This window comes from Typopeltis vanoorti, chromosome 18 (genome assembly GCF_054136105.1).
Source record: "Typopeltis vanoorti isolate ZY-2024b chromosome 18, IOZ_Tvanoo_1.0, whole genome shotgun sequence".
NCBI lineage: Eukaryota > Metazoa > Arthropoda > Arachnida > Uropygi > Thelyphonidae > Typopeltis > Typopeltis vanoorti.
The window spans coordinates 72022974-72163108 of record NC_143566.1 but is presented as its reverse complement, the minus strand read 5'-3'; the positions used below and the strand labels follow the sequence as shown (position 1 = coordinate 72163108).

Here is a 140135-nt window from a genome sequence, read left to right as displayed (position 1 = left end):
GTTTCGAAAAGTTATTAGAAAAAATATTTAAAAAACTGGGCAAAGTAATACTTCATTCTGTTTTCTGCTGAATTCTTGAAAAGATCGAGAAGATTACTAGCTTCTACATACTTAGAAACTTCGCCCATCTAGCCAGTCCTTAAAAGGACTGGCTAGATGGGCGAAGCAAGAATGCTTTTCATATTCCCCGTTATCTGAAGAGACAGTGAAGGATAGGATGTTATTGAGCTATATAATAAAGCTCTGATCATGGCAGGAGGATAACAGCAATAGCCGAGCCTCAGTTAGAACTTCATTGGCTACGTCATTGCCATCCATTACCCTCCCAGGATACCCATTTTAGTCGCCTCAGACATGCATGAGCTGCATTTATTCTTATCCAGCCACCACACGGAAATAAACATAACAGCCCTTATAAGGACTGACTTAAAGGGGCGAAACAAGAATGCTTTTCATCTTCATGTAGAGGACAGTGTAGGGGTAAGGTGTTGAGCTATTAAAGCTCTGATCTTGACAGGAGGGTAAAAGCAATGGCCGAGCCTCAGTTAGAACTTCATTGGCTACAGCATTGCCATCCATTATCCTCCAAGGGTGTATATATATATATATATATATATTAATATTAATCACCGAATGTTTAAGTAAAGGTGAACTCAAAAAAATTCGGACGAGCTCTAGGCCACTCCATAGTGGGCGAAAGACCGTCCATATCTCAGCGTTGGTTCCACTCAGTGATGGGCTCCCCCACCACCGAGCAGAACCGCTCTTATTCCGAAGAAAAGCATTCACCGACAAAGCCCCACACCGGAAAACACTTTCCCCGGAGACTCAAATTGCTCCCTTAAGGCTAAAACCTTAAGAGAGCGAACTCAAACTCTCGAAACTCTGCGCCCAAGGGGTAAAAGCAATAGCCGAATCTCAGTTAAACTTCATTGGTACAGCATTGCCATCCATTACCCTCCAAGGGCATTAATCTGCCATATTTAAAGGTAAAGCCGTCTCTAAAAATTCAGACGATCCCTAGGCCAGTCAATGGTGGGCGAAAGACCATCCATCTCATCGTTGGCTCCACTCAGTGATGGCCTTACACCCACACCGAGCAGAACCGCTCAAATTCCGAAGAAAAGCATTCACCGACAAAGCCCCTCAGCGGGCCGTGCCGGAGAACACTTCCCGCGGAGACTCAAATTGCTCCCTTAAGGCAAAATCCTTAAGAGAGCGAACTCATAACTCTCGAATCTCAGTGCCCAAGGGCGTAACAGCAACAGCCGAACCTCAGTTAAACTTCATACTTCATTGCCATCCATTACCCTCCAAGGGAATTAATCACTGCACCTTAGGTCGATTGCTCCTTCGATGAACACATGAACAAGCACATGAACATTATTACGATATGCCTTTATCCTTCTTTAAAGGAGTTCCAAGACTTTTCTGAACAGGTGTATTTATATCATTATTTTTAATTTATTTATTCTCGATAATAATTTAAAATCATTAAGAAAATATTTTCATGTATAAAACTTCATTATATTTTATATATATAATTTTACTTTTTTTCTTATTATAAATAAACATATATGTCCATCTATATAGCAACATAAGTAGCATATACTCAAGCCAATACTACAGTGCATTCACTTGTTTTGTTGCAAATGATATTCTCAATTTCCGTGGTTAAATAAAGTTTTCTTATTCTTATTTCTAGAACTTCTCTCTTTATTCATTTTTATGTTTCAAAGAAAAGTAATAATAAATAATTTATAAATGAATTGTTTCTTACCATATATCTTGGTAATCAATGATTGTCTTTAACAATGACTCGTATTCTATTATTCATAAAAAAGGAAATATTTACAAATAGTTTTGGTATATTAATGGTAAATTACTGTGTTTTTATTTTATCTTAATTAATAAAGGATATTTAATTATTTTAATTCTATCTTTATTTTTATTTGCATATTTTATTAAAGAAATCAATATTAGAAACAAAAAACCAGAAAAACAACTTCACGAAATATGAACTTTGGTTATTTTATTGATTCTAAGGCTAATTTGATTGAATTTTGTATGTTGTAAACTCCTTCGTTTACTTTCTAATTCGGTGCGTCAGATTTTCATCAGAACTACTTCCAGTATAATCAAATCCACATCCAGGAAAACAGATACTTAAAAATATCCTTTTCCAAGTTGGAAATTTCGGACGTTCCCATTGGTTTTTCGCTTTATCATTGTGATAAACTGTAAAGAAGTCATAAATAAAATACAGTGGCAAAGCAATTAAATAATAAAATGTACATATAATTTCTATAATTTTAATTTTAAAAATTATCATAAGAAAAAAATAATTAATGTTACTAAAATGTTAAATAAAAAAATCAATAATTTTTATCATCGATACAAATCAGTTATGACATTAATATTTTTAAATATTAAGTCATAACTCATGCTTCTATGTGCCAATTTGCCAATTCAACAGCACAATTCGATGCTTATTTTTTATTTATTCTTTTTTTTTATTCTTTTTTCTAATTCTATCAGTTGTCACCAGGTCTCATATTTTTTAATTAAATAATGATTAGTCGTAATTTCTAACAAGAAAATTTCTTATTTGTGATTGTAGAGTCATCGGAAATATATTTCGTTTATTCTCCCTTAAGGAGAAATATATCTTGTTATATAATCACAAAGGAGAGATAAAAGTCATGCATCTATATAAATAAAAACTTAAGCAGATATTTATTTTTTTATCTGACTCGCACCCACCAAAGGTTTTATTAATCTATAGGTCATAAGGAATGCGAAGGATTTTTTCTATTTTTTTTTATTAATTTTATATCTTTTGTAATTTTTTTTTTTATTTATTCAGCATTTTTTTATTGCTACATAATCCAGAAACTCGACTATGTAAAAAAAAAAAATATATAATAAATAACTACAAAATCCCATTGGCTACTCTATAAATTAGCCTTTGTATTGGTATGTATTTAGTTACATAACCATGGAATGTAACTCAAGACGGGATTCCAACCCGCAGATTCTTCGCTAACGAGAGCGAGAAGGCCATCCACGAAGCCAACCAGGTTAGTAAATTCTAATTTATTTATTTAACTGCGAATGAATTTTAGCGACTTTGTGCGTAATATTTTTTAACTTTTTAATTTTAACTTCCGCTGTAGTATTTCGCAAAACATTTTCTAAAGAAATTTCCCTCTTACCTTCTCCATACTCTTCACTCATCTCAATCGCGTCATCCACTTTAACATCTTCTACATCTGAAGTACTACAGCAGGGATCCTCAAGAACATGCAGAGTGATTTCCCTTTGAACTTCTTTCTGGTCATCAGTTTCCTGTTGGATATGTAATAGTTACTATACATAACTGAGAAATAAATTGCTGCGTACTTTCATTATAAAGTTTTTCCCATTTGTTTTCGGCATTGAGTCAATGGTCACAAGAAGAATAAATCTCACATAAGAACATAATGATTCTGATCATTGCATTATTTTCTTGTCAGACTATTATGCTTATGCGAAAACAATATGTCACTTTAGGTTCTGTTATTCCGTGTTATAAATAATTATATAACTATTTACCTTTACAACCGGTTGTTCAAGCCTAACGGGTTGTTCAAGCCTAATGAATTCATGTTTAAGTGCATCATCTGCAGACATTCGTTCTTTGGGAGTAATCTTAATAAATTCATTTATGAATCGGACAAGCAGCATAACTTCTTCCTTTTTAAAATGGTATCGAGGATAAAGAGCTTGTAATCTTCCATTCATATACTGAAAAGTCGCCATATTTCGGGCTGCAGTGGAAGCATGCCTTGAATCGACCGTCTTCATCTTCTTCCCATACCTGAAAACCGTTATAATTTCTAGTGTCAAAAGACCAAATGCCCACATATCAACTTTTGGCCCGTCTATTTGTTTTCTTATCAATGATGTCATTTCCGGTGGTAAATATAACTGGGGAAGTGCGATCTTATTGTCCTTTGTTACTTCTTGGAGTCCACCAAAGTCCCCTATCACTGCGCGATCATCAAAACTAAGAAGAATATTATCTGACTTTAAATCTAGATGACAGAATTTATTCTCGTGTAGATATTTTAAACCCATAGCAACATCACGCAAATATTTCTTACTTCTGGTAAAACCGTCAACATTTAATCTGTACTCAGTTTTCAGTACTTCGTCTTTTAAAGTACCGGCATACAATGGAGTCAAAAAAATTGTAGGTCCGTTTTTGTCTTCCCGATTAATTTCTAGAAGAGGAAGGAGATTAGGGTGGTCTAACTTTTTCCATAATGATAATTCGCCATATTTGGCATTTTCCACAAGCTTCGCAGCTCTATCTTCCCTTTCTTTCCGAATATGGACAACAATCCCATAGGTACCTCTTGCTAAAACACTTACCAAAGTATAACACTTTTCTTTATGTAACCATTGTATTGCTAGTTGCTCAGACACTCTTACTAATTTGGACATCATAATTTTAAAGACATATCGTCTAAATGTAATGAAATTATTCCGCTGTATTGCAAAAAGGCTATTACCAATTGAAACTGGCAATAGCTAAATCTAAACAATGAATTACCACATTGTTTAGTCAAGATAAAAACAGTTTCTGTGAATAACACTATAAATGACGTCATAATCTCGTCAGATTACATTAAGTATAAAATTTTAAAGTTGCTCCACCTGATGGCGTGTTTTATAAACTAGCTACGATTTGGAAGGAAATAAAAATTATTTTTTTTCCTATACATTAGTAAGATCTCTTTTTTTTTTCCTCTATATATGTTGTTTGTTATTCGTATTTGAAAAATAAGACGTTTTAAGTACATGTTGACACATTCTTTAGCGGTTATGTTTTTCTCATATCTTTCCAACTGTGAAAACATTTTTACTTTTTTGTAAGAGGCATCTTCTCACCGTCGCCGTAATAACTATTGTGAAAGAGACATAAAAAAATGAAATAAATTTTAGAACGTGCATCACAAAAACAGAAAAATAAAAAATAAAAAAACACTCTTTTCAAAGTAAGAAAACTGCTTCAGTGTGTGTGTGTGTTTCTTTGTTATCTTAACATTCTCTCATGCACAAGTTCAGTCGACATCTTTCAGACAAAAATCTTAATGAAATTCTCGAAATTCCAACTGTTTTCCCGAGTTCGAATAACCGACTTGATGATAGTGGGTACATAGCGCTGATGATTTACTTCTTGAAATGATATATTGTATTCAAGGAACTTTTTTATAAAATACAAAAAAAGGTTTAACCTTTATTAAAATATATTTATTTACTGATTAAATATATTTATTTATTTATTATTATCTTTATACATTATGATTTCGTATCGTAACAGATGTATATATAAGTGTTCATATTAGTGTTTATACAGTTTCAAATATTAGATAATATAATTATTTATTAATAAAATAATAAAGTAAGTTATATTTTATATGATATTCTGGATTTTATTTTTAAATTATTTGAAATATTCTCTAAATTCTTAAAATATATTTTTACACCTTTAAATCTTTAATATCATTTTATTACGATTAGTTCATGAGCGATGCATTCTTATGGAAGTATTTTGTGTGTAATCATTTCACTTTACACTATGTTCTCTATTAACAAGTGTACATCATAACACCACTCGCTGTGCAATTCACACAGATCGCCTGGTGCCCAGTAAATCCATGAAGCAGGTCCGTGATCCGGAGTATATAAGTATAGAAACACCAAGAGTGAATAACATTAACTAATCAAAGAGAGGAAGCATGAGAGCAACTTAGGCTGCTGACTGGAATCTCCTATCTATTGGCTTGGTTATCAGGGAAAACGACTTGATAGGTCTTCGTTGTACAGAGTTCTTGTAGTAAGCCATTTATGACCCTGGCTGTGATACGTGAGCAGAATATCTGACCAACTCTGCTCTTCCTAAGTAGGCCTTAATCCTGTGTCTGGAGGCAGGAGGAAACGATGTTAGTGCGAACGTGAGGAATCTGTTGGAATTTCTTGAGGTTGTTCAAGAGTCATGATGTATAGAGGGCAGCACTAGATTTTCCGGTTTAAGAACTGAAAACATCAAAAAAAAAAAAAAAAACGGCTCTACAGATTTTATGAATTTACATGATGGATGAATGCTTTCGAAGAAACTTGTACCTATCATGTAAATTCATAAAAATGTGCAATGTATTTCTCTTATCCATAAGCAAAGATTTGCTCCATAATTTAAGCAATGTATGCCATGAATGAAATAGAATGTTCATGTGATTTCAAATATTCATTTGAAATCATATATGATTTCAAGTTTAATTATTTGTTTAAGAAATAATAAAGTAACTTATATTTTACTTCAATTTTTAGTTCATTTTTTAAAATAACTTGAAATATTCTCTAAAATTCTAAAAATATATCGTACACCTTAAAGTATTCCTTATCATAATATAATAATTAAAGAAAGTACATACCGTAGGATGTGATGGTTGAATAGTCAACAAATAATTTTGTAGAGGACAATGCTGTAGCCAATGAAGTGATAACTGAGGCTTGGCTATTTCTATTACCCTCCTGATATGATCAGAGCTTTAATAATATCCTGTCCTCTGCAGATAACGTGGAAGATGAGAAGCATTCTTGCTTCGCTCCTTTAAGCCAGTCCTTCTGAGGACCATTTATTATACTAAGGCTCGGCTTTTGCTGTTACCCTCTTGCCATGATCAGAGCTTTATAGCTCAATAACACCTTATCCTTACACTGTCCTCCACAAACAACGGGGAATATAGAAAAGCATTCTTGCTTCGCCCCTTTAAGCCAGTCCTTATAAGGTCTATATAAGGATGATGTTGTAAAATGTATTATACTGTACTATATTTTGCCGGAAAATGTTTTGTTTTTAAGATAAGTTCGTTAGAAAAGGGTGAGATGCTGTTTTACTTTAACACTCGGGAGGTCGAAACTGATCTAACAGATATCTGCAAAATGTTTAATATAAATATTCTTACACAATTCAGTGTATAGCTTGGAGGTCATGAGTAGCTGTGCATTCAAATGTTACGAGTGATATTCCGCACTTTTTTTTTTGTTGTTGTCAGTTTGGTTTAACACATGTTAGGTAAAGGTTTATGATGTTTGACAGTAAATGTTATCTGAGAGACACCGCGACCTTCGATGTCAGTATAGTATAGTTTAGTTGTTGTTGTTGTTTTATTCTTTGTTCAATAATTTCTGGATTGTAACTGTAAATAAATAACCCATGTATTACTGAAATAGAGAGCAAAGGCTTAATTTTATCATACATATCCTCTAGGAGATGTGCTTTACATTTATGGAAAATACTGAGGACAGTGCTCTTGAGCTTGCTCCACCTTTGATACGAGTTGCCCAGTATGGCACTACTTATGCTTGCATCCGCCGAAACTTTTAGTTTCTATATATATATATATATATATATATTCGGCACGAAACGTGTAGTTTCTATATTCGGCTATGAAATAATGTTGGATTCAATATTCTCTTAATTTGTACCGGCATGGATTATATTTTGCAGTGTTTGTTCTTTATTTTATTTTATTTTTTGCATTTTAGCACATACTAATAATGAATGTTATCTCTCAAATATAATGCGTCCTACGCTGCAAAATTACCACCGCGACCTCTCGAATGTGTCTCCATAACCATTCTATTACCAGTACAACTATTTGTTGACAGCTGACGGGCAACGTATGGAACAGAAAGTCAAAGTGATATTGTAGGAGACACCAATCTTTTCAACGTTAGTCGAGTTACCTAAACCTCCGCTGTCAATTCTTAATAAAAAAAGCACACACACAGGTCGAATTCTAGAAAGTTGCAACACTGTAGAACGGAGGTGTCATGCAGGGAGATTCTCTTTCTTAATAACAAACTGACTGCTGTCCTTTTCATTGACGTTTCGTAATGTATTTCTTGAAGTAGGCGTCTTTCGAGCGTTAGTTTTTTATAAGATCGTAGCACGTGTTCGGAATACAGACGGCATACTTCAATTTTCGAAATCGTGTAATGCATATTCTGTGAGAAAAACGATAGAAACAGACTTTTCTTATCGAGAAAGACACAGCCGATTAACACTCGACAGTTGTTTTTTCTTCTTTTTTTTTTTTTGCTTAGGATTATTTTTATAGTTTTATACAAAGCAGTAACACTTTATGTTCCAAATGACTCACTAAATCGCTTCGACACAATAAAAGCATTTAAAGAAAGACGAGAAAGGAAATGTCTAGGGGGACAAACTTCGGGGGTGGGAGGTAAAAAGATTAAAGAAATTGTACTGTTTCTTTCAAGCAGGACATAGGTTTACAACCTGTACAAATGGGAAGACAATATCATCCCAGAAATCGTTACAAAACACGAGAGGAATGCACAATGAGAGTACCAGTTTTCCAGTTGCATACAATTTTCATTTGAATAAAAGGATCCCTGGCAAACCTTTCGGTTTCCCATAAAAATTAATAAAGAAATCTTCCTATATGGAAACACTGTCAAAAACATCACCGAAATACCCAAAAGTAGGTGCTTAAGTCTGATATTCAAACTAATAGCACACCAATAGTTAGTAACAGAAAATCTATATAACAAATATTGTTATGTATCATCTTAAAAGTAGTTTACTCGGGCATATTTTAATATTTATTAAATTTGTGGAATTAAAGAAATGGCGACGAATGAATTGGTTAATATTAAAAAAAGTAAGGGCTGACTAAATTACTGATAGTTTGAACTACTATTGAAATTGTAATTTAACTTAGATTTCTTTGTGTGTGTGTGTGTGTGTGTGTGAGAGAGAGAGAGAGAATTAATGTATTTGATGACATTCCCACCCATGAAGGATTATAAAGTATATCACACATATATTATTCTGTGTAAGATTAGACAATCTGGAAAACTACTATAGGATCATACATGGTTCTTTTATAAACAACTTCAAACCTCCAATAAGCAGTTTGGTGATTTTATACAGGCGATGATAATAATCCATCCCTTGGATATTCACAAATATCCGTAATACAATGGAATTCGAATCCGACAGCTTGTTGGTAGGAGAGCTATTCGGACACTATTCACTAAGCCAACCAAACTTGCATTCAAATTTGAAAGAAGTTTGACCATCCCTTCTTTATTATATTGCGACGTTTAGCCGTTATTACTGCCGTTATACAATAAAAATCTTACTGCACAACACCTGGTATAGGATTTTATTAAAGGTGAATTAGCAAGAGTTTTCCTGCCAAACACACTAGGTTGTCACCCTACAAAACTTGTAAAACCACCAATCAACCGCTTTTAGGTAGCTGGTTCGCTCCCTAACCGGTTGCGGGTTCAAATCCTGCTGTAATCACGAAAGTTTTTGATTGCCTTTAGGTGGTATCACTGTCATCTTATTGGAGGCCAGTGGCAACTGGTAAAGGTTTCTTTAGTCTATACTTTCAAATTATGGGAAAAATTATGTATAAAAGTAGTAAAAATAAAACTATAAAAAAAACTTCCTGGCCGACCCATGGCACTAAATTCAAATACATAAATACTTCAGCAGTAATACAAATGTATATCGTCATACGATGTCTTCTTATTTCTTGAATAAAAAGACACCCAGGAACATCCTACAAAAGTATGTCCAAAATTATTCTTCCCATATATTTTCATATATCCGTCTTTAAAACATCAGTAATGCCCTACAAATTGATAAAAAGATGATATTATATAAAAGGAGTATTCTTAAACAAAAATAGCCGTAAAAAATTAAAAACAAATAAATAAAAATAAATAACAAACTTAATGCATTACACTCATTGTCTTAGGTACTTTATTCATAATCCAGCAACTACAACAATAACAAAAATGGAGCATTTGGAATAAAGCGTTTTCGAAATATTTTTTGCAATTGAGAACCATCTAATCCTCCACTGAAGACGTACTAGCCAGTGTTGGAAGATATCAAAGTAAAACTATTCATATGATTTTTTTTTCATTTCATTTCCACCTATGAAAGATTGTGAGTCTACTGCTCATTGAGGTGTTGGCAAGAGTGGGATAATCGGAGAAATCTGTTTGAGGGGAAATGGTATTTTTCGAGCCTTGAAGTTTTCAGTGAATATGGCGGTCTTCGGAAATAAATAACTAAATAAATCAAATAAACAGAGTCGAATTCCAGTAAATAAAATACCAATCTTTCTCTCTCTATCTCTCTCCGCAGATAAAGTGTGTATATATTCATTTACATAATGTTCGATATTTTTTAAGGAAAACCCTAAAAAAATCTAAAATTCAAGTCATAAACTGTTTCATTATCTGAAATCCAAATATATTTTTATTTTATTTTATTAATATTTCTTGCTCTGCTTAGTTTCAAATTTAATGTCCAGAAAAAAATAGGGGGGGGGGAAGTCGAGATATTAACACTCAAATATTGCCAAGACTTACATTATTATTATCAGCAGTGTTGCGAAAAGCTGTAAACAGTTCACGATGTACTTAATAACCTACTTTATAGACTGTGTAATAACTCATAGGGGTACCAGTGGGGACATAAATTCACTGCTAAAATGGGCAGTTGTGCATTCCGAATATTATCTCTGGTAATTTAAAGGATTCTTTAATGTTCATCGCCATGAAAGAGGCGAAAAGATAGACAATTCTCCACCGTTCGAATATTTCTTTTCACATAAATCCCCAAGCCCCTTTTTTAGTATTCATCGTATAATCTCCATATTTGAGTTATATGTTTGTAGCATGTGCGTTATCTCAATATCTCTTGTCTTGGTTTTTGATGCCATTCATTCTCTTCAAAGCTCGTGGGTTAAATAGAAGAGCTACGCATTGGGAAGACCCACATCTTGAAAAAAAAAAAAAAAGTAAATAAAATTTTGGATTTGATTTTATTAATTTCAACTACATTCAATAGTGGTATCATTATCGGTTTAATTGTTTTAATGTTTATAATTAATATTATTGGTTTTATTATTTGTTTTGGCTATGTAATAATAATGAGGTAAGGGGTAAGGGAAAATTTCTTTACTGGGAATTATTCCAAGGTAAAGATATATGCAATACATCTCTAATACAGAGACTTAGCCTCTTCTTTACCAAGACCGCACTGCGTGCCGAAGAGTCATATGCTTCCAGAGGTGCCCCGTTTTCACAGAACAGTGCGGATCTAGATTGGAAAGTCGAAAAATATTCCATAGGAAGGAATGGCAAACCACCTGTGTACCTTGCCAAGAACATTCTATGAACATGCCAAAAATGTGAAAGTACGATATGGTGCTGGATGGTAAGATCCCCAGGCCTGAAGGCATCCAACATGCAACTGGGGAAGAACAGAAGGCTTCCACAAGTAGAACTAGCTTTTATGATGTGTCCAGGTCAAAACCGGAAGGAAGCTTGGTCACGGATGTCGCTGATTGGAAAAGGGAGACCCCCTGTTTCACAAGAAACCACAGGATTGGAACTTGGAATGTTAGAAGTATGAACAACGGTAAGCTGGAAATAATAAAGATCGAAATGGAGTGCAAGAAGCTGGGAATAAGTGAACTTAGATGGACAGGAATGGGCCATTTTCAGTCAGGGGACTAAATAGTGTATTACACAGAACATGAGACAAGCCATAAAAATGAGTATCTTTCTTACTCAGGAAAAAGATGGCTAGGTATGTATTAGGTTATAGTCCAGTGAGTGACAGAATCATTTCTCTCAGAGTGAGTGGACATCCAATGAATATGACCATCATTATCTTCATCATCATTACCTTCTAATATCTTCATCATTATTATCTTCTAATATCTTCATCATCATTATCTTCTAATAGTCCTTATAAGGACTGGCTTAAAGGGGCGAAGCAATAATGCTTTTCATCTTCCCCGTTATCTGTAGAGGACAGTGTAGGGATAAGGTGTTATTGAGCTATATATAAATATAAAGCTCTGATCATGGCAGGAGGGTAACAGCAATAGCCGAGCCTCAGTTAGAACTTCATTAGCTATAACATTGCCATCCATTACCCTCCAAGGGTATTGGATTGAATGAATAAATCACCGACTATTTAAATTCCACTCAGTGACGGGCTCCCCCATCACCGAGCAGAACCGCTCAAATTCCGAAGAAAATAATTCACCTTAAGGCAAAAACCATAAGAGAGCGAACTCAAAAACTCATCGCCCAAGGGGGTAACAGCAACAGCCGAACTTCAGTTAAACTTCATTGGTTCAGCATTGCATTGTTGCCATCCATTACCTCCAAGGGCATTAATAAATCAATCACCGCATCTCACGGTCGATTGATTCTCCATCCTCACGGTCGATTGATTCTCCATCCCTTTCCTTCCATTATCTTCTAATTCACCACCACCACCACTATCTTCTAATACACCTTATTTAGCCTTATAGTAGATGGTGTATTTGCATTTATTTTAGGTGTGCAAGTGTATTATATTATATAATGAATATATTTCTTTCTCTTAGTAAACAGAAATAATACAAAAAATCTTTTTTATTAATGCTATAAATTTATTGATGTATCATTACATAAATAAATTACTATATACATGCTCACGGAAGATATTTATACTGCTGTCAACAATTGCATCTTAAGCGCCATGGCCACTCTTGGCACGTGATCCTATAAGGCCATCCAAATAATCTAAAAGTTCTCAGAGATATATATAGATGTTTATATTAATTCCTAAGAACACCTAATTGTTTTGTGTATACATCCGAGTTTTATGTTGTCTCTCTTGGGTTATCTTAGACTGACATTTCACATTGACTTAGTTCTGGTGAGTGCTGGTTTGTTCTTTTATCTAGTTTTGCCAACAACGTTTTACTACTATCACTGGTTAATTTTCTTCCTTCTTTCTGACTACCTTTTTGCAAGATTTGTTATTAATTCTAGAACTCTTTGTAGTGATTTAATTTTTCTCATCATCGAAATAGATGTGCTTTACTCAGTTCTCTAGATCTAGCAGCAATAATTTTTCAATTTGCTCTATTTACCTAATTAATTGATTATTAAAAAGCTTTGAGCTGGTTTTTGTTTTATCTGCTAGACCATTCAAAATTTTCATTGATTCTGTACACGGTTAATATAAGTTATATTAAGAATTGTACTTTTAGCTCAGACCAGAATTTTAAACCTTTTATAAATTTTACTAGTTTCTTTTATTTTCTTTTTCCTTGGACTTTTGTACATTAGATTTATTTCGGTTTAGCTATTCCTTTGGTACTTGTATTTTTATGCGCTACAATTAGTTATCAAAACAATTGACTAGTATCTTGATTTTCCATATTGTGAGACAGCGAGTAGTTCCAGTAATTTTCACGTCATGTATCAACAGACTAGCGATGTTTGAGTAAAGCCAACTCTAAAAATTCGGACGATCCCTAGACCACTCCATAGTGGCCGAAAGACCGTCCAACTCCGCGTTAGCTCCACTCAATGACAGAAACCCCCCACCACCGAGCAGAACCGCTCATATTCCGAAGAAAAGCATTCACCGACAAAGCCCCTCACCGGGCCAGGCCGGAAAACACTTTCCCTGGAGACCAAATTACTCCCTTAAGGCAAAAACTTTAAGAGAGCGAACTCAAACTCTCGAATCTCTGCAACCCAGGGTGGAGATTATTAAGTAAAGCCACCCTCTAAAAATTAGGACGATCCCTAGACCACTCCATAGTGGCCGAAAGACCGTCCAGCTCAGCATTGGTTCTACTCGATGACGGTCTCGCCCCACCACCGAGCAGAACCGCTCATATTCCAGGGGAAAGCATCCACCGACAAAGCCCCTCACCGGGCCATGCCGGAGGACACCCTCACCGGAGACTCAAAATATGCACTCCCAGGCAAACCTCCCGAAATCTAAGCCCCCCCCCCTCACCGGGAGCGAAATTCCTGAAGAAACCTGAGAGAGCAAAACTCTCGAAACTCTACGTCCATTTCGTCGCCTCTTACGACTCGCATGGATTTGAGGCGGAGCTATTCTTTCCCGACCACCACATTGCAAAGCCAATAGTGAAATTATTGAATGAGCACTTTATCAGTGTATATATTTACTACTAGTATAAATGGTGACATGTAATATGTAGAATGTTCCTAAGGGGGAACCTTAGTTCCTAAGGAAAAAAAAGCAAAAATTTACCTCCAGAAGTAAGGTTCGAAGACAAAATGTTTTCAATTATAGACCAGTCTTCATAACTGCCATTGTAGTCAAAGTGTTGGAGTAGTGCAACCCAGGGTGGCTACTGTATAAGTAAAGCCATCTCTAAAAATTAGGACGATCACTAGACCACTCGATAGTGGCCGAAAGAGCGTCCAACTCAGCGTTGGGTCCACTCAGTGACGGGCTCCCCCACCACCGAGCAGAACAGCTCATATTCCAGGGAGAGCATCCACCGACACAGCCCCTCACCGGGCCATGCCAGATAACACCCTCCCCGGAGACTCAAAATGCTCTCTCAGGCAAACCCCCCCCCCCTCACCGAGAGCAAACCAAAGAGAGAGAAACTCAGCGTCCCAGGGGGTAACAGCAACAGCCGAGCTTCAGTTAGAACTTCATTGGCTACAGCATACCCAGAGTAGCGATCACGTGAAAAGCAAGATGTTACACGTAAAACAAACATTCCTTATCCTTATAAGGACTGGCTTAAAGGGACGAAGCAAGAATGCTTTTCATCTTCCCCGTTATCTGCAGTGGACAGTATGGGGATAAGGTGTTATTGAGTTATTAAAGCTTTGACCATGGCAAGAGGGCAACAGGAATAGCCTTAGTTAGAACTTCATTGGCTACAGCATTGCCATCCATTACCCTCCAAGGGTATTAATCAGCGCATCTCATGGTCAATTCCCATTTACCATTTTTTTTACCATTAACATTACTGACAGGATGGGTGAAGCACTAGTGCTTTTTATATTCCCCTTTATCTGTAATGAGAGTTGTTTGGGAATGGGAGGTTTGTGAGCAGTTAAGCTCGCCCTCTGAGGGCAGTTGTGTCAGCTATGATCAGTTGAGAGAAGAATAGCCTTTGGTCTTTTGTGTTTGTAGTAATCAGTCTCCTTGTGATTGGCAGCTTGTACGATTAGTGGGTTTGAATATGAAATTGACTTTACGAAGAATTTTTCTGCAAGATTCCGAAGAAAGGAGAAAATGTATGGAATGCCGGTTTCTCGGTGAATCTGTGAATTTCTGATGAACCACGCTGCATCCAGGATCATCCTAAGGCATTTATTTTGGATTCTCTGTAATTTTGAAATGCTTGATCTTGAAGTGTGACTCCATGCTGGTGAGGCGTAGGTAATGACTGGACGTATTACCATCCGGTAAAGAAGCAATTTATTATGTAGGTTCAATTTGCTCTTGCGGTTGATCAATGGGTAGAGCTGTGCTATTACTTTGGAAGATTTGGAGCCAATGAGATTGATGTGCTTGTTAAAAAGGAGTTTCTTATCCATCAATACCCGAGATATTTGGTCTCTGATTGCCATGGGATCTTATGACCAGAGAGCAGGATGTCTTCTTTGTTGCAGACCTTTCCTCTTGAAAACAACATGGCTGAGCTTTTGAGGGGGGGGGGGTTCACTTGAATCCTCCAGTTGGTGAACCAGTTTGCTAGCTCATTGATACTTCCTTGGAGTCTAGTGATTGCTAAGCGAGGACTGGGCGATCTAGCTAGAATAGCGGTTTCGTCGGAATAAAGGACCGTAGTAGTTCTTGAATTGAGAGGAATATCTGCCATATAAGTGAAAAGTAGTTCTTATAAGAACTGGGCGATGGACTGAGTCCTTGACTCTTTATCCCGTCATCTGAATGAAGTAAATCTGTGTGGATTGAGTGTTATTGAGCTAAAAAGCTCTAGTCATCACTTGGTAACGGCAATAGCCGAGCCTCAGCTAAAACTTCATTGGCTGCAGCATTGCCATTTGTTACCCTGGAAGTCCTGATTAGTAAGTAAAGGGTAAAATCTCAAAAAATCGGACGATCTCTAGGCCACTCCATAGTGGGCGAAAGACCGTCCATATCTCAGCGTTGGTTCCACTCAGTGACGGGCTCCCCGACCACTGAGCAGAACCGCTCAAATTTTCCGAGGAAAATAATTCACCGGCAAGAACCCCTCAGCGGGCCGTGTCGGAGAACACCCTCCCCGGAGACTCAAAGTGCTCCCTTAAGGCAAAAACCCTAAGGGAGCGAATTCAAAAACTCATCATCCAGGATAACAGCAACAGCCGAACCTCAGTTTACTTCCTTGGTTCAGCATTGCTATTTGTTACCCTGGAAGTCCTAAAAAGGACTTGGTTCCTTCTCCTCAACCCTTGTGCGAAGTATTGGGCCAGAGAAAGGCTAAAGAAGAAAGAGATATAATAAAAATAACGGTTTATGAATTACTTAAACAATTTAGTAAAAGTATTTAAATTATTTTTTTATTAAAAAAAAAAAAACTTCACAAAATAACTAAATAGATACCATAATTTTCTATAAAAGCAAGTTATGCAAATGAAAAATTTTCAGACATTACATAAATTTATTAATTAGTGCATACTTTTATACAACAATAAAAAATTGTTAATCTCAAACCTGTAATATTCTTTACATAATTATATTTTGTTCGTTTATAATATAACGAATACGTGTTCTTTATAATATAACAAAACTAAAAAAGCAGCACGATAAACAGAGTTGCTAAATACAATGCTTTTGTAAAGCATATCACCAGAACGACAAACACATTGCAGACTATACATCTAGACAGTTTTGACAGTGGATTTAGACTGGGAAACAACTCATTATCGCACAACATTTGTTTTATATGTTCCATTTACGAAACACTTAACAAACATAAAACCACTCACAGTTACAAGTCGAACTTTTGATGCCACCAGAGGGTGCTGAGGACATTCGTGTAAGGAATGCGTGTTACCTTTAAGCATTGCTATTAAGCTGTTCCCAAAGAGCTGCAAGATAATGCATATTTCTTGTTAAATCCACCGTAGCTATCACAGCACCACGGACGTTTCCCAGGAGCCAAATAACGCGCCACTAGTCTTGCTCCCAGTGCCTTCGCTGAAGCAATAATACACGCTGTAGTAAGTCTGTATGTTCCCGTCCTCCTTCATTTCTCCATCCCCTTATTAGCAGTGCGCGGTTAGAAGAAAAACATCTTCTCTGCCGAGTAGCGAACATAAAACTAAATAAGTCGTGAGGTAGACTTTAAGTAGCGTCTTTTCATGCGTACTCTACACTCGTTGCTTTTCTCCCTAGCGGCCAACTGCTGAAGTACATGTCAGGTCTGTGCCTAATGTCACATTTTTGTCATTTACGTGAATGAAGCTGACATCGCCAAATAAATAAATAATAATATAATATAATAATAATAATAATAATAATTAAATAAATAAATAAAAAAAAACATGTGTTAAGGGCTCAAATTCAATACAAATTGAATTTGAGCCCTTAACAGATTATTGATTAACAGATTATTGATATAATCAATTGATTATTGATTATAATCAATAAATTGATTATAATCAATAAAAACACAATGATTTTTACTAAAACCTAAATCCACAATAACTCAATACTGATTTTTCTTAGAAATTAAACTTCGAGCTAAGCCTGCCCAGCAATAATCTGACATTCGATTGCTGCTAATCAGGGTAGGCTCTAGGCTTAGGCACAAGAGGCATCGGTCTAGGGGCGCAATTGCTTTGGGGCGCCAACATCGTACAAAAAAAGTAATAGTATTAACGAGGACCAGAGAGTCGAAGCGTTGGGGGTACGAGCAGTCCCCCCCCTCCAAATGCTCTATAGGAACTTTTTTAGCAATAACTGTAACTCTTTTTTATTGCTTTTAACAATAAAAATCTTTATGATGCCTGTCTTGTCTTATAATGCGTTGATAAAACTGGCCTAGGGGGCGCCACATACCCTCCAGCCGGCACTGCTACTAATACCCATACTTGTAAAACAAGAACTCATTCAAGCACAAACTATCATGTTTGTTTGTTTGTTGTCTTCTCTCTGATACACCGATGAGCTGTTTGACTTTCTTTTTTTTTTTTTTTTTTTTTTTCCCACTTAAAATATTGATTAACACCCGAGTCAGACTAGATGCAATGATGGGAATTCTTTTCATTTTCTTGCAGGGATTCAACTTTAAAGTATCATTAAAGATGAAACGTTTATTCTATTTCAAATGGGAATGAGGATTATCTAGATGTCATCTGTCTTTATTTAGAATCACGCAGTAACTAATATAACACCAGTATATGATAATCGTGTGTACTATGGCTAATTTGTCTAATTGACTTGATTGAAATCCTAGAACACTAGAATGAAAACAAACTTACAACCTCCATATAGCATTAACTAACTCTTCCTATAAGCATGTCCTAATTAGGATTCGAACCCGGACCCTTCCAACATTTGCAAAGAGCACCAATGTTTTTCGCAATGTGCTGACAATACTTTTCGGACCTAATTAGTTTCTGTCTAGAAAATGATGTATCCAAGGCAAATGGCGTATTCTTTCCAATGTATCAATTTTAAAAGCATTATCGAATTGCTTTAGAATGGTTGAAATTAGAATAACCATTGATGCAACAGTTCGTGGGTCTATAATTGCATATATGAATAATTTTCTTTTTTCCATTTTTGTTCTGTACGTTCCGCATTGAATTCATATAAGAAACGAATATGCATTACATTTTGTGTGGCGCTTGAAAAAATGGGAGATAAATTGATAAATTAAAAGGAAAAAAAATGTTCACCCGATGTTATGATCATGAAAATATTTTCTTTTCTATTCCGTGAAGATTGAATTGCTTAAGTTGCTGCAGTTCGTTGTGTGTTGTCTTGAAATTTATCGCCAAACACCATACTGTAAGTACGGGTTTTTGCGACTTCTTTCTGTTTACAAAGTTGAGGATTGCACTGAGAGGAACAATATGTGAATCCGTCAACTGAATTAAAGGAAATACAACGCAGTATTGAAGACGATGGCAAATATTATGATATGGATCAACTTTCTTACACTTTATCCACACATTCTAAGATAGCTATCCTGGTTCGTCAAGAACACAATGTATCCACACTCCATCCAATAAGTAGTGGGTTAAAATCTCAACGTGGACATATATATATTTATGAATGTCTTTAGGAGGGGAAGCAGATGAACTTCATCGCTCGGTATAAGAGACCACTACTCCGTTTATTGGAGGTCTGAAATGCCTTGAAAAAAAAATCACCATGCTTAGTCTCTATATCAAGGTTCCTGGATATGTAATCTCTCTCGTCCACTCCTGATACTAAACATACAATAAGTCCACGATCATTCACGGGAGGGGGTATTCGCATTAAAAAAAAAAAAAAACTGACTCACCCCTTTGTCGGCTATTTCTTTTACTAAAACAGTGAAATAAGTGCATAGTAATTATTACCCTTTAAAATTATTATCAGTTTATTGTTCATAAAACGTGATTTAAAAAAAATCAAAATGTCGCACTGATTTTCTTGCAATATAATGCATGAAGAACAGTGAAATCTTAATGCGACTGCAATAAACAACATAAAAATATACATTAGTGGCCTTAGAAATGTGTAAAATATTTAATAAAAAGAATTAAACCAACCATTTCTCTTGATAAAGGCATGTAATCACGTTAATATTCTGTCAAACTACCTTTCAAAGAATAAAATTTACACCCAGTTACTTTTTTTTTTTTTTGAAGCATTGAGGCAATACTTTCTGTGAGATTGCACGAATCACGCTCTGTTCAAGCCTTGAACAACACAACCAGAAAAGAAAGACATGTCTCTTCAGACGTAACTGCGAGTTTGCAGTGCAGTAAACACATTCCACACTAAGTAAAGAGCAAAATGAGACAAGAAACCTTCCTTCGTTCACTGACACTAAAATTACATTCGAGCTATCAAACCAGACGAACAGCTTTTTCCTATCGAGGAAATCTTTACCCTCCTTATAAACTTCACATGTGGCAGCAATAAATACTTGCTCTTTCTCTCTCTCTCTCTCTTTTTCTTGTTTGTTTTCAAAAGCGAGCGCATGCTTCACGGCTAGGTAGACATAAACTTCTGTTAAGTGTAGTGTATTTTTTTTATTCCCCCCCCCCTCTCTATTTGGACGATCGGTTGCGAATGCCTTAACATCAGAGTACACAAGAATAAAGGCGTAAAAGTGATTCTTGAAGTTGAAACTCTGAACAGTTAGCGTTCACTCCTTTTCTCGTAAACGAAATGGCCCCCCTTTTTTTCCGGTTTCATTAGTGGGATAATTGTATCGAAAGGGGAGGGTTATCTCAACACTTTAGTTCATCAGACATTGACTCAACAACTGTTGTCTGTGTATCTGTAATTTTACGGTCTGCAAACGAAGAGAATTAGTAAAAAGAAAAAGGAAAGAAAACAAACTAATGAAAGAATATTGTAATACCGATATAAAGGATTAAAGAATTAACAACTTTTGTTTCTCATTCGTTTAATATAATATATATTTAGTTCTTTCAACATTAAACCATATTCCATAATAAGAAAATGAAACGGCTGTTATCTAGGCATTTATATAGAATATTTTTTTTTTCCATTAGCATCTTCCGTGAGAATTTGAAATCAATACGGACAACTAGAAAATTCAATGTAATGCCGATGTTTTAAAAAATAACAATAAATAAATAAAAATAGTTAATTATCATTCCTTTCCACTTTAAATAAATATGTATTTATTTAAAGTAGAAATATAAATATAAAAATAGCAATATTATTATATTTAAACTCACCCGTATTTATTATTTATTAATATTCACACGTCCTTCAGGGCGACATCTATGAAAGATTTGTGAATTACTGTACTCGCTTATGACGCACATTGCATCTATCGTGGGATATGCTAATATTGAAGGCAGTGGCGGCCCGTACGTAAGCACTGCAAAATTGCAGTACCCCCAAAAAAAAAATGAAAAAATTAAATTTTGTTTGTGTTTATAAATAATAACAATGCTTACAACATTATATAAATGCAGTGCAACATGCTAAAGGTTACAGCTTATGTTTTGACATTGACTGAATAGTTAATAATTGGAATTGTTCGATTAACGCTTTAGATTACGAAACAAATTCATTGCGATCTAACGCCGATATTCGTTTGCTCTTGTCATTGCGCGTTACGTCATTCCCAACTGTAACTGCTCAAACGGCAGTGTATTTTTAGTAGGGTTACGCTCCTTATTTCTGTGAGATATGAAACGTTTATTATTGGTGAACTATTTTTTGTAAATCTTATTTTATTTTGTTAAAATAACATATAATTATTTATTTAAATTAAGGGATATTACATCCCATATTGTTTCACAGCCGACACAGCTTTCGGCTGTGAAACAATATGGGATGTAATATCCCTTAATTTAAATAATTTTACGTCGCTGAATTGAAGCCTTTGGCTCTTCATATATTTAGTAATATAATTATTTATTTATTATAGATAACAAGGCTGAATTATGACCACTGTTGAAAATATGAAAAGAATAATATTTGTTCAATTATCGTTACACGAAACAAATGCACTGCGATCTAACGCCGATATTCGTTTGCTGTTTGCACGTTACGTCATTAGATGCACTGCGCTCGTTATTTTTTTGAGATATGAAACGATTATTATTGGCGCGTGTTCGTGGTGAACTATTTTTTTGTAAATCTTATTTTATTTTGTTAAAATAACATATAATTATTTATTTATTACAGATACAAGGCTGAATTATGACCACTGTTGAAAATATGAAAATAATTATATTTTTTCAATTATCGTTACACGAAACAAATGCACTGCGATCTAACGCCGATATTCGTTTGCACTTTTTTTTTTTTTTTTGTATATGCAGCACCCCCACTTAAAATTTTCACCGGCCGCCACTGATTGAAGGCATTCTTTGTGTATTCGTTTTAATTTTTATTGTGTTGAATTTTCGATTATTTACTTGACAAAATAAAAATAGAACTACTCTTATTTGCAAAACTACAGATGGCGATTTATGTCGCATCCTTTTAAAGTGACACACAGAACTCTCCTTTTCGTGTCTTTTAATTATACTTTTATTCCTCTGTCTTCTAAACAGCTAGGCTATTACTCTCGTAAGTTGCAGCTTCTAAATCTTTAGCATGACAACGAAACGCCATTAAATTTTAGGGCGCCCCCTCTTGGAGCGCTCATTAACTACTCTATTCCTGTAAATAAACGAGATTTATTAGGAGCATTAATTTTTATTTCTCTGTATTTGAAGACGAGCAATTATATCTGTCGCATTTATTGTCACATTTTAGTTTCTTAAAATATACGGTTCATAAAAATCAATGAAATTTTACGAGTTTACTCTGAATAATTGCTGTCATAAAATATATTCCTGAATAAATAAATAAATAAATAAATATATATATATATATATATAGGTTACTATAAAGTATTCGCTCGTTTTTTTTCCTTCTTGGATTTATAAGTTTTAGAAGGATGCAATCACAATTATTGTCAGATGTCATATATATCGCATTAAAATACTTTCATATTCTTTAGTGAATGGTTTAATTTAAACCATTCACTATGACACATGATGTTCATTAGAATCTTCAATCAGCCACAACCACTTTTGGACTCCAGAGTAGAATGCTGTCTTTTTTTTTTTTTTTCGTCGTCATTCTACTGAACTGCCTGATCGATGTCATTTCGGGACTCCCCTCAGACTAAATGCCATTCCATTATCTTTCACACTTCGAGGATATAGTCTTAAAACGGTTCCGCTGTCAAGCCACAAGATAGTAGACCAGATCGAACGCAATTGTAACGCTTTAGAAGTCCTCTACGTGAGCTAGCAAATAATCTCGCTGCTTCCGCTTTGCCAGCCCGTGCCTTAAGTCAATTTGTGTAAAGCTCCATGCGTAACTTCTCGAACTTACCGATGTCTGATAAAGCTGACATACTACACATATTTCATTGTAATCAGGTTAATATTATTACTCTTGTTCTCTACAAATTATTCTTTATATAATTTTTAATACTCACACTAAGGAACGATGCCATCTAGGATCAAAATTGCACCTTTCAAATCTCTGAGAATTTACTTCAAAAAAATATGACGACTCTGTTCCAATTGCTATCGTGTCCTTCCCTTTTGTCATCTTACTGTAATTGTATTGAAATCTAATGAAGTACTCTATCAACAGGCCATATTTCCTTGAGACAAGATTTTGGGATGGATTTTGGACATTGGGATGGCAAAAAACAGTATACCGGGGTTATGTAATATTCTGTATTCATGAAAAAGTAAGATGATAAAAAAAAATTTTTTTTTTTTACATAAACATATTGAGCTTACCATTATTCTTCAGTGAGAGAACCCATACAAAAATTCTAATAATTAGATTTTAATAAATCGTATTCCCTCCCCCACCTCTTCAGTAGCAATTTTTCAGAGAGTCTCTTGCGAACTAAAAATAGGTTTCACTGGAGTCAGTAATTTCTCTCAACTACGCATTTGTGGTAGTTGAGTACTTATTAGTTAATCCATTTATAAAGCGTTAATTTATTTATATTAATTTTTTTTAATTTGTTAATTAGTGACTAGTGGCACATTTATCCTTGTTAGGAGAACAATTCTTTTCTGTGAGAATCATTCGAAGAAGAAGCCAATAAATAAAAAGAATAAGAATAGGCTCTTTATATTACGCATATTCTTCGAAGTTTTCTTAAAATTAAAAAAAAAAAAAATAGAAAGTTGTTTTTCATTAATTCCATATATATATATATATATATATATTTTTTTTTTTCCCTAGATACGATTCGAACCCAAGTCGAATCGTATGCAGGAAGCGAAGAACCTTTATCAAGACTTTTCAGTTGAAGGTGATTTAGCCAGCCTCATGGTGGTAGCAGGGTTCTCAGCTCCTGAAACTAGAGTTTGTCATTCCGTAAAACAGACAAACCTGCCCATAAGACCTCACGCATTTCACAGCACTGCACAGATAGGATTAAGTGTCGTATTAGAGAGTTAATTAAGATTTCTAGGAAGCGAAGTTACTTTGCTTTGAACAGGACATTAAACCTGACACGAAAAGCGAAATTGAGCTATAAATACTATAAAAAATAAACTGAATCGCGGAAGTCTTTCAATCCGTCGAAAGAAATAAATCTTGTAAAAATAATTTCTCTTGCATTACTCGGATAAATTTTAATTACAAAATTTCTCATCCCAACTCAAAATATTGCTAATTTGACATTGAGTTCTATTTTTTTTTTCCCCGTTTTTCCAAGCACGCACTATTTTCCACCCTCCGACAAAAAAAAAAAAAAAAAAAAAAAAAAAAAAAACCAACAGAAGCACTCATTTAACAAATACATACTAGTTGCTTCGTCTGTAATTGCAATCAGCCGGTCAAATAACTTAAAAACAGTATTTGCCGATGTGGGATAGGAGGAGTTGATGAGCAGCAGCAGAAGAAGAGAACGATTTTATTGTTCTCTTCTTCTTATATTCCATAGCCATGAGGTGGCAACGCGTGGACATGTATATGGGACCACTGTTGGCTACATAACAGAATGGCTGAAAATATAGTTAAGTAGCACAGAAATCCAATAACTGCAGTAGCATGTTAATGGTATTCTATCCTCAGAAATCCATCATGAAATATACAACAGAGATTTTTTTTTTGTTTAACTCCGGAGCTTCGCAGCTCAGTTGGTAACGGTGATAACCACTGCTTAAAAAGAGCTGGGTTTAAATTCCGTATAGAACGACCAGAACTTTGTAAAATTTTTGTAAAGATGAGGTAATCTGTCTCGTGTGCAGAAGTGGGAGGATTTTACTTCGAGAAACTTGGGTTTTTGGCACGCAAAGAAGAAGAAGAGAAACTTTTAGAAGAACACACAAATGAATAAATGAACAAACATAATACACTAGACTCCAACTAATAAACCCTTCGGTCGTAATTCACACCGACGCAACACACCATCTCCCGCCTCCCTGCAAAAAAAAAAAATAATAATAATAAAAGATCAACCCTAAAGTGGCTGTGGATTATAACACCGTGTGTTTGTCTTTGATTTTAAGCATTCGAACATTCCCGCTGTGAATTTTGAGAGCTGTTACAACAATAGTGGATATTCTTTGCAACATTTCCGTCCAATTTCTGCTTAAAGACACCATCATTATCATCATTGGTGCTTTCAGCAGTACAATTAAATCTGAACCATCCTCGCCACACAGTTCTTATCTTAATCTTACATCGGAATGATTTTCATCTGTTTGGAGTGCTGAAGAGAGTTTCGTGAGATTTGTAAATGGCAGCTATGTTGAGCATCATCTCGTTTCCTGATTTCTTAATACTGAGTCCTTTAATGCGAGGAGAAACAACTTTGTGCTATGCTGGAAAAAAATGAATAAATCTCTTTCAAAAAGTGACTGACATGTGCCGGACTCCATTCATGTGTCTTATATGCAACCATGTTCATGATAATATCATTCTGGTAAAAATGTTTTTTTTTTATTTTATTTTTGAGTATCTGAGAAGATATTTGCAGCGTTGCAACAAGTTTAAGTAAGGTATCGCAATGTCAATCTTCTTTTTATGCATCTCCTGATGACTTCTTTTAAAATTTTAAAAGCCCACGTTGACATAATCATTTCAGTTTTTCTCTCAAGAAGGGGAAAAGTTCTAATTTTCCCTCTCTCTCTCTCTCTCTCTCTAGGTCTTCAGTTCTCGAGTCTATGACAATCTAGCATGCTGAGACGCGATAAATGATGTAATCTAAGATGTGTCCTGAATAGAAGGATTTTTCAAAGATCTGAATTTATTCATTCCATTGTCCAATGCTGAGAAAGCATCCCACTAGCTAGTTCCGGCAGGGGATGGGGGCGGTAAGACAACGCATACATCATTACATGTGTTTTCCCTAAACCTAGTGGTTGGTAGGGTAGCAATGCTTCTTTACTAGCGAATTATTATTATTATTACAGAACAAAGTGGTTTCCAATTGCATTCATCCAATAAATTCTGTCTGTAGACAAGTGTGTTTGTGGGGCCGGTTGGCATGTTTTGAGGGACAAAAAACCTTCCATCTCCATATGAGACCGGAACTTACGGAAAATCCTAATATAATAAAGATTCTGCGTAATAGATGGGATTTGAACCCAGGTCTTTCCAACTAAAAGGCACCATCAAAACCAGCTGAGCCACGGTAGTTCTAGATCGTTATGTTGTTGTTATGTCATCCAGTTGTTTTCGACTCTTGGTGATCTTGCGAAAAAACGTTCCCCATCCCACTCGACCTACTGTGATTTCTTTCAGCAATTGTAAAATGGGTAAAACATTCAAGTAGGTAAACACTTTTATGTTGTCCGTCCAACTCTTTTGTGGTTTTCCTCTTCTTATTTCCTCAATATTCCCCAACATAACTGCCTTTCCAATCATTCATCAGCTCTCATAATATGACCAAAATACATCGACTTATGTTTAGCGATCATCGCCTCCAAGAAGGGTTCTGTCTTCATAATCACTAAAACCTTTTGATCATTTTTGAAGTCCACGGGATTCTTAACAGCCTCTTCAACACCCATAATACAAGTGAATCAGTTGCTGTCTTTCTTCTTAATAATCCAACATTCGCATTGATACATCACTTTTGGAAATGGCTTTGACAATTCTGATTTTCGTGGCCTTCCTCACACCTCTATCTTTGATAATTTTTGTCAGGTTTAACATCGCTTTTTTCCCCTTGACTGTCCTTTTTCCTGTCCATCTCAGTTCAATGATTCCTAAAATCTTAACTCGAGTTCTTCTCATTTCTTTCTTTACCAGTTCCAGTTTTCCTTAATACATGCTTCTTACACTGCATGTTCTTATTTTATATAAAACAGTAAAGTGGAGGTTTCTTCTTCTGAGATTATACTAGATCGTTATGCAAAATCGCAATTTCTAAAAAAGACTTAAGCTTCAGAACCTGTGCAAATCATTGTGGGTAATTAAACAAATATATTTGTGCAATTTAAAAAAAATGAATATCTGGGCTCATAATAGTTAGCATAATGGTTGTATCATTATAGTGACCCTACGAGTAGCACAGTTTAATTTACTTCAAAATTCATCTTACATTGATCTTTATAAGATATTATTATTATTACGTTACACCTCCAGGAAGTCCAAAGACTCATCGAGGGAGAGCGCCTACACTATACAACTGTCTCCACCACTCAATCAACCTACTGGAACTACAGCAACGCCATCTACCGCCCACCACCACCACCACCACTAGTATTTCAACAGACAATCACAAACATCCATGGCCAGGGCGGGATTTAAACCCACAGCCTTTAGGCTGGAAAGCGGTTACGCTAACCACCCGGCCAACCAGGCTGGCTATGTTATGTTCTACAAATGAAAAATGGCTCACAAAAATAACTTTACTTATTCAATAATGTTATTATTTACTTCAGTATTCTTTTTTTTAAAAAAAAAGGAATGCAATAAATGCATTTTTTTTTCTTTTTTTTACAAGAACTGTGTCTATTTTTTAGAGCTCTGTTAAAATCAAAGCGACTAGTACTGGCTTAACCTTTCAAAATCTGGAAAACATGTAACAAAAATTGTTTACACAGATGTCGCTGTCATAAATTTCTTTCATTGTTGTTTTTATATGTTTCATATCTTTGCTCTACACAAAAAAGAAGACAAATCTATGTTGCAAATAAAGGCTTCATTTTATTTTGTATGTTAGGGAACTATTACGCAATTAGATTTTATAGGAAACATGTGGTGGACATAATACTTTGAAAAAACAGCTTAACCCATGAGAAGGAAATCAGAATCAGAAGGATTTGCTCGTTCTCTCATTTTGCTTTTTTTTTTTTTTACTTCTAATTTGTTAACCTCTACATCTTAAATTATATATGGTAAAAGAAGCAGACGTCAGGAATTACTACTGTTAGTCATAATGTAAATTTCTTATTTCTTCTCTAAATTAAACTTAGTGGTGTAACATAAGTCTGTTTGACCTTTAAAAAATAATTAGTTTTTATATTAAAAAATTACATTAGAGTAATTCGAGGATATTAGACTTCAATCTAATGTTATTTCAAAAATATTGTGTATAATAAATAAATCCAAATAAGAACAGCTTTGAAATCATATGTGCCGCCATCTATGGGAAATTGTGCCAACTAATATTTATCCTGATTCAGTTTTAATAACGATGTCATATTAAATGCTAAGAAAAAATGCCAAGATTCGTAATTTCTAGTGCATATTAACAATAAACGGCTATGCAGTCTTCTAATTTAATTTGCCTTTATCATATAAAATAGATATCAAAAATTTTAAAAAGTTATTAATGTAAATTAAGATAAAAATTCTTCTTCGAGTTAGCCATTTATCCATTATTTTGGCATTTAAAATTATTATTAATTCTTATTAATAATAGTAATAAATAATAATTAATTATTAATAATAAATAACAATTAATAATTAATTTTTTGTTATTATTATTATTATTAATCACCCCATTAAGTGCCAGAACTCAATGCGAAGACCATGTCATTCCATAACCAATTCAGTATTATTTGACGCACTAATGTATTTTTCGTCTAGAAGAAATTAATTGTGTTAATTACACCTACAATAGTTAGTGTGTTTTATGCGTGCGTGTGTGTGTGTGTGTTGGGGATGGGGGGGGGGGGGTAGATGTGTATTTTAAACTCATTTAAAATGTCCTTCTACAAGTTCATCGTCATTTTTATGACAGACTACGTGCTACAATATTAGTTTCAAAAGTTCTTTATCTTCGTTGTTTATGTCATTGAGTACGTGTCACAAAATGTATAAACATCTGTAAGTCTTTTTGGTTTCTCAGTTCATACGCATGTTATTCCGGGACTTTGGAACATACAGATTTTACTCGAATTTGTTGTAGAATTCGTAAACTTGTAAGCAGTTCCAGGGGTTCAAAGGGATAAAAGTACCTGAATTATATATTGTAACGACTCAACTTTGTTGCTATGGAATTTATAAAATTTGATATTTCGTGTAAAAACACGAAATGCCAATAGCTTCCAATTTTGGTTTCAATCAGAACATTTTTATTGGCGAAGCATCCGCTTGGTTGTAATTTCATAATAATTTTGTATTTAGAATCTACGTTAAAATTTTCTGAAGTCATTTCAATGCTGGCTTCGGACCTTCGGCAATAGCGGAATTAGTCCAACAAAATTATGTCAAGAGTACATCATCCAAAGATTGATCAAATTTAATAAGACATTGATCAGTAGTTGTCAAAACTAACAGAACTCGATCGAGTTATTTAATTAATTTACGTAGCTTCTAAGATATACAAACAAGATACCTCAGTAAACCATAGTGAATGCCAGCTATTCCCCCACTTCTCTTCTTTCTAAATATCTCGCACAGCTCATAGTTCTACTTATACGCAAAATGCACACCTACATAAGAAGCACAGCACACTTTAAAGATCAAGTATTTTGTAACAGAACCATTTGACCTAGTAACAAATTTGGACATCATCATCCTGTCCACCAATGTGCCACAACTAGAACAGAAACCATAGGCTTACTACAAGAACCGTTTCAGAAGACACCGTGATATTATGTGAACACTACATCAATAGTACATTCTTCCAACACAAAATCTACGAACAGAAAGGTCTAGCAATGGGCTCGTCTCTCTCTCTCTCTCTCTCAAACACCAGTGAATTACGTGTTATGACTTGAATTTTAGTTATGACATGTGAATGACATATTCATAGCACGACTGCAAAATATTTGAGATTTTGTTGTTCATCGTAACAAAATTCATCCCACCATTAAGTTCACTTTCGAATTAGAAAGACAATCCCTCGTGTTTTTCAAACACTCTCCAATGGTTTTTAGACAAAATAAATTTAAGTCTTCGCTCTATAGCACAAGGCAAGATACCTCCATGCAAAATTCAACCATCGTACATCACAGAAACGAATATTTTTATAAAAACTCCTCGGGACAAACACGTAGCATTTCCAGCAGCAGGGAGAAGAGAAGCTTAGAATTCAAATAACTCTGTTTCATTCTTCCAATAATTGGTTATAATAAAAAAAAAATGTTGAGAACATTCTAAAGGAATTCCATAGACAAACATTTAGAGAGAAAAAACAAGGATGAATACGAGTGGTATCTCTCCATTATATATGGCCGTATAGGGGCCAGATCACAAGAAGACCTTAAGAATCCTTCAATCTCCTAAACTTCGCCACTTTAAAATCGTCCTAAGTTCAAACATGCTTAATATTCTTTTTCTCATTGCAATTTCGTTTGATTAGGAAAAGATTCCTCTAACCGGACCATTTTATTCTCAGAACGATTCGAAATTCTCATAATTAAACAATTATAATATACTAGGGGGGCTCTCTCTCTCCCCTGGCGCCTACGGCGCCCAACCCCCCGAGTTCCGGGCTGGTAGGCCTGGTTCTTTATGAAACTCACTTTAATTCTTCAAAATCACGAAATGAAAATAAAATATTTACTATATAATCTCTCATGACATGTGCGTTATGATAATTTCAGTAATGAATACTAACACGTACTCTTCTAATGGTCGCCAATGAGTTTGATTGTTCTTATCCCGAAACGATAAATTGTTGTCTCATGAAGGCAAACACATTGTTGGACGTTTCAAAACAATGAAGACGTGACATAAAAACGTTTCAAATTTCGGCTTATCTTTTTATATATATAGAATGGATTTATAATAGTTATTACATAAGAATACTTTGGTAAGAACATAGAAAATAAATATCAAGACGGTGGCAAGATATTCTGGAGATTGTTGAAGAAGCTCAGAAATGGGGGAAAGAAGGCTGTAAAAGGAATAAGAGATGATAAAGGTGACATGAAAACAGGAGAAAAAAGATATCCTTGAAGTATGGAGTAATTATTTCGAGAAATTCCTAAATGAAACAAACAGTGATAGCACAGTGGTAAAAAACACTCAACAGGGATGCAGTTAGGAATACGTATCCATACTTGAAGTAGAAAAAACCATCAAAGGGCTGAAATGTGGAAAGGCAGCAAGATTAGATGATATGCGACAGAAATGTGGAAGTATGAAGGTATAAAAGTTTTACAGTGGCTGCACTGCATAGTTCAGAAGGCTTGGACAGAGGGACGAATTCCCGATGATTGGAGTAGAGCTCTCATAGTACCCATATAATAAAAGGGAAATAAAACTGAATGTGAGAATTACAGTGGTATTTCTCTACCGTGTGTTCCTGGTAGGGTTTATGCAAGTACACTTGAGAAACGGTTGAGAAGGACTGTGGAAGAAAAGCTTGGTGAAGAAATAGCTGGATTCAGGCCAAACAGAAGCTGTCAGGATCAGATGTCCGCTCTTTACAACAAATGGTTGAGAAAGCATGGGAATATAACAAATATCTGAATTTAAGTTTTGTTGATCTGGAAAAGGCTTATGACAAGGTGCAAAGAGAGAAGCTATTCAAAACGCTACAGTTATGCGGTGTCGATGGGGCATTATATCAAGCAATTCTCAGACTTTATTTGAGTTGTAAGTCAGCAGTTAGAATTGAAGGAATCATAAGAAGATGGTTTAATGTTAAATCTGGTGCCCGACAAGGATGTACATTATTCCCTCTGTTATTCATTATCTATATGGATCACATTATGCAGGAAAGTGGTATTAAACCTGACTAAATTGAATAACTGTTGTAATAATATGGTACGAAGTTCATCAATAACAAGACAAAGACAATAAAATAGGTAGAAGCATTGAAAATATGAACTGCATTGTAAATGGAGTATCTATCAGCTACTAAGGCACGGTTTTTAATGAAGATGTTAAATTAAATATGGAAACAGACAACATAATCACCAAAGCTGGTATGGTAGCAAGTCAACTAAATAAATTTATATGGAATAAAAGAGAAATTAGTCAAAACACTAAATTAGCTCTATACAAGACGGTGTTCAAGTCAATCTTAACTTATGGATCCGAGAGCTGGTTCAGAAGCAAAACACTTGACCAAAGACTAGAGACTGTAGATATGAGAGTCCTGAGAAAGATTAGAGGCGTGAACAGATGGCATCAATGGCAATATCATTAAAAACGAGGATATTAGGAAAGAACTTGACATTGTCAGCATCCAGGAATATGTTAGCAGAGCTAATCTCAGGTGGTATGGTCACTTAAACAGAATGGCTGAGGAAAGATTAGCAAAACAAGTGTTCTCTGCCAGGTTCGCAGCAAAACTACCCAGGAGAAGACCAAGATATAGGTGGATTGATACCGTACAATGTGCCTTAGACGATAGAAATATAGGATCTGATAATGAAAATATTGGAATCTTGACAATTAATAGACTGATTTGGAGGAAAATTGTAGATAGGAAGTTAGTAATGATGTATTTTCATGTAGTACTATCATATCCTGTACACCCCTGTAGGGTGCATGGCAGAAATTTGATCGACGGTGATGATGATAATTATTACAATACTCGTACATTAATGATAATTGTGCAAACAATTCTCATATTAATCGACTTTTTTGCACTGTAAGTACTTTCTATTATCTCGTAGAAACTCGAGTTTTAATCCTCTATCTTGAACAAATGACCACTTGACGGCATTCTCTCTCTCTCTCTCTCTCTCTAAAAACCATTGATAAATAGTCTGAGCTCATCATCACGAAGACTTTATTATTATTATTATTATTCCTGATACCGCCAAGGAGTCCGAAGACTCATCGCGGGAGGACACCTACAACTGTCTCAACCACTACACCGAACCTCTACTACGAATCATCTGCATCAACGCCATCTACCGCCCACCTCCACCACCACAACAACTAGTATTTTTTGTCTGTAAATTGCGTGTGTTCTGAAGGGCCAATTTGTCTGTATGCGGGAGGAAAAACCCGAGTTTCCATGAGAAAAAACCCTCCTACCTCCGTAGGAGATCGGCTAACTCACTTTCTTGAAGTCCAATTACCTACGTGTCTTAAAAAAAGTTAATTAGGATCAAAGGAGCTCTCTCTCTCTCTCTTTCTACTTCACCTTAAGAAATAAAACAAAAGGCACTAAAAGTTTTATTTATTATGCCTCTCAACTATGCACATAGTGCAAGTCTTAGGCAACTCGTGGTAAAGGAGGAATAAGCTCTGATCACCATTCTTAGTATTTACTCTTAATGCAAAGCCCATCTCCTTGAGGAGATGTATGATGCCTATGCATTAAGGCAAGGGACCACTACCCACACCGCTTTCGACCTTCATTGCGGTCTCATCAGCGGGAGCCAGGCTTAGAAATACCAAAGTTTAAGTAATACAGATTTTATAAATATTTTACCAAAACAAGTTACCATAAGGTGCTTTGACTTTATTAAATAAAAATCTCAGGATGAGAGATAAATGTAGAAAGTTTTTTACCTTGGGTATAATATACGTTAAAGATAACAAGCTATTTTATATGAATATAAATATAAACTTGGTTTTAATTCATTTCCCAAGTAAGCAAACACTCAAGTAAGTCAAGTTTGCGCCTGCAAGTAGTGCATGTCTGGGCGACTCTGCACATAGTGGAAGGTTTGGTATCTTTAACGTATATTATACCCAAGGTAAAAAAACTTTCTACATCTATCTCTCATCCTGAGATTTTTATTTAATAAGGTCAAAGCACCTTATGGTAACTTGTTTTGGTAAAATATTTATAAGCTCTGTATTACTTAAACCTTGGTATTTCTAAGACTGGCTCTCGCTGATGAGACCTCGATAAAGGTCGAAACCGGTCTGAGTAATGGCCCCTTCCCTTAAATGCATAGCATCATACATCTCCTCAAGGAGATGTGCTTTGCATTAAGGGTAAATACTAAGAATAGTGATCAGAGCGTATTTCACCTTTACTATGAGTTGCTTAAGACTTGGACTACGTGCGGAGTCACCCAGACTTGCACTACTTGCAGGTGCAAACTTGACTTACTTGTATGTTTGCTTACTTGGGAAATGGATTAAAACCAAGTTTATATTTATATGCATATAAAATAGCTTGTTATCTTTAACGTATGTTATACCCAAGGTAAAATAAAAAAACTTTCTACATATATATACATGTTAAAGATACCAAGTTATTTTAAACCTGGTTTTACTCCATTTCCCAAGTAAGCAAACAGACAAAGAAATCAAGTTTGCGCCTGTAAGTGTTGCAAGTCTAGCTGACCCTGCACTTAGTGCAAGACCAAGGCAACTCATGGTAAAAGTAGAATAAGCTCTAATCGCTAATCTCAATATTTACCCATAATGCAAAGCACATCTCCTGGAGGAGATGTATGATGCTTTGTATTAAAGGCAAGGGACCACTACCCAGACCGGTTTCGACCTTTATTGAGGTCTCATCAGTGGGAGCCAGGTTAGAAATACCAAGATTTTAGTAATACAGAGCTTATAAGTATTTTACCAGAACAAGTTGTCATAAGATGTTTTAACCTTATTAAATCAAAATCTCAGGAGGAGATCTTTTAACTCTTTTTAATTTTTAGGTAAAATACTTTCTACATATATATATATATATATATATATATATATATATGTGTGTGTGTGTGTGTGTGTGTGAAAAGTTTTTTACCTTGGGGATAATATATATTAAGTATACTAAGTAATTTTATAAAAGGGTTTTTTACTCCTTCTCCCAAGTAAGCAAAACAGTTAAGTTTGCGCCTGAACGAAGTTCAAGTCTATATATATATATAGAAAGAAATCAATTTTTTTTTAAATCTTTTAACTCTTATAAGATGTAGGTGAGGCCGTTATACCCGTTTTCTAACTTTTCGGAGACAGGAGAAAGTTCAATCTCCACTGGCAAAAAAACAGGCAGGCAAACAAGTACCGCCATCTCGTGGTCCCTGATCCTAATGCCGAGTATATTACTGTCTGAGATAGTGCAGGTACTAAATCAATTTTCTTTTAAATGATTTATACATTGATATTTATTTATATATTTATAAGTAGCTTTCAGCTGTGAAAAAAATTGTTGTTTTGTGTGCATGAAAATGCAATGTATGCAATTATTATGGAATTTCAAAATAATAATTTTTAAAAAACTGCAAGAATCACTTTAATGAAATGAGAAGCAAAATCGTCTCCCTCTACTAATCATTGACTCCAGGTGATTCACAATAATATTTTTTTCTCAATGATAAAGTTTATTATTCTCATCATAATGAATAAAATGTAAAATTATACAATTGAAGTGTTACTATCACATTTCTGTTCACTACAGATGTTCAGTACAGAGTGTTAAGTAAATAATCTTATATAAAAATGCACAGATATTAAAAATAATAATAATGCATTTTACATTTTTTACACATACATTTACAGTGATTCATTTAACACGTTCATTGCCAATCACGCGATATCGCGTGGACGTCGCTATCAAGTTTCTAAGCGGAATAGTATAGTGGCCACAGCGAAACGGCGCGTAATATTTATATTGGCCACTAGGGAAGGGATCGACTTTCGTGGAGTGGGGATGGCCGCCAGCCATTGTCTATTGTTTATGTTAGCCAGTGCGTACAGTGGCGGCGTTCGGACAAGGCGACGACGCAACGATTTTGTTTAGTTATTCGTTGATTTAGCGTGCTTGAAGTTTGGTTTTTATTTATTTTGAGTATTGTTTTTTTTTTTTAGTAAGTTCCCTATAAATGTTGATTTTTGATAATTATTTTTTTTCTATTTCTACGTTATTTTTAAAAATTCTATGTGATTATAAAAGACTGATAATTAAAGTTATAATTATTATATTTAAATGTTTTTTATTTGTAAAATATATAACTTATTTGACCGAATTACATATCACGCGATATCGCGTAATAGATATTTAGAGTACATAAATCCTATTGTACATAATAATAAAAGCATATAAATAATATATTTAACTTATTTTGAGCACAATAAAAACTAAATAAAAAAATATAAAAAATTTGGCCACCACACGAAATTCCAATTTTCAGCTTGGCAATGAACGTATTAATGTGCTAAGTTAGAACTTTTTCATTTTAACAATATTTAATTGTTATGTAATATAATAATTTTATGTAATAATTTATGTTGTTATGTAATGTTTTATGATTATGTAGTAATTTTATATAAATGTACATGGTGCATATCCATTTAAGGGTTGATAAATTTTCACAAAAGCAATGATGTTGCTCATGATTAAAGAACTTTTTTTTTATCAATGCTTATGTGATTACTGATATCACTATTTGTATTAAAATTTTTCTACACTTTTTCTCGACAGGTTCCTGAGTTAGTCGGACTGTTCGCAAGGGCAGGAAAGCGGGTTTTTTCTCCTGGGAACTCAGGATTTTCGTCCTGTAAATTCAAGACAATCGGCTGTCGAACCCACACTATTTTCAGATATTAAAAATATTGTGTTAGGGTTAGGGTTAGGAAACGCGCGATGACGGCCCTTGTGTCTACTCCATATATGGGAACAAAATGGCGTTAGCTGATTGTGTGTGTGTGTGTGTGTGTGTGTGTGTGTGTGTGTGTGTGTGTGTGTGTGTGTGTGTGTGTGTGTGTGTGTGTGTGTGTGTGTGTGTGTGTGTGTGTGTGTGTGTGTGTGTGTGTGTGTGTGTGTGTGTGTGTGTGTGTGTGTGTGTGTGTGTGTGTGTGTGTGTGTGTGTGTGTGTGTTCTTATTATCGCAATAACAGAGTTATCGCTGTCATGTTGAAAAAGACCCATAGTCAATTCAATTCCCCAACTTAGAAAATTAACTGGACAAACTTCCAGGTAGATGACAGTTAAATCAATCGAGACGTTATGAAAGCTAGTCTTCAAAGGGAAAAAGTCATTTCTCCTACAGTTATTATTATGATGATGATGATTATTGCTACTCCTTATAGTCCTTAACTCATCAAAGGAGGCCTTAAACGTCATGCTAAGCAATCTCCAACATTCGCGCAGTATCTATCATACTTTACTTTGAACTCATTCACAGTCATGACACCTATAACAGACTCTGGCAACCTATTCCACTCATTCACTACTCTCCAAGCAAAAAAAAAAAAAAAAAAAAAAAATCCACACCCATGCTAACTACATTGTTACTCAGTTTCCAAGGATGCTCCTAGTTCTCTCAACACCAAACCTGTTCGAAATAATTTTCGTTGTATGAATCTTGTAAAAAGACGTCAGTAATTTGTATGTCTCAATAATATCACTCCTTTTCCACCTGTCGACCAATTTCTGTAACCCACAATCTTCAATCTATCCTCATAAGGTTCATTCCATAGACCTGCCACCATCTTTATTATTCGCCTCTGGATCCTCTACGCCTCCTCGTCATCATTCCCAAGAAAACCAGGCGATCAGATCCATACAGTAGTTGTTAAGATGAGGTCTTACCAAGGCTCTATAAAGAGGTAAAATAACCTGCTTTTCTTTACTCATGAAAGTATTCTTTAGTAACCAAGTAATCCAATGAGCTGCTTTAGCAACTTTCGCAATGTGCTCTATAAACTTTAATTTCCTATCCAGTAACACTCCCATATCCACGGCTTCATTAATTTCCTGGCATGTGGTACACAGCAAGTAATCTTTTCACCTCGAAATGCATAACCACACTTTGCTACATTAAACGGACAGCTAATCTCCTTTTTTGCCCAGATTGCCAATTCATTCAAATCATTCTGCAAAACTTTAACATCATCTTTATTAACTATCCTCTAACCAGTTTTGCATTATCGTTAAATAACTGAACAGTTCTCCTCTGATCTTTTCATATATCATTAATGTACGATTAAATAATAGCGGCTCAAGAACAGAGTCCTGTGGCATGCCGCTAGTCAGACCTACTTGACTCTACTCCTGAATTAACTACTTTCTAATTTCTCTCCATCAACTACCCTGTTATCGACTTCAGGAACTTTGCATCCATCCCCATGTCTTGCAATTTATTAATCGGAATTCCTTGCGATATCCTGTCAAATGCCTTTGCAAAGTCCAGTAGTATTACTGTGAACTCATTACTTTTATCCAACTCAGCTCTCACTGTATTATGAAACATGTTGCCTCCATATAGCATCCCCTTTTTGTCTATCCATTTGTATCCATTTTGCTGTTAACCAACTTCTCTAATATCTTGACTACGATTCCTAATATACTCATCCAGCGTTAATTTGTTAATTAGCCTTGGAGCCTTCTTTATTCAAAGGAATTATTTTTTCCTTTTTCTACCCACTTGGGACTAACCCAGAGCCAAGATATAAACAACGTGGTCAAAGGCACTTCCCAATTCCCTAGCATCTTCTTGTGAAACTTGAACTTGTATACCATCTAATCCCGTGATATTATTCACATCAAGATTCCGTATCATGTTCATTTGCCTCAGTTTCCATACAAGCCTTTGCCTCTCGGATAACTTACTTTTGCCGTGTTCACTTAGTAATTCTACTATTTCGTCCAATTCAATTACTTCCATACCATCAACATTCATTAAAATCATTCTGGCATAATTATTCTTCCTTTTAATTGCAACGTACCGAATGAACTATGCGATTATCTTTAGCCTTCTAATTTCCATTCATACTCTTTTTGCCTTTCTTTTTATACTGGTTACCGTTCTGGCCTGTGCTTTCTACTGCTCCTGTGTATGCGGTTAACTTTCCCTTGAATTTCCTCCACAGATTTATTTTATTTTTTATTTTTTGTGGCTCCAGTTTAATGATGATATTTATCCATTTAATTCCCACTTGATATATTCTCCTGACTGTAGGTATCCAGTCTGCTATTATTTCCCTGAAACATTCCTTTACTATTTCCCACGCACTATCAACATTCAGCCCTTATTCTTTCACATGTCATGGCGCTCTGCTATTACTCTGCGATAAGAAGAAAACATATACTATAAATATTATGTTACTACAAATAGTGATATCAGTAAACATAGAATTATTAATTAAAAAAGTTGTTGAAACGTGAGCAACATCGTTGCTTTTGTGAAATATCTTTCCAAATAACTTTGTGGAAACTTTTAAAATATCGCAACGTTGGCTTCATAGTAGAATTCCGTTAAGGAACCACGCAGAGAGTCATGTCACTGTGATGTTGGAGTCAAAGTTGTTACTGAAGCTGAAGTCAAAGGAAAGTGATTAGACCTAGAAAATGCATAACGTAGCAAATTCTTATTCGTTGTCCTAAATGAGTCCATGAGCCACAGTGAGTATCGATTTAGCTCTACCCTGAAATGAATCTCGTCATAACCAAATGACATTCTGTGTAAGTCTGGTGATTCATTGTGCATACTCCGTCCGTTTTACATACAACAATGTTTATTATATCTCACTATGAATTCTGTCACTGTCCACATGCTCAGCATCTCTCCACTATGTGTGCAAAACGACTATCTCTGAACTCTTGTTTGTTATGAACAAGGCAATACACAATAGATAATCTCTCTCTCTCCTCTCTCAATCAGAAGACCCAGCTGTCTTCTGACAAGCCTTCCCTACAAATATCTGATAAACTCCTCTCACACCAGTGTAAAAGTCCCAATAATATCTTCTCTTCTTTTATCTGTCAAGCACGGAAAACCCTCATACTCCCGAGGTCTATCGTTATGATCAATATTCCACAAACCTTGTGTAATCTTGTTTCTCGCTTCTTGATTTCCTGCAGCGTTTCTTTATACAATCTAGATATTCAGTAGACTCGATGTGAAGAACGATCTTATCCCTTCTTCTTTTCCTTCTTCGCGTCCAGCTTAATGTGTAGACATTCCTATGATTTGCATTCACAGAAATTAAAGCACCTTGGCTCCTGCCCTATATCCACTTTCGATCCTATGCCTCGTGCTCTTTTTTTTCACTTAGCCTACATTGCCTCAAACGGAAATGCAAAATTTACGTTTTGCCTACAATAAAGGGGGGGGGGGATATATCCTTCAACCTATCGATCACCCTTCAAAAAAATTCGCATCGTCTGAAAACAACTTAATATATCATCATGCGGAGGTTTCTTTGGTTAAGAAGTTCATTTAATCGAATTATTTCGGTTTTATGACCACGTTTTTTTATTAAAAAAGACTGTTTTTTAAAACTAAATAAGTACTAAAAAACAAACCCGACAAGTTTCGTTAGTCGTCAGACTAACATCTTCAGGGGCAAAGATAACTAACAGTTTAAAGCACAAACTATAAGAAATTACAAAAAAAAAAAAAAAAAAAGTTCATTTGTTGGTATTATGAACATCAAAAAAGTTCGTTAAAAAACCTCGGATAGAGTGAAAGTGAACCACAGAATGCGACACCAAATATCATTGTTTCAGATAACACGTATTAACGGTTGTATAAATCTGTTATTCGGTTTTTTAACGAACTTTTTTGATGTTCATAATACCAACAAATGAACTTTTTTTTTCCCGTAATTTCTTATAGTTTGTGCTTTAAACTGTTAGTTATCTTAAGATGTTAGTCTGACGACTAGCGAAACTTGTCGGGTTTGTTTTTTAGTACTTGTTTAGTTTTAAAAAACAGTCTTTTTGTAATAAAAAATGTGGTCACAAAACCGAAATAATTCGATTGAACTTAATATATCGTCACATATAACTTATGCAATCCTGTCCTCAGAAACTTTCCCCATCCTTCATTCCAGACATCATTCCTCATCTTTCAGCGTTATCCATTCCCAAGATGCAATATACAATTCATTTTCATTCCTTACTTTTCAATATCAATATTTGAAAGTTTTCAACAGCATTTATCAAAGTCTTCGAAAATTACAATTGCGATATTTATGTTGGTTTGAAAGATGAGTTCAGTTCCATTTAGGATTTAAGATGAATTAAGTGGTCTCATTTAACCCTCAGTACTGCAAATCGCCTTCTGCCTATTCCATCTCTGATGCAAAATTCTCTAATATAATAATGTTCTCACTCTATTATAAAAAATAATTAGTTTACTGGAACATACTGCCCTTTAGCACATCCATCCTGTAATCTGTACTGATTCCTACACTCATCAGTAAAACCTTTCATTATAAGAGTAACCAACTTTTTTCTGATATGTTCTTAACCATCGATAGTATTGTTTTGAAATCTATGGTAAAGGAATATTCAAAACGCTGAATGTAATAATGCATAAGTTTATTAGCTTCTGCAATATTACACTCATTGTTGTTCCCTTTCCTTCAGTAGAAGTGGCATTTGCACTCAATGACGCTTGATCACACGACGAAAGACTTGGGTCTCCTTCAAATCTAGTCGCTGACTAAAGGAACATTTTCTAAGCCTTTTCTTAACCGGTTCCGAGTTAGTCGATCTTTGGCACTGGCAACTGGGTTTTTTCTCCCGGAAACTCGGTTTTTTTGTCTCGTAAACTGAAGAGGAATTTTTCTAAGCCTTAGTTCTAAAGGTTCCCGAGATCTATTTGTAAACTCAAGAAAATCGACCATAGAAACCATATAATTTAGACAGTAACACATCCTGTTAGACTTGAGTACCAAGTCTAATATCTCTTGATACCAATTAGGTTCCAAAAGATGGCAGCACTTGTTGCCCGTCTCGTCATCCTTTGCCGCTTATAATTAGTGATAGTCATGGGCAAGTTATATATGATTGGCTATTGCTGGAGATTGAGCTGTCCACTCACTCTCCAAAAGCTAGATAGGGTTAAAACCTCACCTACTCCCTATAATGGAATAAAAGGTGATAGCTAATTATTTATTATATTTTATTTCTCTACAGAATACTTCAGCCATATAATTGAAATTTATGCTAGAGTTTTCTAAATTAAATTCGGAAATAGGTTGTTTGAAAACTTTGACTCCATTTTCAGGTTTTCAACCGCTGCATCTCAGTTATGAATTATGAATCAAATAGTGGAATAGAAAATGTCAGGCTAAGAGGAAGTAAGCGATTCCATTTTAACCCTATCTAACTTATTGTAGACTGAATGTGTGGTTTAGTCCCGATTGGTAGTCAATCAGAGATAACGGGCCCAAGGCTATCAGAAATTTCATTCACAATCATTGAAGAGACGGCTAACAAGTGTTGCCAATCTCGTGGTTCCTTACCCTAACACAGTATTTTTGTCTGAAATAATGCGGGTTCTAGTCAATTATCTTGAATTTACGGGACGAAAAACCCGAGTTTCTGGGAGAAAAAACCCACTTGCCCATCCCAGAGATCGATTAACTGGGGAATTGGTGGAAAAAAGGCTTAGAAAAAGTTCCTCTAGGTGCTACTAGAATCAAATTCACGACTCTCTTGTTTTTGGCGGTCAAGCGCTGCGGAGTGCAAACACTATTTCCACTGAGCTACACAGCCTCAGGAACATCAGACTTCGAGACAAAATAAAGAATGAAGATAAAGAAAGAAAAAACAAAAGTGTTAGATATAGGAAGAAATATTTTAAAATTAAAATGAGGATGTATTAGAATGTATTGCTCAGATGAAAAGTGTTAGACAAAAACAAGCTCCAATGATTTCCATATGAAGGAAGACAAATGTCTGAATGACCAGAGATAGCAAAACAGAGAGAGAGAGAGAGAGAGAGAGAGAGGGAGAGAGAGAGAGAGAAAGAGAGGATTCTGCTCACAAATTTGGGATGGTATTCCCAAACTTCTAGTTTAGTTGATTGTTACTGTTCAAAAGCGAGAGAAATCAGATTAATCGATAACACCTGTTCCACAGATTGACTTCAATTCTCTCTCTCTCTCTCTCTCTCTCTCTCACACACAGAGGTTCATTTTTTTACTTATGTTTCTTCTGCACTTACTTTCATGAACAGTATGATGCTGAAGTGGCCGCCATCACTCCTCCTCTTTCCTCCAAGTCTGTAATAACAACTGCAGCTAATTCCTCACTTTATCTTTCATAAAAACTACGACCTACAGCGGTTCAAAAAATCAAGAGATAATTTCTTATTTCCTCTTTGTCAATACACGGCACTGTTGGCATATAGGTTTTGTGACCATTCGTGAGAGTCAGATTAAAAAAAAAACAAAAATGCAATTTCTTTGACATCAAGAAAGTTAGATATGATAATGTTGGAGGCCAGATCAACGACAGATTAATTTCGAAGAAAAAATTGTTAGAACGCTACTCACAATGCAAGCATAATAATGTAATATTATCACAGTATCCAGTACAACTCTTGAGTGTGCATATCTGCAATTTGTTGACGATAATGAGGAAATAATAACTTCATTTTCTCAAGGGAAATGACAACAAAATACCTTAAATGAGCTATAGCGTCTGTGAAGATCAGAGGACTTGCTTTTTTTCCTATTCTATACAACAGGCTTTCATTGGAAATCCTTGGTGCTTTCAATGGATCAGATTACAAATTTCTAATGAAGCTCCTCCCCCCCCCCTCTCTTTGTGCTTTCATTGGTCTACCTGTTTAGCTTTTCCTTTCTCATTCATTGCAAGAGTTACTTGGTATAGGAATCATGCCTCTTGTGAAGACGAGAAAAGAGGTATAGCTTGGATACAAAAAATACGATTTTGGTTTGTGTGAATGGGACCATCGAAATAGATGCTCTTCTTATATCACTGAAGATCTAGAAGCACTCGGTAATTCGTTTCCAAATATTAAAGCTCTTTCAGTTAGTACAGTTTTCTGTCAATAGATGGCAACGTTTTTTTTTTTAATTTTTTTACTGAGATGCGATATCTATCTTGGTGTTTGGAAGAGGTAGAGTTAACTTCGATACTTAGCAAGAATCATGTGTTCGTTAATGAAAATTCGGAGTGTTTTGTTTAGAAATTCATCACGGGCCTCCACACTGTTTTTAAATAGGATATTAGTAAATCATGGAGTTCAATTCATGTCGGTGGGTAAGTTGGAAAGGTTGTTATAATTTATTTTTCAAAGGTCTACATTCTAGTTAAGTAGTTCAGCATTTTATTCAACATCTTTCTGTTTCTAAAAAATAATAATAAATCATTAAAAATCGACGCGCCGTCTTAATTTTATGAAAATGGTAGTAGTATGATACTGTTCGTCTTGTGAAATTACTTTTGCAGTTATCAGTTTTTCTTTTCATAGACTTTATTATTAAAAGGACAAAGTTCAAGTGTTTTCTTCTTCTTCGTCTATCGAAAAATTATTGGCGTGCTATTCTGCAACAACCTTCCTGTACTGGAAAACTTTTTTTTTTCTTTCATTCTGATAAAAACCTGCATGATCAAATACTTGTCCACATTTGAAAAAATTTCGAATAAACCCAAATACCACATGAAATTAGATTTCTCTATTGAATATTATTATTATTAGGGCACCTCCATGGAGTTCAAAGACCCATCGTGAGAGATCCAAACCAACCACACAATCTCTCCTTGAACCCATTAACACATTAAGCACTCACAGTTGACTCTGGTAACCCATTCAACTCATTGACAACTCTCCAAGCAAAAAAACCTACTCCCACTCCCCTACTAACCACACCTTTATTCAACTTACAGGGATGACCTCTTGTTCTGGCCCCTCTAGCCAAGTCCTGAAATATTTCACCTGCATCACTCCTGTAAACCCTTTAAGCAACTTAAATGTTTCTATCATAACCTCTCTTTTCCTCCATCAACCAACTTCTGCAATCCACACACCCTCAATCTCTCCTCATGGGGAAAATTCCACAGACCACTCACCATCTTGGTCACTTGCCTCTGAATCTTCTCCATCCTTAGAAGACCAGATCTGAGCATAGTAATCCAGGTGTGAACATATCAAGGCCATATAAAGAGGAATAACTTCCTTATCTCTACTTGTTAGTGTCTTCTTCAATAGCCAAATAATTTTATGAGCTACTTTAGCAATATGTCCTCTAAACTTTAATTCTCTGTCTACCACCTCTAAATCTCTAGCGTCATCTATTTCCTGGAGTACAATTCCATCGACGTGGTACCTGCCTTTACTTCCTGAATTGACTATCCCATTCAATATTTTTGCTTGAGAGACTAGATTCTGCACTTGGTGTTGCCTTCACACACCTTCTTATTTTTTCACCCTAATTGCTTAAGTTTTCCTGAATTTGTGCTTCAGTATGCTCCTTGAACAAAGCTCTATCTGTAGACACCTAACACCAAAACCATTTAGATGCAGTCCATCAGCATTATACAAATCCTTCTTTCCATTAAACGCAGACCACAGATCCATAAATCTTACATCATTCCCTCTGCACAACTCACATCTTGATTCATTTGCTACCAAAGCCCTCCTCCTCAGTTTGCCTCTATCATAGCATGACAGGAGACTTCTTCACCTTTTCACTCTTCAGTTTTGCTTCTTCTAACAACTCCTTTACATCTTCCTTCATAGAATACTTCTTGCCTCCAATCTTGTTTGTGCTTTTGATGCAGTGTCCCACATATGTTGCCTTTCTTTGCAGCTTACTTTTCTGTAGTAAGTAAACTGTGATTCTTAACACAGAAATGTTAAATGTAGCAAATAGCAGATAAAAGTATAAAATTAAAACAAATAAAAAAAAATGTAGAAAAAAAAACAGTCGGTTGAATACCCACCTTAAATAGCCTGTGTGATTTCCCAGGTTTTGAATGACATGAATTTGCAAACTGATAATCTGTTTTAGCCACAGTGTAATTTTATCTGCTTAAAGACTACATTTTTAAATTAATAAGTTTCAACCTGAGCAATTTGTTTAGCACAGAAGTTGCATCATGGTGTAGCATCTGTATTCTGTTATAATGAAAAGTTTGTTATATAAATGGAAATCATGTAACAGTTATCTATTCTGTTATGACCCATGATTCCTTTTATGTCAGTCTCATGCAGGAATAACTGCTAGGATGTACTGAGAGCAAACCTGATGGTTGTGCATCAGGTGTCCCAAACAGTTGTCAAATAATGCTGCTAGATCATGCTGGTATAGTAAGAGACACTGTTGAGGCCATGCATTGAACAGAAGATTGGATACCCTCTGTGTGGGAGACATCATTGACCTGCACATTACATTTCCCTTATCTTTAATATTCTTTTGTTGTTGCTGTTGTTTTTTCCCATTTGTTTTAATCTTCATAAACAAGTACAGTAGATTATTACTAGAGTTACTACAAAAGAAAATACCAAAAATCAAAATAATAACTAGAAACAACAAATTATAAAATAAAAAATACTAATTCTACATGCACTTCAACATGTTGTGGCCACTGTTACAACCACTATCATTCATCTCAATCAGTGAAACCATGCTCTGCATGATTCCTTCCATCATATGGGTGATGCTTATGTATTTGCTAAATTTGGCACATACACATCTCATCATCATCATCAAATTCCTGCCATGTACCCTCAAGGGGTGTACAGGATATGATAGTACTACATAAAAAATTTACATCATTACTAACTTCCTAATCTACAATTTTCCTCCAAATTAGTCTGTTACTTGTCAAGACTCCAGCATTATCAGATCTTATATTTCTGTCTTCTAAGGACTTTTTACCGTATCAATCCACCTATATCTAGGTCTTCCTCTGGGTCGTTTTCCTGCCAACCTGATAGAGAACACTTGTTTTGCTAATTTTTCCTCGCCCATTCTGTTTAAGTGACCATACCACCTGAGATTAGCTCTGCTAACGCATTCCTGGATGCTAACAATGTCAAGTTCTTTCCTGATATCCACGTTTTTAATATGATGTTGCCATTGATTTGCTGATGCCATTGATGCCATCTGTTCACATCACCTCTAATCTTTCTCAGGACTCTCATATCTGCGGTCTCTAGTCTTTGGTCAAGTGTTTTACTTCTGACCCAGCTCTCAGATCCATAAGTTAAAACTGGTTTGAACACTGTCTTGTATACAACTAATTTAGTGTTTTGACTAATTTCTCTCTTATTCCATATGAATTTATTCGGTTGACTTCCTACCATACCACCTTTGTTGATTCTGTTGTCTATTTCTATATTTAATTTACCATCTTCACTAAAAATCGTGCCTAAGTAGCTGAAATGTTTTACTTGTTCCACAGGTTCTCCATTCACAACACAGTTGACATTTTCAACGATTCTGCCTTTTTTCATTGTCTTTGTCTTTTTATTGCTGACCTTCATACCATATCTATTACAACAGTTATTCAGTTTAGTCAGAGAATCTTGCAGACTTGTAGCTGATTTATTTAGAAATATAACATTGCATAAAGCAAAGAACTGACGTTGATCTCTCCAATTTTGATATCAAGTTTTATACCACTTTCCTTCATAATGTGATCCATATAGATAATGAATAACAATGTCAGTAAAAACATACACATCTGAGAATGGCAAATGTAGAACCCTTTCCCCTCCCGAAAGTCAGTTTGGATTTCAGAATGGTAAAGGAACTAGAGAAGCAATACTAGCCTTCAGAAAAATAACAGACCGAAGAAGTGACGTAAAAATAAGCTACATGCATTGCTTTTATAGATTTAGAAAAGGCATGCGATAATGTATACAGTGGAACAAGCTTTTTCAAATAATGAAGGAAATTGGAATAGGATGAAGAGATAGAAGACTAATTAAGAAATTGTGTGCCAGCCAGAAAATAAACATATGAATACAGGAAAATGAAGCAACTTATTGCAATGCAATGCAATGAGAATACAATGAAATTAAAGGAGCTAAGGACCACTGTAGGTGTGGTGCAGATACATATGATGCACTTTGCTGATGTTATAGCTATATTAGCTGAGAATGAATAGGATTTAAAATGTTATTATCTTGGATGGATGATGCTTTGTTTAATTATGATCTTAAAATAAATGCAGAAAAAACTAAAATAATGGTGGCAGGTTCAAAGGAGCAAAATAAGATATATAAAATAGTGATTAGAAACAAGAATACTGGACGAGTAAAGTCATTCATATATCTTGGTGGAAATATTCAAGAAGATGGAAATGTAAGTTGCAAATCTGAAGAAGAATTGCTATGACAAAAGAAGTATTAAAGAAAAAGAGATCATTGATTACAAGTAAGTTAAGTGCAGGCATGCAGAAAAGATATATGAAAATATTTGTATAAAACATTGTATATAGTTGTGAGAACAGCAGAAGACTGTAAAAGAATTGGAGCATTTAAAATGTACTGTTAGAGAGTATTGGTAGGAATAAATTGGAGAGAAATAAAAACTAATGAAGTCATATGTGAAATAAAAGAGCCTAGGATTGAAGCTAATCATTGAAAGAAAGATGAAATCTGGGACACATATGGCGACATAACAAATGTATTAGAAGGGAAGATACCAGGGAAAAGAAGAGGGTAGCCAAAATATACATTCTTAGAGGTGGGGGGGGGGGTATCTCGATCAATCAGAAAAGGTTATAAACAACTAAAGAGGAAAGCTGAAAATAGGATGACCCAGAAGAGGGAACTCTCCATAGCAACAGAACATGTCCCTTAGAATGACGATGATGAAAGAGTGAGGCTATTTTCTTTGGATTTCAGTTAGCAGGCTTCCCTCCTCCACTTTTTCTGATTAAACTTCACAGTAATCTAAATACAGATTGCTTTCTCCTTAAAATATCGGATAATTTCACCATCCACATATCATCTTTGACATTTTCTTAGCCAGTTTTCCTTCCAGATAAAATTGGGGATCTCATCTCTTTCCTTACTAATTCAGACTATAATCTTTGTCCAACTTTCCTTTTTTACAGATTGGCTATCCTTATAGCTGCCATCAGTCATGTCCTTGGGGACTACAGTGATGCCTTCCTTTCTGTATGGTCTTATTACTGTTTTCACTCTCCTTTGAATAAGGAGAGTGAAAACAATAAAACAGTGCTGACAGAATAATTGAAATAATTCTTGCAGGAATGGCCTATAATCCTTCATTCTGCTCAAAATCATTGGCTGTTATTTAAGCCTTGGTTCACCAAATATGCTAATGCAATCCAAGAAAAAAACACTTTAGCATATTTTTGATTTCTGATTATGAAGACAGATTGAGAATTTGTAGACTGCAGACACTAGCAAACATAGGGTCCTACAGGATTTCAATTGATGGCATTTTTCAATTTATGGAGGGTGGGGAAAGGATGAGAGGCACCCTTGGAAACTGAGAATGAAGGCTGCCAAGAAGTGTGTGATGGCTAGATTTTTCTCTCAGAGGATGGTGCGTGATTAGAATGGATTGCCTTTGGATGTTGAATGTAAGCTGTGTGAATGAATTCAAGAATAAGTATGATAGCTGGTGTGTGTAGTAGTATGTAATAATAATAATATTGCAAGTGTATAAAGACATGTTGCAGCTTTATAGTCATCCACACTGTAGCTAATGAAATCTGCAAAAAAAATCCATCAACATATTCGAATTCAACTTTAAAGAGAAGTGCAAGTAAACTTTCCTCATACTCAAATTTCAGTCAAACCTGCTGGACCCTTACCAAGTCCATGGAACACATGTATCTACGGCTCGCTCACACTCCCCCCCCCCTCTCTCTCTCTCTCTCTCACTCACACACCTAAATGCTACTGTTGTAACAGTACTCAAACATTAAGACTTATTTCCTGCATCATTCTTCTCTGATTCTGTACAAAGAATAGTTTACTGCATACCTCCTGATGATGATGATCTTCCATTTGTGCTCCAGAATTAACACCTATCTTGTATTGTCTTTATATATGAAAATTGATTGGTCTCTTCTAGAGTCCATGCCAAAAGTCAGCTATCAAACTATCATCCTATTTGATCACTTCAGTCCTCTCAAAGTAATTGGATTGGGTCATCAGCTTTACTACCTAAATATGGATTCTACCCACACTCAATTCTCCTCGACTCTCCCAATGTTATTCAGTAGAACAAGCCATGAAAAGTGTTAGCTTTCCTTATACGCATTGTACCTGCATGCATTTAATTGATTTACATGCTAGTAAATCAGTATTATTATTTGTATTATTTCACTGATAATATCTTTTGAACTTTGGCAAAATACCAATTAAAAATTTTATCACGATTCCATGCTTCTGAAAAATGCCAATATGAGGATTATTCGAAATAAAAGTTTGAACTCAAGTTATAAAAAGGATTGAAGAAACACTTGTACGGTTGCTTTCGCATTTCCTGAGCATTTAACTGGATGTGCCTTTTGTTATTTTTTTTCATCTGGACTACTAGTATCTTTTCTGGTCATTTATTACATTTTGACATCATCAATCACATGTATTGACTCATCTAATCCTGCAGTTCAACCATATTACTTTCACTTCCATACTTTCAGAGAGATTACTATTTGTAAGCAGCATATTCCAAAACACATTTGAATAATTTTTTTTTTTCAAGTCATTTTGCTGACTGAAACCTTTATCACTTCAATTCGATATTCAAAACATTGACACAGTGTAATGAGAAGGTTAGTAGCTTCTTATACTCTGTCAATGTTTTGCCAGAACTGACGGTAAACATGAAGAAGAGTAAAGTGATTCTTCTCACAATGAATAGTCTACATATTTTAAATTGCTTTTTTTAACAGAAAAAAAAGTGATTAATTTATGTTTATGTACTGTCTAATGAACAGTACATAAACATCAACATATCACAAGTATTAGGACAAAAGGGACATGATAAGAGACAGACCCATCTATCTCTTATCAGGTTTGATTTAAATCCTATAAACGAAGCACTTAAATCAGAATTTGAAAGAAATTAAAAAGTTTGGAGATAGGAAGAGATTTAGAACTGTGGGAAGAAACAAACTGCAGTCATAGAAGCAGCAAAGAAGACTAAATAAAGTAACAAGAAAGAAAGATTGTAAATGATTGTCAGAAGAAACTATTCCAATAGCAACAAAAAGAAGAAATATGAAACTTCAGAGAAACAAAGAAAGGATTAGACAACTGAGTGCAGATTTCTAAAGACAAGAAAAATAAGGAAAAACGTCTAACAAAAGGTGCAAGGAAATTGAAGAAAGCAATATTATGGATAGAACAAGAGATCTGTTTAGAAAAATAAATGATATTACGGAGAAGTTTATCCCTATATTCAGAAAAATGTCTGATAGAAAAAGAAGCAATGAAAAAAAGATAGAAAGAGTACGTAGAGGATTTGTACAAAAAAGATAATAACATTGAAAGAGAATTTGAAAGGAGAGAATTCTAGAGCTGATGGAGTGTCAGTGGAATTATTGAGAGCAACTGGGGATGAAGTAGTGAATATATTGACTGAAATTTGTAGTGAATATATTATGATAATGGCTAACTTAGACAAAGATCCAGCTGAAATTAAGATTGGTGGGAGAGAAATAAATAATTTAAGATATGCAGATGATACAACCCTTATAGGAGAAACTAAGGAAGATCTGGAGCAGTTGGTTCTATTGGTTAAGATGGAAAGTAACAAAGTGGGATTAATTTAAACATCAACAAAACAAAAGTGATGCCTTCTGGCAATTTAAATGAATTTATAATAGAGGGAGATAAAATAGAAATAGTTGAAAGTTACTGTTTACTGGAGTCGAGCATCAGAAATGATGGAAAATATGAAATTAAAAGAAGGCCACTCATAAGAAAAAAGCTGAGTTAAACCTGACAAAAATTATGAAAGATAGAGGTGTGAGGAAGGACACGAAAATTAGAATTACCAAAGCAATGGCATTTCAAGTAGTGATGTATGGATGTGAAAGCTGGATTATTAAGAAGAAAGACAGAAAGCAAATTGATTCATTTGTATTATGGGTGTGGAAGAGACTATTAAAAATCCCATGTACTGAAGAATGGCCAGTAAGAAGGTTTTAGAGAATATAAAGACAGAAGTTGATGTACTTTGGACATATTATGCAATTCGTGAATGATTGGAAAAGGCAGTTATGTTGGAGAAGATTGAGAAGAAGAAGATCACAAAAGAGTTGGATGGACAACATAAAAGAACTTACCAACCTGAGTTGCAATTACTGAAAGAAAGGACAAAAGGCCAAGTGGAATGGATAGCATTTGTTCACAGGATCACCAAGATTTGAAAATGACTGAATGACACATAACAACTGTAGTAGAATGAAGAAGTAGCTATTATGCAATAAATAATAAATGCAGTGTATTACTAATTCAAAAATCCAGTCCTAACAGCCAGCATAGAAACTTGAACTCCATAGGGAATGTGCATGATCTGTGCAGTCAACAGACCTCGCACAGCCCTCCTAATACACTATACCAACCAGCCTCAACAGTGTCCATTTCCATCTCCACTCTGTCAGACATCACCTACTTTTCCTGATCGAAACAGAAATTTCTGTTTCCTGAAGCATTACTCATCTCTGCTTTCCAAGTTTCACTCTGACTTCTTTTGCCTCAAAGGTGGGGCTTGCTTGTGCATATTTTCACCCTGATATACCATAATCAATTGGGGGGGCTCACCCCTACCAAGCACATCCCTCAGGTGGCAGATGAGGAAAGCCCAAATGAGCCATTCCGAATAATGAATAAGGAGCCATGGACCAGAGGTGCACTTCAGAACCATGGTCTGGAGAAGTGCTGTAGACCACTATAAAGATGCCAGCAAGTAGAAGAAGAAAAAGACCCCCCCAGTCCTGTGCAGCTCTTTGCAATCCCACCAAAGGTGGTGGTGAGGAATCTGCAAGAGCCGGAAGGGGGGGGGGGTGCTAAGACTCTCACAGAGGAAGGAAGACCACCATCTGGAAATTTGACCCTATTTATTGGTTCTTTCAACACTCGAACTCTGTCTTCAGACTCCCATATTGATTTCCTGTTTTGAGAACTGCAAAATGTAAAGTTTGATGTTCTTGCTATTTGTGAAACCCGAAGAAGCTCTGAATTAACAAAATGGATCAATGACAACCAAATCTTTGTGGGAGCTTCAGATAATGCTACAAGGGTTGAAGGAGTTAGCTTCATCATAAACTGAAAATATTATTTCCTGCACAGTCCATTCTGAACAACTAGGAACACTAAAATTAAAAATAGGAGAATAAGTAACAATAAAAATAATAGTAGTCTATGCACCTACTTTAACAACTGACAAAGAAGAAATAGAAAACTTCTGTGAATACCTATGAGAAACATTACAGAAGAAAACATCATACACTATAATGTGGGGAATTTCAATGCATAGAAAAATACATTGGACCATGGGGGAAGGAGAAAAGCAATGAACGAGGCAAACTCCTAGCAGAAGTTGTTGAAGCAGAAAGGCTTTACATTATGAATAGTTTTTTTAAAAAGAAAACTGGAAAAAGATGGACTTCGCAGTCTCCAAATGGAGAGACAAGAAATGAAATTGATTTCATTCTAACAAATTGCAAAGGAATAGTAAAAAATGTTGAAGTCATAGGAAAAACCTACTGTGATATTCATCCAGACCACCATCCAATAAGAGCCACCCTCAAAATACATAGAAAAAAAAAATGAAGAATGCATATGTGCACTCCAACCATAAAAAACATTCAAAACAGATAAATTCAGAAAAATATAGAAAAATGTGGAAGAAACTGACTGGAAATTAAAAAAAAAAAAAAAAAAAAAAAAAAAAAAAAAAAAAAAAAAACATCGACAACATCTTTGCAATTCAATAATCATTTATTGAATTGCAAAGAAAGAACTACCTCAGTTGTTTACAAATTATCTGTAAACAACTGAGGCAGAATATTGAAGACGACTATAATATATATAGAATGACAAAATTGGCAGAAGCAGCTAAGCTCTGCAGTAGCCTAAAAAAAAGAAAAAGAAAAGCACCTACTGAATGGAAAATATCAAAGACCATAATTCTGCATAAAAAAAAAAAGACATCAGTAATTTACAGACCCATCTGTCTCTTATCACATACATATAAAATATTTGCCAGAGTCATTCTAAACAGAATACAAATGTCCATCAATAAAAATAGCTGCAAAGAACAGGCTGGTTTCAAAAAAAGGCTTTTCGACAATAAACCACATTCAAGCTATTACTCAATTAACAGAAAGATGCAGAGAATACCAGATGCCACTTTGTTTTCTTTTTATAGATTTTAAAAATGCATATAACACTGTTGAACATAACACAGTATTCCAATCTTTAATAGAACAAGGAGTAGAAATAGCATATATCCAGCTCATGAAAGATATTTATAAAGAAGACACAATGAATATCACTCGTTTCAATCCCTGATTAAAATTAAGTAGAGGAGTATGTCAGGATGATGTCTTATCATGTAATCTCTTCACATCTACTCTGGACAGTATCATTTGAAAAACTGACATGAATGGTGGAGTAAACATTGATGGTGAAATGTTAAATATTCTATTATTCGCCGACGATGTGGTATTAATATCTCACTCCCCCGAACTCTTAGAATTGATGCTGAATGACATAAGCCAAAATTGCCAAAAAATTGGATTGGAAATACATCCAGACAAAACAAGATGGATGAAAAAACAATACTGTAAAGATTATACAATCACTTTAGAATCCCACACCTTTGAAAAAGTTGAAGATTACAACACCCAAATCTCTATGCACAATAAGATTTATTTTACTTTAAAGATCTCTAGGCACAAACATATTACAAATATTGCCTCCTTCGCTTCCAAAAAATTAGATTTTCTTTTTGCTCACGGCATTACTCTATAGCTCCAAACAGTTTGTGACTATATATAAATCTGCCCACCCATTGAATATTGCTCTCACATCTGGGGTTGTGTCCTTAAGAGCTTCCTAAAGATACTGGAACTGTGCACAGTAAAATTTAGTCATACTGATTAATTACTCATCTCTCTCTCTCTCATATGCTTCATTCACTTTTACACAAACACTTAATTTCTGCTGTTTGCATCTTCTATAAGTACTTCTCCAGCCGCTGTTCATGTGTGTGCAGCAACTAATCAACATATAACACTCTCTCACAGTGCATCTCCAAATTCATGAATACATCGAGGAATACAATCCAAAACTCTTCAAATTGAATGTGAACAATTTTTTTCTTGCCCATCCATGGTACTATTGTACTGTAGGTTGATTAACCTCTTGTGGATGGATTCCCTGTAGTAGTAATCATAAGAAACAGTGTTTGTGTGTGAGAGAGAGATGAAATTTGTGTTGTACTGGTTTCATGTTGATGCTATTTTATGGAGTTTTTGATTTTATGGATATCCTGTTTTTTCCTCATTTAGTCCATTAAATCAAGGATATATATACTGTAATACTAAGGCAGTTTTTGAATGGGCATCATTGCCTTATTAAGACCAACATCCTGATTATAGAAGCCTGAAGTGGCTTGGAAAGTTTTGTTCTTGATTCAGATTACCATTTTGTTCTCATGCCACCCATAGTACAATGTACAATATGCTTACAACTTTTCATTGGTAGGATTCATATAAAAAAACTTATACTGTAGGTTATAAAATACAAATCTTCTGATCACTTTTTTGAAGCTTAGTTTCAGAGCACAATTTTTTTCCTACTTGATATAAAATACTGTTGATTCACTGTAGCAAATATACCATTAACAGGTATTATTTCTAGGAAAATTATCATGTTACTCCTCTAAGCAAATATTATTTTTATGGCTATTTAGCCTATTTCTGTTTAGGAGCGCCCTTTTTCTGTAATGTCATTGGCTTTTTTACTCAAATTTTAGAGCATTACTGATATGTTATATAGACAGATATATGAAGAATGTATAGGAGGAATAATTCAGACATACCTTTTGTAGGATGTTGCTGGCTGTCTTCTTATTCAGCGGCATCCCAGCATGTTTCAATGTACATTCATATGCTCTTAAAGGAAGTAAGGTTGAAAGGAAGGGAGAGTTGGAAAATGTGGGGGTAGAGAGATGGTTGAGAAATATTGGTGAGGCAAGGCTAAATAGCCATAAAAATAATACCATTAACAAACTCATTAACAGACACTGAATAGGCTTGAACCAAAGCATCATAATGGTGCTATGCTAAATGAAATTCAGATTAACAAGCTATTCACCATTAAAATATTCCTATGATCCCCATGAATTTACTGTGGTGAGAATAGATGGTAATAATGGATTTGTTTGCTGTTTTGTGATAATAGTTTTTTTTTCTAAGTTTTTGAAACTTCTTTAACTTTGAAACGGTTTTAATCTTTGCAATTTGGTAAGCTCAAGTCATCTTGAGCAGTTTAACACTGTCATCCTTGCTAAGTCTCAAGTATTCACACCTTTTGTATGCTGCTAAAACAACTTTTAACATGTTTTTCACAGACATGTGCTGACAACTTTTATGAATGTAATTCAGTTTAATACAACCATTTTTCTATCTACATCTGCTATCTAGAGAAAAATAGTAGTACTGATGCATGTAGCAGATAAAATCATTTAATGTTGATAAGGGTCTTTCAGAGATGGTAAAAAATAGAAGTATGCAAGCTGACTGCAAGTCATGAAAATTACATGAAATCATTGGAAAGAGATAGGCATTGCAACCAGCCAATAATGAAGCTTGCCATGTAACAGAATACAATAAGAATATCTGGGGCAGTTGACACATGATCAACTCTTTTGGATTTTTTATTTTTTTAATCTCATGTACCTAACTGTTTAAACTCTCAGATATTGTATAAACAGTGGAAAAGTGCAGTACATGCAGATTTTCATCTGACTCAAGATAAATTATTCAAAACTTCTGTACACCAAGAGCAACCACAAAAAATCGGATATGCATCCTATCGCATCACAATCTGAGTAGTTGGTCATCACATAATGACCAATTGCTCAGATTGAAATTTTCAATTCAATTTTCAACAGACTCCATTCCTGGTTCTTCCCACACCAAAAAAAAATCCCACTAGGTCACTAGATATTATCACGTGTTCAAATGTCTCACGTGAAGTGAAGAAAAGGTTGAGAGAGAGCAGATATATTTATGACAAATGCTACCTTACTCTCTGTTTCAAAAAATATAATAATGGCCAAATGTTGAGAGGATGTGAAAGAGGTGCAAAATGTAGTATTAAAAAACTGAGTCAGATTTTCAGTAAATACATCGGTGTCACAATTTTGGTTAACCATAATTTGAAAACAATTTGCTTAAGTTTTGCATGTTACTTTTTAAATTAAATCATAAAAGAAAATTGTGAAAATAAATCAACAAGGAGAATTTAGCTGTCTTCTGTTTACTCTTCAGTGAAAAGGTTAAATGTATCTGAATTGTTTTCTGAAAATGTTTTTGAATAATATATAATTAAAATGAAATAATTGTCAATTCTTTATTATTTAATTCTATTTTACCAATGAGTAATTAAATGTCTACTAATTATATAAATTACTGAACATTAATTCAAAATTTGAAATGTTTATAGGGCAGAACTATCAGTATCTTTTGGTTGAAAAAAGAGGAGAGAAACAGAACATAGGATTAATAACTCTGAATCGGCCAAAATCATTGAATGCACTTTGTACTCCACTAATGAATGAATTAGCTGCTGCCTTAGATAATATGGAAAGTGATAGTACAGTTAGTGCCATTGTATTGACTGGAAGTGAAAAAGCATTTGCTGGTATGTGATTTTATATATATATGTATATATCTGAATAGTGACACACATGCCTTCTTACATCTGTTTAAAAATAAAGTAAGAAATAGTTGTCATTGTGAGACTGCTGTACACTATTAATCTGTATTAATTAATTAATTAAAAAAAGTGAAATTGCAATCTCAAAAAATCGGATATGCATCATATCGCATCACAATCTGAGTAGTTGGTCATCACATAATGACCAATTGCTCAGATCGAAATTTTCAATTCAATTTTCAACACACTCCATTCCTGGTTCTTCCCACACCAAAAAAACCAGGTGCTGGCCTGGTTGGCCAAGTGGTTAGCGTATCCACTCACCAGCATAAAAGGCTGCGGGTTCGAATCCCGCCATGGGCATGGATGTTTGTGATTGTGAAAATACTAGTGGTGGTGGTGGTCGGCAGTAGATGCCATTGGTATAGATGATGAAGGTAGTTGCGGTTTGTTGTAGTTGGTGAAATGAGTGGTGGAGACAGTTGTAGAGTAGGTGCCTTTTCTCGATGAGTCTTTGGACTCCCTGGAGGTATCATGTAATAATAATAATAATAAAGAGGCATTACACAATAAACTAACTTGAGGTCCAATGCCTGACAATCCATCCATCCATTAAGTAGCAGCAAAAAATTTGGTTACCATTACTTCACCCATTTCAGGGAAAATGATGGCACAAACTAGAGAATAAAGAAAAATGCAGTGACTTAAATAACAATATAGGAATCAGAGAATGTATGATTTACATAATCATTTAAATAAACTGGTGCATCTTACAGTTCGTCATCACTTGTCGGTAATGTGTGATGAGTTTGAATAGTTGCACAGTCGTTAACGGTCATGCGTTTAAACTAGTAATCAATACATTGTTATATTTAATTTTTTTATAACCCATAGATTCTATGAAGGACAGACATAGGTATACAATTGCATTTAAGTTAGTGTGATTGAGTACGAAAAAAAAAAAAAAAAAGAATGGCAATAGGGCAGCAGAGTGGCACTTTGGTCCTCCACCTACAGAAAAAATGGTACGAACTTGGAGGAAACAAGAACAGCAACTAATAAAAGCAAATTCTAAAAAAACACAATCTCTGCAGAAAATGCAGAATGACCAGAAATTGAATATAAATTAAAAACTTGAATAATGAATCAAAGATCAGACTGCTGAGTGTCTACAAAAGTAATTATTTAATGAGCAATATTATTGGCAACAGAAAGAAATATCATTGATTTTACAGGGTCGTCATTGTGGTGCTTTAGATTTATGAAGAGAAATGATTTATGCATGCTTCAAAAATGAAAATATTGCAATAAATGCCAGACAAATTTGAAAATAAAATTATTGAGTTTCACAGATTCATCATAAATGTTAGAAAACAAGACAATTTTGAACTTTCCCAGATATTAATATGGATAAAGTGCCGCTCACGTTTGATGTGCCCTTGAACAAGACTGTTCTCTCCAAAGTTAAAAGTGTGTGTGTGTGTGTGTATATATATATATATATATATATATATATATATATATATATATATATATATATATATATATATATGTATGTATACTAATGCCAGGAGTATTAGGAACAAGAAGGAAGAATTTTTGGCCTTGATTGGCTCTTCCTGGCCACAGGCTATTGCCATTAGTGAAACATGGCTGACGGAAGATGATATACTTAGTGGGATAAAATCTATAAGTTATAGTGTGTTTAGGAGGGACAGAGAGAATAAAATGGGGGGGGGGTATTATTGATGATAGCTGATGAACTGCAGCCAAGGAGAATTGAAGTTATATCGCAGGATAGTGAAAGGAGCTCATTTGAAGCTATTTGGTGTGAGATTGAGACTGGCAGAATAAAATATACAGTTGGGTGCTGCTATAGACCAGGTGATGGAATAGATGGTGGAGATAGTATGCATAGGGAAATTGATGAAATGAGTGGAAGGAGGGTAATTATTATGGGGGATTTCAACTATGGTAACATTGATTGGAAGGAGGAGAGAACACGTGTGAGGAAGGAAAAGGATTTTATTCAATTATTAAGGGATAACTATCTGAGACAGCATGTAATTGAAAATATTAGGGGTGTGAGAGTGCTTGACCTGGTAATAGCATCTGAGAATTTGACTGTAATGAATATGACCATGTTGCCACCTATTGGTGAGAGTGATCATAAGGTCTTATGATCTTATCACTCTTATGATCATAAGAGTGATCATTTAGTCACCTGGGAGGTGACTAAAGGTGTGGAATTTTCGATTAAGACAGGGTATATGCGGAATTACCATGCTGGCAAGTATGACAAGCTTAGGAGATTGCTTGGATCAGTGCCATGGCATGTACAACTGCAAGGGCTGGACGTCGATAGAGCATGGGAAGTGGTCAAGGAGCATTTACAGGAGGTTATGGCTGATTGTATACCTAGGGTCCGAATAGTAAAACAAGTAGGGGTTAAATGGATGAATAACACCATTAAGCTTCAGCTGCAAAAAAAGAAACAACTGTGGAGGGAATTTAAAGAAAGGGGTGACCTGCAGGCACACGAACGGTATAAAGTGCAGGCCAGAAAGGTAACAAGTGTGGTAAAAAAAGCAAAAGCGGATTATGAAAGGAAACTAGCTATGCAAGCAAAAGAGAATCCCAAACAGTTCTTTCAATATGCTGCAAGCAAGAAAAAAACTGTACACGGCAAAATGACTTTAAGGAATGACGATGGTAAGGAGGTCACTGAATCAGTCGATATAGTGGAGTTACTGAGCGCGCACTTTGCAAAAGCATATCATCCAGGTGGTGACATTGAAAAAATGAAGGAACCATTAGTTTATACGGGAATAGTGATGAATGAAGTGGAGGTGACTAGTCTATTACAGAACCTTAATGTGAACACATCTGTGGGATTGGATGGTATACCGGCACGGCTCTTGCGTGAAACGGCTAAGGAATTATCAGTGCCCTTGACTATGTTGTTTAATCTGAGTCTCAGGTATGGTTTAGTCCCGAAGGTGTGGAAAGAGCGGAAAATAGTTTCACTGCATAAAGGAGGATCCAAGACTACGGTTGCAAATTACCGACTGATCAGCATATCAGGAGTCGTTGTCAAGGTCTTGGAGAAAGTAGTCAAGGGAAAAATACAGGAATGGATTGATGAAAATGAGATACTGTATGGGGGGAAGCATCGCTTTGTGAAAGGTAGATCACGCCTCAGTAACTTGCTCAAGTTTTATAACACATCGACGGCTGAACTGGATAAGGGTAATGGGTTTACAGTGATACTGCTGGACCTGGCAAAGGCGTTTGACAGGATACCACATGGAATACTAATCCGTAAACTACAACATATGGGAATGGATATAGGGTTGGTGAGATGGATAGGTGGTTGGTTGATGGAGAGATATCAAAGAGTAGTTTATTCAGGAGTAGAGTCCAAAAGACGGCCTGTGACTAGTGGTGTGCCGCATGGTTCTGTTCTTGCACCCACTGCTGTTTAATGTGTTCATTAACGATATAGGGAAGGATCTAAGTGGAACGATTCATTTGTTCGCTGATGATGCAAAGTTGGGGCAATAATAAATTAGGGCAATAGTGAATGCAGAAGATGTCAAAGTCTTGCAGGATGACTTAGATAGATTGGAGTTCTGGGCTAAGGAGAATGGATGTCAGTTTAATGTGACAAAATGTAAGGTTATGCATTTTGGGGTGAAAAGATTAGCAGCAGTATACCACATTGGTGGAACTGTACTCCAAGAGATTGATGAGGCCAGGGACTTGGGAGTGTTGGTGGATAGGGAGATGAAGTTTAGGGGACACATTGCAAAAGTAGCTAAATCAGCTCATCAACTCACTTGGTTGTTGAAAAATACCTTGACGAGCAGAGACAAGCAAGCAAGTTATTGTACCTCTGTACCAAGCCCTGATAAGACCTCATCTCGACTACTGTGCCCAGATTTGGTCACTTCGGTTCCTTCTTGATGGGAAGGAGGTGGAGAGGATCCAGAGGCGAGTGACTAAGATGATAACAGGTCTATGGAATGAAACATATGAGAACAGGTTGAAGATTTGTGGGTTGCAGAAACTAGTTGATAGGCGGAAAAGGGGAGATATGATTGAGACATTCAAATTGATAAAGGGATTCTATAGGATTAATTCAGAGGATATTTTTGAAATCAGGACTGGTGGTGGGAGAACTAGGGGACACCTATGGAAGCTGGGCAAGAGTGTGGTTAGCAGGGGTGTTAGAGCTGGGTTCTTTACTTTTAGAGTGGTAAATGAGTGGAATAAGCTGCCAGAGTCTGTTGTGGGTACTATGACGGTGAACGAGTTCAAGGCAAGGTATGATAGATACTGTGAGAATGTAATCGCATAGTTGTGTGGACATGATGTTTAGGACCTCCCACGATGAGTCTAAGGACTCCTGGAGTAGCCTGAAATAATAATAATAATAATCAAAGAGGAAACCCAAAAGACTTAAATCTTGAATGAAAGCTTTAAATTGTCATAAAACATTTGATTTGGGATTTAACTAGAATACAAATAAATTTTACTAAAGTATTGTATATAGGTATAAATGAAATTTTAAATAACGTATTAGTCCTTTGTTTTGTAAGTTCCTCTGTTTTGCTATATTGTTAACTGTCCTATGCATAACCGAAAGGAATCAGATTTTTTGTGAGAATTATATTAGAACAGGAAAGGTTAGATCGAAATTCACATTGAAGTAATCGGCTTAAAGACATAACCAGAGGCAGTCGCAAGGTCCAAGGTGCACACGAGACATCCACGTGAAGAACATATTGAGGAGAAGATAGTACCGAGTGCAAGGGACTTAGGCGCTGAGCGGAATCAGTGATCATAGGAGAGAGCAGAAACGTGGAGGTATAAGAAGCATAGATGCGTGGGCTCGAGCCTTTTTTTTTTCTCTTCATCTCCTTTTGGCTTTCAAGTACTGGTAGAAGTGGCACAAGCGATCGGGAAGGACGATGGTCATCGGTGGCCAGGCGGTGGTCCGGTCCAGGCATATCTACGGTACAGCTAGACAATCAGCGAGAACCAGAGCTTCATGCCGAATCACGAGGACCTGTCCAGGCAGAGCAGTTTCGCCCACATTGGCAAGAGGGTGATTCGTGAACGTAGTCACTAGAGGGTCATATCCGATGACAACAGACCGTAGAATGAGGTAACAAGCCATGTGCTCACAAAGAACTGATCAGGAGGAGACATCAGCACGAACCAGATGGTCGGTAATGTGAAATCTTTCTAGTTCCATTATATTCTGAACTAAGCTGAAGTGCAGAAAAGTGCTGATATATTATGTGATAGGACTTGATAATTAGTAACAGGACTCTAGTACTTAACCTATAGATAAATTACTGTAACTCTAAAAGTGCATAGTAGAAGAGTTTGACATTGAATTGTTGAGGTATGCCATTATCTGTAGCCTTAGATGAATGAGATAATTGCTAGCTTAATTGTGTTGTAAGAGCAGAAGTAGGGCAACTTAATTTTGATATTGTCTCATAATGTGATGTAATGATTGTAGTTCTATTTTGCCTAGTTAATAATTGTTACGTGCAAGTGCAATTCAGTTTAGTTAAGTGAACCTTTGATAAATGTACATCGAGCTAAATAATGAATAAACATTCATGTTTTCTTTACCTTATAAAGTTGCTTGATCTCTAAAATCAATGTACCACTCACTAAAATCAGAACCTGTACGAATTCAAGCTTTGGGGTTTGGCTACGACTGCATGTAGAATAAGTTTGTTAAGGATTTGTAATTGGGATTGCTGTTTGCTAGATTCTAGAATCATAAAATAGTCTGTGTGTTAACTCCATGACAAGGAGATTTCTCTTGTATAGGAAATAAGATGCCACTGCGTTATCAAACGATTTTTCTAAATTCTGAAAGGGAGTTAATTCTGGATTTTACATTCAAAGAGGCTTGACTCTAGCCCTAGACAGACTCTTTGTCTGCTGAGCTTTGCACTCATAACCAACTGAAGGGATAGGATTTAGCTAAAGCAGATTATAGTGGCAAAGGGGTCGAGGATAGATAAATTACTGTGTTTGTAGGTGCTTCTAACTATTTTCGAATGGAGTTGAATAAGGATAAAGGAGAGGAATTCTAGCATATTATGAAACACTAAACGTACGAAAACTAACAAGACTAAGAATCAGAGGTTAAAAAATGGCAAGATACACATACAAAAGTGAAAAATCTTAATGGAAGAACTAAAAAAAAAAAAAAGTTGAATAATTCACCAGTGAATTTGCTACTGATTCTTTGCCAGATATATTAATCCAGAAAGAATTTCCCAATATGATTAACAGTTTTACAATGCATGAATATGAAACTGTACTATAAGCCCAAAGAATGAGAAAACACCTGAATCAGACAACATGGAGGAATGGAACTTCTGAAACTACTAAATATTTGCAGCACATGTTTGGGTACATCTGACATTCCATTACATTTTAGGGAAAGCCTAATAATACCAATATCCAAAAAAGCAATTTAAACAGCCCAGAAAACTACAAAGGAATTGCACTATTTCTTCCTTCCACACTAAAGATCCTATAACAAATTCTTCTAAACTGAATTCAGTTTAGAGTTTGACGAAACAGAAGCACTGCTGAACATGTCCACTCTGCCTGAGGGTTTCTAGATGGAGCAAGGTATTTCTTAATTCAATCAATAGGTAACGAATGTTCAAAATTTCCAGTTATTATGGCATACATTTGAAAAATAAGTAATGGCAGAAGCATACCAGCATTATAACACAAAGTAATGGTTAATGTAGACTTGACTGAGAGTTTTTGTTTCCACTGGAGTACTTCAGTAAATTCTTTGCTACTATATGTTTTTATTATTACCTTTGACTATTTTCACACTCTCACGGGAAATAGGTGTGGAATAACTCTTGAAGTTATTCCACATACAAAAGTGAAAAATCTTAATGGAAGAACTAAAAAGAAAAAAAGTTGAATAATTCACCAGTGAATTTGCTACTGATTCTTTGCCAGATATATTAATCCAGAAAGAATTTCCTATTATGATTAACAGTTTTACAATGCATGAATATGAAACTGTACTAAAAGCCCAAAGAATGAGAAAACACCTGAATCATCTGTACAGAACCACTAGTCAAACCATATTTACATCTGCTTCCCGGACATGGAACATCACTACTCAACGCATAGTTAATATTAACAGTTTTTGAGACAACTTACCTTCAGTCAGTTTTAGAATATACATGGCAAGATCACATTCTTAATACTGATTTTCTTGAAGAAAACCAGCAGAGACCTCTAACAAACATTTCAGAAAAGTCAGTTGTTGCAACTAAGTTATTAGAGATATTCTATATTCATTTTTTTCCTTATTCATACTTGAATAAAGCATCTTTATTGGATCTTGAATAAACTAGATAACTTCTCTACTTTAATTCTAGAACAATCTTAGTTGATTTGTATTTTCAGAAATTTATCCACGAACATTCATATATACAGGTAATAAGTTTTATTAATATCGCCTTTCATATTAAACTTAGAGTATCGGTTCAGTAATTTTCTGTTTGAGATATCCATTAAAATAATCTTACCTTTGTGTTGTTTTTGTTATATCAATAGCAGATTGTATTTAGCAGTGTTGTAATAAGGGGGCTTTCTTTTTTAGCTGGAGCAGACATAAAAGAAATGAAGGATAAAAGTTTTTCAGATTGTGTGACTTCAAACTTCCTTTCTAATTGGTCCAGGTTAACTACTACTACAAAGCCAGTAATAGCTGCAGTTAATGGATATGCTGTAAGTCTTTTTAAAGTACTATGTGAATTTTTCAAAAGAAAAATGCATATCATCATATGTCTCAAACTTTGATCACATATTTTTTTCATGGAAAACAATAAGAACAAAGAATGAGAATTTCAACATCTCTTCCCCCCTCCCCAAAAATAATAATAATAATCCACTTGAGAATATATTATCATCAATTTCCTCATATGTACCCTCAAGGGGTGTTCAGGCTGTTATGACAGCACTGGAAGATTAAGTTTTCATTATTACTAATCAAAGCAGTCTATTACTTGTTAGTACTCCAATATTGTCATATCTAACATTTTGTTCTTCTAAGGCATTTCTGACTGAATCAATTCTTTCCTTTCTGGATTATTTGCTAACCTTTCCTTTTCCATTCTGTTTAAGTGACCATACTACCTTAGATTAGCTCTGCTCAAGCATTTTTGAATGCAAACAATGTTAAGTTCCTTAACATTGTTTGCATTCAAAAGAATGTTAAGAATGTTGAGTTGAGAGTTCCTTCCTGATATTTTCATTTTTAATATGATTCTGCCATTGATGTCATCAGTTTACTCTAATCTTTCTCAGAACTCTCTTATCAGTGGTCTCTCATCTTTTGATCAAGTGTTTTATTTCTAACCCAAGTCTCAGATCCATAACTTAAAATTGGTTTGAACACCATCTTGTGTACTGCTAGTTTAGTATTTTGGCTAATTTCTCTGTTATTCCATATGAATTTATTTAATTGGCTCCCAACTATATACCAGCTTTGCTTATACTGTTGTCCATTTCCAAATTTAATTTGCCACCTTCACGAAAAACTGGGCCTAAATAGCTGAAATATTTTATTTGTTCTATAGGCTCTCCATTCAGAATGCAGCAGAAATTTTCGATGTTCCTGTCTATTTTCATAGTTTTGGTGTGTTTATTGCTTATTTTCATGCAGAATTTGTTAGAGCTGTTATTCAACTTAGAAAATCCTGAAGACTTCTACTGGGTATGGTTAGGAGTACATCATAAATCCAAGCTTTATCGCTTATTCTAATATCAGGTTTAATGTTCTTTCCATATAAATGATGAATAAGAGTATAGATCAGGGTTTCCCAAATTGTATTCTGCAGAACACCAGTGTTCTGCAGAAAGTGAATAAGTGTTCCGTGATGTCAGTGATCAAGCCGTGTATTTTTAAACATGGAAATAATTTGGGAAAAGGAATACCACTGTTTATGACCGGTCATAAAAATTGCTTGCAAGCCGATTACAACAATGGGCGTCGTATCCTCTGTTCTCAAAACTGAACGAAATAACATCTGTGTTGCAAATGTTAGTGACCAGTCAGCAAGGGAGTATAAAGAAAATTTTTCCACTGAAATTGAAGATCAAGGTAGTCTGTATCCAGTTCTCAAATCTAGTAATACTGAATACTTTATTCACAAGTTCGTATTGTAGGGTGAAAGCAGTGGTGAGCTATAAGGGGCTCATGCAAGCGCCTTGTTAATTTTTTCTCAAATTTGCAAGCCCCTTGTTCTTCTTGTTTACTTTTTTATTTTTTCAAAAAAGAAAAATTTTTTTTTTTTTAAACAAATTAAGCAACAAACTCATACTACCGGTAACCTAACAAAGATTAGTCTATTCGGCAGCATGTAGATTATTTGGAATTATTGTTTCAACTCCTCTATAACGAATGCACCCAAGTTTGAAAATAAAATAAGCACATGCGCTATTGTTGTTACCCTCTTCTTTTTTTTTTTTTTTTTCCTTGATGATGCGAGTTTTTTGTTAAAATTTCCATAGCTCACCACTGGGTGAAGGTGCTTGTTTCGAAACTGTAGTTATGGTGGATGAAACTGTAGGAGGTGGATGAATTTGTTTCGAACTTATGATCTTGTTTCGAAACTTGTTTCGATGAACTTGTTTCGAAACTGTAGGAGGTGGATGAATCACTATCTGTTGCAATGCAACAGATAGTGATTCATCCACCTCCAGCCTACAAAGCGATCTCCTAAATGTACAAAAGGAGGGGAAAACTACTAGCACACAGGAGAAAAAGTCTGCATTCACTCGTAAGTACTTATAATAATATTATCAATTTTTGGTGATCAGAATGGGATATGTCAATGAAAATCAGCACAAATTAATTTAATGATGTTGGCCTGAGGAAACTACAATATGCTATGTGAATTTTCATTAGTCAAGATTTCATTAGTCCAGTGATTGATAACTGATTTAAATGTAATTTTATGTTTGTCAACATGTCACACCGTATACATAAGTGTACTAATACTCTTTAATGTTATGCCATAATTAATTATTAATACATTACAAAATAACCAAGGTGTTCTGTGAAAATTTCAGGATTTGTGAAGTATTCCTTCGTTGGAAAAATCTGGGAAATGCTGGTATAGATGATGTACATCCTTGTCTTAAACCTGATTTTACATAAAACCATCTTCCTGTTCCTTCAATTCTAACTGCTGACTTACAATTTAGATAGACTATGTATTGCCCTGTATAATGTTCCATTTACCCTGTATAACTGTAGTATTTTGAAAATCTTGGCAACTTCTATTTTGCCTATATGTAGCTCGGTGTTCTCCATGTTTCTTATTCACAATTTTCCTCATCCTCTTTTCAAGTATGCTTGCATAAATCTTACCTGGAACACCATATCTACATGGAGCATCACTACTCAACACTTAGTTAATGTTAACAGTTTTGGGACAACATACCTTCAGTTAGTATTAGAATATACATGGCAGATTACATTCTTAATGCTGACTTTCTTGAAGAAAACCAGCAGAGACCTCTAACAGAAACATTTCAGAAAAGTCAGTTGTTACAACTAAGTGGTGATACCAACCAATTAGTAAATAAATTAATCAATAATTCTCACATTCAGCTTTATTTCCTTTTTTATAGATTGGAATTATGGGAGCTCTACTCCAATCGTCTAGAATTCAATCTTCTGACCAGCCCTTCTGAATTACACAGTGTAGCCACTTCAAAACTTTTTACTGCCATATTTGAGCATTTCTGGTTGAATATTGTCTACTTCAGCTACTTTTCCACATTTCAAGTTTTTGATGGTTTTTTCTAATTCAAGTATTGATGAAACAAGTACTCCTGTTTTCATTAATCTTGAAAATTTTGTTCTGCTGTTCTGTCACTTCTTGTTTTGTTTAACATTCTTTCAAAGTAATTACTCCAGACATCTAGGATATCCTTATCATCAGTTTCCATGTCACCTTCCTTTTTGCTATGATATGGTGTTATGATGGTTAATGCAATGTATGTGTGTTTTCATCTACCATCCTACTGGCCATGATGTATTTACACGTCAGTCAACAAATGTGAAGTGTTTTGAAATTGAAATAACATTGATACAAAGCATAAAATGGTTGATATATTTCATCCATGTGGCTAAATTCTGTGATAAGCCAGATTCATAAGGAATGTATAATAAACAGCAAAGGTATTTCTGTTTAATCCTATTCTTTCTGCTGTTTTACTTTTCATTCTGTAAAATTATAATCTCATCATTTATGCTAAGGAGGGGTTATTTTGAAATTACATCCAAAGTAGCTGAGGTCAACTTGCTAACTATGTGTTATTCTGGCCAGTTTTCTGATATTATGGTAGGAATTTCTCATAAGAGAAATGGGGTTTTTCCTATCATATGCAGGGTTTTTCATAAGAAAAACCCTTCATATGATAGGCAACTCCCATCTTCAGTTGAAAAGTCCTTATAAATTTCTCTGCATTCTACATAAGATTTTAATTTGTTTCTAAACAAACACCTTTATTGATGGAGAAATGTACAATATGAAAGATAATAGTACTATAATAGTACTGGACAACTAAGTTTTTTTTTAATTTTTTTATGTTGTGCCCATACACAAGAGGTTGGTTGTTCAACCTTACATTAGTACTGTGTCGGGAAAGGAGGAATTTGTTTACATTTGATTTAAAAGTTTACATAATTACTAGCTTACTTCCAATGATATTTTTCCAGAGCTGTTATTTTTCAGGTCTCCAGTATCATTGAATCTTCCATTTCGGTTCTCTATGACTGTTAACTGCATCAATCCAACTGGATCTTTGTCATCCTTTGAGTTTATTCCTTTCATATTGACATTAAATACCATTTTGCCAACTTTTTCTCTTCCGTTCTATTTAAGTTGTATTTACAACAGGAATCCTTTTTAATATTTTATTATTAATTTGATTTTGCCATTGATTCCTTTATTTCTAAAACTTTCAGATCCATGCATCCTTAAGTTAATTGAGTTGATGAACACTCGTTCTAATATTGTTAGTTTTTTTTTTTTGTTTTGGCTAATTTCTCTCTTATTCCATACAAATTAATTCAGCTAGCTATTCTCCATACCAGATTTCTGAATTATGTTATCTATTGTCACATTTAATTCATTTTCACTAAGATATGTGCCTAAATAGCCAAAACATTGAATACAGTTCTGCAGATTCTTCCCTAAGAATACAGTTAATATTTTCCATGTTCTTGCCTGTTTTCATAGATTTGTAGTTTAATGCCATTTTTCCTTCATAATAAAGAAAGAGGCATTTTTCATCATTTATATAGATGATGAAAAGATTACAGATAATATGCACTCTTCTCTTCTACATGATTTTACATCTGTCCATCATCCTGTACATCCATCACTTCTAACCACTGATCTACAACTTACTGCTTTGTGTGATGTCCTCTTTACACCATTTCATATAATATAACTAACTGTGGTGTTTGATGAATTTTTTTTCTAGGTACATTTTCATATACTATTTCCAGATGAAGCTGTATAATTGCGAGGAGACCTCCACATAGCCTTTAAAGGAATGCGGAGAACCGACCAGGGCTTCTGACCTAATGTCCAATCCTCACCTTCTCGTGGTGCACCCTGTTGGGTATCTACTTGGATACTGAACGAACGAGGATGGGCTAGCAATTTGGGATTTAGCCGACCAAATTGTATTCTTTGGTTAAACCAAAATAAAAAATGATGGTACAACATGACAAAATTTCATGCCGGCGGGGGCGTCGCCCGGTTAGACAAGGCCCCCGTTGTTTTCACCAGGGAACCAGGGTGAACAGCGAAAAGTCATCTACTGGAACAAATCTGAAAACAAACCCCAACTCAACATCACCAGAGTGAAAGATCGGTACTATCAACGTAAGAAGCCTGAATGGCAAAGAAATGGAGCTAGCTGAGGAATTAGATAAGTATCAGATCGACATAATAGGGGTGACTGAAACAAAAAAGACCAAAACTGGTGAGATCTTTCTGAGAAATAAATACAAAATGTTATATTCAGGCAATGACAATCAAGGAAAAGAAGGGGTAGCCATAGTATTCAACACAAAATACGAGGCTAATCTTCTTGAATGGCAGTCAGTCTCAAGTAGAGTAATGTGGGCAAATATGAGAATGGGAAACTGGAAAATGAGACTTATTTGTGCCTATTTGCCCCACAGAAGGTTCTACTAAGGTAGAAGTGGAGGAATTTTTTGAGGCTTTAGAAAAAGCAACTGACACAATGAAAAATGAAAAGTTGGTCCTTGTTGGGGATCTAAATAGCAGAGTAGGAAATGATTGTCAGACATACAAAAATATTTTGGGAAAATTTGGAGAAAAAAGCAAAGCTAATAATAATGGCAAATATCTGTTGGATTTCTGCTCAGGACATAGACTGGTTATTACTAACACCATGTTCCAGCATAAAAATGTGAACAAATTCACATGGAGAGAAGAGGCAAGGAATAAGAAAAGTCTCATTGACTATTTTATTGTTGATAGTGATATTTTCTCCCTGGTGCAGGACACCAGAGTGTACAGAGGATTTGAAATTGGAAGTGATCACTATTTAGTCTTGAGCAAGATAAAATTCAATTTCATATTGAAAAGAATAACATGTAAGAAAGTTTTAAAGCGAACAAAAGTTGAGCAGCCCTCAGATGTGAACTGTTGACTAAAATACACAAAGATTATTGAAGAAAAAATGAAAGATTTTGAGAACAGGAATCAAACCTTGGAGATGCAGTGGCAAACTCTGAAGAAAACATTGATTGATTCTGCCAGAGAGGCATGTGGTGAGGTTGTCTGTAAGGATAAAAAAAAATCAGAACTCCCTGGTGGACAGGAAGTTAAAGAGGCAGTGAAATAAAAGAAGAAAGCATATCAAAAGTTCCTGTCAAATAAGTCAGCTTGTGCTCTTAGAGAATATAGAGACAAATGCAAGAATGCTAAACACTGTGTAAAACTAGCTAAACAAAAGTCATGGGAGGACTTTGGCAAGAATATAGAAAATTAATATCAAGAAGGTGGCAAAATATTCTGGAGGTTGTTGAAGAAGCTTAGGAATGGAGGAAAGAGTGCTGTAAAAGGAGTTAGAGATGATAAAGGTGACATGAAAACAGGAGAAAAAGATATCCTTGAAGTATGGAGTAATTACTTTGAAACACTGCTAAATGAAACAAGCAGTGATGATAGCACAGTGGTAAAAAACACTCACCAGGCATGCAGTCAGGAATACATATCCATACTTGAAGTAGAAAAAGCCATCAAAGGCTTGAAATGTGGAAAGGCAGCAGGAGTAGATGATATTCGACCAGAAATGCTGAAGTATGGTGGTACAAGAGTCTTACAGTGGCTGCACTACATAGTTCAGAAAGCCTGGACAGAGGACGAATTCCTGATGATTGGAGTAGAGCTCTCATAGTACCCATATATAAAAAGGGAAATAAAACTGCACGTGAGAATTACAGAGGTATTTCCCTACTGAGTGTTCCTGGCAAGATCTATGCAAGTATACTTTAGAAACGGTTGATAAGAATTGTGGAAGAAAAGCTTGGTGAAGAACAAGCTGGATTCAGGCCAAATAGAGGCTGTCAGGATCAGATCTTCACTTTACGACAAATAGTTGAGAAAGCATGGGAATATAACAAAGATCTGTATTTAAGTTTTGTCGATTTGGAAAAGGCATATGACAAGGTGCCAAGAGAGAAGCTATTCAATACACTACAGCTATATGGTGTCAATGGGGCATTATATCAAGCAATACTTAGTCTTTATTCGAGTTGTAAGTCAGCAGTTAGAATTGAAGGAGGTACAGGAAGATGGTTTAATGTTAAATCTGGTGTCAGACAAGGATGTACATAATCCCCTCTGTTATACATTATCTATATGGATCACATTATGAAGGAAAGTGGTATTAAACATGATATCAAAATTGGAGATGTTAATGTCAGCTCTTTGCTTTATGCGGATGATGTTATACTTCTAAATAAATCCGCTACAAGTCTGCAAGATTCTCTGACTAAATTGAATAGCTGTTGTAATAGATATGGTATGAAGGTCAGCAATAAAAAGACAAAGACAATGAAAATAGGCAGAATCATTGAAAATGTCAACTGTGTTGTGAATGGAGAACCTGTGGAACAAGTAAAACATTTCAGCTATTTAGGCACGAATTTTACTGAAGATGGTAAATTAAATATAGAAATAGACAACAGAATCAGCTGGTATGGTAGGAAGTCAATTGAATAAATTCATATGGAATAAGAATGAAATTAGTCGGAACACTAAATTAGCTGTATACAAGGTAGTGTTCAAACCAGTTTTAACTTATGGATCTGAGAGCTGGGTCAGAAGTAAAACACTTGACCAAAGACTAGAGACCACAGATATGAGAGTCCTGAGAAAGATTATAGGCGTGAACAGATGGCATCAATGGCAATATCATATTAAAAACGAGGATATTAGGAAAGAACTTGACAGTGTCAGCATCCAGGAATGCGTTTTGCAGAGCTAATCTCAGGTGGTATGGTCACTTAAACAGAATGGGCGAGGAAAGATTAGCAAAACAAGTGTTCTCTTCCAGGTTGGCAGCGAAACGACCCAGAGGAAGACCAAGATATAGGTGGATTGATATGGTACAAAGTGCCTTAGACGATAGAAATATTAGATCTGATAAGGTTGGAGTCTTGACAAGTAACAGACTGATTTGGAGGAAAATTGTAGATAGGAAATTAATAAAGATGTAATTTTTTTTCATGTAGTACTATCATATCCTGTATACCCCTTGAGGGTACATGGCAGGAATTTGATGATGATGATGATATTTCCAGATCTACAAAGATTTAATACAGATCCTTATTTGCACATTTCTTGATTGTTTGTCTTAAAGTAAAAACCTGTTCCTGAGAACACATCTTTCCCTGAATGCAGCTTGTTCTTCTCCAGATTTCTTTTCACATTTTTTTTTTAGCTTCTTAAGTATACATACTCAAATCTTACTAGAACACTCAGAGAAATTCCTCTACCTTTTTTTAAATTATTTACTCTTTTTTTATAGGTGGATTCTGTGAGAGTTCTATTCCTGAACATCCAAAAGGTCAGAATTTGACCTTTTGAATAGTTGGAATTATGCTGTGAAACTTTTATACCTTGATGTTTGCTAGCATAGTTGGCTGAGTGATTAGTGTACCCTCTCTCCAACCAACAGACTGCAGATGTGAATCCCACCATTGTCATGGATGTTTGTGACTGTTTTCAGATGGGAGATGAATGTCATTGCCTAGTGTGAGACTACCACTCTGCTTACCGGAGGCCTGAAGTGGCTTGAAAAGTTTCATGGTCTCTAGAGCAGGGTTTCAGGGCAATATAAAAAAATGAAAAATACAAAAAAAAAAAAAAATATATATATATATATATGTTAAAGATGCCAAGCTATTTTAAACCTGGTTTTACTCCATGGGAAATGGAGTAAAACCAGGTTTAATATATCATGGCATCTTTAACATATATTATACCCAAGGTAAAAAACTTTTTATATATATATATATAAAATTAATAAAAAAAATATATATATATGTCCCTATCCTGCCTATAGTACAAAATGTACTATAGGTTTGCAAACTTTTCATGGGTGAGAGTAACATAAAAATAAATATTTGTGGCTTTCTGATCAAATATCACATATTTCCACTACCATATCAGAATTCAGATTTCTAAGAGCTTTCGCTATCCATTACTAAAATGTGCTCATGTTACATTTACTACTGTTGTTCTTTCACAACTTCGTATAATAATTTTTCTAAGTAATTACTCCAGGTATTATCTAGATTATCTTTAGTTATATCCCCTTTATCAGGTAAAGGTGAAATGTCAGTTTCTTTTTGTATGGTAGGAAAATAACATTCCAAATTGTTTCTTCCAGCAGTGGTGATACTGTCCAAGAATCATCATCATCAAATTCCTGACATGTACCCTCAAGGGTTGTACAGGATATGATAGTACTACATGAAAAATTTACATCATTACTATCTTCCTATCTACAGTTTTCCTCCAAATCAGTCTGTTACTTGTCAAGACTCCAACATTATCAGATCTTATATTTCTACCATCTAAGACACTTTGTGCGGTATCAATCCACATATATCTTGGTGTTCCTCTGGGCCGTTTTCCTGCCAACCTGGCAGAGAACACTTGTTTTGCTAATCTTTCCTCTCCCATTCTGTTCAAGTGACCATATACCACCTAAGATTAGCTCTGCTAACACATTCCTGGATGCTGACAATGTCAAGTTCTTTCTTAATATCCTTGTTTTTAATATGATATTGCCATTGATGCTATCTGTTCACGCCTCTAATCTTTCTCAGGACTCTCATATCTGCAGTCTCTAGTCTTTGGTCAAGTATTTTACTTCTGACCCAGCTCTCAGATCCATAAGTTAAAACTGGTTTGAACACTGTCTTGTATACAGCTAATTTAGTGTTCCGACTAATTTCTCTCTTATTCCATATGAATTTATTCAATTGACTTCCCACCATACCAGCTTTGCTGATTCTGTTGTCTATTTCTATATTTAATTTACCATCTTCAGTAAAAATCGTGCCTAAATAGCTGAAATGTTTTACTTGTTCCACAGGTTTTACTCCATTCACAACACAGTTGACATTTTCAGTGATTCTGCCTATTTTCATTGTCTTTGTCTTTTTATTGCTGACCTTCATACCATATCTATTACAACAGTTATTCGATTTAGTCAGAGAATCTTGCAGACTTGTAGCGGATTTATTTAGAAGTATAACATCATCCGCATAAAGCAAAGAGCTGACATTAACATCTCCAATTTTGATATCAGGTTTAATACCACTTTCCTTCATAATGTGATCCATATAGATAATGAATAACAGAGGGGATAATGTACATCCTTGTCTCACACCAGATTTAACATTAAACCATCTTCCTGTACTTCGTTCATTTCTAACTGCTGACTTGCAACTCAAATAAAGACTAAGTATTGCTTGATATAATGCTGAAGATACTTTCAGGCGCAAACTTTGTTTGCTCACACTTGCAAAAAGGATTAAACTAATTTTATTATACTCTAACCAAGTGAAAAATAAACTTTCAATATCTTTCTCTAAATCCAGAGCAATTTATTAAAAAAGGGTGGCACACCATTTGGCAACTCCTATAGGTAGAGATGACCTGCTAATGCTTCTGCCTGGTATCTCCAGTTGGGCCTGGCTCCCACTGAAGAGACCTCAATAAAGGTCGAAACTAGTCTGGGTAGTGGCCCTTCCCTTAATGCATAACATTAGACATATCCGCAAGGAAATGTGTTTTGCATTACATTATAGGAGATACTGAGATAGGAGTGTTGGTAGCTTGCTCCACCTTTGCAATGAGTTGTCCTGGTGTTGTACCACCTTACCCCAGTCCTGAAGATACTTTCAGGCGCTCACACTTGGAAAAAGGATTAAACTAATTTTATTATACTCTAACCAAGTGAAAAATAAACTTTCATCATCAACTTTAACTCTGGTGATGTTGAGTTGGGGTGTGCTCTCAGATTTGTTCCAGTAGCTTACTTTTCGCTGTTCGCCCTGGTTCCCTGGCGAAAACAACGGGGGCCTTGTTTAACCGTGCAAAGCCCCAGCTGGCATGAAATTTTGTCATGTTGTTCCATCATTTTGTATATTGGTTTAAGCCAATAAGAATACAATTTGGTCGGCTAAATCCCAAATTGCTCGCCTGTCCTTGTTCGTTCAGTATCCAGGTAGATACCCAACAGGGTGCACCACGAGAAGGTGAGGATTGGACATTAGGTCAGAAGCCCTGGTCTGTTCTCCACATTCCTTTAAAGGCTATGTAGAGGTCTCCTCTCAATTATATGGCTTTGACCCTTAAGCCCCCCACTGTCCAAGAATAGTATTTATAGTCCTGATAGCAGTCTTTTAAATCATATGCAAGTAGAAACTTTTTACATCTGAAAATTTTAATACTTGATATTTTGCAGATTCAAACATTTTTTGAATTTTTTTAACATAAAGAATAATTAATTCTTATTTAATCAAGACTTGTGTAAAAAGTTAATTAGTGTAATGCTTAGAAAATTTTTTATGAAGTATTGTTCTCTGATAGAATTTTAGGAGTACTAACTAAATGATTGCATCAGAGTGGGCACTGAAACTTAATGAATTATCTTTAAACAGGCATGTTACTGATGACAACAAGAATATTTGTGTCAGCATCATGTGATATGAAATTGACATAAAATAAAAGCTGATAATTTTCTTCTGCCCATTTTCCAGGGAGGGGATCAGTCAACTAAATAAAGGGGTGATCTTCACATAGTTTGTAAGGAGTGTGGAGAACCATGACTTTTAAACAGTGTCCAATCCTTGCATTCCCATGCACCCCATTATTAGGTGCCACCTAGATAATGAATGTGGATAGTCTGTCATTTTCTGGACATTGCTTACTAGATTATATTCTTTATTGACCAAAACTACAAACAAAAATGTCATGCCACCTCATGAATTTGTTGTCATGGTTAAGCAACACACCCTGCACTGTTTTTTTTCATAGAACTAGGAAAAACAGTGAAAACTCAGCTACTGGAACAGCCATATTCTTAGCAGAATTGAAGACAGACACTATAAATGTAAGGAGCATCCATGGATAAGAAGTGGAACTTGCAGAAAAAAAATGAGAGAATTACCATTACCATATTGGCTTAATTGGTGTTATCAAGATCAAGAAGACTAAAACAAATGAGATACTGCTAAGCAATAATTAGAAAATGTTATTTGACAATAGCAATCTGGAAGGAGATTGAGTAACTATAGTATTCAACACTAAACAGGTGTCGCACGGATTAGATCGTCGGCTTGTCGAGAGCTCCTGAAAAGATCAGTATTATTTTGTGTTAACATTAGATATTTTACCAGAATTTTAAGTAGTATTGTTTGCTTTTTGTTTCTTGGTGTGTCTGTGCAATTTTTGCGTGTTTTCTGTTATTTTAACTATTATTTTTAAGAAAAGATAGCGTACACATGGCACCGATAAAGAAAAAAATGGCGGCCAGGTCGCCATGCTTGCTTAAGAGTTTTGATGTAAAAGAATTTATGCAATGTGCTGTCTGTGAGATGTATGCCTTGCGAAGAGCGGTAGGAGTCTGGTTAGAAAGTGATAGTGGAGTTAATATGTGTAGAAAGTGTAAAGAGAATGAGGACTTCAAGCGTGTTTCGTGTATCGAGACTGATATCGTTAACGGTAGTCAGAATGCAGAAAATGGCGGTGTACTAGAGAATTGCGTGGTAGTGCCAGATATGTGTGAGAGCGTCGCTGAAAGTGTAAATGAAGGTAGAAACACCGAAGGAATGGATGATTTGATCGATAATGAAAATGGTGAGATAAATGCGAGTAGCGAAATTGCCCGTTTAAATGGCGCGATACACAGAGCCAAACGACAACTGGAGCGTATGCAAAAATGTGTGTTGAACGTACCGACAAATAACCGGCGGAAGTCTGTGACGGCAAACAATAGAATGTACGTAAACGTCAATAAAATGAAGGAACGAGTGCTGTATGGGGATTCGCTATTAAGAGGCGTAATAATTGAGAGTTTAACGAAGTCGTACCAGCCGGGTGCGAACATAAAGGACGTCAGCGAATCTATTCGACTGCAAAAACAGAGGGTGAAAGAGATGATAATAGTGGCAGGAACGAATGATTTGAAAGAGGACAAAATGGAAATGATAGAGGATGTGAGGGAGTTGTTTGAGGTAGCAAAAGAGAAGAGTGAGAGAGTTAGGATGGTGAGTATCTTACCGCGGTATGACAGCGAAGTGTTTAGAAGGAGGGCCATAATTGCCAATGACTTTATGCGTGGGTTATGCATGGAGAGTGGTGTGGAATTTGTGGATGTGTGGAATGAGTTCGATGGGCGAAAGGACTTATATAAGATGGATGGGTTACATTTGAATGGAGTTGGTGTACGGAGACTTGAAAGAGTGTTGATGAATGATGTGGAAGTGGATGTACAGACTCAGGGAAACTAGATTTATTAAGAGGGGGGGTAGATATGCAGACTTTAGGGGGGGCAGTTAAGTGTATGAATGAGTATATTACGCTTGGGCGAGTACGACGGACAACAAATCAGAATGGGATAATTAGTATAAGGAATCAAAGTAGGGATGGGACAAATGGGCTTCTGCGATTCATGTACACTAATGCCAGGAGTATTAGGAACAAGAAGGAAGAGTTTTTGGCCATGGTTGGCACTTCCAGGCCACAGGTTGTCGGTATTAGTGAAACATGGCTGACAGAAGATGATAAAGCTAGTGGGATTGAATGCGATGGGTATAGCGTGTTCAGGAGTGACAGGGTGAATAAAAAGGGGGGAGGAGTGTTATTGATGATAGCTGATGAGCTTCAGCCAAGGAGTATAGAAGTTGAACTGCAGGATGGGGAAAAAAGCACATTTGAGGCTGTTTGGTGTGAGATACAATCTAGCAGAACAAAATATACAATTGGGTGCTGCTATAGACCGGGTGATGGAGTGGATGGTGGGAATAGTATGCATAAGCAAATAGAAGAAATGAATGGAAAGAGGTATATTATTATGGGTGATTTCAATTATGGTAATATTGACTGGAAAGAGGAGAGGGCACATGGGAGGAAGGAATTGGATTTTATGCAGTTATTAAGGGACAACTATCTACGGCAACATGTATTGGAAAATACCAGGGGGCAGAGAGTGCTGGACCTAGTAATTGCAACTGAGAATGTGGCTGTAACGAACATGACCTTGTTGCCACCAATTGGTGAGAGTGACCATAAGGTCATGACTTGGGAGGTGACTAAAGGAGTCGAATTTACAATTAAGACAGGGTATATGTGGAATTATCGGGCTGGTAAGTATGACAAGCTTAGGTGTGTGCTTGGCTCAATGCCATGGCATGTAAAACTGCAAGGGCTGGATGTTGATGGTGCATGGGAGGTGGTCAAGAACTGTTTGCAGGAGGCAATGGTTGACTGTATACCAAGAGTCCGAATAATAAATCAGGTAGGGGTTAAATGGATAAATAACACTATTAAGCTTGAGCTGCAAAAAAAGAAACAATTGTGGAGGGAATTTAAGGAGAAGGGTGACCATCAGGTGCATGAACAGTATAAAGCTCAGGCCAGGATGGTAACAAGGGTGGTAAGAAAAGCAAAAAGCAGATTACGAAAGGAAATTGGCCATGCAGGCTAAAGAGAATCCCAAACAGTTTTTTCAATATGTTGCAAGTAAAAGGAAAAATGCTCATGGTAGAATGATCTTAAAAAATGCTGAGGGTAGGGAGGTAACTGAATCAGTCGATGTTGTGGAATTACTGAGCGAGCACTTTGCAAGAGTATATCATCCAGGTGGTGGCCTTGCGGAAATGGAGGAACCAACAGCTTATACTGGAATTGTGATGAATGAGGTAGAGGTAACTAGTCTGTTACAGAACCTCAATGTCAATACATCTGTAGGATTGGATGGTATACCAGCTCGTGTCGTACGTGAAGCGGCAAAAGAATTGTCAGTGCCCTTGACCATTATGTTTAATTTGAGCCTCAGGACTGGGTCAGTCCCAAGGGGGTGGAAAGAGGGGAAAAATAGTTCCACTGCACAAAGGTGGTTCCAAGGCTGCTGTTGAAAATTACCGGCCAATCAGCATAACAGGAATCATTATCAAGGTCTTAGAGAAAATAGTCAAGAGGAAAATACAAGATTGGATAGAAGAAAATGGGATACTGTATCGGGGACAGCATGGTTTTGTGAAGGGTAGGTCATGCCTCAGTAACTTGCTCACGTATTATAACACAGTGACGGCTGAACTGGATAAGGGTAATGGGTTTACAGTGATTCTGCTGCCTTTGACAGGATACCACATGGAATTCTAATCAGTAAATTGCAGCATATGGGAATGGACATAGGGTTGGTGAGATGGATAGGAGGGTGGTTGACGGAGAGATATCAGAGAGTGGTTTACTCAGGAGTAGAGTCCACAAGACGGCCTGTGACTAGTGGTGTACCACAAGGATCTGTTCTTGGACCACTGCTGTTTAATTTGTTCATAAATGATATAGGAAAGGATCTGAGAGGAACAGTTCATTTGTTTGCGGATGATGCAAAGTTGGGTAGGGCAATAGTGAATGCAGATGACGTCAAAATTTTGCAGGATGATTTGGATAGATTGGAGGTCTGGGCTAGGGAGAATGGATGTCAATTTAATGTGGCAAAATGTAAGGTTATGCATTTTGGGGTGAAAAGATGGGAGGCAGTTTACTGCATTGGTGGAACCGTGCTCCAGGAAATTGATGAGGCACGAGATTTAGGAGTGTTGGTGGATAAGGAATTGAAATTTAGGGGACACATTGCAAAAGTGGCCAAATCAGCTCATCAAATCACTTGGTTGCTGAAGAATACGTTGACAAGCAGAGACAAGCAGGTTATTGTTCCTCTGTATCGAGCCTTGATAAGACCTCATCTCGACTACTGTGCTCAGATTTGGTCACCTAGGTTTCTTCTTGATGGGGAGGAGGTGGAGAGGATCCAGAGGCGAGTGACCAAGATGATAGCAGGTCTGTGGAATGAACCGTATGAGAACAGGTTGAGGATTTGTGGGTTGCAAAAATTGGTTGATAGGCGGAGGAGGGGAGATATGATTGAGACATTCAAATTACTGAAGGGTTTCTATAAAATTAATTCAGAAGATATTTTTGAGAACAGGGCTGGTTGTGGGAGGACTAGGGGACATCCATGGAAACTGGGCAAAAGTGTGGTTAGTAAAGGTGTTAGAGCTGGGTTCTTTACTTTTAGAGTAGTGAATGAGTGGAATGCGCTCCCTGAGTCTGTGGTGGATGCTGTGACAGTGAATGAGTTTAAGGCGAGGTATGATAGATACTGTATGAATGTCGAATAGTTGTGATGAAAATGATTTGGGGGCTCCCTCGATGAGTCTAATGACTCCCTGGAGTTGCCCGTAATAATAATAATAATAATAATAAACATTGAAAATATACTTTTCATGTTTAGTGAAGGTATTTCACTTTCAGTGAGACTTATACGGACCTACAAGTTAGTAAGGAGTTGTTATAGGATCAGTGCTGAAGTGGTTTTGCATAAAACAGTGGGAGATCATGGGAGAGCAAGAAGTCATCCCTGGAAGCTGTATAAAGAGGGTGTGAAAAAGGGAGTGAGAAGCAGGTTTTTTGCCATTCATATACTTTGAATGGCAGGCAGATTGAAATTGAATGGTAAGAGCAAATTTTAAAATGGGAAATTGAACACTTATTTGTGACTATGGTCCTATAGAAGATTCTGCTAGGGAAGAAGTATAGGGATTTTTTAAGTCATTAGAGAAGATAGCTGACATAAAGTAAAAGCTAGTCTTCATTGTAAATCTTAGCAGCAGAGTAAGAAATGAATACCAATATATAGAAATGATTCTGAGAAAATTTGGAGGAAAAAAGCCAGACTGATAACTACTGGATGACTGTTGTATTCAGAACTAGTGTGATATCTTCACGCTAGTTCTGAATAAAAGAGTAAGCAGGTTATTGGAAATAGGAAATGGTCGCCATTTTGAGCAAGATAAAAATATATATCACATTGAAATTTTTAAATTATATGAAATTCTTAAAAAGAATCAGCTTTTTAAGCAGCTTTCAGAGGTGAACTATAGACTCAAGTATACAGCTATTATCGGAGAGAAAAATGAAAGTTTGAAAATAAGAAGTGCACTTATGAAACAGTGGCAGAATCTGAAGCAAATATTGATTTATTCAGCCAGGGAGTCATGCATTGGAGTTGTTTGTAAATATAGAAAAATCAGAACTTCGTGGTGGACTCAAAGTTAAAAAAGCAGAAAAAGAGATTGGAGGTTTCTGACAAGCAAGTCAGTAGGAGAAAATTGTAAGAAAGCTTAAGCTGTGCATAAAAGTAGTTGAAACGGTCAGAACTGGTAAGAATATACTGTTTTTATTTTTTTTTCATAGTAGAGAAACCCTACTAGAAACCAAACATGGAACATTTTCAAGCTTCCAGTAATATATTGAAAATTTTAAAAATGGAAAAAAAGAGTACTTATAAAAGGAATCAGAATGAAAAAAGTGGTATGAAAACTGATAAAAGATATACTGGACATCTGGAGTAATTCTGGAGATAGTTTTCGGTATTGAGACCACATGTTTATTGAACAATAGAAATAAAAGAATAGAAAATCCTGACAAGTTTCATTTGTCGTAAGACTTAACATCATCAGGGGTAATGGTGTATAAACGTTTAACACAACAACCAAAGATAATTGATAACTAATAGCCATTTGGATGTTTTTGACTTCCCAAACTGTTCATTAATTGAGAACCCAAATACAAAATGAGACATTCGTTATTGTATGCTTGTTGGAACAATCCTAGTTGTTGTCATGTTCTGTGGCTCACGTGTTGTATCCTAGTTCTGAGGCAGTTAAATTTTTTATGAATGCAGACCACACTTAATGTAAAATCAAGTCCTGATTTTTATTGCATTGTGTAGGGATCCTAAGCATTTTTGCAGCTTCTTTAAATTTTCTTGTGAAACAGTTCTTATCAACATCTGACATGTTTGTCTGTTTCCAGAGTACTTGATAGCCAGTAGTAGCTGTGTGGAATGCTAAGCCTGATTTGTGTTCCTTTCTTTTTTTGACGTTATTTATACGTTCAGCCATGTGGATTTCTCCTGGCCTACGTAACAGATGCCGCAAGAACAGTGAATTTGATAGACGCATGGTTTTTTCATAGGATGATGTGGAGGTTTTTGTGGGTGCAGGAATCTTGATAATTTTTGTAAAGGAAAAAAGCCACTTTTATGTTGTAGTTGTGGAGTAATGTAGCCAATTTGTCTATGACATTCTTGATGTACTGCAGTGTAATTGTGTTCTTGAAATCTTGTTTTGATTAGGAAGTTGAGTTGCAGGAGCTGTATTAAGAATTCTTTTGATTGTCTTGGGTTCAAAACCATTAAGTGTGAGATTCTGTGTCAGGTAGTTTAATTCTTTATTTTGCTTCATCTGTGTGCTAAATACATTGTATGCTCTGCCTCTCAAGGTTTTAAGTATGCCTATTTTTTGCAATGGGTGGTGGTGGTGGTGTGAGGCAGCATTAAGAAATCTTCCTGTTGTGGTCGGTTTTCTGTATACGGAAAAGATAACCTTTTTTTCCTCTTCTTTTACTTCTATAAAGATATCAAGGAAAGGTAATTTTTTATGTTCTTCTAGTTCTATAGTGAATTTTATATTTGGATGCAAATTGTTAAGATACTCTTTAAAAGCCATCAGTTCAACTACCATTTCTGACCAAATGATGAAAACACCATCTACACAACATAGCCAAACCTTTGGTCTTTTTGATAGTTTTTTAAAGCATTTGTTTAAAAATTTTCCATAAAAAGGTTAGCTATAGCTGTAGGGGGGGGGAACCCATGTCTAGTTCTTCTTTTTGTTCCCAATATTTGTCTTGATAAATGAAAAAAGTGTTTTCCATGCAGTGTTTGTGTAGTCCTACAGTGTCCGGTGAGAAAAGGTTTTCGAGGTACATTGGTGAAGAGGCTGGCTATTTTGAAACTTGCTAAGATGTCTGAAGGTTCTATGTTTATGTCCTCTACCTTTTTGATGAAATATAAACTATTCTTTATGAATGACTGTTTTTCCTATGTGTGGTGTTATCATGTTTGTCAGATATTTTGCTAAATTTGAGGTCGGAGAATCTCTCCCATCTACAATCGGCCTTAACAGGATATCTTTCTTTTGCACTTTTGGTGCTCCATAAATTCTTGGGACTAATGGATGTTTTGATGAAAACATCCATTAGTGATCTTTTTAATTCTTCAGGCCAGTTAGGTATCTTTTTAATCAACTCATTCGTTTATGTGTCCACCATGTTGGATCTCTGTCTAGGGGCGAATAGGTATTGGAATCCTCCAATAAGATGTTCATTTTTCTTGTGTATTCTTCAGAATTCATGACTACTGTTGCATTCCCTTTATCTGCCTTAATTATCACTATGTTTTTTTTCTTGTCTTAATTCTTTAAGGGCTACGGATTCCGACTTAGGTAAGTTTCCATGTGGTATTTTACATTTTAATAATAAAGCTAAACCTTGTATGCGAATGAGATCTGCTGAATCTCTGGACAGATAATGGATTCTTTTGTTAATTTGTGCAATGATGTCTACTTTTGGAATATGTTGTGGAGCTAAAGTAAAATTAAAACCTTTCATTAGGAGATTTTTTTCTGCTCTTGACAGGACTCTGGAAGGAAGATTAATCAACACTTTAGACTGATCTAGATGCTTTTCTTGTTTTTCTTTTTCTTGCTGAAGCAAATTGAACTTTGTCATTAAATTATATTTCTTCTGATTAGCAACGGCTGTAGTTTTGTTGTACGTAATGCTATCAATATTATCCCAAAGGTTGGATGGTAGTAATGTAGCCAATTCGCTGTGTACAGCAAACGTATCATGGTCTATCTTTGCAAGCTCTGATCTAGTGGCTGCGTTCCATTCTCTTAAAATAGCTAGTTCTGTTTTTCGGTAGATTCTATTTGCTTTAGTAGAGTGGAATATATGCTTAATTCTAACAAACTTGGGTACAATCTCATTGTCTCTGCATCAAATCAAAAATGTTAAACGGTTGATGAAGTTATGTTTAATGCTCAGTTTCTCTAGTTGTGTGACTTTAGACCATAGGTACTCACTGTGAGCTTCCATATGTAAGCGAAGGTTTCTGTGGGTAAGCAGTTCTGGAGATAGTTTTTGGTATTGAGACCACAAGATATTAATATGATACACAATATATGAATTTTATATTTGGTTTTTATAAAAAAATCAAGCCCCGATTTTATATTAAATCAGGGCTTGATTTTACATCAAGTGTGGTCTGCATTCATAAAAAATTTAACTACCTCAGATACAACATGCATGAGCCACAGAACATGACAACAACTAGCATTGTTCCAACAAGCATACAATAACGAATGTCTCATTTTGTATTCGGGTTCTCAATTAATGAACAGTTTGTGAAGTCAGAAAGCATCCGATTGACTATTAGTTATCAATTATCTTTGGTTGTTGTGTTAAACTTTTATACACCACCCCTGATTATGTAAGTCTTATGACGAACGAAACTTGTCAGGATTTTTTATTTTTTTAAATTTTTAATGTTTATTAAACATGTGGTCTCGATACCAAAAACTATCTCCAGAACTGCTTAACCACAGAAACCTTCGCTTACTTTGAATGATAGTTTAATTAAATAAATGGGGACAGAACAGTGGTAGAAAATATTCAAGAATTGGCAGTTAGGAGTACCTAACCATATCAAAGGTAGAAAATGCCACCAGAAACCAGAAGTTTGGAAAGGCAGTAAAGTAAATGATATTCAACAAGAAATGTCAAATTCTTATTTATTTATTTATTCTAAACAAGGTATAAAAGTTATTCAGCATTACTGCACAATTCAGAAGACTTAGTCAGAAAGTTGAATTCCAAATGATTGGAGTAGAGCATGTCACGGTCACGATTTGTAAAACAGGAAATAAAGCTGAAATTGAAGTCAGAATTAGAGGAGTCTCCCTACTCAGATTTCCAGGCAGGATTTATACAAGTACCTTCTTCTCAAATGTACTTGTATAAATCATACTTCAAAATAATATTGTGAATATTATTTTGAAGTTTAATAGATCTGGAAACTGTATGAAGCTCTTCAAAATACTACAATTATATGGTGTAAATGGGACATTATAGAGCAATATAATCTGCATGTGAGTGGTTAGTCAGCAGTTAGAATTGATGAATATGTGAGAAAATGGATTGATATAAAATCAGATGGTAAGTCAAGTTTGCACACTAACTTCATTTTTATTCATCTACAAATGGTATTCAATCTAGTATCAAAATCAGGGTATTTTTATGTGTCTCCTGCACATGAATGGTTTTTGTAAAGCTATAGGTCGATCACGGAGCGATTTTTGGTTGATCTCTTGTGTGTTCCTCTTTCCTTACAAATTTAATTAAAACCGAAAACATAATATTTTATTTATCATTATTTTGTATTATTTTTAATTCGGTTTAAGTGTATTGCTATTGTTTATTTATTTTTCGTTAAAATTGTCAAATCAGTAATTTTCTTATAAGTCCGGGTGAAATGAATTAATTTGGATCAGTGGAAGTCAAACAGCGAGCCGAGTGAATACGATTATAAGCAAAGTGTAAAAACTCGTTGTAGCTTAAATATTAAATATTCCAAAGTACATTACATAGATTTTTTACTTAGGTGAAGTCCCATGTGAATATTGTAAAAAAATAAACTTTGTTTGTCTCAATGTAGTTTGTATTAGATGTTTTTGTAAATAACTCTTTTGAAGCTAACTGTATATACTGCTTTAATAAGAATATGTTAGAGTGTTAAAAACAAAAGCAATATTTTTGTCGCCGAAGCTGTACATGGGGGCATTAGAAAGATTGTTATTGAAACTTGTATGTATGAGAAAGGCTTGCAGGCTCTAAGTGTAAACATCTCCGAAGTTAGTCAGAAAGAGTTCAAACAACTTTCCGATGGCCGGCAACTTACAATCAAAAGAAAGCGGAGGAGAACCAAAGGCATGCCGAACTTGAAACTTAAGATGACAGCCATACCGATTCTTTGGGGATTGCCAAACTTCATGCGAGATCTCAAAGGAGGCCTAATAAAAAGGGACTGAAGCAAGCAGAAGGAGTCCCAGTTCCAGAATTGCTGTCAGAGAGGAGGCCACCTGGGCCAGAGACTGCCCGGATCCACGTTGCTTGAGAGAGGAGTTTCCCACTTCCAGAAAGGAGCTTCTCGGTTTGAGACATCGCTAGAGAGAGACTACTTCTAGGCCACAGACAAGGTTTCAAATTGCCGAAAGGAAGAGTTCCAATTGCCGGAGAAAAGTTTCCAGTCCAGGTTAATGTCAGACGTTCACCAGTGTGTTGCGTTTTCATTACAATTTGAGTCAAACGACTTCACTGATATTGCTCAGTTAATGGTATTTATTTGATAGTATTTCAAGATTATTCAAGTAGAGAAGAACTTTTGAAAATTATACCATTATTGGGAAGGACTAGGGGAGAAAACATTTTTTTCAGCATTTGATGAATTTGTGAAACAACACAAATTTCCACTTTTTAAACTTGTGTCTATTACTACTGATGGTGCTCCTGCAATGATAGGCAATAAATCAGGCTTCATTTCATTATGTAAAAACAATGACAAATATCCAGATTTTCTAACGTACCACTGTATTATTCACCAACAAGTACTGTGTAGTAAATGATTAAACACAAAAGATGTTTTTGGATATTACATTTAAAATTGTAAATTCTGTTTGAGGAAAACCCCTGCAACAGCGGTTATTTAAATTACAGGCAGATGATGATAGGGAACTTCTATTGTACAATAATGTTCGCTGGCTCAGCAGAAGTCAATTTTTAGAAAGATTTCTTGTATTAATTAACGATATAAAAATTTTTCTTGATGAATAAGGAGATATTTATCCACAATTGAGTGATAAAAGATGGTTGTTACACTTATCATTTTTAGTAGATTTCTGTACGAAATTAAGTAATTTAAATTTAGAGTTACAAGGTAGAGATAAAAATTTAATTGACATGTTAAGTTCAATAAAAACTTTCCAACAATACTTACTTTTATTAACCATGCTACCGGCCAAGACGTCTATAGACGTTCACGTTATCATGGATGCGAAGTGCTTATTAAAATTGTAATACCATTGTTACAACAATGAAATATATGATGGATACGAAGCGTATGCAGATGCGTATTTGATCCATAACGGCCAGTAAGGTGGTTAAAGAAAAATATAAATGGCTGCAAATTTAGACATCTCCCATATTTATTAAAATTTTTTGAACAAAATCAAGAAATGCTTCGCTATGATTTAAAAGAATTTATTCGTGAAATAGAATTAGTTGAGGAAGAAATAAATTCAAGATTTAAAGATATTAATAAAGCTGAAATGATTGTATCTTTTATCCATAATCCATTTCAAGGAAACTTGAACATCACAGAAATTTCAAATAAAATTAGTGGGCTGTTTGATATAAACCAAGCTGAAGTAGAACTTGAGATAATAAACATTCAGAATAGTTTATATCTAAAATCAGTAAACAATGAAGTCATTTGGAAGTATGCACATGAAAAATTCCCAATATTAACTGATATTGCGCAAAAAATTCTGTCATGTTTCAGATCGACATACTTGTCAAAATCCGCTTTTTCAAATATGACCATCATAAAAAATCAATTAAGAAACCAAATTACAAATGATCATTTGTAATTTGGTTTCTGTGATTTGGTCTGCGATTGACCACTTCTTCATATCAACTTGACTATGAAAATATTGCGAGGTGCAAACAATGCCAAACTTCACATTAACTTTTTTTTCTTTTTCTTTTTTTTTTTAATCAGCCAGCATTTCCTGCAACTTGTGAGTTTATAATCAATCTGTTGTTTTTTCTAATTTTGGTTTTCCAAAATAGAGAAATAAATATTTTATTCCAATATATATATATATATTTTTTTTGTTGTTGTTATATTAAAATAATTCAAAATAATAAATAAATTTTTAAATACACAAAATTTTTAGTTGTGTATTTTTTTTTTTTTAGTTGTTTATTTGTGCGTAATCAGATATCAGGTTGGGGGAAACGTGATCTATATAAGAGAGTAGATCGCCAAATAACTTATAAATATAAGTAGTAAAAAAGGTTGAACACCACTCTATAGGACATTCATACCATGGATAGGATGAGGATTTTTTGTACTTTAAATTAATTATATATTTTATTTTTTTGCATAGTAGAGAAATCCTGCTAGAAACCAAACAAGGAACTTTTTTCAAGCTTCCAGTAGTCAGGGTGGTGGTCTCATACAAAGCGATGAAATTCATCTCCCACATAAAGACATTCACAAACGTCCATGCAGTGGGATTCGAACCTGCAGCCTGATTGGAGAGTGGATATGCTAACAACTCAGCCAACTAGGCCAGTGTGGCTTAATGCCACTTCCTTAATTTCAGCTCTTTATTTTATACAGATGATGTTATATACCTCAAATGCCTTTTTAATATAGCCTATTATGAAACTAAATTTAATAAACCATTTACTGACCAAAAACTTCATAGGCTTAGTAGTAGAACAGTGTGAAAATGACATAAAATGTAAAAAAAATTTATAAGTTATTGGTGATGTCATTAAACACAAATCAGATAAGGAAATCAAAAACTCCAGTTGTTGGTCTTCTTCTATACTTCTACAGATATTTCAGATGAGAAGAAACTCATCTATTGTATGAGATGCATAGGTAAATACATTGCTTTACATAATTCTTTTCCAAAACTAAGTGACATGTTCTTTGATAGAAAGTAAAATGAACAAACTTTTCTTCCCAGAAGACTGGTAACTAGATAGTAAGCATTGGACTAGTATAAATTAAAGAGAAATATGCCAGATTTTACAAATTATTGCATATCATTTTAATTTGGCTATTTTAAATTCTATTATCTATTAAAGATGTTCCCTTTGTTGCTGAAATTGGAACAGTAGTGTGCATACATGCATGTGCACACAAACACACACACACACACACCTTTTACCAAAAATCATACTATGGGCAATATTTTTTTTTGTGTGTGTGTGTGTGAACAGCAGATTTAAGTGGTATTTCTGGAGCCCTGCCTATAACTACATCTTCCATTAGTTGAACCTAACTAATTCCTATAATAATGTGGCAAAGTAGTCCAGCTTATCCATGCCTAAAACTTATCCTTATTCTTGATATATCTGGTATTAGAATATGCAAATTGTAACATCCCTTGGGCTCACAGGTACTCTTTCTTGCATGTTTTAAATGAATATTCAGAGGTGGGACCTAAAAAAAACTGGATTCAGCATTCTTTGATCTTTCCTATTCTCACCTGCCTCAAGAGTTCCTGTGCATGTACACACATTCACCTACCCACATTCTCCCTCCTCACAAAGTCTTAATTTTACTGAATTTGTACTTTTGTTCTCTCAGAGAACAAAACTTTCTCTAGATGCCTAAATATCAATATCATTTCTATTTTTCAATATTTGTTTAAAAGAAGCAACTAATAAGACATCAAAAGCTTCAAAAAAAAAGCAACTATCAATGGATCTAACAGTAAATCATGTAAAACTGTGATGACCTAGTATTAAATTATAGACATAAAAGTAGAGCCTTTCAGCTCGGTCAGGATCAACAGTGCTCTTCAATTTGAACCTTATGGGGGCTTTTTTGACTGATGGTGAGTTAGCTAGTCTCATGTGGAAGTGATCACCTTTTCCTGCTAGAAACTCAAGTTTTTCTTGCCTGTAACATCCCTTGCAAAACAGACACACTGGCCCAAAGAACACACATGACTTACAATTGTAGCTGCTAATGGATAGGATTAAGTATCTTATCTTAAGCAATGTTAAGTTTCTAAGAAGCCAAGTTGTTTGGTTGTGACAAGGCTATTGAGCTTTGCATAAAAAAGGAAAGATGGGATTGACATAAAATTAAAACTAATGAACTCATTCCCATCTTTCTTTTTTTGTGTGTGTCTTTAGCTTAATGGCCTGTAATGACCAAGCAACTTGAGTTTCTTAGAAACCTGGTAATGTTTACAATAGGGCAGTTAATCCTGTCTGCTGTAAATTATGTGGGTTCTTCTAGCCAGTTTGCCTGTTTTGCAGGATAAAAGACCCTGAAACCAAATTTTAGGAAGCAAAAACTCTGCCATCTCCATATGTTTAATACCTCCAGTTGAAAAGCCATGATAAGGGACTTTTTAACTGTGGTAAGTCTTAGACAGGATTCAAACCCAGGTCTTTCCAAACAAAGGGTTTTACCTATACCAAGTGAGCAATGATGACTCTATGAACCCAGTTATGAAGCTAATAATACATTTAAAGGTTTCAAATTGGCAATGAGAAAAGATAAGTATTAATTAGATATAAGGCCAATGAAAAATTTATAAAAATGGATAATTAGGATATTAAACAATTCAAGTTATAGCTATTTAGGAGCTCTCTTTAGAGAAAATTTTGACTTACTAAATATGATTAAAATAGAATAAATGTTGGAAAAATAAAAACAACAGTCAAAATGCAACTTACACAGCACATTCATTCATAAGCCAAGATGAGAAAATGCCTCTGGAATTTGAGATTAACAACAGTGGATGAGCCATGTAATACATATAATTCTCAGAATGGGCATAAAGGAAAGAATTGAAAAATTTCTACAATGAAGAAAAGCTTGGGCTAATGTGGATAGGTACCATTGATGCCAAGTCACAGTATAAAACATGTAGAAGACAGTTATTCCAAGAAGCAGAGACAAAGAATGTGCATAAAAGGACTCATCCTGTAACCAATTGAAGAACTACATAGAACTACTGCTCATACTAGTATTTGTGTTGGTTTTAGAGTGCATAAATCTGATGCATGAGTAATGCAGGATCTGAGTTGTGACTTAAAAACTGATTTACTGTGTACATCAGGACTAGTTCGGGGTAAACTGTGCATTGGGTGTCTGTATTAAGTAACAAAAAACCTGAATAAAAAAAAAAAAAAAATTAGATATTAGATTTGTGCTATAGTAGTTAAATGAAAATCTCCATTTTTCATCCAATAGGCTGTTGATTCAAATCCAATTATGGAATTTTTGCATCTCTTTGGTGGTAGACAATTTTTATCACCCACTGTCACATCGCCAGCCTGCTTATTGGAGAACTGGAGTGCTGGAAAAGTTCTATGTTTGGTCTCTAGAGAAAAATTTCCAGATTATCTACCTTTAGTCTAATTATGGTATTGAATAGACATGAGTTTTTCATGGATAAGATTCACTTAAGAAAAAAATATATACCTTGAGGGGAAAAAAAAACAATCTTTTTTGTATAAGAAAAAAGTCTGTTTGCTCCAAGATACCAACATACTCAGAACTAGCTGTTTAGCTACAGTTTTTTAATAACATAATTTTTTTGTATGCATTCTGTCCATTCAGAGAAAAATAACTTTTTTCTTTTTAGCTAGGAGGAGGTTGCGAAGTTGCGATGATGTGTGATATAATCTATGCTGGAGAAAATGCCATATTTTCTCAACCAGAAATCACAATTGGCACAATGCCAGGTATTTTTTTATATTTCTTGTATCTAACGCTAGCATAATTTATATATAACTAAACAAAATATCTAAATTTTCAAATAAATATAAAACGTTAGATTACCATTCATTTGTGGTTAATTTACATAAAAATAAATCGCAGAGCAGTATGGACATTACCATAATGTCTAACACTATGTATTAATTTCTTACTACATAACAAATCTTGAACTTCTACAAATAGACACATGATTTAACATGGGAAAAATATGTTTATAGGGATTGTCACAACGTGGCTCGAAATACTGAAAATAATTCAGGTGCAAACTTGTTTGCTTGCACTTGGATAAAGGATTAAATCAAGTATATAATTTCTTGGTATCTTTAATTTATAGTATAACCAGTGGAAAAACTTCTTTCAATTAACTTCACTTTGCCTGTATGGAGGAGAGTTGATAAGTGAAAGGTAGTGAGGATGGGAGTCTCCCTCCATAAAAACATCAGTAACTGTCCTTCTGGTTATTTCTCTTTCTCTTTTCTGTCTCTTGGCACCACTCGACTCTGCTTGAGAGACACTGGGCTTCTGTTTCAATAAAAACATGTCCAATGAGATTTGTTTTTGCCTGCGTTTTAAAATGTTTCTGAAGTGAGACATGGCATTGTCATTGAAGAGGTTTATGATGCAGTTTGCTACAGCTTTGTTAGGGTGATATCTTTCCGCAAAACTTTGCACCTCACCCCATTTTGCACACATTTCGTTGATCGAAGAACTAGGAACATCCTCTCTTCCTTCCTCTGTCTCTGAAGGCATTTCCTCCATCACTGTCTTTTGCTGCTCCTTCTGAAGGTGTTCTAGTTCTTCCATGGTGAGCTCATTCCTGTAGCCCTCCACATCAGCATTGTCAACTTCCAAGCCCATGCTTTTGCCCAGAGACAATATCATCGACAACAGCAACATACTCAGCCTCAAAGCCTTCAATTCTCTGTCTGCTACACAGTCTGGCCACAGTTTCCTCCAGGCCGAGTTCATGGTCCTGTAAATCACTTGCACCCAGACTTTGTCAAGGATACTTAAGCAATGGAGGATGTTGAAGTGATTTTTCCAGAATTCTTTGAGTGTAAATTCTGTGTCAGAGGTCAGTTCAAAAAACTTTTGAAACAGTGCTTTGTGTAGAGTTTCTTAAAACTTCAAAATGAACTCCTGGTCCATGGACTGGATTAGAGGAGTCATGTTAGTGGGCAGGAACTTCACTGTGATAAAATCAAACTCCTCCATAATTCGTCCTCCAAGCCATGAAGATGAGCAGGGGCATTGTCCATCACAAGAAGGCATTTTGTTGGCAAATTTTTTTCTTATTCTCAAAGACTTCATGGATCCACTCAATAAAAAATTGCCTGATTACCCAAGCATTGCTATTAGCCCTCCACATAACAGACAATTTAATTTTTATCACATTATTTTTCTTAAACATCCTCAGATTTTCAGAGTGGTACACAAGCAATGGCTTGACCTTGAAGTCCCCACTTGCATTTCCACATAGCAAAAGAGTCAGCCTGTACTTCATTGGCTTGTGTCCTGGCAATGAATGCTTTTTCCTCCTGAGTGATGTAGGTCCTCCTTGACAATTTTTTCCAAAATAGGATGGTTTCATCACAGTTGAACACTTGTTGGGCGGGAAAAACCCTCAGCTTTTACATAGTCACTAAATTCTTGAACATATTTCTCAGCAGCTTCTTGGTTCCATCCCCGTGGCCTCCCCATGCCCAACCACACTATATATGCTATGTTCGAGATGAGAGTCATTCAACAACTGAGGTTCCACTGTATTTTCAAATATCTACTGCTATGCCCTGAAAATGAGTGTTATCAAGTGCTGGAAAAGAGACTAAAAAACAATCTAAATCATTGACAATTGAAAAAAAAAATTTACTTAGTGAATGGAGAAAGGTGAAATTTTCACTGGTATGGAGTGAAGTGTCAAAATCCTGTATGAATGATATGTGGCATAAGCTTTGGTATCTGCACAATCATGACACTACCCTTACATCAATAACAGAATTTGACAGATATCAAAGGAAATAGGACTAGATGATGTAGAAGTTGGTGACATAAATGAGCTCCTTGAGAGTCATGGTGAAGAGCTTTCAATGGAATATTTAGAAGAGCTAGCATAACAACTGTCCAGAGAAGACACAGGGAAAAGTGAAGCTGACTCTGCAGTGTCAGTTAGGACACCAATAGTAAAATCAATGAAGAGGCTATTGCTCTTATTAATGAGGAAAGTGAGATCTGTAGCAACAACCCCAACTGGGAGCAGAGCTCAACTGTTAAGAAAGGAATTGAAACAGTTCTATAGCCATATCATAACTTATTATCAGAAAAAAAAAAAAAAACCAAACAGACTTCTATTTTCTATTTTATTATTTAAAGCAATAAATTTTGTTTCTTATTCTTAAACATTATACAATTTTCAATGTATAAAGTTCATGAAATGAGACATTTTTCAAGTATTTTGTGTGTTGATTACTGAAAATCTTGGAACTGAACCTTATGTATTTACATATGTTCCCATTATGTTTTTGCTTCAATTTAAGCTGGAAATCTCAGGGACCTCACCTTGACATAAATAGTCATACATGTATTGACTATCGATAATGCCAATTTAAACCATTTACCACAATACACACCTTACCAAACTTCTAAGAAAGCATACAATGCCATGCTAAAAGAAATTCACTGCAGAAAACTGTCCACTATAAAAAAAACTATTTCCATAGGCCCTATGGGTTTGATAAAGTGAGAGTTGACTATATGTTTTCTGGATTTCTGAACTGTCTTTAAAGTAAAAAAAAAAAATGTAGGCTTGACAACCCCTATTTTATCTGAACCCAGAAGAGACCTCCATTGTTCCTAAAGGTCTCTTCAATGCTTGAATGAATTCTGGAACACTGTAAGGAAATTTCTTTAATTCTCATTTCATTTTCTTTTTATAATAATAATAGTTTGCTATGAAACCTGTTTCATTCATCTGGAATTCAGCTTGCTTATTCAGGCCTTCTTAATTATATGGTTTAGCCAGTGTAAAAGTTTTATACCTCCATATCTGATTATTTCTGTTGAATATCAGCTGCCTTTTCAGATAGTTGTTTCTACCTCCATTAAAATACTCATGACCACACATTACTCGTGGATATTTTCTTAAATTGCTGGCTATTAAGTTATGTTTTTAATTTCAGTAAATTTTTTCTATTTAGAAAAGATGAAAGGAATACTGTGTGCATAAGGATGACATCAGTTAGGAAAATTATTAGATGTAGGTCAGAAAAGTATTGTATTGGAAAACTAAACCTAAGGAAAAAAGAAACTGGCTCTGCATGCTAAGGACATCCTGGAATAATTCTGTCATTATGCTGCATGTAAAAGAAAAATGTGAAAGAATAATTCTACTGAATGTAGTTGGCACATGCAGGAGATATTGTTGAACTAATGAGTACCCATTTTGCTAAGAACTGTCAACTTGTCTGCAACTTGGAACTCAGTGCTACCTCTGTGCCGAATGAAGAAACTCAGGTGTGTGAAGGAAAAGTACTAGAGCCGATGCATAGAAGAGCTATACATAAAATGAATAAGAACTCTGCAGTAGGGTCTGATGGGATATCAGTACATATCTTAAGAGTATTCAGCTGAACTTGCTCTTGCCTTTGATTTGGGCATGCAGATGAGTCTTGGTTCAGGGAAGACTTCACAGGAATGGAAAAAATATGTGATAATCCCATTGCACAAGGCTGTTATGAAGATTGACGTTCACCTATCAATATCTCTGGAGTTGAAGATTTTCAATAATTTGATACGAGCTCACATGGTTTGAGAGAATCTGTACTATGCTGTGAACTGCATAAGTTTACTAAAGGAAAGTTATGTTTGAGTAACTTGCTCACATTTTATAATAATGTTATACATGAGTTAGTCAAGGGGAATAATGGTTACACATTGATACTTTTGTGTTTTGCTATGCTTTTGACACAATACAGCATCGAAAGACTTTTTCATGAGTTGCAGAATATGAGATTGGATTATAAACTGTTAGCTTGGATAAGAGGATGGATGACTCACATATCATGTGAAGTCCTTGATGTTTGTTTTTCCCCACTACTCCAGAATTGCTTTGATAATGAACATTAGCTTTCACTTTTCAGTAAACCTGTTTGCTTTCTTGAATTTAGAAATAAAGGAAATGGCATTATATTATTCACTTTTTGTTACATCATTACTAAACTAGGAAAAAATGGCCTAATTTCCTTTTCCTGATAATGGTAATGATAATGGTAAAAAACAACAAAAAAAAGAGGAATGTAATGTATACATGAATACAATGTACATTCAATGAATTATATTCATGTATAGATAGATATTGCTGATCAAATAGCATGCTAGAGATTGCTAGAGATTTTTTTTTTTTTTTTGATATTTACATACAATGGATGTATAAGCACATGCTATTTGATCAGTAATATCTACACATGAATATAACTTAGTGAATGTACATTATATTCTTTTCTTTTTCTTTTTTTTAATATGTGTTAAATGAAAATTTCTGCAATCAATTGTTTTCAGAAATGTATCTTTGTTTGCAGCTGTTACATCTTCATATATTACCATTATACATGTTGTTTAATTTCTAATAAACATCCTCTTTATCCTGGTATCTGCAAATATTTCTGATTGTTAATATAATCAAATAGATATTCTATCTTTTGGAAAAGAGAATTCAAGTAAAATTGCATCTACCTTGGGTAAAAATATATATAAAAAATGATTTTGCAAAAATAACAATTATATTGTGTTTCTTTATATACTTTGTGAAGCACAGTTTGTTTTTTCTCTGCAGTTAAAAAAAAAAATATATTTCTTTCTATGGAATGTGCATGCACTATTATATTACAGTATAAGTTATTTGTACAATCTTAATCTAGGTAGGGATATCTAAATTATCATCATCATCATGCGTATCAATGATTTAGGCCTAGCATGGCCTGTTCCAGCCTTAGAAGTCATTGTTGAATCATTATCCAAATTATAAATACATAAATCATCCAAACACCAAACTAGCAGTATACGAGGGTTGTAAAAGTTTGGTAAATTTCCAATAGATGGCAACACAATTCGTTCATTCATACCAGTGTTGGCATGTATCATGTTTTTCATAACCCCCTGCCAAAATTTTAGTCCCGTGCAATGTGTAGTTCTTGTTTGGCAAACATTTAAAATGACTATGTTCGCATTTTTCATAAAAATGGAGAAAAACGAGTTTCATGCAGTGATAAAACTTTTATTTGAAGAAGTGGATGGCCATGCAGATCAAAGCCAAGATAGATGCAGTTCATGGGAACTCGGCACCAGTGTGCTCCGGACGCTCGACTGAGGTCACTACGAAGGAAACGATTGACAAAATCTGTGGTATCATTATGGAAGACCGCTGAGTGAAAGTGCACGAGATTGCTCAGATTATAGGCATCTCAACTGAACAGATGTATAATATCCTGCATGAAAAATTGCACATGAAAACGCTGTATGCACAATGGGCGCTGCGATTGTTGACTGTTGATCAAAAACGCATGTGAAAACATTTCAACGCAGTGTTTGGTGATGTTTAATCGCGATTCACAGGATTTTTTGCGTCGATTTGTGGATACACCCATTTTGAAAATGAAGATATCAAAAAAAAACATCATTATTAATATTCAAACATGTGTAAGCACAGCTCATCTAAAAATAGTATAGTCACTTACTTTAAATGAAAGGGAGGTGAAAGATTAGCAAAACAGGTTCACTGATACAGTTAGGGATGTTTTAGATGAAAGGAGGGAGGGGAAGCTGATCAAATCCCAAATAACAGACCAAGAAAATTGTTAGGAAACTAATCAAATATTTAGTTGGATCTTGTATACATACCCCCTTGAAGATATATGTACCAGGAAATATAATGATATGAATTCGGTATAAATGCATGGAAGGATAAATTGATATTTCAAAACCTTCAACATTATCTTTTTTAATATTTGTTCCTTATTTTCATATTTTTACAAATATATTCCCTTTTTAAATGATTATATTACAAATATAATCATTTTTAAACAAAAATTTCTTCCTCCTTTTTCTCATGCAAACTAAAAATTGTAATATACTTTATTGCCTTTATCCTACTTATTTATTCCTTCTTATTTAATAAGAGACATTCCCTTTCATCATCTTTCCTTGCCTTTCTTAATGGGTTTTTCCCTCTTGTTTTAAAGAATTTAAGCACTTTCTTTTCAATAATTATCTGAAAAGTGCATTAAATAATGTATGATAATTTGTTGCAGGTGCTGGCGGTTCTCAGAGATTAACTCGTATTATTGGTAAGTCAAAAACCATGGAAATGGTCTTAACTGGCATGCAGATCTCGGCTTCTGATGCAGAGAAGTGGGGTAAGTATGAAATATCTTGTATTCTACTAGGCAGTACCTGTAAACATTTGTAACATTTATTTTCAGTTTGGAATTTGATATACAGTTTTATAAGTGCAAAATGACTTCCAAATGCCATGCAAAACGAGATCCTAGTTCCTTTAAGGCCACTGAGCAAATGACTTCACTAGACTCCTTGAAAAGAAAAGATGAAAGAGTATTTCAAGATAAGCTATTGGTTTCAATGTTGTATCTCAGCCAATTCATTTCATTATGTAGTCTACAAAGACACAAGCAGTAAGGCTTGAGTTATCATCTTTCTCAATTTTCGTGTAATTTCTTCTGGTCTGAACAGCAGAATATTTCTGGAAAGGAACACTGGCTTTAAAGTCTTTCAACTGTTTGAAAAAGGAGAGACTGATGCCTTCATTCTTGTAGTTGTGTGTGTGTCATGCAGTCTCACCAGAGTAGATTTTAAAAAAAAAATGTAGTCCTTATATCTGTTGTCTCTGATAGCACATGATGACTTCTTGATGTACAATTTATATACAACTCTTCTTGAGTAACTGTTAAGTATGAACTGGTCAGACGTATCATTTTATCATCTCCTAAGATATGAATAATTTTTTTTGCCAAAATAATGAAACAGAAAAATCTCCTTTATTGTTTTAAAAACAGCATCAATGATCTGAACAGCTATTTGAATTTTATAAATGGTCTCCATCAAAAAATAAAATTCATTATCAAAATAGAGGAATGACAAATTTATCTTTCTGGACAGTTTGATTATTAAAGAACCAGATTTTAGTGTATCACTGCATTCAGGTCATGCCAGCCTATTCCACTATCCCTATAAATTATCTCACTGACAAATTATATACTTGTGTGTTTCTTCCTGTACTCAAGCATAAGCAAACCAAAGTTTGCATGAAGTATCCTCCAGGTTACTTTCACATCACATTGCCCATTGTAAAATCTCCAAATGCGTACATTTCCTTTCCAACTTGTATCTTGCCATGTGTTCTGCCAGTGCACTACACGAATTAGTTTCTCTATTCATCAGTGGGAGTTGGGACTAATTAAGATACAAAAAGTTAAAGCAGTGGCAGAAGTCCTGTTTCTATGTACAAGTAGAAAACAGTATATATCACCATTTTATGATGGTCTTGATGGGAGATAGTTCTGGGAAGTTTTTTCACTGGTTGGCTGTTTTGTTTTTACATTCTCTTAGAAGAGAGTAGGGGGATGATGATGGTTAGTTTAACAAGATATAGCTGATGTGATATTTCTGTATTACATCAGCTATATTATTAGCTGGATTATTTCAGAATCCAGAAAATGATTGACTCTAGACTAAATTTAAAAAAATATATTTTTAATAAAATTAAAAAACTATATATAAGGCATATATTCCATTTGTTAACTATAAAACTAATTGGATCCAAGACCTTCTAAATAAAACTATATTTTTGAGATTGGTTATCACTACTAGACAGAGCATTTTTTTTTTCACAAAAAAAATAAAAAAATTGTTAATTAGATTGGGTTCTTTGTCACGTTTAAAATGTTTTGACATTCTAAACATTCTTTTTAAAGCGTAAAACTCCTTTTTTTCTCTTAAATTCCATGAGACCATGTAGTATTTCCTTACTTAGTGTACATACAGATAATGAATCCCATGAAGTGGTCGCATCATTTGTATTTGCACTGTTTGAACTTATAATTACATGTAAAATATGGTTTAATGGAAATAGGCAATGAAAAAGTTAACATAAGGACTTGTTTATTAACGAAATATTACAAAAATTTATAAAAATAATATACTTTTTAAATTATTGTTAACAAAGTCACAGAGTAGTTATAGAGAGCAAAATAAAAATGAAAAAATTCTAAATATCACTCCTGAAGGTAAGCTTACACTGAAGAAATTATCTTTGTCTTTTAAAATGTTTTAGCATTGTAGATTGAACTGTTTTCTCTTACTTTAAATTTTCATACATATGCTGGAAGATGCAGAGTGCTTTATCCACATCTCAGCAAATTTGCATTCTTTGATGAAGGTTAGGGTCAGCATCCATAATTTTTTGCCTCATGATTTCTACAGCTTGAAAAATATCCTCAAATTCCTTGAGAGTGAACTCCTTCATTTGCCCATTATCTCATTCTTTGATATCATTATCGGTATTTTTCAAATGCTCTCTGTTGATCTAAAAGGATTGTCATCATTAGTCAATTCTTCCGAATGTGAATTGAGCAGTTCTCAAATTGTCATTTTCTAGTTCATCAAATCCAAATTCTCTTCCAATATTGTTATTTCTTCTAAATGTTTTAGCATCTTTGAAATCACAACTGTACAATAAGCCAAATGCGCTTCCATGCTCCATGCATGTTGTTTGCAATTATTTGTTGCCAGGCATTGTGAATATTTTTTATTGCATGTCTGATGTTATAATTTTTCCAGAATCCTGTTAAAGAAATTGTAGTTTTAGCAATTGCCTATTTAAATGTTTTTCTTTTGTAGCAGGCCTTAAATGTTGTAATGGTCCTTTTATCCATAGGCTGTGACAAAGATATTGTGTTCAGCAGCAAAAAAAATGATTTTTACATTTTCACACAGTGAACCAACCATAGTAGGATGACCTTGAGCATTATCTAAAATTAGTAGTACTTTAAATGTGATGTTGCTTTCCTTGCAATATTTTTCAACAGATGGACAAAAATAACTTGAGAACTAGTCATTGAACACTGCTTGGATCACCCATGCTTTCTTATTTGACCATCAAATAACTGGAAGTGATCTATGGCTCTAGCCTTTCAGGGCACGAGGATTTGGAGACTAATAAATAAGCATCAGTTTCAATTTAAAATCATGTTAGCATTGGGCTCCCAATGCTAACATGATTTTGTTCATCAATGAAAGTGTTAGGCAATCTTTAGACACTTTAAATCCAGGTTAAGTTTTTTCTTTCTTAGAAATGTAAGTTCTGGAAGTCATCCCTTTCCAGAATAAACTAGCTTCATCCTTGTTGAGGATTTGTTGACAGTGTATACACCATCTTCAATTATTATTTTTTTAAACATCAGGATATTTAAATGCTGTGTCCTCGTTTGCACTCACCTCACTGGTAATTTTAACATTATGCAGCTGAACTTGATTTTTAAATTGATCAAACTAACCAACACTTACATTAAACATTTCTTCTACTTCATTGTTTTTTTTTTTCTTTCACTCTCTTAAATAACTAGATAAGATTAATGAAGAAGGTGAGGCATTTCAATAAATAGCATGAGAGTAAACTACCTCTGCTTTGCAGATGACATCGTCCTAATTGAAGATGCAGCAAGGCTGGAATGGACACTGCAAACACTATATGCAGAAGGAAAATTCCTGGGCTAAATGTCAATTTTGAAAAAACAATTATATTCGGACAACAGGAGTTACTGAACAAAGTTACCATAGATTTCAACTGGAAAATGTGGAACACTTCATATATCTTGGATAACACATGACACGTGACTTGGACCAGAAAAAAAAAAAACAAACGCTGAACTGCATATTGTGGAAGCCTGTATCTTCAGCAGTATGCTCGATGGATGTGAGGCCTGGGTACTCCTGAGAGAATCTGAGATGAGGATATTAGTATTCTAGGGGAAGTGATATAGAAAGATCTTGAGAATAAGCTGGATCCAGAAAGTGGACAATGAGGAAATATATAATAACGAATATAACTGAAAGAAAATCTGATCCAGAAAATAATCAAAGGGAAACTACATCTATTTGGCCATATATGTAGAATGAACGATGAGAGAAAATGAAAAACGCTGCTGTTTGGGATGATTGAAGGAAAAAACAAAAGAGGAACACCAAACAGAGACTGGAGCAATGACATCATCAAATGGTGCCGAAACTCTGTACACAAAATGAGTCATCCTTCGCAAAATAGAATGCAATGGAAGAATCATATCGAGATGGCATCAGACACCTACTGGCATTGAACCCATGGTGGTTGTTGATTGAACTGCAAACCACATCTCACAGGCATTGTATCATCATATAATAAATAAATAAATCCTTATTTTTTTTAATTGTTGATACTCCTACTTTAACCAGTCATGTTGATTTAGCCTTTCAAACTTAGGATGGTCCCTCTGGTAGTTTACTAGCATACATTGCTTGCATTGCCCATTCACTCTTTCACCATGTTGAGGTAACAGATAGGATTGAGAGAGTAAGAGAGAGAAACAGATGAATTTTAATACAGAATTAAATGAAATCATATTTTAATTTCTATTTGATCTAGGAATTGTGAGCAAAGTCTTTCCTACTGATAAAGTAGTCGAAGAGGCAATAAAGCTTGGTGAGAAAATTGCTTCCAATTCAAAAATAATTACTGCTCTTTGCAAAGAAGCTATAAACCATGGTAAGTAAATATACATTATCATTCAAATATTGCAGATATTATTATTAAAATTAACTTTTTTCAAAAAATGGAGTGCTTAAGGGTCAAAGCTGTATAACTGAGAGGGAACCTCTACATAACCTTTATAGGAATGTGGATAACCAACCAGGGCTTCTGACCTAACATCTAATCCTCACCTTCTTGTGGTACACCCTGTTAGGTATCTACCTGGATACTGAACGAATGAGGATGGGCTTGCAATTTCGATTTAGCCAACTGAAATTTCGAGAAAGCAACTGATATAATGAAAATGGAAAAGTTGGTCTTTGTTGGGGATCTAAATAGCATAGCAGAGCAGAATGATTGTTAGACATACAAGAATATTTTGGGAAAATTTGGAGAAAAGAGCAACCTTAATCCATATTTACTAGAATATAACTTGCCCTTGCGTATATCTTGCACCCACCTGATTTTACTTTATGAAAAAAGAAATTAAAAAGTTTCACTTATTCCTCACACACACATACACAAAAAAAAAAAAAAAAAAAATATCAAAGAAATAGTTAGTGATTGTTGTTATGGCAAAAATAGTAAAAAAAAACTTTTGGAAGTGAAAACCAATGTGGCCATTATTCCTAATGGTCTTACACCTTGTCTACAGCCCTTGGATGCATTGGTCAACAAACAATTCAAGGACTACGTACTAAAATTCTACATGGAGTGGAAGGCACTCCAGCAGCTATGATCTGACTCTGGCAGAGAAGATTAAGAGATCATCATTAGAACTGTTTTGCAACTGGATTTTGAAAGCTTGGGATGTGATTTTGCCAGAAATAATTGCGAAGATTTTTTTAAAGAAACTGGCATTTCTAATGCCCTGGATCGGAATGAAAATGACGCTATTTGGGTAATTTGACAATGCACACGAGGAAACTGCTCTTGAAACTGGAAGTAGCAATAGCAAATTGGAGATTCTTGGTAAGTCATATCCATTCTTAGTATTTTTAAATCATGGCGATCTTATGATTCTGAAATGATAAAAGGACAAGCAATAATGAAACTGTTTAATTTATTTACAGAAGCATTGTTGCTAAAGATTCAAATATATTGCATGATGAAGGTGAGCAGCTGATCGCGTAAATAATGTTGATAATTAAACTTTAAATGCATTCATTTTATAAATAATGTGAGCAATTTATGTATTGATTCATATGGGTCCCCCACTTTCTCCCCTATCCATTAAGACCTGGCTGAACCCACTTAATGAGGGATTGAGTATATGTATTTTATGACTGTAAATTCGTGTATGTTCATGAGATTGATTTGCCTGTTCTGAGGGATGAAACACTAGAGTTTCCTGGTGAAAAATCCTCCACCTTCATGTGAGAGCAGCAAACTCACCTTTAGTTGAAAGAGCCCAGATAAAGGTTCCACATCTTGGACAGGAATCGAACCCAGGTCTTTCTGACCAAACAGCTTCATCTATACCAACTGAGCTGCATAGGCTTTCTGTGAACAATTAAAATTATAATGACTGCTGAGGATTTAATTATAAATGTTAATTTAGTTTTTTTCCTGAAAAACTTTAGTTTTCAAAAATCCCCGCATATATCTCGCACAACATTTTTTAACTTTGATTTTGAGGAAAAATGTGCAAGTTATATTCAAGTAAATGCGATAATAATGGAAAATGCCTGTTGGTTTTCTGCTCAGGGCATGGACAGATTATTACTAACACAATGTTTCAATATAAAAATGTGCACAAATTCACATGGAAAGAAAAGGCAAGGAATAAGAAAAGTGTCATTGATTATGTTATTGTTGATAGTGATGTTTTCTCACTGGTGCAGGACACTAGAGCGTACAGAGGATTTGAAATTGGAAGTGATCATCATTTAGTCTTGAGCAGGATAAAATTTAATTTCATATTGAGAAGCAGAACATGTAAGAAAGTTTTAAAGCAAATAAAAGTTGAGCAGCTCTCGGATGTGAACTGTAGACTAAAATACACAAACATTTGTATGCGAAGGTTTCTGTGGGTCAGTAGTTCGAGAGATAGATTCCAGTATTGAAACCATATGTTTATTAAATACGAACAGGATACGTGAAAACCCGACAAGTTTCTTAAGTCGTATGACTTGTGTTGCAATGGTTTCTTATAATATTTATCTCTCTACTTATTTGGTATAATACGTTTGTACTCTATTTGTTTAGATTAACTTCTATTGTTTTATATATTTCCTTTATCCTACCAGCTACACCATTTATGTTGAGACTTTCTCTTATCTTGTTTGCTTTTTCTTTACTTAATTAGTTATTTACCCTTTCTTAACTAATCCAACATCCTATCTTTCTTAAATTCAAAACTCGTCTAACACTGTACCTTACCTATACACATTTATCCCTTATAATTTAAACTCTACAATCAAATATTCTCTCCTTCAGTGCTTTGCAGTCCTATTGGCCTCTCTATGTCCTAAACAAACAATCTGAAGAAGTTCACCCTATAAGTATTAACACATTTATTTTTATGCTGCGCCAGCTAATACCTAGGTAGAAAGGATTCTTGTTCAGGGTGACTCCTTTAGAGAGTTAATGATTATTTGATCAAGCATAAATTTATCCCCCCCCCCTCGCTTGTCCTTTTCTTTCTTACAGTCGCGGTTTACTTATTGCATTAGTATTCATGGGTTTATCCTGCTTGGTTCGTTGTTATTTTTATGAGCGGTAGTTTTGAATTCATATAATATAGGCAGATCGGGCAAGTACATGAATGAAACAATTTAATTAGCTTTATAATACATTTCAAAACAGGATAATATGGTTGCACTCAACTCAGATCAAAAGCTCTAATTAACTTGTACTTATCACACATACTAAATCTTAATAACCTTAAATACAATCATAAAATACAATTCATAGATTATCATTAAGCCATTTGGATACATGTGACTATCAGTGAACACATCAGCACAATTACACTTTTAGTTTAACATGATCTTGTATCTATTCGGCCTCTCGGGCAAACAGTTCTTAACACTGTCTCGGACACGTATCTAGTTATAGGCTACTCCTACAGTTCTTTAAGTTCAGTCCAATTTAAACGTTCACACAGGAAATTCACTCTCTTCTTACAACTGGAATTAGTATTTCAAAAATCTACATTATCATTTCTGTCCTTGAACTCTTAAAACTTGTTCCCGCCTTGTCTAATCATCAAGGCCTTCAAATGTAATTGCTTTTGGAGGATATCTTCCGTAGATCTGTGCGAGTAGAATCTCCGAGGGAAACATGGGAAGTTGCACGGTAACGTCGCCTTGAATGGACGGCTCAATTTAGTCCCTCCGTCGTACGACAACATCACAGCTATCCTAGAACATGGACATAGCTTGGCACAATACGAACGCTACGATGGACGAACTATGTGCCTTCCGCGACTGGCCAGGGACTTCCCTCCTACGACGAGCAGGACCACTCCGAGAGATCAGGAATCCAGGAAAAAAGAGATCTCGAATCTTCATGCAAGGCCTTTTTGTTTCCTTTCTCCTCTCGTTAAATCTCGATATTTGCGACACGCGCGAACTCGGTCACGTGTGTCCACGTCAATCTCATTAGCTCCCGCTATTAAATTTTCGCACGTGTGTCTGCCTCCTATTCCTGGAAGACGCTTAGGTTTCCCTTTCCAATACTTTCATAATGCAGGACGGTAAAAGTGACCTTTGAGCCTTGACTCACAGGCTTTACTAAGTGCAAGAGGCTGTTTTTCCAAATGGATTTTTGCCAGCTTACATGGATTTCTATTATCAGGCCCACACTTTATACAATTTTATACAATTCCTTAAACTTTATCTTGACTTGTGTTCACAAACAATTTATTTTTTCTATTGCCAACGTTCCATGTTCTCTGCCTGAGTAGAATTAATGTTGTGACCTGAATATTTTAATATAAACCTTTTTAATGCTTATTCAGGACACAACACTTGATCTATAATGCAAGATACATATCTTTACATGTATAATGCTATGCATTATGAGAAGAGCCACTACCCAGATTAGTTTCAACCTTTCTTGAGGTCTCATCAGTGGGAGACATATCCAGAAGAGATACCAGGTTGAAGTAATTATTTAAATTTTTAACTATGCAACTTACTACAATTGTGCCTTTAACACCAGTAGTGTAATATCATATACTTCCACTGTGACTGACACAGGCTAATATATGCATGGTTCATCTTTTAAGTGTAGTTAATAGTCTATCGCTCTACACTCTTGCCTCTTCCAACAATCCTTTTGTGCTCTCTTTCACATCGAACTGATCACTAGTTTAAGTCATTAGTACTTACTACAATTACTACAAATCTTGTTTACTTTTCTTTTCTGTTTTCGAATTGCATGTGCTATATTTTTAATTTTCACTCCTGGAAAATATGATGTTATAACCCGCTCAACAACAGCATGTTTTATGATAGTCGTCATACCAAATAACATCCTTCTTGTTACAAACAACATTACTTACCTGATTATCATTACTTACTGACTTACCTGATTATCATTACTTACTGACTTACCTGATTATCATTACTTACTGACTTACCTTATTCCATAATTATAATTTTAATGATTTTTTAAATTAAGTTAAAATGCAGTAAAAGTTGCAGCATTTAAATTTTTTTAATTTTTCAAGTTTTTTCTTTACCTTAAAGTTGTAATTTATAGTATGTTTTTTCATCTTTTCTTGAAAAAGAAAGGTCATGAATATATTTTGTCTTTATATATTCTTTATTAAAACACATCTATATATCTTGATAATGGTAACATAAGAAAACAATTTATATAATTTTAAAAAATCCTGAAATTCGTTTAGTGTATTTTTTGCTCCCACTTAATCATAAGTTGACACCCACTGTAATATTAATTAACTATAAAAAAAACTCTTACAGTGAAATTGGTCACATCATTTAGATGAATTTATTTTTTGATATTGTTTTCAGATAAATTGAAAATTTACTTGATTAATTCATAAGATCTAAATTTAAGTTAAATTAAAAATAATTTGTACAGAATTTCTAAGACAAGTTGCATAATTTTAAATGCATAGTCTGTTTAAAAAGAATTTCACAAAATTAACAATAAAGTTATTAAATAACTGTGAGAGCTAATTTTTCATATTGCCGTTATGTGTCATAATTTTTTACTGTACAATTAAATTTAATACTCGGATTATATGTTTGTAAAGACCTGCAGTCAAATCCTTTCTAGGATGAGTTAGCAGAATACCAAATTTTATTCTAAAATTATGGTTACAAAAGCCTGTTTGAATAGGCTTGTTGACCTTTGGGCCTGGAGGTATGGGAAGGGCCACTACCCAGATTGGTTTCAACCTTTATTGATGTCTCATCAGTGGGAGACAGACACAGAAGAGATACTGCAGATCATTATCCTTATTCAGATTATAGCATCATTGAACTTGAATCTATCTATGTCCTTATATTTGACACATTAAAATATATGATCAGTTTTTAGTAAGAAAACTTGAATCAATACTGAAATATTTTTCATTTTTACTTTTAGCATATGAAACTACATTAGAAGAAGGACTACGTGTTGAGAAAAGATTGTTTCATTCTACCTTTGCCACAGTGAGCATATTTGTTTATTTACTATATAGGCAATTGTGTTCATGTTTTCTTTTGAGTAATCAGTATTCAGCAGAAGATACCATTATTATTTTTATATTAATTATGTAATGCATTATTGTAATAACTAAATCTGCAGTTCTTTACATTATCATATGTAAAAAATTACAGCAGTGCAAAATAACTAAATGTAGTTTGCTGGCCTGGTGACCGAGAGGATAACATCTTCATTCCTACCAACAAGCTTCAAGTTCAGATCCCACGTGGATGTTTCTGAAAATGTTTAGGTGGTATAAGATTTATTGTTTGATGTAAGGCACTGCCCTGCTTGCCAGATGCCTTGAATATCAGTTTGGAAAAGTAACATAGTTGGCTTCTAGATCAGGGAGATACCATGTTATCTAACCCTTAACTTTACTCGCACTACTAAATGTGTAATAAGGTTACAGCATTTCATGGGCAGGATTCATATTGAAAAGAAATGCTTTTGTTCATATAATGAAATCTGTAAGAACTAAAACTACAAATATTTGTTGCAAAATGTACACCTTAATGCTTATCCGAATAACATTATTTTGGCTTTTGGAATGTTGAATGAATCTATGGAAATGTTAAGGGTTATGTATTAAGGCCTTGAAATTGTGTGGAGCCAGTGCTGCTTGCATTAATATATGATATGAAATGCAAAAGAGATCAGTGAAAAGAATCTAGTAAGACATCTGGGGTTGATTCCATCTAAGTTTCCATCTATATTCTAATTCCAGAACAGCATCTAATGATGTGACATCATTGGATTTTGTAATGGATGGATAGATTCTGGGATTAGATGAAACATGTTTATAAACCATGTATCTATATATAATTCTAGTTTCATTTATGCCATATAAATTCAGTGTTATAACAGTCTTTTGCTTGATATTTTATTGTATGCTTTTTTCCGGCCCGGTTGGCCGAGTGGTTAGTGTGTCCGCTCTCCAGCCAAAACGTTGCGGGTTCGAATCCTGCCGTGAGCATGGATGTTTGATTGTCTGTGAAAATACCAGTGGTGGGCAGTTGATGGGATTGGTGTAGTTGCGGTAAGTTATAGTTGGTGGATTGAGCAGTGAGACAGTTGTAGAGTAGGTGTCCTCCCTCAATGAGTCCCTTGGACTCCCTGGAGGTGTCACGTAATAATAATAATCAACAACACTTAAAGATTCCCATGCTTTGTTTGCCTAAAATTAAAATCTAGCCTCGGCAGCTCTTGTTTAGCATGAAACTCAAGTTTGTTCTTCATATTTTGTTTTTTAACAATTTATCTTTACTCAAGTATGCAAGTATACCAAAAAAAAATCTTTCCTGGAACACTCAAATAGTCTCTGTTGAATTCCACTCTAATTCCCACATTTTTTTGTAATAACTTAAATGAGAACTTTGCTCTGGTTACCTCTCTGATTTGACCTCTTTGCTGAGCCTTGGATTATCTGAAAGATTCTGCAATGTTGGCCACTGCAGAACTTTTTTTGCTGCTGTCTATTTTGGCTTAGGTACTGGATTAAGTTAAACTCATCTTTGGGTTTGGAATGAAGACAGCACAATGAAATAAAACACAGTTGTAGTATTTCAACTATCACTGAGATATCATCTGGGATACATTATAAAAATTGCAATAATGCACATAAGTGGAAGATGTTAGACTAAAAGCTTAGTTTCCTCGAGGGGGGGGGGTGTTGGAGATCTAAGAATTGCTTTTCACAAATTTTGTGACATTATGTATAACCATATTTATTAGATTAGATTTGGTTGGTTTTGAAATCTACTGCTGATTCAAAAAAAAAAGTCAAGTTTAGTTTTGGTGCAGTGAAACAGTACTTTTTTTCCCATTTGATTCTGTCCGACATGTCCAAGGCATCATCAGCTATACCTGACTGGCCATATTTGTTGCAGCAGATATTTCTTGTAGTCAAGGAAGATGTTAGTTAATCTCCCACTTCATTCATAATACAACATGGTACAAGAAAACAAGGAATCTTTTGTACACCTGGAACAGATAGGGGAGAGAGTTTTCCTTAGGTGAGCAGAAAATTGCAGCCAGCTTCATGAAAGGTTTGAAAGCAGTGTAGAGATGATATTTCTGTTAAAGTTTTGGCTATTTCTTCTTAAGTACCCTTCTGGCATTGTGGCAATTAGATTGAAGGTAGGATGAAGGAGAGTTCAGTTGCGAGGGAAGCCTGGTTGGAACAGAGGTTGATGGATATGTCAATAAGGATTTTCGGATACTATATTGTTAATATAGTATCTAGAAAAGATAACTATTATATTCTTCTTGTATAGTGAATTGAATTCTGTGGTGTTGGCTGTTGAGGCAGGAAAGAGTAATGTATAAGCCATGCAGCTAAATGGAGAACACATCGTCAGTGTACCTTAGCCAGATAGAAGGTTCAAGAGCAGCAGTATCATTAGCGTTTTCCCTCCATGTAGAAATTGGCTGGGGGAAAGAGTGAGAGAGAGAGAGAGGGTACAACCCTTTAGTTGTACCCTCTGTTTTACTTCACTTGGAAGGAACATGTCTAGAAGGAAAAACTGAAGGAATCTGTGACGTTTGGGTAAAATATTTTTAATTAAAGTTAAGGTTTCAAAGGGGAGAATATCAGTGAATTAAGAACTGATGTCAAAACTAACCATGATATTACTACTTAAAACAGAATTTTGGATTAGAGATTTGAAATTATTGCATTTACGAAGGGGAGTTTGAAAAGTTCTGATATAACCACAAGAAAGAACATACAAGGATATAGGAACATAAGTTACCTTCATAACTCTGCTACTAGGATGTCCTTTCTTGTGGTTATATCAGTTGCTCTTTAATATCATTTTTGTCTAGGTGTTTATCAGAACTTTCCAGGCTCCCTGCTCTCACATATTATTATTATATATTATAGTGAAGTGTGGCTAGTAAATGGGGAAGGGGGTTTGACCTTCCTTAAACTGGTCAAACATTTTGATAAAAGTTTAAAGAAGGGGAAGTTAGTAGCATCTTCTATAGGAAGATGGAAAGGATTATTGGGCTTATGAATTTTAGATAAACCATATACTGAATAGGTAGGAACTTAAATTGTTTTTTTACTAATTCAGGGGAGCCAAGAGGGGGGACATTTGTAAACAATCTTTTTAATGTTTTCTAGGAATTAGTGGTCTCATAATCTAGTGGTTTGTAAGCATTGCAATTTTTCGGCAACGAAATCGTTTTCAGGTTGTGTTCACTGGTATTGAGGATTATAGTAGCATTGTACTTATTGACTCTAGTATTATTATATTTTTGTTTTTATATAATTTCTAAAAAGCACAGAATTGGCTGTGAGAGAGATTTCTTTGAGATGGCAAAGCTTACATAAAGATATTAGCCATGTTGAGCCTGACATTTTTAGCAATGTCTGAAGTTTGGAGGCAGGTTCTGGATGCCATGTTCTATATGCAACAGGAGGTCTAATGCTGGAACTTGATAGGGGGCTGTTGCAGAGTAAAAGCTAATGACACTGCTAGCTTTTTTATTTAGTCTGATAAAAGACTGATGGCAACTTGAAGAGACTGACTCTTCAGCTGAGATAGACAAATTTATATGAAATAACACGAAGTTAATGTGTCTATAGATTCAAAAATTTTGGAAGAATGAAGATTTTTACCTTTACACAGATATGTGTAATTCCTGTTGCTACATCTTTTAAGGAAGATTGGCCATTAAAAGTTTCCTGAATAAATGGAGTTTCTACATACTGTATTGTTTAGTTTTGCATGCTGTGCTTTCTTCATGAAGCATTACCAAATATGTATTTAGTTTTAGGTGATGGATTAAGTTATCTTCATGTTTAATGAGTTAAAACAATACAGTGAAATTATTAAACATCTTTTAATAGTTTAAACAGTTTTAATAGTCCAGTACTTTTTCTCCTAAAGATATCTGAGACAATATAAAACTAATAACACGAGCAATAAGTGGAGGATGTTGAAACCTTAAGTCCTGTGAGGGACATTCTCTATCAGAGCTGATACAGAATTCTTAGACCCCACTCAACAGCAAAGGCTGTTGAGTGGGGTCTAAGAATTACTGTTTTGAAATTTGCTACTGATTTAAAAAAAAAAAAAAAAAAAAAATCTTTCAACTTTGTATTTGCTGCTGCACAATGTATCCAAAGCATGATCATCTAGACCTAAGGTTAGAGAAATCATCTACTCCAGCTACCTTTGCACATTTTAGATTCTGATGGCTTTTTCTACCAAGTATTGATATGCATTGTGATTGCATTTCTCCTCTATATTTTCAATGACTTCTTCTATCACCCCAGTTAATAATTTTCAAAGTAATTATATCTAGAAGATCATTAGCTTGTTCTTGGATATCACCTGTATGATTTTGGATTCTTTTTGTGGTACTATTTCTGTCATTACCTTCACAGTATTTAGCTTCTTATATTCTTTCCAAAATTTGCTGATGTCTTTTGTTTAGCAAGGTTTACACATTCTTACATTTCTGTATTCTGTGAGAACAAATGCAGACTTATCTAGAAACTTTATATATACATATATACAGGGTGTTCGGGATAAATTTGACAGTTTCGTAAGGAAAAAGAAAATCTTCTTTGTATCTATTAAATTTAATGAATTGACAAAAAAACATTACAGGCAGAGTTAATTACAATACTATCAACAAGATTTACTCAAAATAACCACCATTAGCATCGATCACAGCTTCAATTCTGCTTCGGAACCTCGAACAAGCTGATGCTACAGTCTCCCTGGGAAGGGCCGCAAAAACTGTTTTAATTTTATCCATTAACTGGGCTTTTGTATTACTGGAAGTGCGATTGGTGTCTTTTTCAACTGCGCCCCATACAAAATAATCCATGGGGTTAAGGTCTGGGGAGTTTGGAGGCCAAACATTTGGACTGGTGAAGTCGTAGAAATTTTCAGACAACCATTTTTGACTTTTCCCAGAGGTGTGGCAAGGGGCCGAATCCTGCTGCCATACATACGGCCTACCATTGGCTACCCTTGTTATCCAGGGCTTGACTACAGTTAGCAACTCCACGAACAAAGCCCGAATTCCAATGCCAGGGTTCTTCAACACCTGTTCCTGCAGATTTGCGAGGAATTCTGCTGTACGAACGCAATCAGATCGTCTGCTAGGGATCTTTCTTCTTGCTACATCCTCGTAGTCACCATTGCAAGTCTCTAGTTCATGCCTGATTGTTTTTACTGTATTCAGGGAGCATTGGGCAGCAGTCGTAATATCCTTATTTTGATGGCGGGCACGAATCATCATGATACAAGTTATTCTCTTCCATGATTTAGGTGGGTTCCAGCTATCCATCCTTTCTGACATCTTGTATATGAATGAAGAAGGGTCCAAACTTTTAAATGAAGAGAAGTGTGTGTTAATACCTGTAACTTACGGAAAAATATAATTAATTATAAATATGTCAAATTTATCCCGAACACCCTGTATATCATCATCATCATCATCAAATTCCTGCCATGTACCCTCAAGGGGTGTACAGGATATGACAGTACTACATGAAAAAATTACATCATTACTAACTTCCTATCTACAATTTTCCTCCAAATCAGTCTGTTACTTGTCAAGACTCCAACATTATCAGATCTTATATTTCTATCGTCTAAGGCACTTTGTACCATATCAATCCACCTATATCTTGGTCTTCCTCTGGGTCATTTTCCTGCCAACCTGGCAGAGAACACTTGTTTTGCTAATCTTTCCTCTCCCATTCTATTTAAGTGACCATACCACCTGAGATTAGCTCTGCTAATGCATTCCTGGATGCTGACAATGTCAAGTTCTTTCCTAATATCCTCATTTTTAATATGATATTGCCATTGATGCCATCTGTTCACGCCTCTAATCTTTCTCAGGACTCTCATATCTGCGGCCTCTAGTCTTTGGTCAAGTGTTTTACTTCTGACCCAGCTCTCAGATCCATAAGTTAAAACTGGTTTGAACACTGTCTTGTATACAGCTAATTTAGTGTTCTGACTAATTTCTCTCTTATTCCATATGAATCTATTTAATTGACTTCCCACCATAACAGCTTTGTTGATTCTGTTGTCTATTTCTATATTTAATTTACCATCTTCAGTAAAAATTGTGCCTAAGTAGCTGAAATGTTTTACTTGTTCCACAGATTCTCCATTCACAACACAGTTGACATTTTCAATGATTCTGCCTATTTTCATTGTCTTTGTCTTTTTATTGCTGACCTTCATACCATATCTATTACAACAGCTATTCAATTTAGTCAGAGAATCTTGCAGACTTGTAGCGGATTTATTTAGAAGTATAACATCATCCGCATAAAGCAAAGAGCTGACATTAACATCTCCAATTTTGATATCATGTTTAATACCACTTTCCTTCATAATGTGATCCATATAGATAATGTATAACAGAGGGGATTATGTACATCCTTGTCTGACACCAGATTTAACATTAAACCATCTTCCTGTACCTCCTTCAATTCTAACTGCTGACTTACAACTCAAATAAAGACTAAGTATTGCTTGATATAATGCCCCATTGACACCATATAGCTGTAGTGTATTGAATAGCTTCTCTCTTGGTACCTTGTCATATGCCTTTTCCAAATCGACAAAACTTAAATACAGATCTTTGTTATATTCCCATACTTTCTCGACTATTTGTCGTAAAGTGAAGATCTGATCCTGACATTTGGCCTCTATTTGGCCTGAATCCATCTTGTTCTTCACTAAGCTTTTCTTCCACAATTCTTCTCAACCGTTTCTCAAGTATACTTGCATATATCTTGCCAGGAACACTCAGTAGGGAAATACCTCTGTAATTCTCACATTCAGTTTTATTTCCCTTTTTATATATGGGTACTATGAGAGCTCTACTCCAATCATCGGGAATTCGTCCCTCTGTCCAGGCTTTCTGAACTATGCAGTGCAGCCACTGTAAGAATTTTATACCACCATACTTCAGCATTTCTGGTCGAATATCATCTACTCCTGCTGCCTTTCCACATTTCAAGCCTTTGATGGCTTTTTCTACTTCAAGTATGGATATGTATTCCTGACTGCATGCCTGGTCAGTGTTTTTTATCACTGTGCTGTCATTACTGCTTGTTTCATTTAGTAGTTTTTCAAAGTAATTACTCCATACTTCAAGGATATCTTTTTCTCCTGTTTTCATGTCACCTTTGTCATCTCTAACTCCTTTTACAGCACTCTTTCCTCCATTCCTAAGCATCTTCAACAACCTCCAGAATATTTTGCCACCTTCTTGATATTTATTTTCTATATTCTTGCCAAAGTCCTCCCATGACTTTTGTTTAGCTAGTTTTACACACTGTTTAGCTTTCTTACATTTGTCTCTGTATTCTGTAAGAGTAAAAGCTGACTTATTTGCCAGGAACTTTTGATATGCTTTCTTCTTTTCCTTCACTGCCTCTTTAACTTCCTGTGTCCACCAGGGAGTTCTGATTTTTTTATCCTTGCACACAACCTCACCACATGCCTCTCTGGCAGAATCAATCAATGTTTTCTTCAGAGTTTGCCACTGAATCTCCAAGGTTTGATTCCTGTTCTCAAACTCTTTCATTTTCTTTTCAATAATCTTTCTGTATTTTAATCTACAGTTCCCATCTGAGAGCTGCTCAACTTTTATTTGCTTTAAAACTTTCTTACATGTCATTCTTTTCAATATGAAATTCAATTTTATCCTGCTCAACACTAAATAGTGATTACTTCCAATTTCAAATCCTCTGTACACTCTGGTGTCCTGCACCAGGGAGAAAACATCACTATCAACAATAACATAGTCAATGAGACTTTTCTTATTCCTAGCCTCTTCTCTCCATGTGAATTTGTGCGCATTTTTATGTTGGAACATGGTGTTAGTAATAACCAGTCCATGTCCTGAGCAGAAATCCAACAGATATTTGCCATTATTATTAGCTTTGCTCTTTTCTCCAAATTTTCCCAAAATATTTTTATAATATCTCACAATCATTTCCTACTCTGCTATTTAGATCCTCAACAAGGCCCAACTTTTCATTTTTCATTGTGTCAGTTGCTTTTTCTAAAGCGTCAAAAAATTCCTCCACTTCTACCTTAGTAGAACCTTCTGTGGGACCATAGGCACAAATAAGTCTCATTGTCCAGTTCTCCATTCTCATATTTGCCCACATTACTCTACTTGAGACTGACTGCCATTCAAGAAGATTAGCCTCGTATTTTGTGTTGAATACTATGGCTACTCCTTCTTTTCCTTGATTGTTATTGCCTGAATATAACATTTTACATTTATTGCTCAGAAAGATCTCACCAGTTTTGATCTTTTTTGTTTCAGTCACCCCTATTATGTCGATCTGGTACTTATCTAATTCCTCAGCTAGCTCCATTTCTTTGCCATTCAGGCTTCTTACGTTGATAGTACCGATCTTTAACTCTGGTGATATTGAGTTGGGGTTTGTTTTCAGATTTGTTCCAGTAGCTGACTTTTCGCTGTTCGCCCTGGTTCCCTGGCGAAAACAACGGGGGCCTTGTTTAACTGGACGACGCCCCTTCCGGCATGAAATTTTGTCATGTTGTACCATCGTTTTTTATTTTGGTTTAACCAATAAGAATACAATTTGGTCGGCTAAATCCCAAATTGCCAGCCCATCCTCGTTCGTTCAGTATCAAAGTAGATACCCAACAGAGTGCACCATGAGAAGGTGAGGATTGGACATCAGGTCAGAAGCCCTGGTCGGTTCTCCGCATTCCTTTAAAGGCTATGTGGAGGTCTCCTCTCAGTTATACAGCTTTGACCCTTAAGCACCCTTAAGTCATTTTTTTAGGTCAAAAGTAGAGATGGAACTGCCCATGAGGAGTCACTATCCTTGTAAATAACATATCTCTTTTCAGCATTCCAACTTAACATTAATCTGCAAGCTATAGCAATCCACTTTCAGTGAGGGTTCATATTACAATATATTCATTTTTTTTATTTACCACCAAACTAATTTGTCATCATCAGAACTACACTCATGTTCATAGAAACTACATCACCTGTTGTAACCATGCTTTTTTGGTAATTAAATTTGAATGCCTATTTGAAAAAGAATAATAACACAATAATTGTCACAAATAATGAAGAAGGTAATATAACATTTTATTTTTTATTAACATTTGGCTCTTTTTAGTACAATATGTGACATTATTAGGAAATGACAATAAATTTGGCAAATTTGCAAATATTTCAAAATGAAGTGGACAGTGATATTTTCACTGGAAAAACAAATACTGATATCAAACTTTAGTTCAGCTACACAGTTTTACTAACATTCAAAGCTAAAAATTCACTTTCTGCTGTTTAGTACTTCATGGGTCCTCCTCTTTCACAAAAATCAATTTATCAAAATCAAAATATATCCCTTCTTCCCGCCTAAATTGTTCTCGTGCTCTCTTGAACTAAAATCCCTTCCAGTAAACTTTCAATATTCTCCCTCGCGCTTTGTTCCAAACTCGTGCAAGCTATCTAACATACGTTTCCATGACAACAAAATATAATAAAATTGAGGCATTGCATAACGTTATACCTCTACAAACAGGAACAAATAAAGAATATTTACATTTCAATTAATACGCAGTTAAAATGTTGAATACAATTTCTTATATTAACATAGCAATAAATAAAATAAACTTAATAATATTTTAATACAGAGTCTTATCACCATTAATACATATACTTGATTAAATAATTAAATATTAAATCAACTTATAAGTAGTTCTATGAATATTAATTTATAAATAAGTGATTTACATTAAATAATATTTACAAATGTAGCCTTTGCCATGGTGGATTATGTTGGATTCTGAAGAGAGTATTAATAATTTAAATTTCTCTTCATTAAGATTCCAACAACAGCATATTGTGCTGATAATATCAATACAAATTTTGGTGGAATAAATAGGAGGGACGAGATAAATGTATTCAGAAAACTGATAAAAGTTTGTCTTGTCCTGTTCTAGGCATGGGCTGCTTGGCACATATAGTAAATAATTATGTTAAGACCTGTGGATATTGAAGTGATAGTAATTAAAACATACAAATATTTTCATGTATATGTATACATAGAAAATTCTGACTATGAATAATTCTGATATGGATAAGTTGGATAATTCTGACTATGTATACATAGTCAGAATTACAAACAGGAACAAATAAAGAACAAATAAACAAATAATTCTGACTATGTATACATAGTCAGAATTATCCAACTTAAAGAATTCTGCAAATTTGTAGATATTGAATACAAAACAATTGTCTCACAATAGTTCAAGATTTTTGAGCTTATTGCCTGCAATACAAAGAATTTTAGATATATTTGAAGATCTAAAGCATTTCTTTCAAGCAAAAATGCCCAAAGATTTATAAGATTTTTTTGAAAATCCAGTAAATGAAGTATATCTTCTGGTTTTTGCAAGGAACTTTACTATTTCAAACTGTAATCAAGCAAGTAGAGTCGAATTCTATAACTGCAACAGAGGTGTTAATGAAATATTCTGAATTGGAAAATAAACTTAAAAATAGATTTCAACATAAGTTTGTGCCAATTTTGGCAAAACAACAGTAAAGTAAGCTAGTATCAAATGGTGAAATTAATTAGGATGATTTCTATAAGAACATCAGCAAGTTTTATGAAGTCGGTATAAACTATTTACAGTCCTTGAAGACAAGTATTGAACAGGCTGAAAAATTTAATTAGATATTTTTAAATTCTGATGTGAATTGGGCTGATTTAGAACAAACTGTAAATTTTGTCAACACAATAGTACAAAATTCAGTAAACACAGATGAATTATTTGATGAAAGGTTGATGCTAAACAAGGTTCTACAACAACAAAAACAAGAATGGAACTCAAAAACTTTAAGTATTCAAGATAAATAGTTGTCTTTATTTGAGATTGTCAAGAATGCTGGCATTGCCTTCAAAAGTATATTCAAGTTAGTAGAAATTACTGTGTGTTTACCAGATATCATCAGCTTCAATAGAAAAGATTTTTTCAAATATGAGCAACATTTGGTCACCAGAAAGAGGTCGATTGCAGGTGTTAACAGTAAAGGAACCTTTAAACGTGAAAGGGAATTCCAAATGTTCTTGTAGTGATTTTTATGACCATATAAAATCCAGCAAATAGTTTTTGAGGAAAATACTATCTAATGAAAAATATACTGGAGTGGAACAGAAACAAGAAGCCCAGCCATCTGCATCATCTTCACAATGGACCTGTTGCAGAAGGTATGCAATCTACTTTTCAGTATTTTGAGTATTTTGTTGATTGAGTTCCTTGCTCTATGATTTCCTTTTATTTCCAACATTTGTTTGTCGTGCAGGGGTGTATAACTTATAAGTCGTCGGCTTTCTTAACATTGATATTTCATGAAGTGTCCTGGATTATCTTTCCTGAAATATGATAACGCTATCCTGAAAGGGAATTGTGTAAATTTAATTGATCTTCCGGTTAAAGTAATATGACTGTTAGTATTACCGGAAAACACAGATATTTCAGTTATACAAACTTTGGTTTTCTTTTATAAAAGAATTTTTACCTAGATTGATTCCAAAATTATTTAAAGGGACTTTTTTGGTTCTTTATTTTAATAATTACTTTTACACACCGACCAAGAGTTTGCTTACGAAAAATACATTTCTCTAACATTTCAAGTTCCTTAGTACTGAACGAGAGTTTTTGCTCTCTTAAGGTTTCTGCCTGGTGTCTGAAGAAAACCAACCAGTTCAAAACAGCTGTCAGGCCAGTGAAACCTTATCAAAATGGACTAATAAAAGGCAAATGTATAGATGCTTGGGCAGTGCCTATGACTTTTAAGTAATCCATGCTAAGGCAATTCGTGAATGCCAAGGAATGTGTTCCCGGACACCCTCTCTCAGGTCAACCTACAAAACTTTCATAGTTTCTGCATTCAACTTTGAAATAATGTTGGATCTAATATCCACTTTGCTTATGTTTCAAATATTTGTTATACATATTGAAACATTCTATGCTTTATAGTATCATAAGCTGAATTTTTTTCATCTGATCAACCATTCTTTGATTAGGATGCGAAGAATGTTGCTTTAGTAGATATGCTGAATATTGAATATATTATTTTTATCTAATTACCATCACCAGAAAAAAATAGTTATTACCATTTAATTAAAATTCAGAATACTTTATTTCATTACTTACTTATATTTAGGTAAAATTATAGGTAGTTATTTAATACTAATTAATATTCATTTGATTTACAGAAAGACCAAAAGGAAGGAATGAGTGCATTTGCTGAAAAGAGAAAACCCAATTTTACAGATAGCTGAATGCTCTAAATAAAGTATATCATGGATCAAAATCATTTATCCTCATATCAGGGATATATATGTGTGTGTATGTATATACAAACACACACAAATAAAAATCTGTCAAAAAAAAATATGTAATTTGGTTTATATACTGCAATAAATATTTTATTTTACTAATTGTAGGTAAAAATATATAAATTGATAATTCATCCAGCTGTTACCTACAGATATGAACCTGGATATTTACAGCAAGAGTGGAGAATTTAATTTCAACTTTTGAATGAAAAATTCTACTTAGAAAAATATTTGACAATGATAATGGTCTGTACAACCATGAGTTATATGAACTCTAGAAAGAACCCACAATTTCTAGTTTAATCAAGTTCAAAAAGTTACAGCAGACAAGACATTTTGCTAAAAGACCAAAAGAAAAACCAAGAACAAGGTGGATAGAGACCATTGGTCAAGATAGTAACATCATATTGTAATTTGCACAGACAGAATTGGAGGCAACAAATCCAGGAAGCCAGGGCTCAATTTGACTTGTTAAGTCATAGGGAAAAAGAAGTTATTGTAGGTATTTATCTATTTATTAACCACTTCTGTTTTTTTATTCATAATAGTGCCTCATGGTATAAACACCAGACATAAAAATAAACTAATTTATTGAGCACAAATTACAACTGTGGAACCATCTAGAAACCAGACAACAGTAAATGTTATCAGAAGTCAGCTAAATATGGTCTTAGAATGATTGTCTCCTAGATCTTTGGTAAATTAATGCAGCCATACTTGTTTAGGTTAGGGGTGTTTCATAGCTGATACTGATTCTAAAAATAGTCTTTCCCTTAGGAGAATGGATGAAAATGGCAGAAATTATATTTGCAGTGAATTTGAACTATCTTTTCATACGTACCTTGAATATAAGGGAAGTGAAAGGAGTGTGCAATATTTTGTCTTTTATAGGCGTTGTAGCCATTGTAAAAGTGTTGCAAAGGTTCTTCAGTTTTAAGGACTGTCATTCAAACAAATAGCCCTTGTTCTGTGTGTGTTGTTAGGAAGAGTGGTGGTGTGATTGCTTATACAAGTATATTCCTGTATGTGTGGGTTTTCTCTAAATATAAAAGGATAATGGACCGTTGGTAACCTGGATAATGTAACTAGTGGGTCCAGTAAGGGGAGACAGTTAATTTCTTTTTCTATAGTGAAGTATATTTGTGGATGTTGGCTGTTTAAATGTACTGAAATTGTATCTAATGTGTCTAAGCCATGAGGCCAAAATACAAACGTTGTCTACATATTAATCAAACTCTTGATTTATATGTTTTTGGTTTTCCAGAAATTCCATACAGAAATTGGCTACCAGGGAGGAAAGAGGAAGAACCCATTAGAGTTCCATCTAGATGTTTGTATATTTTTCCTTTCCATGAAATGAAAATTGAATAAATTGAATAAATTGAAAATTGAATAAATGGTCAATCTGAATAATTTAAAAATGTCAGAAGGAATATGTGACTTATGGTCAAGGGTCTCTCCTATATCTCTGAAAAGTACATTGGTAAAGAGTGAAGTATTGTCAAGGCTGACCATGATTTTGAATTTTTCAGGATGAGATTTTTTTATTAAGGTTTGAAAGTGATTAAAATTTATAATAAAGGAGGGAGAGTTGCCAGTGGTGGAGAGAAGTGATTTTGCTAATCATTTGGCAAGTGTGCAGGTAGGGCTGTCCATACTGTCAGCTATTGAATGAAGGGGATATTAGGTGGTTTGATATGGTAAGGATTTTTTTTTTAGCCAAGATGTAACTTTCTACTATAATAATTTTTATTTTATAAACTTTTTTTTTTTTGAAAATTTGTAGGATCCCAGTCTATATTCTAAAGACTAATACAGAATACTGCATGCCTCTATCCCTCATATTCAGGGTACATCTGAAAAGATAACTAAAGTTCTCTGCAAATATAATCTCCATGGAACTCTCAGACTAAATTCAGCTAGCAACTTTCATCCATTCTCCTAAGGATATCAGCTTCATCTATTTGCACAGCCTGAATTCAGGGTATAAAGTTCCTTGTGCCTGCAGCTTGGTCTACTTTGTACAGAGTGGTAGATCTGTTAACATCTATCTTGAAGAACACAAAAACTACATCTGTGATCATTTGTTTAACAAGTGAGAATATCCAGAATGTACTCTGGATATTCCTTACACAGGATTAAATGTAAAAAAGATGTGTGTCTGCTACAGGTGTGAGAAACTATTTTTAAAATCAACATCAGCTATGAAACCATCTCCTAACCTCAACTAGTATGGCTGCATTAATTTGCCAAAGATGTGAGAGACAGCCATTCTAAGATGCCATTTAGCTGGACTTATGTGAATTAACTTTATCTTGTCTGCTAGAGGCCACTTGTTAAGATATTAGTTATTTTCAGTTACAATTTGAATTGTTTCTACAACACTAATTGAGTGTTGTGCTTTTACCACAGCTTTAATTTGTGTATGTGTGTGTGCTGTGATGATGCTGGTTAGAAACCAGTGAATATTAGTAAGCTCAATAAAGCAATTAATGTTTTTTCTTCTGGTCTTGTTTACTGTGAAGCACTGTTATGAATAATCATCCAACACCTTAACTTATCTATATGTATTCTATTTTTTATGTTCATACAGTATTTCAACTAGCTTGAAAAAAAAAAAAAAGCCTCTGTGTTGGTCTAAAAACAACTTTGTAAAAACTTAAAACATATATCTTATTTATGGGAACTATATTTCTGTACAGTATACTCATAGGGACATACACAAGTAGGAGGCAATAAACACACACACACACACACACACACCATGTGTATATAGGGAACAGATCCAAGATGTATGAACATTATCCTTCCTATAAATTCTTTTTTTGGAAGGATAATGTTCATACACCTTGGATATGAACATCCAAGCCTTATGACCAAAACATCAGTACACAAATTGAATAGCACACTGATTTATGACTGCTGCTTACTGGGTTTAATTATTGTGTTAAATGCTTGTTATTACTAAGTAGAATATAATGGACCTGTTTTAGAGTAAAATCATCATCATTGTTGATAGTTCTAGATCATAGGTTTCCAAACTTTTTTGGCCACCACCCCTTCGAATCCATAAACTCATCGTCATTGCCCCCCTGTCTTACCTGTGCCTACCCTATGTTCAGAAAAGCGATTCACACAACCCACAAGGAACAGTAATACATTTTAAAAACAAATTATTAATTTATAATTTAAATTTATTTTAAATCCAAAAAAAAAATTTCACTTTAATAACAACTTTACATTAAAATCTAATAAAACATTGTATAATAAGACTATTCAATAGCTTGAATGTTCTGAAAATTCTTAGTATGATAGATGGGCTTCATGGAGTGATACAGTTTTCCTATGTCTGGTTTAATATCATTTAGCAGGCGTCTTAAATCTCCACGTTGAGTTATTTGGAGTCTTATTCAAATTAAGTTGATATTGAATCCAACATTATTTCAAAGCCAAATAGAGAAACCACAAGAGTTTCATACCGAGTATAGAAACTATAAAAGTTTTGGCGGATCCAAGCGTAAGCAAACCTTTCGTGACAGGGGCAATTCAAAGTAAAAGCGGAGTAATACTGATCACTATCCTTAGTATTTCCCATAATGTAAAAGACATCTTCTAGTGGACACGCATAACATCATACATGTCCACTAGGAGATGTGTTTTATATTATGGGAAATACTAAGGATAGTGATCAGAGCTTACTTCATTTTTACCACGAGTTGCCCCTGTCATGAAAGGTTTGCTTACACTTGGATCCGCTGAAACTTTTATAGTTTCTATATTCGGCATGAAACTCTTGTAGTTTCTCTATTCGGCTTTGAAATCTCTTTGCAGAAAGAGCAGAGATCTCTTTCTGCACCCAAAACTCTTCATAAGATTTTAAGATTTCTTAAATTTTGGCTTCAGCTCAAAGTCATTTTGTAGCTCAATTAGTTCTTACTCCATGGCTCTCACTATCGGAAAATGGATTTATTACCTAATCTGGAACTTCCAACGAAAGTAAATCCTTGATCTACTTGCCTTGTCAGGATGTACTTTTTGAGATGTTCAATTATTCTGGAAGGCTTCATGGCCTCATTAGAGAAGATCCTTTCACAAATTGGCACATTGGCAGCTGCTGGTTTGTTGGTGCTGGTATGCATCCATATTTTAGGTATTCAATGCTATACTGCCTACATTTCTTCTTTGACGTATCTGCATCTGCCATTTCTATTCTGGAACATGCAGAAATAAGCACACATACATATTTGAAAGCAGTTTTTGTAAATAATAATCTTTATCTTTATATCCTCACAATATAACAGAACCTATAATTTGCCAAGCTGTGACACAACACTTACATAGCTAAAAGCTTCACATTTTTGTTCAGTAAATACGAATATGGGAAAATTCATAACACACTCAGTACTATTAAGGTAAAAAAGGACCACTTCAGAAATTACCAATAAAAAAACTCAAAAAATGTTTTGGAAAACAACAAAAAATGTCTTGGAAACAATAATAATAATAATCAAACACCAGCAATTAATTATTGCGCATTTTAGCATTTTGCAGCACACCTTCAGTGCCCCCCTGCTTCCTGCTTGCCTCTTGGCACCCCCTTAAGTAATCCCACCGCCCACTTTGGGAACCGCTGTACTAGATCGAGGAATATGGGAATTACCTAATGATGTTACTAACAGTATTTGCCTTGATGTAGTGCACATTCTAACAATACGTAAAGCTCCCAAAAGTAATATGACTACACAAGAATTACAGAGCACTAAGTGATTTCCAAAAAGAGCCAATAAGGAAAATGTTACTGAAATAATAAATACTTGAATATAAGAGGAAAATGTTAACTGTGGAAATCACATGAAGTTTGAAAAGAAAAAGAGTTTTAGAATTAATGAAAATAAAATAAATTTTTTAAAAAGAGTAAAAACTTATCGAACTCTAGACGTGACTAAAGAAAAAGAATTATATATATCCACATCATTCACACGATGAATACCATCATATCTATGGTCTGGGATTAGCAAATTATATAAAATTCTATTTGCCACACAAAAAAATTTTTGTTTTATTTAAAAAAAAAAAAAAAAAAATTATATTTTGTTCAGTCTGCAGCTAGCAAAATCTACTCAGTGGGCAAGTGTATTTGTCAAGCCCTGTGTATATATAGCCTTCCAAAATTAAATAAAAATAATATAAATATTATTTCTGGAAATTTTCCATGTTACACCTCTAAAATTGGTATTAATGTTTAAGGATATTTTGTCTATTTTCTAAGGAGTATCCCTTGTATTATATCATTGGCTTATGATTGGCTCAAAGCCAATGACATAACACAAGGGATATTTCTTAAGAAAATAGGCAAAATAGCCATAAATATTAATTAAAATAATATACTTATTTGGTCCATAGTTCATGAGACAGCCCTGCATATAATTTCGCACAAACATTAACACACCACACAGGGCATATGTCACCTTGCATTAAAATTTCTATTCATTTCAAATCGTTAACTGAAAAACTGAAGCTTAATGATTCTGACCTATTAGTAAGTTTTGGTGCTACCTTTCTATTTGCAAATATCCCACTTAAAGAAATAGTAAGTAGAAAAACGTTCAGGTCTGGAACTGTGCAATTGTTTGCCCTCCTATCTTTGCATTATTGGCAATCAGGTAAGCTAATGATGTCCAGCACTTACAAAATTATTTCAATAGTCTGGAAATTAGGGCAAATGAAAAGGGCTGTCATTTCAATCTTATTAAGTGTAAAGTTATGCATTTTTGAAGGATGAGATTTCCAGCAGAATATTATGTTATGGGGATTATGCTACAAGTAACTGATGAGGTTAGAGATCTTGGTGTAATGACAGAGGAATTTGAAGTTCAAAAGTCACATAGCAAAAGTTGTGAATACAATTTGGAGGATAATTTGTTGAACGTACCGACAAATAACCGGCGGAAGTCTGTGACGGCAAAAAATAGAATGTACGTAAACGTCAATAAAATGAAGGAGCGAGTGCTGTATGGGGATTCGCTATTAAGAGGCGTAATAATTGAGAGTTTAACGAAGTCGTACCAGCCGGGTGCGAACATAAAGGACGTCAGCGAATCTATTCGACTGCAAAAACAGAGGGTGAAAGAGATGATAATAGTGGCAGGAACGAATGATTTGAAAGAGGACAAAATGGAAATGATAGAGGATGTGAGGGAGTTGTTTGAGGTAGCAAAAGAGAAGAGTGAGAGAGTTAGGATGGTGAGTATCTTACCGCGGTATGACAGCGAAGTGTTTAGAAGGAGGGCCATAATTGCCAATGACTTTATGCGTGGGTTATGCATGGAGAGTGGTGTGGAATTTGTGGATGTGTGGAATGAGTTCGATGGGCGAAAGGACTTATATAAGATGGATGGGTTACATTTGAATGGAGTTGGTGTACGGAGACTTGAAAGAGTGTTGATGAATGATGTGGAAGTGGATGTACAGACTCAGGGAAACTAGATTTATTAAGAGGGGGGGTAGATATGCAGACTTTAGGGGGGGCAGTTAAGTGTATGAATGAGTATATTACGCCCGGGCGAGTACGACGGACAACAAATCAGAATGGGATAATTAGTATAAGGAATCAAAGTAGGGATGGGACAAATGGGCTTCTGCGATTCATGTACACTAATGCCAGGAGTATTAGGAACAAGAAGGAAGAGTTTTTGGCCATGGTTGGCACTTCCAGGCCACAGGTTGTCGGTATTAGTGAAACATGGCTGACAGAAGATGATAAAGCTAGTGGGATTGAATGCGATGGGTATAGCGTGTTCAGGAGTGACAGGGTGAATAAAAAGGGGGGAGGAGTGTTATTGATGATAGCTGATGAGCTTCAGCCAAGGAGTATAGAAGTTGAACTGCAGGATGGGGAAAAAAGCACATTTGAGGCTGTTTGGTGTGAGATACAATCTAGCAGAACAAAATATACAATTGGGTGCTGCTATAGACCGGGTGATGGAGTGGATGGTGGGAATAGTATGCATAAGCAAATAGAAGAAATGAATGGAAGGAGGGTAATTATTATGGGTGATTTCAATTATGGTAACATTGACTGGAAAGAGGAGAGGGCACATGGGAGGAAGGAATTGGATTTTATGCAGTTATTAAGGGACAACTATCTACGGCAACATGTATTGGAAAATACCAGGGGGCAGAGAGTGCTGGACCTAGTAATTGCAACTGAGAATGTAGCTGTAACGAACATGACCATGTTGCCACCAATTGGTGAGAGTGACCATAAGGTCATGACTTGGGAGGTGGCTAAAGGAGTCGAATTTACAATTAAGACAGGGTATATGTGGAATTACCGGGCTGGTAAGTATGACAAGCTTAGGTGTGTGCTTGGCTCAATGCCATGGCATGTAAAACTGCAAGGGCTGGATGTTGATGGTGCATGGGAGGTGGTTAAGAACTGTTTGCAGGAGGCAATGGTTGACTGTATACCAAGAGTCCGAATAATAAATCAGGTAGGGGTTAAATGGATGAATAACACTATTAAGCTTGAGCTGCAAAAAAAGAAACAATTGTGGAGGGAATTTAAGGAGAAGGGTGACCATCAGGTGCATGAACAGTATAAAGCTCAGGCCAGGATGGTAACAAGGGTGGTAAGAAAAGCAAAAGCAGATTACGAAAGGAAATTGGCCATGCAGGCTAAAGAGAATCCCAAACAGTTTTTTCAATATGTTGCAAGTAAAAGGAAAAATGCTCATGGTAGAATGATCTTAAAAAATGCTGAGGGTAGGGAGGTAACTGAATCAGTCGATGTTGTGGAATTACTGAGCGAGCACTTTGCAAGAGTATATCATCCAGGTGGTGGCTTTGCGGAAATGGAGGAACCAGCAGCTTATACTGGAATTGTGATGAATGAGGTAGAGGTAACTAGTCTATTACAGAACCTCAATGTCAATTCATCTGTGGGATTGGATGGTATACCAGCTCGTGTCGTACGTGAAGCGGCCAAAGAATTGTCAGTGCTCTTGACCATTATGTTTAATTTGAGCCTCAGGACTGGGTCAGTCCCAAGGGGGTGGAAAGAGGGGAAAATAGTTCCACTGCACAAAGGTGGTTCCAAGGCTGCTGTTGAAAATTACCGGCCAATCAGCATAACAGGAATCATTATCAAGGTCTTAGAGAAAATAGTCAAGAGGAAAATACAAGATTGGATAGAAGAAAATGGGATACTGTATCGGGGACAGCATGGTTTTGTGAAGGGTAGGTCATGCCTCAGTAACTTGCTCACGTATTATAACACAGTGACGGCTGAACTGGATAAGGGTAATGGGTTTACAGTGATTCTGCTGGACCTTGCTAAGGCCTTTGACAGGATACCACATGGAATTCTAATCAGTAAATTGCAGCATATGGGAATGGACATAGGGTTGGTGAGATGGATAGGAGGGTGGTTGACGGAGAGATATCAGAGAGTGGTTTACTCAGGAGTAGAGTCCACTAGACGGCCTGTGACTAGTGGTGTACCACAAGGATCTGTTCTTGGACCACTGCTGTTTAATTTGTTCATAAATGATATAGGAAAGGATCTGAGAGGAACAGTTCATTTGTTTGCGGATGATGCAAAGTTGGGTAGGGCAATAGTGAATGCAGATGACGTCAAAATTTTGCAGGATGATTTGGATAGATTGGAGGTCTGGGCTAGGGAGAATGGATGTCAATTTAATGTGGCAAAATGTAAGGTTATGCATTTTGGGGTGAAAAGATGGGAGGCAGTTTACTGCATTGGTGGAACCGTGCTCCAGGAAATTGATGAGGCACGAGATTTAGGAGTGTTGGTGGATAAGGAATTGAAATTTAGGGGACACATTGCAAAAGTGGCCAAATCAGCTCATCAAATCACTTGGTTGCTGAAGAATACGTTGACAAGCAGAGACAAGCAGGTTATTGTTCCTCTGTATCGAGCCTTGATAAGACCTCATCTCGACTACTGTGCTCAGATTTGGTCACCTAGGTTTCTTCTTGATGGGGAGGAGGTGGAGAGGATCCAGAGGCGAGTGACCAAGATGATAGCAGGTCTGTGGAATGAACCGTATGAGAACAGGTTGAGGAATTGTGGGTTGCAAAAATTGGTTGATAGGCGGAGGAGGGGAGATATGATTGAGACATTCAAATTACTGAAGGGTTTCTATAAAATTAATTCAGAAGATATTTTTGAGAACAGGGCTGGTTGTGGGAGGACTAGGGGACATCCATGGAAACTGGGCAAAAGTGTGGTTAGTAAAGGTGTTAGAGCTGGGTTCTTTACTTTTAGAGTAGTGAATGAGTGGAATGCACTCCCTGAGTCTGTGGTGGATGCTGTGACAGTGAATGAGTTTAAGGCGAGGTATGATAGATACTGTATGAATGTCGAATAGTTGTGATGAAAATGATTTGGGGCCTCCCTCGATGAGTCTAATGACTCCCTGGAGTTGCCCGTAATAATAATAATAATAATTGCAATGTTGAAGCTAACCTTGACATACAAGGATAGTGAAGTCATTTTGCCTCTTTATATTATTGCACAGATTTGATTTCCCATTTTCCAAGGGGATAAAGAAGTTGTGCAAATGGTGCAAAAAATTAATTTTAGCTAATTGCTATTTCCTAAACAACTGAATAGTGGACCCAGAAAGAAAAGAAAGTAGCTTGGAATAATCAAATAGTAAAGAAATAGTATGGACTTAGAAAAGAGAATAATTATTTCATATCTCGACAGGTAAAATGAAGTTATATACAATGTTTCGTTTAGTGAAATGAATGTGAAATACACTGTGAAAAGTATGAAATATCCATTATTTTTAAAATAATTTTGTATTTATAATTCAGTTACTATGAGTGGTCTTGGTGTGTGTGTGTGTGTTGTTGGGGGGGGGGTTGTACTTGGAATAATTCAAACAAAAAATTTAAATCAGTTTCATGTAAGACATGTCTCAGATAATTTCACCATATATTTCACAATGGAAACTGAATTATTATTAGTGAAATGAGCACTCTACGAACAATAACAAAAGCAATAATAATAATAAACTGTTTTGTTTTTCAATTGCGAGTTCAATTGAAATACTACTGAATATAAATTTGTGATGTTTTAAAAATTATCCTCCAAATTAGATTGTAATGCAATTTAACATAACTTCTTGTTCAAAAAAGCAGAAACACTCTTGTTGTTTGCAAAGAGCTCTATCTAAATCTGTAAATATAACACCACAGCAATGCATATTTTCATATATCAGAAAAGTGAAAGGGAAAAAAAAGAAAAGAAAGTAAGTAATGTTCGAACCATTATTTATTTCAATAAATGTTACTTGAGCATTTTTTTTTTCAGAATATTTTAAAATAATTTTTTAACACAAGCTTTGGTAATTAGTGCAAAAAATAATTTCCACAATATTTTCAGTAACACATCTTCCAATGTGAATATATCTCATAGAAGGAAATTCCAAGTAAAACAATTTGCTCTTTAAATCAAGAGGTCATAAAGGTTGCAACTCTACTACAGTTAAATTAATGTCATTCTTAGTTTCCAATGTTCAGTTGGTAAAAATAGTAAGAAAATGATTATGTGTACATTCTTTTCAAAAAACAACCAATTACTTTATAAATAATATTTTGCCCTAAACCTTGAATTTTTCTTATTATTATTATGTGACACTTCCATGGACTGATCATGGGAGTGCACTCTACTCCATTTTGCTAAACACCTCATCCCTTCCACCACTACTTAATTTTCCTACTATGACACTTCTACCATCAACATCATATACCACCCATCATCACCAACAACAGTATTTTTTTTGTACATGGGATGAAAAACCAGAGTTTCTGGGAAGAAAAACCTTGCTCCCCCCGTATGAGACCAGCTAACTCGCCTTCAATTGATAAAGCCCATATAATTAGAAATATATACACGTTAGCACAAGAATAATGTTTAATGTTTTATTTCAGTCTGAATATTACAGACCATCTTCAGTGGCTAAATAGGAATAGTTTTTATTCTTGTGCTAACGTGTATATATTTCTAATCATTATGTCACAAGTATCGTTAAAAAATCAAAGCCCATATAAGGATTCCCCTCATCAAGACTTGAATCGAACCTAGATCTTTTCCAATCGAAGGGCGCAATGTTCTGCTGTTCTTTCAATTGTGCTACAGAGGCTAATTATATGGTACTTTCTTGTAGTACAAAGAAGAAATCACTGCACATTTGAAAAATGCATTTACTGCTAGTTTAGATGGACAGTTTTGAAGTAGCCATAATTTTACTTCTATTTTACACTGAAATGTAGGTGCATGCTATCCAAGTAATTTATGTTTGTAATAATTGTCTAGTCAATGGTTTAGAAAATAAATTTTCTGATATATCTGCAGGTTGAATAGGTGGATATCCTCCCCCCCCCCCCCCCCAAAAAAAAAACAGGTTGAATGCTTATGTAAAACATATGCATCTTTCTTTAAAAAAAATCAAATCCTTTGTTTCCAAGAAAACCGTAACAAATAGTTTCTAATTCTTCGATGATAAAAGTGAAACTGATTATTATAAATCAATAATTTTAACATAAATACTGTATCAGCCTGTAAAAGAAATCTATTTCTATTTAGTATGTCTGTTAATAAATCAACTGAAAATGAACAAGACATTGCTGATGCATTCTGCACTGCTGCTTGAGACTCTTTAGTGTGACTTCTGGGGAAGTGTTCTTTCTTTCTTTCTGAACAGCAGAAAGAAAAGAAAGCTTTTCTTTTCTTTCTAAGAGAAAAGAGGATTATTATCTAGTATTTCTAAGACAGCTTATTTCAAAAATGACAACTAAGCAGCAGTAGCCTACTGAACTTTCTTTTTTGTGGCATGCATATAGTTTTTATATGGTGAAAATATAGCATAGTATTTATAAAACTGGGAATAATTTCAACAGACAGTTGAACAACTGATTATAGATTACAAAGAAATAGTCTGGAATAAGAAGTACCTGCTTTGACAGATACAACAATATTATTGCCTTATTTCTTTTGTCAAAATAGTAAAATGAAGTAATAAATATTGAATGCTGTGTGAAAACTTTCAAACCAATAGAAATTTGGACGGAGAAGTTACTTAAAATTCACTTCCAGGAGTGGTGGGGGTGCAATTGGAAATCTTGTTTATACTATAAATTAAGATACCAAGAAATTATTAAGTGGAAAAACTTCCTATGGCTATCTCTAATCCCAAGTATTTTTAATAATAAGGTGTGACACCTTTTGGCAACTTGTATAGGAAAATATGACTTCTGCATTACTGCAACCTTGGTATCACCTTTGGGTCTGGCTCCCACTGATGAGACCTAATTAAGGTCAGAACTGGTCTGGATAGTGACCCTTCTCATAATGCATAGCGTTATACATACCCGTAAGGATATATGCTTTGCATTATGTTATACTAAGGCGAGTGATGTGAAGTTATAAGTTTCTATATACGAGTTGCCCCAGTCCTGAAAATAGTTCAGGTGCAAACTTGTTTGCTTACACTTGGATAAAGGATTAAACCAAGTATATAATTTCTTGGTATCTTTAATTTACACTTGTTGTACTGGAAGGCAAAGTGGATGCTGCATGTTATCGTTCAACCATACGTGATCATCTTCATTCCCATGTTAACACACTTTTCTCCTACACAGCTAACCATGCTTCAACAGGATAATGCTGAAGCATGGTTAGTTGTGTATTCATTGAGCAAATGTGGTCACTCGGTGGTTTGCAGAACATGATGGTGAGGTATCCTCTCTACCATGGCCATCCCAATCAACAGAAACTGGATCAATTCAACAAAGGTGAATTGATCCAGTTTCTGTTGGATGAATGGTGTAAAATTCCTCCTGTTGAGTTCCAAGCACTGACAGAGCTTCTCCCTTGAAGAATACAAGCTGTACTAGATGTTTACAGCAGGTCAACACCATATTAATCAAAACGTGTCACTGTTTCCTTTTTTTTTTTTTGTCTATTACCTATACTTATAGTATGTCTAGATGGTAAGAAAGTATGTTGGATATGTTCTTTCCATGCATTCACTAAGGTTATTCTTCCATGGTCATTCTTCCATTTTTTTACTTGCTACACAGCAATAAAATTCTTTCATATTTCACTTTGCCTATTCAGCTAACTTACTTTCATAATTTAGTTTTACCCTCAATGGTCTTCACTCTGATGGAAATCATGGTAATATAACTAGTATCTCGATTTAAGTTTTGTAGATTTGGAAAAGGCATATAATACGATGTTAAGAGAAAAGCACACTATCTCATCTGTTAATTATCTTCTATATGGATCACATGAAAGAAGACAGCATTAAAGCTAATATCAAAATTGAAAATGTTAAACTCAGCTTGGTACTTGAAGCAGATGTTATAAATAAATGCAAGACAAGTCTTTCTGGACTCTAACTTAACTGCTCAAGCAGAGAACCTATAGAAAAAGTAAAATATTTCAGCTATTTAAGAGGGAAGAATGCTGGTCTTGAAATTTACACTTGCTCTTGTTATCATTCAGGGAGTGATTGAAGTCTGATATTAGCAGAATAATGAATTACTGACCATTTAAAACTATATATTTAGAAATTTATGTACATTTAATCATACAAATACAACATGTATTTTACAAATGATATTCTATCTTTTTCAATTTAGCTACTTGAATACAAATTCTGCCCTATCGTTCTTCTTTATGAACTGGTCAATAGCATCATCATAAAAAGTTGGTTGTAACTTAATTTTCCCAAGCAATATGCACACTTGTAAAGGCTGACTGAAGCTCACTGGCTAGAGCTACGTTGACTGCGTATGGCCTGTGTTTAAGCAACAGAGTGAGACGACATGAAATAGCTATGCATGCGCATGAAATCACAGTGCTGCAGCGAGGACCTGGAAGCTCCTATAATCGAGCAAGCCAAGGTAGCTTTGACTAGACGAGCAAGCAGGCCTTCGATACACAAGCAAAGCTCGATTATTGCCGCACAAGCTAATGACGTCTTCTGTCTACAAAAATAAAAGCCTAAATGGAATGCTTATAAATGCATGCATTTATTAACATAATGAGCTATCGCAGCAAGCATGGAGAATTTGCCCCTGCTTTTTAACCATTTTTAGTAATGAAATTAAATATGGAAGTGGATGATATGATAAGGAAAGCCAGTATGGTGAAGAATCAGTTGAATCAAGTTATCTGGAATAAGAGAAATTAGAACACTAAACTAGCAGTATATGAGATGTGTGTTTAAACTGATTTTAACTTATTGAGCAGAAAGTTCAGTTATGAATACAACATTTCATGTCTGGAGACTACAGATATGAGAGTACTACTGAAAATCAGAAGAGCGAATGGATAAAATAAGTGTTTATCCATTCACTCTTTATTAGATATTATTTCTGATATCTTAAGTTATTAAAAAGTGATCTAACATTTTTGTTAGCATTCAAGAATTTGTGGCAGCTATATGAGGTGGTCATTAAACAGAATGGGGAAGAAAATGTTAGCAAAAGGTATGTTTGATACCATTTTGGTGGAGAAAGGAGATCTAGGTGAACTAATGCAGTTAGTAATGCCTTGGAGTAATGTTGGAGGGTATATTTCAGGGGATCCTCAGGAAATAATGAAATCTATGAATATTTACTCCTTATTCATTGTGATAGCATCTGTATTTGCCAATATTTGTGCTTCAGCTCTATAACAATTTTCATTTTAGTAGATGATACGAGTCATATTGAATAAATTGTTATTAATGTTGGCCTTCCACCAGAGGCTTTGTTTCGTGCTGGAAGGCTGATAATACTAATAAAATAAAATAAAATAAAATGTCTTTTCTGATAATTTACTGATGGTTCATTTAAAGAGTGCAGTATTTTACTTGGAACACTAAGCAAATTGAAAAATGAAGAAATTGGACAGTTTTTAAACACAGCCATATCTACAATACTACGATTAAAGAAAGGAATACAGCATCTGTATTTTCCTGAGTTAGAAATACTGATCTATAATAAAAAGCCAAAGAGATCACATTTTGGGTTTAAGATAGTCTACATTTTAGATTTCTGTTGTGGATTTGTGAGAACTACCCATTATTTTGGAAACAGTGTGTGTGTGTGTACACACACACACTGTATTTACTTGAATATAACTTGCCTTGTGTTTATCTCGCACCCCTGATTTTACTTTGTAAAAAAAAGAAATGAAAAAGTTTCACATATACCTTGCACACGAAAAATTTGGTCTTCAACAATAACAAAATTAAGAACAAACTGATTGCATGAATATCATACTTACTCCATATTACATCTGCTGGGCAAGTAAAATTTATATTAATGAAAATCCGCTCTCCAGCCAAAAGGCTGTGGGTTCGAATCCTGCCGTGGGCATGGACGTTTGTGATTGTCTATGGAAATACTAGTGTTCGGCAGTAGATGGCATTGGCATAGTTAGTGGATTGAGTGGTGCAGACAGTTGTACAGCAGATGACCTCCCTCAATGAGTCTTTGGACTCCCTGTAGGTGCCAAATAAAAATAATAAATTTTCTTTTATATATTTAAAATATAACGGCAAAGATTTCCTGGCACATCTAATGAAAGTCACTGCACACTACCTGCTCATCGTCAAATCCTCTGAGAACCTCTTGTCTATAATACTGAACGTGACCTTTACAGTATATTCTTCCTATAATTATAAATGTTCAGTATTCACATTTTTAAGTACGGTAGTAAAACGTAGCACTGTTCAGTAGTTCATTATCTAATGCCAATATGCATATTATGTGCTCAGATTGGATCACCAACACACATGCTGTGATGTTCGTGTTATACATAAAAAGAATTTGTTTTCATTCATAATTTTATAACGTATGCAAATAAAGTTTTCACGTCAAGTACCTTTACCAACTAGGCTAGTTAACTTCATGTTATGTTGCTCTTTGGATCCCGTAATGCAAAATACATCAAATGTAATTTTCCAAAAACCAGTTAATGCAAAACATCATTTGGGCTGTACCTTATCATCTGTGACATGAATTGGCCGTACCAATTCATGTCACAGATTTTCTATCAAGTTCAGATTGGGTTCTGTGTTGGCAACTGCAAACCTGCATAACCCATATGCACCTTTCATCTCTCCAGAGCTCTTTAAGGAAGACTGAGGGTTTGTCAGATAAATGTCAATCTGCTGACAGTAAAAAGAAAATATGATTGAAATCTGATGCCAAAGAACGAGAAAAGACTCATGCTGGCTCGGACGTCTCCAGGTCAAACAAGGTCCGCATCCCCAATCAAGCAATCGGGGTTGGATCGAAAAATCAGCTACTGAAAACAAAGACAAAAAAATAAAACTCAAGCCTGTAAAGAATGGAATGTCTGTACACTATGGGCAATTGGAAAATTGCAGTTGCTTCAAGAAGAAATGAAGAAATACAGATGTGACATCTTGGGTATTTCAGAAATAAGATGGACACTGTCAGGAGAAACAAATGGTGGAAGAGTTCTCTGGTCAGGAAATGAAAGTAAGCATGAAGCAGGCGTAGGTTACCTGCTAAGTAACAAGGCCTGTCAGGCAATGGTAGGATACAAACCAGTAGTGAAAGGATAATAGTTGCAAGATTCAGTGCCCAACCATTTAATATCACAACCATTCAAGTATATATGCACCTGCTGCGGAGAGTGCAGATGGACATTGAGAGATTTTTATGGAGATTTACAACTAGAAATTGATGAGGTACGGAAGTGGGATATACTCATCATTTGATTAGACTGGAATGCAAAGATTGGCAGAAATAACACAGAATGGGAAAATTTGGATATGGAAAAAGAAACGAACGTTGCAAATTCCAAGATCTGGAATTTGCCACACACTTGATTTGCAATACCAAATTCCAACAAAAAGATTGTCGTAAATGGACATGGTGCTCCTTCGATGGCAGGCATAGGAATATGATCAACCTGATATTAATAGATCAGAAATGGAGAACATCAGTTCAACAGTGCAGATCATTCCAAGAAGCTGATATTGATTCAGACCACAACTTAGTGATTGCGAATATAAGAATAAAACTGAAACAGAAATACAAAGGAAAGTTCTAAAAGGCTAGAGACATCTCAAAACTAAATGAAGACATGTTAAGAACAGCATATCAAAACATATTGGACTCTAAGCTTAAGACCATAAGTGAAAAACAAAATATAAACACAAGAGCAGAACGACTGACTACAGTACTAAAAAAAGCAGTAGAGGAAGTAATTCCTGAAAAAGAGAAGATCAATGAGAAATTGATAACTCAGGAAACCCTGAAATTGGTACAAAGAAAAGAGAAAAGAGAGAATTCAGAGGCAGCAGACCAGTTATACCATCAAAAATGCAATGAAGTACGGAAAGCAGCAAGATCTGATAAAGCTAAATGGCTGGAGGACCATAGAGAACACAAAACTAGAGAGGTCTATAAACTTATAAAAATCTCAATAGGAAGTGGCAAACAAGATCGGTAGCAATCAAAGATGAAGATGGTAAAGTATTGATGGACAAGATATTGCAATGAACTATATAAAAATCAACTAAATAATATGCAACAGCAGTAATCAAAGAACTAAAAGCAATCTCTCCACCAGCAGAGATCTTTGAAAATGACATCTTGGAAGAGGAGATGAATAAGGCTATAAAACATCTCAAGAACAACAAGAGTCCTGGAAATGACAATATAATAGGTGAGATGCTAAAATATGGGAGAGAATTGGTTATAGAAGAAATGCCTAAGCTATGCAATGAAATATGGAGATCAGGGTATGTCCCCGAAGAGTGTAAAAAATCGGTCATAAGAAAGGCAGTGGTTTAGAGTGCACCAATTATAGAACTATTGCACTAATGAGTCATCTTGGCAAAGTGCTGATGAAAATACTTACAGAACCCTTGAAGGGTTAAACGGAGGCATCTTGATGAGCAAGCCAGATTTCGAAAAGATCGAAGTATAGTGCAACAAATACTCGCACTAAGACTAATAGCAGAGAAAGCTTGAAGAAAAAACAAAAAGATACACTGTTGTTTCGTGGACTTCCAAAAAACATTTGATAATATTGAACAAAATATAACATGGGCTGTCTTGGAATCCTATGGTGTGGACAATAAATTGATCTGCCTGTTGAAAGATATAAACAGCCAAGCACAAGCAACAGTCAGAATAACAGGTGTGACTGGAGACTGGTTTGCTACTAGTCAAGGCACAAGACAAGGGGACCCAATATCACCAACCATCTTCATCACACATCTGGGAAGGACACTAGATAAGATCAAAGAAGGTGGAGGCATTTCAATAAATGGAATGAGAATAAACTACCTCTGCTTTGCA

General features: G+C 35.0%; 1 protein-coding gene across 1 annotated transcript; it reads left to right on the top strand.

The window, feature by feature from the left end:
• The first annotated feature begins 43755 nt into the window (after nt 1-43755).
• On the top strand, nt 43756-121871 carry LOC150096795 (enoyl-CoA hydratase, mitochondrial-like). The gene is made up of 8 exons (XM_090407945.1): nt 43756-43916; nt 57331-57528; nt 65213-65340; nt 92783-92882; nt 99219-99323; nt 103604-103723; nt 109274-109341; nt 121647-121871. The coding sequence occupies exons 1-8, from the start codon at nt 43805-43807 to the stop codon at nt 121710-121712; spliced, it is 897 nt and encodes a 298-aa protein (XP_090264071.1). The 5' UTR covers nt 43756-43804; the 3' UTR covers nt 121713-121871.
• Nucleotides 121872-140135: the final 18264 nt, after the last annotated feature.

Bases quoted from the DNA above. Each gene is read 5' to 3' on its own strand.
- LOC150096795 (XM_090407945.1), top strand. From the start codon at position 43,805: ATGTGTTCGTTAATGAAAATTCGGAGTGTTTTGTTTAGAAATTCATCA. The intron at 65,341-92,782 runs GTAAGTCTTTTT...TTTTCTTTTTAG, and splicing joins CTGCAGTTAATGGATATGCT to CTAGGAGGAGGTTGCGAAGT. The intron at 109,342-121,646 runs GTGAGCATATTT...TTTGATTTACAG, and splicing joins TTCATTCTACCTTTGCCACA to AAAGACCAAAAGGAAGGAAT.